This window comes from Carassius carassius, chromosome 18, assembly GCF_963082965.1.
Source record: "Carassius carassius chromosome 18, fCarCar2.1, whole genome shotgun sequence".
NCBI classification, from domain to species: domain Eukaryota; kingdom Metazoa; phylum Chordata; class Actinopteri; order Cypriniformes; family Cyprinidae; genus Carassius; species Carassius carassius.
Window position 1 is genome coordinate 15,758,799 of NC_081772.1, and position 127,194 is coordinate 15,885,992.

The following is a 127,194-nucleotide window of genomic DNA, read 5'->3' on the forward strand; positions in this document are numbered from 1 at the left end:
GACACATTTTCATATGAAATAGTTCCTACTAATAATAATAATAATAAAAAAAGATTACAAATGGTTGAGAACTTGAGACCATTTAGTCTGTTTACATACAATTCAATGGTAGAAAATATACTGATTATGTATGCAACTATTCCAATGTTTGGGTTTTAGGTGACAGTAAACACATAACAAAAGATTTCATTTTTTTAAATAAATGCTGCTCTTTTGAAAATTCTATTCATCAAAGAATTCAGGAAAAAAAATCTAGTTTTCAAATATCATATTTTACACAGAAATATCAAGCAGCACAGTCGTTTTAAACATTGAGAGTAATAATAAATGTTCTTGAGCATTAAATCAGCATATCAGAATGATTTCAGAAGGATCATGTGACACCGAACGCCATGTAATGGCTGTTGAAAATTCAGCTTTGCATTATCAGGAATAAATTACATTTTAAAATGATAATTCAAATAGAAAACAGCTATTTTAAATTGTAATAATATTTCACAATATTATTTTTACGGTATTCTTGACCAAATAAATGCAGCCTTGGTGAACATAAGAGACTCCTTTTAAAACATTAAAATATCTTACTGACCCCAAAGGCAGTGTACAAAAAATATCAAGCTCCATGAGGGTTTAACTCAAATATAAACCTTCAGTTTTGTCTTACAAATACACACAGATACTGAAAAATGCATATTAAAGATCATAAACCCCCAGAGCAAATATACAGGGCCACACACATGCCCATCTCACACTATGCTAACTAACAGTTAGATGTAAGACCCAATTGGACGGGTCCTCATCAACATGTTAAATAACTTAACATCGCACTCTCTCCTCACCTCTGACAAGTGCATTGACTCTTCCTGTTGTGCAGCACCTGCGCCTTTTGTTATCAGACAACATACTAACAGTTAACACAGCCTTATTAGCGTTGACAGTAAGTGGAGAAGTGGTGCTAGCATTAGCATTATAGACAAGACACTACAAGTACACAGTACTACGAGAGTGGGAACTTTTCCACGGATGTGAGAGGAAGCTTGTGTAAATCTGGGAGAAAAACATGAAAATTTAAACACTAAATTTTAACACGCAGTTTTAAAGAAACAGTCATAATGATGTAAAAACTTCATCTAAAAGTGCCAAAAATTGATTTAATTCAGTGAGAAGGGAAATTATAATCAGTATTACCAAATTGTTTTGTTTTAAACAAAATTTATAATGTAACAAAAGATTTAAATTTCACATAAATTTATCAAAGAAAAAAAAGCATGGTTTCCACAAAATAGCAAGCAGCAATTTTCAGTACTGATAATAATAAGAAATGCTTCTTGAGAACCAAATCTTCATATTAGAATGATTTCTGAAGAATTATGTGACACTGAAGACTGGAGTAATGATGCTGACAATTTAGCTTTGCCACAAGAATTAATTAGATTTTTAAATATATTAGAATGTATCAGATACAAAACAAGCCTTACAACAGGGGTCTTCAACTAAAATTGCTTTTTCATCTAATATATATATTTTATTTCAACTTTATTTCAATAACTCAAAATGAGTTTTTATGGTTTAGTTTTAGTTTTAATTAACAATAAGAACAGTTTTTTTTAAAACTAATGAGGGTGAGTAAATGAAAGAATTTTCATATTTATGCAAACTATTCCTTTAAATTAGCATTTCTCTTTTAACAATACACAAACAAACAGTCAAGGAGCTTTTGGTTGTGAGACAAAAATATTCATTAGAAGATGCAGATGAATCCATGTTCAAAAACAAGGTCAGACTTTGATCTTCTGAACCTGATTAGATGAAACCCTCCAACACAGCACCACAATGACATTAAACATGAACATTATAAGATCAAACATTAGGAAGACTTCAGAGTGAAAAGCACTTACGCAATGTGTTAATTACTCTAGTGACATGAGCATTTCATGTGCACAGCACACATATTCACACAAACACATGCTAAATGCTAAATTGTCTTTGAGTACAGTACACTCAGAGTGGCGTTAGCATTCTGTAAGTTGCAGGGTCAATAAGTGCTCGAAGATGTCAGTAAGCATCCCCCAATGACACACACTCCCCTCAACCACTACTGAGGGACTGAGACAAGAACATGCTGAAGACACCGAAGTACAACCACACACGCTCCAACATCTTACTGAGATGCTCAAGCAATTTAAAACATCCAGGTCTGTTTTGATTGTGAAACATCCTTTAAAATATATATATTTTTTGTGTTCCACAGTAAAAAAAAAAAGTAATACAGATTTTGAATGGGTGAGTAAATGATGAACTAGTCCTGCAAAGTTTGCCATCAGCTGAACACTAAATAGAGCTGTTCAGTCCTGACATCAGTTCGTAGGCAAATCTAGAAGGATAACTCGACCTGGATTTCCTCAGGAATTTCAAATGTGGTTTTAAAACACCGTTCTATGGTATTTGTAGTCCTTATGTAACTAAATTCACATTTGAGGTATGACTGTGTGTAATTCATTTTGTAGTACAAAACGTTAAAGTCTCTTAAAGTACCGTTAACTACAGAGCTTACTGTACTCATAAATCGAAAAAACACTAGTCCAAAAATCAGTCTGAGATTCCAGAGGGAACCCCGGGCTCAGGAGTGCTAGTTCTCTTACAGGTTGCAAGAGAACAGGACCATTAAACATGTGTGAGAGGTAAATGTCTGTTCTCTGGCTGAGGTTCTGGATGAAGACAGAAAACACTCCCTTGAATAAGCAATCACGGATCCTTCTGTTGTACACTGAGTATTATAATGTCATGTCTGGTTGAATATGTCAAATATTTTGAATTGCATTTTCTTAATGGCTAACCTGTATGCCGATCAAGCATAGTAAGCTCTGATTTATAGAAATAAGCTGTTTTTCAGAATACAAAGATTGAGATGAGAAAATAAAACTGAAAGCATATAACCAGCAAAATACAAACAGAACCAGCACAATACAATAAACACTACACTGCCATGCAAGTAAATTCTTCTGTGATATGAGAAATAAAATATGCAAATGACAACTGGTTAATTTCATCTGTGCATGCAGATAGATCTAGCATCACTGTCTGTCTGTATGTTACAAAGTAAAAAAAAAATGTTGTATGCATAATGCATTAAGCTGCAAACTGAAAACAAACTCTGCATACTCAGTACCGACTAACGTCCTGCGGAATGTTTCAGTTATTGTTGTTATTTAATTACCTCTAAAACTATCATTTAAAAAAACACTTGAAATGTAAAACATTTTATTTTTTTAATTGAGTGTGCATTTAATATTACATAGGCTATATGCATCTACTATCCTGAAAATCAGAGAGAGAGAGAGAGAGAGAGAGAGAGAGAGAGAGAGAGAGAGAGAGAGAGAGCGGGTAATTTATTTATTTATTTATTTACGGATCCTGAGGCGACTCTATGGGGATTCGGATCAATGTTTTTTTCTCATTGCCCAGGCTAAAGAAAGAGAGAAAAAAAGAAACAAAAGGAAAAGACTCGCTTCGCAAGTGACACAGCGCTTAGAGATGAGCCTAGATAACATTCTCACTAGACGTTTGAAGTCACTCATTTACAACTGACCGATATCAGCAATTACAGCACTTAAGCTCCACTCAAAATCTCCACTTTAAAACATTTCTACAGGCTAGTCGACTGGTTTAGAAAAACCACCTTAAGGACAGGTTTTTTGCCGTCCACCTTAAGGGACGGTCAGTTTACTCGGGAGAACCAACCTTTCTTTCTCTCTCTTTTTTTTCGGTTATAAACAGCTCGCGCATACTATAGACACGTGAAGCGATTGGCGGAGCGAGACGATGTGACCGCTGTTTGCAGCAGCCAATCACAGGCCGAGCGCTTCTGTGGCTGTATAAATAAACCCAAGCTCCCATCTCTTCTCAGTAAACCAGGTTTGTGTTCAACTAGAAGAAGGGCTTGAAAATATCCTCCGACTGTTTCTTTGAAAGACAACAATCTGCATATATGCCATTGGTTATCTTCCATTCTGACATTACTTTTACAGCGTCTGTGGATATTTTGTCCTAGTCTCCAATCGTAGGCTTTGGATAGTACCTTTCTTTGGTCAAAATGCGTCTGATCCAGAACATGTCTACCATTGCGGAGTACCCGAGTGCAGAGTGCCACTCCAACCGGCTCATCAAGATCGCAGTCATCGGCGGCAGTGGAGTGGGCAAAACCGGTACGTTTGTGGATTTGACAGCGTTTCAAAGCTCATGATATTGCACCTAAAAATATATTATTATAAAAACTATATACTTTTGTAGATTAGTGTTTTAAGACATATGTATTCAAACCAATTTCTTGTTTATTCCTGTGCAGCGTTGGTGGTTCGTTTCCTCACTAAGCGGTTTATTGGTGACTACGAGCGAAACGTTGGTAAGTTTTTCCCCCCTTTTTTCCAAGACTACTGATTTTAGTAAGCATCGTTTAAAATCATTAGTGATGTTGTCAAATACATTATTCATTGTCGCATTACAGGCAACCTGTACAACAGAGAAGTGCAGATAGACGGAGAACAAGTGGCCATTCAAGTTCAGGACACACCTGGAGTTGAGGTAAGTTTACAGGAACACAGTCGTTCCTCATGCGACTTTTTGTCAAATTTGGAGTCGGGGTTCAAAGGCAGACTGGCAGACAACTAGCCAGCCACTGACAGGTCACGTGACATGCCAGCATCAGACTGGCAGCTGCCAGCCACCCACTGACAGGTCACGTGACATGCCAGTGGCGGCTCCTGCCAGCCAGTTGAAGATTGAACCCCTACTGCAAATTTGTTACTGTTATAGGCTATGTGCTCTTGTCTCGGAGCATCTTTCTCACGCTGCTTCTTCACGGGTGAGAAGAGTAGAAAGAGCGCATACCTTCGCCTTTGTGTTTTAGAGCTTCTGTTGTCTTTTTCCGGCTTTGTGTTTAACACGTGGGGTTAACTGGTCAGCGGGACGCCTGCTTTTGAACTCATATTTGGGGCAGCGTTTTCATGTAGGCTACTGCAACTTGGGGAAAGTTTGACTTATTTCCGCGAATCGGTTCTTTTCAACAGTTCATTTCAAAGAACAAGATTTAGTGATTATTTACGCTTTCGCGTGGCATACAAGCTCCAAAGTGCAAAAAAATTCTATTTAGTGTTATGTTTCCCTCTCTAAAAGTGCTATTGATAAGGGCGTTTATTTAAATTTCACGGGTCTTCATTTAATTCGAATCGTTAAGATAGTTTTGTGAGGCGGTTCAATAAAAAGATCCGACTCCAAAGAATGATTCGCTGCAGCTTCGTGGGATATTTGTAGCAGCGGTTGGGAGGTTTTGCTTCTTCAGCAGGGCTCAGCAAGTTTAGGGAGACGAATAAGCAGTTCCGAACAGTTACAGTAGACCAGCCCATCTAAATTATCCCTCTGCTTTCAAAATTAGAGAATGGTTTTTAATTCAATTACAGGCCGCTTCTTTCAAGATGTCTTTAGTCAGATATTTTAGTGGTCAAGTTTGGCATGCAAGGCTCATTTCCTAAAGCAGGCAGTTGTCCAAAACCACATAATGCCTTTTCTATTCGGACTAGGGTGAAAAACTCTGTAAATCTAGCCTTTTATATCTCCTGGTTTTGTGTAACGACAGTCCCAGCTGATAGCAAATGATACTTTTCCAGCTTCTCTGTAAGCATTGCTGTACACTTCGTCACCCACAGAGCTCACACTATACAGTGATGTGCAAGAAAATGTTCAGACTAACCAAACATGTTGCATAACTGACAAATGTCTGTATTTGTTTCTTTAGGTGAACACTAATGGATTGAGCTGCACTGACCAGGCATCTCGTTTCATTCAGTGGGCGGATGCTGTAGTTATGGTGTATTCTGTTACCGACTGCCGAAGCTTTGATCTCATTGGTCAGCTCCACCAGCTTGTTACCCGCACACATACGGATAGGTCCATGCCAGTCATCCTGGTGGCCAATAAAGCTGATCTAGCATGTAGGCATGTAGATGCTCAAGAAGGTCCTCTTTTGGCTTCAGCACTGGGTTGCTCCTTCTATGAGGTATCTGCCAGTGAGGACTACAGCCAGGTCCACGGTGCCTTCCACAGACTGTGCGTAGACCTGGCCAAGCAGCAGCCTCAAACCCCTGTCAATGCAGCTACATCTGGAACAGAGAAGAAAAGATCTCCTCTCATCCCTCGGCCCAAATCCCCCAACATGCAGGACCTGAAGAGGCGCCTCAAACAGGCACTGTCTGCCAAGGTCCGGACTGTTACTTCAGTGTGAAGAGGGTTCGAATACCAGCAGAAGTGGAAAAAAGTATAGGATTAAGAGAGAGGAAGTTCTAAGCAGAGGAGAAGATTTCTCTGAATTTATAAGTCTCGCTCTTTGAAAACTCCTGAGATCCGTTGATGATCAGCAGACCTGTTCCAAACAGAGGACCCCGAAACTAGACCTCTGATTGCGTCTTGGTTGCTAAAAAACAAACAGGCAGAGTTTGTTGAAGTCTTACATTTTCACTTGACCGTCCTAGTGCTGGTGGACACTTGTGCTGCTGTCACTTATATCCATGTGTGGACACATAGCAGGATTCTGGGAGACCTGGTCATAGCGCCTTAAAGAGGGACAGTGCAAAGACAGAATGACTGAGTGGAACTGATGGAAACACATTAGAAACTATTATTAGCAGTCTGCCTTACCTGTGAACTTTTAAAGACATGTTCTCTTGGCAACAGAAACGGTGGAGGCCACAAAACACTATTTTAAGAATTGCTTTTCTGAAAAGCATGGGAGAGATTGAGTTTTTTATTCCTTCTTGTGGTTGAGGCTTTTACGGTCTGAATGCAGGCATTGTTAAAGGACAAGGCACTCAAGCTAAGCGTATGAAAAGAGTGTTTGTCTGTGTATCTTTTACAGTCCCACTCTTGTGTGCAAGGCCAGAATATTTCTCCTGGTTTTGTGTAACTGTGCATTGTGCCACTTTTCTATAGTGGAGTAGAAGAGGTTTTTCTTGTGTAATGCACTTTAAAAAAGCTAAAGGGCTAAAGCTCAGAGTTATTTATTTGTTATTTGATTGTAATTGGAAATAAAGAGTTGTTTTTACAAAAATATATTTTGTCTGAATGTTTAAGCACACTGTCAAACCGATAATTTCTTACAACTGTACACTCATTCATCCTGTTTAAACTGACCTTCAAATGTAAAGCTTCATTTAGTTGAATTCATTTTAATGGAGTTTTGAGAGATCAGTCTCACTTACAAGTGTATATTACTGCTTAAAATGTAACCACCATTTTCATAATAAATTAAATTAGTTTTATTTAGCAAGAAAGCATTAAAATGATCAAAGGTTACAGTAAAGACACACACACACACACACACACACACACACACACACACACACACACACACACATATATATATAAAATGCCAAAAAGCATTCGTAGTTTATGCTTTACTATAAATTTCTAATGCTGATGTTTTCCACATGGTAAAATCAATAAATTACCAACACCCTAAATAAACATTCAAGAAGTCAAATGTATGTACAGTATGTAAGGATAAAGGTGTTTAGAGGAATATAACTGATTTCAGGTGCTGGGGTAATACTAGACAAGTTCGAAGCACAAACTAAAATCTCATAAGAGTATAAGAGATATGCATATCATGCTTTCACAGCATGTGCTTACTTAGCTATACTTTGAGGAATAGGAATGCTTTACTGAAAAAATTTATCTTTATAATCATTCCAAACTTTAAAATATTATTATATTATAAGATTTATCTTTGGTGAATAGTTTTTATACTTAGCTTTGTTATATAAAAACATCAGAGGTCTATAGTATGCCCCTTTATAGATGGCTTAAAAACATGTGTGTAAGAGAAAGTGAAGGCAGAACAGAAAGCACTGCACTAAAGGACGTCGCCCCCCTTTTTGACCTCTGCCCTCTTCCCATCTGTCACTTCTCCGACAGCACTGAAGTGAGTGAAGGATGAAGAGGGAAGCTCCTGTGGGAATCAACACATGGCTGATTGTAAGAACTGAACTGGAGACCATGCTGTATCTGCCAACGGCATGAAAAAAACAAGTGAATGTTTAGTATTTTAATGGGATATTGTGGTATTTATAACAGAAGCATGCTCTGTATATTGCTTAAACCTTTTTAAATGCATGATACCACTGAAAAAGGCAAACAATGTTGGAAAGACTCAATTCAACAGTTAGAAGTGTGTGTGTCCAGTCACTTCACACTCCAATGTTAGGTTTGAGTCTGTCAGTGCTGAAGAGTAAGTAAGGGACATCGAAAGGTCTCAGCAGTCTAGTGGACATTAGGAGTACCTGAGAAATTACAAAAAGAGACAGATTAGATAGTTCTCGTTCTCTCTCTCTCTCTCTCTCTCTCTCTCTCTCTCTCTCTCACTCACACACACACCCTGCAATCTCATCAGACATACAATTGCATTCGTACTCAAATGGACAAATGATTTATGTGGATTTACACAAAACAAATCTTCTATATCAAACTGAAAGAAAACAAAATTTAAACTAAGTCCTTATGTCCACCAAAGCATTATTTGCCAGGTGAAAATAGCAGGCGCTTTGCTGAAAATATTTCTGCGGTGCAGCTTTTTTTTCAGTAAAAATGCTTTGGATGCTATGATACGGAATATCCGCAGAAGTAACTTGGCTGACATATCGTAAATTAAATGTTGCATACATTATTTATTATATCTATGTTTGTAGAAGTCAGGGAATCCTATTTGGTACAGACATGAATACTCAGAGATGAGCAATATTCTCCTAGTGTAGTATTTGACCCACCCTTCCTCCTCTGTGATTGGACAGCTGACTAAAAAGTGTCAGTGATGAGCACTGTATTTTATCCAAAATTCAACAATCTTCAACTCTTGGTGCTGAGAAAAAAATTCCCAGCGCTGAAATAAACTCTCAGCACCTCGTCACATGATGCGTTATGGCGCTGCCATTGAAAACAACTAAAAAACCTGCTAGCCTCGAAAAAAAAAAATGCTTTGGTGGACACACGGCCTAAACCTCTAAACAAAAACTGTACAGGGCAACTTGAATAAAAGGCTTAAAGCAAACCGACCAAACCAAACCAAAAAACTAAACAAAACGAACAAAAACAAAACAAAAAACAAAGCCTCTACAGCAAAAACTGTATAGGGCAGCTCTTAGAAATGCTTAAGAGCAAATCATTGTTGGTTGTTTTACATAATACACAATCTCTTCTTTTCTGTGTGGTCGATGTTTTGGTCATAATAATCCATAAAGTGGAGCAGACTAGATGCAACAGTCAAAAGTCTGTCTCGGCAAGATTATTAGCTTGTGTTTTATTAGCCAGGTCTTGAAGATGAATAGGGCAACATATTTCTGCACCTGCTGACGCATGTGCTGAGGTAAATACATGCTTTGTAGAAAGATGAAAATCATTTGGCTCGTCTGAGTAGGGGCGTTGCACACGATCCCGGGCCATATGCATAGGCAGTCCTGATGGACCCCAATAAAAAATAAAATATATTCCAGACTTTTCAAGGGCCCTCTCTTCCTCTGGGGCCCTGGTAATTTGTACTGGTTTTACCCCCAGTCCGACGCCCCTGCGTCTGAGAACATTTAAGAAATCACTTCAAAAGGGCTTTACAGAACCCTCACTACATGTCCCTACCCTGGCCTTCTTGTTAGTCAAGTTTGGCGCACCTTCATTTTATACATGACACCCTAGATTCCCATCTGTGTGTCTCTGTCACACAGTTGCGCAGCTGTGGCTTTGGGTCAGGCTATGTGTGGGCTTTCTATTCGAAGGGTCCATTCTGTGCTTTCATTATGTTTGATTTATTCATGACATGAAACTTTGATCAGCAAAACCCCTTTTAGTCTTACTCGACCTAGATACATCTCTATTCATTTATGCACACACACTCCAATCATATCTGAATGAATGATACAGAAAAAAGCAGAGAGCCACAGAGAAGAACAGAGGGATAAAAAGAGAGGTGGGGTACTTTAATGTATTTAAAACAGAAATATTCTGTAACATTAGAAGTGTATTCACTGTCAATTTTGATGCATTTAATGCATCCTTGCTGTAGCCTATATATTTTTAACGGTAGTATGAAGAATTAGTCAAGAAAGGGGTGTGATGTCCCACCTGAATGCCTTACTTACGGGTGGAGACAACTTCATGAATGAGGCGGAGCTCTGACGGTGTGACTCCACCCACCAGGAAGAGAAACAAGAGTGGATGGATCACTTGGGTGGGGTCGGGTGACCTGCAGGGGGAAAAAAACACCCATCAAAAAGAGATAATCAGGGAACAGAAAATAACCCAATAACCCCAGTTTCACTTTGTTTGTTTTTAGCTGCAGATTTAATTAAGCTGTGGATTTGCAAATCAGTAAATTTGCAAATCTCCAACTAATACAAACACTGACTGCTTGGTATACACCTTCAGAGTTCAATTTGCATAAAGAGGTTAAAGATCTTTGGAATTAGCATACAAAGGAAAATGTATCATACCCTCTATATTTAAATTATATTTGAGGTTGACTGTATGCTTTATGTTTTAAATGGGATGAATTTAGAGACACATTTGTCTCAGAAAGGATTTTGGCATACCGACAGTGTGCTGTGCTTTAGAGTGTGAGACTGTCATCTGTGAAACTGCATCTCAATGCTCAATGCCATTTAATTGCTAATTTTGAAGCACATTCACTGGCTTTAAAAATACAAATTAAAACAATTACTGCCAGGAAACTATACATAATTATACATGTCTTATACATAATTATACATGTCTTAGTTACTATACGTAAACAAAATAAATAAACACAATAAAATAGAAATTACCTTATCATTTTTTTTATTTCTCCATACATGTGCAGATGGAGGTTTGTGGCTGTTACCTTGTCTCTCAAAGCTATTTTTCAGCATCTAACACTATAATTGCTGCATTTTAAGATGGCATGTCAAGTGAAAAATAGATCAGACATTTTGTTCTAGCCCATTCTTTTGCCTGCTGTTTTTTTTTCTTTTTTCTTTTTTAATGTGTCTTATGTCAATGTCCCCTAAGAAACATGTGATGACAGTAATCCATTGTATTACACGGGGCTTTCCTTGGTCACACAAGTAAATTATACAGTTCTGCACATCCCTGGTAAAATTATGTATGTATGTGTAACTTCAGATGGAGTGCTAGGTCAAGACTTAACGCTTCCACAATCACAGCAGGAGCACAACATTCAGAAAACACTTTCATATGGACACAAGCACGCTGTTGCATGCACGGGGATGCTCTGTTTGAGTCACTCAGGCACATGGGCTGCTACATGGGGTGCTGTTGTATGTGAGTGGTCAGGTGGACAGAGTGATGGCCTTCGATTGGCTGAAAGAAAAAGCCAGCCATGAATAAGAATCAGGAAATTAGGGAAGGACATCCAGGAGGGAGGATTTCAGGAGTGGGGCTGTGCTGCCACGTGCAACTCTGGACCCTAAACCAGCATGGGCAAACATGTGTGATATAGACAGAGACAGAAGGATGAATAGATTTAAAATAAAGGCATTTGTTAGGATGTTCTTTGGTAAAGTAAACAAGCATTACTGGCACACATGTGAATGAAAGAGAGGTTTCTTGATAAATGTTTGCACAGAAAAGATAAAAAGAGAGACCTTTTTAATTCTTGGAAGATTCTTCAACCTTTCATTTCATTTAACTCTTTTGTCATCAATGCACACACTCCAGATGCATGCTTGTAAGAGAGGTCATGCACAGCTTTTATTACTTTGTACTATTATCTGAGGTCCACTTATAAAGTTATCAAGATTTCCACATGAAAACTTTAAATCACTGCAATCAGCTAACAGTTGTGTATGTTTGACACCCTACATAGATGGTTGCTGTGATTTACATTTATTCATTTAACTGATGCTTTTATCCAAAGCGACTTACAATTGCTATATGTGTCAGAAGTCACACACCTCTGGAGCAACTAGGGGTTAAGTGTCTTGGTCAAGGACAGATTGGTGTCTCACAGTGGAATTCGAACCCGGGTCTCTCACACCAAAGTCATGTGTCTTATCCACTGTGCCAACACCACACCACTACGAAACTTAGGAACTTATTTAGGTTAAAAATGAATAAGTCAGTACATATCAAATGATCTGTAAAAGCAGACAAAGCAATAGGTGACCACTTAATAAAAACAATTACTCACACTTGTGTGGCATGACGAACAGCATCGTCTTTTAGTTTCAAAATTCTTTGGCAAATTGTGCTTTGTTTGCAAACAAATCCACGGTAAAATGAACAAAGGATCAAGTTTTTACTGACAGGGTGTGGATCTTCATTAAAAATAAAGTTAATCCACTCTTTCCTAATGTTGGGCTCAGAAGGAAGCAATGCAAAGACTTTTCCACAACTTAGCACTGCACAGCATCTTGTTGTCTTCAGAGCCATTTTTATCATCTCTCGTTATTTACACTACATGCATGTGGGTGGGGATAAACAGGTAGTGATGTAGAAGCAGGTGCTGATCTTCTTCTATTTTAGGGTGCTTTCACACTTGGTTCGCTTGCCTGGTCCTGACCTGAATTTGATTGCTCCCCCCTCCCCCCGCCCCTGCTGGACTGTGTTAATATTATTTTATTTGGGTCCGAACCGCGGTTTGCTTGCATCATCAAGCCAGCCGCTGTTTCCCACATTGCTTAGTAATGGCGGTGCAAATGCATAACATTGCTCTCTACACTTTCATATATTTAAATTTTTTGAACCGTTCCTTTTGTTTACAAAGCTTCGGGTACATAACGGCACTTACATGTGTCTTGCAAATGTACTGCAAATGCTCTAAAAAACGCTGAAGGTAAAAAGAAATGATATATGTAGCTTTCTACTTCAGTCACGCTCATGAGGAAACTGAGTGAAACACACACACACAAACACATTTTTATCAAATAATACGTCATTAATTGCGGTTCACTTCTGCGATTTGGTACTATTGCATTCACATCAGCAGTGAACCGTACCGGAGTTCACATGAACCTGTACCCCAGACCACCCTTTTTAAGCGGACTTTTTAAGTACGGTTGGTGGGTGCGCACCGGAGTTCGGAAGACAGCGTTCACATCATCCAAACAAACCAAATTCTGACGTCAATCGAACCTGGTTGTGCACCAAAAGTGCTTAAGCCCCTTTCACACTGCACGTTGGACCCGGAAAATTGCAGAACATTGCCGGGTCACCTTCTGTGTGAATGCAAACGTCCCAGAAATGATTCCGGGATTGATCCCGAGTCGAGGAGCTAGTAACATTGCTGGGGTCTGTCCCGGAACGAGTGCTGTGTGAACAAAAGCCAGAACTAATGCCATAAAGGGTGTGTCGTAGTGATGACGCACGTTATCGCGCCACTCTTTTACTGGGTGTTTTAAAGGCAGATCAACGTTCACGCCGAAAAAAATATTTGCAAACTGTAACTAGAGATAATTTAGTTCCTCACTTTTCACGCTGAAGCTGAGATCGTTCGCCAGCGTCAGTGAAAGTTAACATGCCTAGCGTTTTCACCTCGTACATTACACATCAAATCCTGATGTCATGTTTCTTTACGGGACCTTTACGGGTTGTGTGTGAATGCATGCACATATTCCGGGTAATCACTGGCAGTGTAAAAGTGCAAAATCTAGCGACCCAAGAACAATTGCTGGGACACATTACCCGTGTATTTTCCGGAATCGCAGTGTGAAAGGGGCTTTAGACACACTATTACGTCATAAAGTGGCACATTCCACAGGTTGGCTTCAGTATAGGCTGTTTTTAGACTAACAAGAAATTTACAAGATGTTTTTATAGTACAATAATCTTTTATATGTCAAAAGATCAAGGGAATTTAGATTTCTTGGCGAACCCTTTAAATGGATGACACCCTCTTGCAAATCAATTGAAGAGTATGTTCAGCCATGTGTGCCGCACACAATTGCGTTATTTGGCGATATCATACATGTGTTATCAGGTAATACATACAACACACTTGCAAAGTGAAGGACAACAGCATGAAAATACAAGGATGGCCTCACACATGTATCCCAGAGGGGGCAAGCACACAGCAGGCCATGTGTATCAGTATAAACGTGTCTGCACACATTTCAGAGAGAACAAAGAGAGCAAGAGGATGATTTTCAGGGAGAAACATCTTCTGATTATCATACCTCCTTTAGTACATACATTTACAAAAAATAAATAATGCAAACAGTGACACAGAATCTTCACAGACTTCCAAAGGGATGAATGGATAGGAAAGAACATGCTTGAAAAATCAAGTTGTATTTAGAGGAGACTCCAAAATGCTATCTAATGTTTACACACTTTCTAAAATTTCCTAAGCATCCATTCAGTCTACCTGCTCATTCATTTTCTGTCTCTTCCTGCACACATTCAAACCTCATCAACTGGGTCGACTTATGATGATTATGATTCTTTTGTCTTATTGTACTATATATAACAACTTTCTATTCACCCTGTTTTAATCCCAAATTTCTTTTATCAAACTTATCACTTCACAATCTTTGCCTTTATGTCAAATTCCCTTCTTTAAAAAAATCATTCCAATCATCTTTTCATTTCAAAATCAGACAGAAAATATGATCACTCCTGGCAACAAGTGAATAAGAGCTAGATAGCATAGCATGAAAACACAACAATTTATAAGATGAATAAGTTTTTATTCCAAACTCAATACATAATGTCAATTTGGTGTTTAAAATAACTTTTGTGATCTGACTGTCACAACTGTGTGTTTATTGTCTTTGTGTGGCATCAGTCAAAATGTATATAGTTGGATGCTTTTGCCCATATAAGGGATTTCTGGGAACTCATACTAACCCATCCTTTAGCAAAACATACACCCAGCAACACTGAACTGTCAATAAAACTTACTAGATGAGATGAGATGAACTGTGTGTATTGTGACACGTGTCCCGAGCTCTCATCAGCGTCGCCCTGTAAACCGAGCAGTCACACCTGCTACTGCTCGTCACAGGCTGAGCGGCCACACCTGCGGATCATCAAGAGCTGCCTATTTAAGCACAGCAAATGAACACAGAGGTGAGAGATGTCTCCACGAGAGTCGGCTAATCCTAACGATCTGTCTTGCTTTCAGAGAGCAGTGTGTGACCACCAGCCCCACCGCACACGGGAGAGCACCACGGACCCACACCGCACAGCCCCACAGCACACAGACTAAAGAGGAAGCTGAGCACCCCGCACCGGACCACCTCACCTCACCGCCTTCTGCCACCTTATTTATTAATAAAAATCCACCCTTTGGGGAACTCACCTGAACTTACTCGTCGTGTCCTTCTTCACCCCGCCACAGTGGTGGAGAATGCAGGCAGGACAGTGAAGAAGACACCGACGACCCCTTCTCACGCGGTGTCTCCCCAGCTGGACTGGTTTGATTGTTTTTTTTTTTGGTTTTTCTTTTGCCACACGCCCTGTTGGCTCATGTGTCTTCTCTGGTTTCCCCAGGTGGCGCTCCTCCCCCGGCGATGGAAGAACTCTTGAAGCACCTCACAGAGGTGAGCATCCGCCTGCAACAAACTATGGAGCACATGGCCTCCCGGCAAGGGGAAACCAAACGGGAGCTCGCCGCGCTCCGTATGGCTGTCGGCGCACGTACTCCGCTGCCTGACCCCGCTGATGACATCCCACGATAACGTTACCACGTACCTCCAGATGTTTGAGACCATGGCCACCCGGGAGGCGTGGCCCAAGGCGGAGTGGGCCCGGATCATCGCCCCGCTGCTGACGGGAGAGGCCCAATGGGCTTATTTCACGCTTCCCCCAGAGCTCAACGAGTCTTACGAGAGATGGTGAGTCGCCCCCTCCCACTAATAACCTTTATTATGATCTGTACCAGCAGGTTGCGGGGGTTCTCCAAAGAGCAGCACGCAGACGACCGATTGAAACACTGCTGGGGCCAAGTAAGAGTGGTGGACGGAAGAGAAGTCCAACCGGCGCCCCACCCCACTCCTCACTTTATAGTGCAAAATGGCCTGCTGTACTGTGTCGCACAGCGGAGGGGGGAGGAAAAGACGCTGCTGGTTGTCCCACACAACAAGACTGGAACGGTGATGGAGATAGCCCACGCACACCCCATGGCAGGACACCTAGGAGTACAGAACATCGTCCAGCGCCTCCGTGACTGGTTCCACTGGCCGGGCCTAGAGGCCGAAGTCCGGCGGTTCTGTCAAGTCTGCCCAACCTGCCAGCGGACTTCACCACAGACCCCTCCCCCCAGCCCGCTGATACCGCTGCCCATCATTGAGGTGCCCTTCGAGCGGATCGGGATGGACTTAGTGGGGCCGCTGCCGAAGTCCGCCCGGGGGCATGAGCACATCCTGGTCATCGTGGATTATGCCACCCGCTACCCTGAGGCCATCACCCTCCGAAAGGCCACTACCAAAGCCATCGCCCAGGAACTCTTCCTGCTGTTTAGTCGGGTCGGCATCCCAGCCCAGATACTGACTGACCAGGGCACTCCGTTCATGTCCCGGATGATGGGGGACCTCTGCAAGCTCCTGAAGGTCCAGCAGCTCCGTACCATGGTGTACCACCCCCAGACCGACGGGCTCGTCGAGCGGTTCAACCAGACCCTGAAACAGATGCTGCGCCAAGTGACGGCTGAAGATTAAAGGGACTGGGACAAGATGCTGCCATACGTCCTCTTCGTTGTTCAGGAGGTCCCTCAGGCCTCCACCGGCTTCACACCTTTTGAGTTGCTCTTCGGCCACCAGCCCCGTGGTCTGCTCGACGTTGCCCGAGAGGCCTGGGAACAACAACCGGCCGTACACCGTACCACCATGGAGCATGTGCGTGAGATGCGGGAGCGGATCGACCGAGTGATGCCCATCGTCCGGGAGCAACTCGTCAAGGCGCAACAGGCCCAGCAGCGACACTATAATTGGGCGGCCCAACCACTGGAGTTCCAGCGAGGAGACCATGTCCTGGTTCTGGTCCCTACGGCCACCTGTAAGTTCTTGGCCACCTGGTAGGGGCCGTATACCGTCACCGAAAAGGTCGGCCCCGTTACATACAGAGTGCGGCAGCCCGGGAGACGGAGGAGGGACCAGCTTTATCACATTAACCTCCTGAAGCGCTGGGTCGGAACTGGGCCTCAGCTCTCGGCCTACACCAAAGCGGCTCCCGTGGTTGTGGATATGGACGCTCAACTCTCCGCCGCCCAGAAGACCGAGCTGGAGCACCTGGTCAGTCAGTTTCCGGATGTGTTCTCCCCCCAGCCTGGGGGGACCCACGTCTTGGAGCACGACGTCCGCACGCCACCAGGAACCATCGTCCGGCAGCGGCCCTACCGTGTCCCGGAGGCTCAGAGACACGCCATCGAGGAGGAAGTACAGGAGATGTTGAGGTTAGGGGTAATTTATTATTTATTAATAAAAATCCACCCTTTGGGGAACTCACCTGAACTTACTTGTCGTGTCCTTCTTCACCCCGCCACAGTATTCAGATTGTATTTGCTTGGGAATATGTGGATAATTGCTTAAAGGGAGGTGAGTGTGAGTTACCTTCATGAAAATGCTGAAGCCAGTCTTAAAGGTCCCGTTTTTCGTGCTTTTTTGAAGCTTTGATTGTGTTTACAGTGTGCAATATAACATGTGTTCATGTTTCGCGTGTAAAAAAACAGTATTTTTCACACAATTCACCTATCTGTATACCGCTATTTTCACTGTCATAAAAAATGGCTGATGACTTCCTTGTTCTATAAAGTCCCTCCTTCAGAAATACGTAAGGAGTTCTGATTGTGCCAGCGGTTCCTGTGTTGTGATTCGACAGCAGCTTAGCGCACGCTATCCTCCTGGAAATGTGATTGGGCTAGTTTTGGAGTAGTTTTGAGAAGCAAGTGGGCAGGATTTGTTTTGAAAACCTGGCAATCCTGATCTGAAAGCATGTGCTGGAGATGTACTTATAATCACAGGAGCGTTTTTACTGACGAGATGCGCATGAAAATCACATTCGATTTTTTTTGCAAAGCCCTACCATCTAGTTAACAAAGCTAAACAGCATTGCCCTTTGTGTGATAAGTTACAGAAACTGTTAAACGCACCAACTTAAATAATAAAATGCACCTACCGGTTGTAGCTCATAAAAAACGCCTTCTCCAGACAAAGAGGGAACTGATCCAGCTTTCAAGAATAATCTTTGTGCGAATCTGGCATTAAACTGATTGAGATTGAGGAAGCTGTCCTCAGCAAAATGTGCTGCACATAGTTTTACATGTGGATTATAATTTTCAGGAACCGAGTTAAACATAAATTGTAACCATTGATCTCTAAGTACAGCGTCCCTGGGAAGGCCAAACAAAGCTGATTGGACTCCGAGATGAAAATAACAGCATTTCGACGACATGGCGACAAACAAAAACGCAGCTCTTCCTCTTCTCCGTCGGAGCACAACAAGACCACACCCTCTTTTTGTGTATTGATGTGGGCGGAGGTTAGTCAAAAAACTGTTTTAGTGACGTCATTACTGCAGGAACTAGAGGGATGTAGTCCAAACTGGTCGTTCGTTGTAGGCGAATTCTGTTAAATAAAATTGGCATTGAACTTTGAGCTTTAGAATTTTACAGATATTATTTATACTCTAACAACAACATTACACACTAACTAAAGTTTGAAACATGGGATCATGAAGAACGGGACATTTAACAAGTTCAGTGAGTCCCACCTTCATGTGCTCTACATTAGGGCATTCACGTCTGTCTGGGTGGAAGATCTCCTCTAGCACCTGATTAAGCAATGGCCGGTATGTTGCCTATACACAACAACAAAAAACAGCTTATTGTATGTGTGTCAGATAAAATTCCTGGATAAGCATACAATTTGAGGAATTATATAAATGAAAATATGAAAAGAAAAGCTTGTTCTCCCACTCAAACACTTTTCAGGTACCCTGCAGCATATGTTGATTTCAAATTTGTCTTTTTGTATGCAAAAAGCACAATATTTCTTTTACAAGAAAAAGCCTGATTCAAGAGAACCGCATGTGATAAAAAAATATGAGAAAAGAATAACAAGACCAAAGTGCAACTGAGCATATAAGCATCATTCAAAGTGACAAACAAGAAAACACATTTAAAATAGACTTGCTAAACACTATTCTCTTTGTGGAGCAATGTGTCCAAGGAAACAAATAAACAAGCAATCACCCAGTAATGAACCTTGAGTTACACCAAAGTGGTAAAAATGCTGAATCAGTTGATCTGACTTTGACAGAAGGGATCGGGGGTAATAATAAAAACAATGGCTTGCAGTAAACTGAGCTCTCAACTCAGCATGTGTGTGCTGAATGATTATAATTAACTTATTTTGGACAAAAAAGCAACAGCATTCAAAAACAAAATCCATGCTGTCTTGTTTTTTTCTGTTTGTTGAAATTCACCTGCAATTTACTTTGCTAGAAAAAGAACATAACAAAATGATACAAAGAAACAGGTACAATTATGTGGGCAGCCATTCTAGAAAAAAAAATATATATTTCATTTTCAATTATGTTTTTCCTAACTTGGTGTTCTTGTAATGTTCTGTTTTCTGTGTGGTGATTGAGTGTAGGAGCTGGTTTAGAAGTAAGGGCTGTTTAGGACAGTTATTATCTGTGACAGATACAGAAGTGGTAGCCAGTAAAACTGAAGATTCAGTAACCTGATGATTTATGGTTTCCTTGAATATGAACGTACAGCCCTGGGCCACTTCAATCCAACCCTACTGTTTAACTTACATTGACACTGCACTGAAATAGCGCCATTGTTTGATTCAACACAAACTTAACCTGTTTGGGTGTTGTGAAAATATGTTTCAAAAAGGTGGTGAATACACGTGTTTGTATTTAAATATAAGCGAGTGTATAAGTGAGTTTAAGAGGGAAGCTCTCCTGAGCCTACAATTTGTTTTCCTAGGGCTGTCAACTGATTCAGTGTTTTAATAGAATTCACTACATGATATGCTGATTACCTAACTGAATAATTCACAATATTTTGCATAAATTAATATTTGAAAAGATCAAAATTGAAAATGTGGCAGAGGAGTAAAGCACTGAATAGACATCACAAAAAGTAACTTTAGGTAACTTTTTCATTTATTTAACCTTGTACTAATATAACTAAAACTGAAATAAAAATTAATAAAAACAATGTTCATATGTTAAAATAAAATGAACAAAAATGAATAAAACTGTAACAAAATTGAAAATGAAAAACAAATTCAAACTATTATTAAAATCTATAATATCATCTTGATGATACTTAAATAACACTGGTGTCAAGTGCAACTTGGAGAACACATTATTAAATGTGTTAACTTTTTAATACAATAAAATGAATATATTAAATTGACGGCCCTAAAGCTTTTGAATGCCAGCATAGACATCGGATAGTTTACAAATTCAAATAAAATACTTCAGCATTCCAGAGGGTTGACATGACCTAACCTGCTCAACCTCACACATCCAGATGCAGATTTCCAGTAATCATACACACACACCCCTCTCAGGTGTGTGTTAATTTCATGAATCTTTCCCTGAAATCTGTGCTAGGGGCTAGAGATTTCATACCTGGCCATGATGTCATGATGTCTCCCCCGCACAGAGACACACCTCTATTAATGTGCTGTCTTGAGTCTGTCTTGCAGGTTTAATCATCTTCTGAACTCAGACGTGACTCAGCAACCTACCTCTCCCACATGTGTGGGACCTGTGGAAACCTGTGGAGTTGACTCACAATCTCTATCATAATTCTGCTTTCACCATAGGTGAGTGATGAAGCCATTTTTACCAGCTATGTATGAAAAAAGACACTTTGCATAATAATAGGAGCAGACAGATGATACATTAATTCACATTTGGCCAACACATGAGGAAGAGAAAACAACACAAAATAAGCACAGGTGTACCATCAGTCACAATATGCAATCTGAATGGAAAACACCCACACCAAGTGAATATGCACTTAGTCACTTTTAGTCATCTAATGAGTCATTTCAGAACCCACAACCACCATTATTAAACATGCAAACCAATTTAATGAACTGCATTTATGACAACACAAAACAATCATTTGCTTTTCCAGGTCACAGTGACACGCCTGTAAAATGTTGGTCAACAGATGAACATAAATGAGGTGCTGAGAGGGAGATGAGCTATACAGAGTCAGTCTTTCAAGCTCAATGTTCATAATTACACTGTAAACAAACAAAGGAAATCTCATTAATTAAATGTGCTGTATGTAAGATTTTGACTCTACTTAAGCACAAAATTAAATTAAATTAAATTAATTAAAAATTAAATAAAATTTATGCATTTAGCAGACGCTTTTATCCAAAGCGACTTACAGTGCATTCAGGCTATCAATTTTTACCTATCATGTGTTCCCGGGGAATCAAACCCCCAACTTTGCTCTTGATAACGCAATGCTCTACCAATTGAGCTGCAGGAACACTGTGTAAAAATACCATAATATGTTTGCAGATATGTAAGAATCATGCTAAGTTAACATACTTGTTTATCTGAAAAACAATGCTACAATCAGTTATTGTACGTATTCTTGTGTCAGTAAATGTGCGTTCAGGGCCAGAATGTCTGTCTGCTTTGGTTTGTGAAACCCGCCCACTGCCAGTTTAACCAATTGTATTTCGGCACCCCGGGGTTGCCAGTTGGTGGAAAACAGCGTATTTTTTTTTCATTCATCATCAAGTGCACTTTGTTCCTGTTTGTGTCATCAATCTGACAACCTGCGTGTGTCAAATCTGAGGGGGGGGCCGAGTGAAAAAACCCTCTCCAATATTTTGAATTTGGACTACCTAGTTCAACCAACTCTGTGTCAATCCTACATACAGCACCTTTAAGGGTGTATAGAGAAATCACCAAATTCTGTTTATAAAATGTCAAAATAAATGTTACATTTCAATTTAGTCAAGAGGTTTTATTCACTGGTTTTTGTCACAAAAACTGTGGTCCACTGAGCTTCCAACAACAACCCATTGCTTAGATAAAATAGCCTTAGTATCAGTCACAGTATCAGCAACAGCCACAATTTGATCATACCTCTAAAATAAACCTCTAAACGTGTTAGATGAAAGATTATTCAGTACGCTAAACTAGTATTATTCTTGATTTGAGTGAATTATGTGTTTTCCTGGAGTGTACCGGTATCTAATAGGTGGATTATAGGTAGTTTAGTGCGAAAGGTCAGCTGTGAGTGTTTTTTAAAAGCCGTCCTTGCTGCTCTGACCAAGAGAGAATTCTGGAATGTTTGAGAGAATCTGAGTCTTACAGCAACTTTTTTCTTTGCATTGATTATGAAACAAAATCGGCAGGATTCAATAGAATAGAAATAAAAATGTCAAATATGTTAAACAGAGCTAAAAAAGCCAAAATGTCTGCTAAATAAATATACAAGAGTGAAGAACATGTAGAATCTGTAAATCTCTGTGGATGTGGGTTTTTGATAAGATGCTAGTGTAATGCTTACTGCATACTGTGCAGTATGTACTACACACTAGTAGTATAAATGTAACATGGCCTAACCATGACTGTCACATTGTGTCCAATTATCAGTTATTTTGCTATGCATTGTGGGATACAAATCCAGCCTATTGTGGCAACCCCAGTAAGTAAGTACAATATTCATAAAGAAAATATGAATACTATGCATACTACAGTATATACTGCATAAATAGTAAAGATAATTGATTGTATTCTATTCCAAACATGTATGTGCACAATTCTGTGGAATATGCTTTATTTCGGGTACATTTATATTATATGTATCTCCATGTTGTTGATCTACATTGTACTTTTATTACTGTTTTACTTTATTTTTCATCAAATAAATGCAGCTTTGGTGTATAATGAGACTTTTTTGAACAGTAGTGTATATTAGTGAAGACTACAGGTAAAGGAGCGAGAGGGAGAAAGAGATGGAGAAACAACAAAAATGCCCCTACAATAATTTAATGTATGCACAGATGTAAAGGGAGACCGAATCTTTAACATTTCTCTGACAGCACTTAGAACATATTTTCTGTGTTCCATTTATTTAACATTTTTCCAGTGTTAACAACATTTTTCACTGTCGGCTTTACATCCTTATAATTTACTTCTTCTTCCCAACTGTGATTCCCCCGAGAACTCATCTAGCAGAGCAGCATGATTTGTTGATGTATTTCCAAAGCAAAATCAATATAACAAATCAAAAATTGATTTTGGATGGAAAATACTAGGACAATATGTTCTTGCATTATCAAAAACAAGAGAGATAAAGCAAAGGTCTGATGCAGTCTACTGGTGATAAATGAGGATGTGGTGCTATTCCAACCCCATCTTGAATGCAGCGGTGCAGTGTTTTTGATGTGAGGGTGGATCACTTACAGTTTCATTACACTCTATCGGTGAAAAACATCTCGAGGAACAGAGTGGATTAAACTCTACAGATCAACATGGCCAAATATGATTAAGGCTGTTTTAAAGGTATAGACTAAAACTAACAAACTTGAAAAGAGTATTTTAGCTATTAAAAAATGCAATTAAATGAAAAATCTACTAAAAACAGTCAGTGAAACTGTAGCCTGCGAAGTCAAAGTTTAGTGATAATCTAAAACAACTCAAAATGTGAAGCTACTCTCACGAGAAAGTACCATCTTCTCTACAAACTACTAACTAACATAAGCTAACAAGATGAAAGAGTTTAATACAGTATAAATAAACTAATGTTCAAAATTTTGGTGTCAGCAAGATGTTTTAATGTTTCTTTAAAAACAGTCTATATGCTCCCAGAGGCTGCATTTATTAGATCAAAAATACAGTAAAAATTGCAATTTGTAATTATGTAATTATGAAATACTATTACTATTTTAAATAACTGTTTTTTATTTTGCAATTTATTTTAAAATGTAATTTATTCTTGTGATGGCAAAGCTGAAATTTCAATAGCCATGACTCCAGTCTTTGGTGTCAATTGATCCTTCAGAAATCATTCTAATATGCTGATTTGATGCTCATGAAACATGTTGAAAACAGCTGTTTAATATATTTTTTTTTAGAAAGCGTGACATTTTTTTTTTTCAGGATTCTTTGATGAAAGTTCAAAAGAAGAGAAAAAAGAACTGGGAAGAATTTTAGATTTTTTTTGGTAACAATGTCAAAATCTTTACTTTCATGTTTGATCAGTTTAATGCATCTTCGATGAATAAAAGTATTAATTTGTTTATATATATATATATAACAAATCTAACTGATCCCAAACTCTTGAAAAGTAGTATATATCTGATGATATAAAGTTAAATGAAATATTATTCTGGCACAAAATCAGTGAAGGTTTTTTTAATCAGTTTGAATCTCCCAAGACAGCATTAAACTTGACAAGATAAATAATAGACCAGATAAACTAATGTGAAAACATAATTAGGAAAACCTAAACTAAATAATACTATCAACTATAAAATACTATAAAATAAACTAAAGTGTGACTTCAATATGAAACTAAAACAGTCAGAAATGTCAGTTGATAATCACCTCAGTTTGCCCGGCTGTAAGTCTACTTGTGCTACAATATGAATTATACTAAAAACAGTAATGCACCGATATACACCACAACTTGATAGAACAAGCAACACTTTTTTTTAAGATAGATGAGCTGTTGTCAGGTAGTGTAGTAGACACTGAGGGTTACTTCACAAAAATGCAATGAGTTACAAGCATTACTATTTCTAGCTAATTATTGCCCAAAACTGATGAATAAAAAACTACCGAACCAGCAGAGAACATCTCCGAATGACTGTATTGCAAGTGCTCTCTGGTTAGGAAAAGAATACATTATTGTGTTACATAACTAGCTCTCTTCCCCTCTGTCCCTCAGTCTGGATCTTTCTCTTTCACAGTTTATCACATAAATGCACACAAGAGTGTATGAAACACTCTCAGAGGTACAAGAGTGGATGTTCAGTTCTGTCATACAGTGTGGCTAAAAGGCTGTGACGCACTCCAGCTTCCAGTAGTCAAAGAAAGTCACACACAGTAAGTCCTGCATGGATACAATTATCTAAAAGCATGACAGATGCTATTTATCAAAAAACAGGAAAGAGAATTATTACAATATCTGTATGAATCACAGAGGCATTCTGCTCTGTATTCATTATATGAACAGGGTCCAAAATGAACTGTTTTGACAACAATTATATTCTTAATTATTACCATCTGTGACACTGTACATTCATTACTTATGTTAAAAATTTAATTTTGTGCATGGAATTATTTAGCCATTTTACTATGAATATTTGTGAGTCTCTTGCAGCATCATACATATGTTACGTTCATGGACTTTCTGTTCCCTTATTTGGTCATCTTCCTTTTCTTGTTTTGTTAATTGATTGATCCCCACAAGTCTCCAGTTCCCTCATTACCTCCTGGTGTGCTTAAATACCCTGTCTGTTTACCTCCGTGAAGTTGGCACCCCATAAAACGAAATAATTTCCAAAACTATGCCATTCGTTTGTGCTGCGTTTGTGCTGATTTGTGCCGCAAAAACGAACGTTTGTGCTGGTTTGGTGTTTGAGATATTGAACATTATTTTTTGGGTTGCGTGACGTCACTCTCCACCCCATGTCCTTCAAATCGCTCCAAACCGGTGTCATTCGTTTGTGCTCGGTTTGTGCTGGTTTGTGCCGTTAAAACAAACACTGTATCTGTTTTCCTTTCGCAGATATAATAAATTTAATTCGGGAGCTGTGACGTCACTCTCCACCCCACCTCATCTAAATCGCACCAAACCGGTGTCGTTCGTTTGTGCTCGGTTTGTGCTGGTTTGTGCCGTTAAAACAAACACTGTATCTGTTTTCCTTTCGCAGATATAACAAATTTAATTCGGGGCAGTGACGTCACTCTCCACCCCATGTCCTTCAAATCGCACCAAACCGGTGTCATTCGTTTGTGCTCGATTTGTGCTGGTTTGTGCCGTTGAAAGAAACACTGCAACTACGATCCCCTCTTAAACATAAAAAAAGAAACTTTTTAAGTACAGTTACATAACTGTCCACCCCATATGGTCCAAATCGTTGCAAAACTGTGCTGCTCGTTTGTGCTCGATTTGTGCCGGTTTGTGCCGTTACGAGGAACATTGTATCTTTTCCCCCTCCTTAGAAATAACACATTGGATTCGGGACAGTGACGTCACTCTCCACCCCATGCCGTCCAAATCGCCCCAAACCGGTGCTTTTTGTTTGTGCTCGATTTGTGCTGTTTTGTGCCGTAGAAAGAACCATCATAAATTATTCCATTCTTTAGACATCACAAAATCTTTGGAGGAGGAGTGACGTCACGCAAGCAAGCCGCGCTCTCCATCCATCTCGTCTACAAACCTGTCCGGTTCGTTTGTGCTCGCACAGGGCCGCAGCTGTCAGTGTTCTTTTCTGTATATATGGGAATGTTTTATTGCCAGTGACTTCATCAAGCTCCAGATTTTTTAAAAAAAGGTATGTGATTGATTGACGCATAGCCTTGTTTAAAAATTCACGTTGTGTGTCACAGCTTTTTGAAAACTTTGTAGCATGTTCGTCGCTTGTTTGTGTTCTTGTCGATCTCCTTTGTTATTATTATGTTTTTTATTCAAATTGAGCTTAATTTATCAAATGAAAGTTTAGGCTACTACGTAGTTTGTTTTAAATGTGTAGGCTATTGCATTATCTAGGCCTATATTGCAGATGATAATCTGAGCATTTTATCTTTCTCTGAAGAATAAAGTGAACCAAGGACAGGTGAGCAGTGTTTCTGTTTGTTTAAAACATTTTTAAAGCAACTAATTGAGGACTGTAACTTGTTAGTTTGCTGTTCTTAGCTTGGTCTTCCCACTTTTGACCAGTTTAGGATTCTGTCATTTCGTACTTGTCCAAATAAAGAAAGTTATAGAGATGTTATTAATTGTTGGGTGAAGTATTCCTTTAAGACCAGCAAACCACCTGGTTAAAGTTTTTCTTTCTCTCGGTCTCTCTCAGCTGAACAGACAACATGTCCCAAACTTGTTTCCTTTTAATTGCAAAGATAAATATAACAATAACAAAGCAATTTCTGTGGAGAATTTACTTTTTTTTTTTAAAGAACCATAAAATAAGATAACTACAAAAAAATTTGACTTCATGTAATAGAAGTGTTAAAATGAATATCTGGGTACAAAGACAGAACAATTACAAAAGAAACAGAACCTGCTCAAAAAATCATGGAACTGTTAAAACAGAAATAAAGTGAATAATGTAGATTAACTACAATAGAACAACAATATAGACTGTTCTCTTATTGATTATGAAAATTAACTAATTTCTGCAGAGACCAGTCCAAGAAATTCATTAATCAAAGGTTTTAGTCCTCCTTTGTGAACAACATGACATGGGGTTGTATTTTGTTTTTTGCTGAGACTGTTGTGACATGCTCACACAGGTCATCATATTTTTCCCAGGCAAAAGAGTTTCTTCTGCAGTAAGCCACGTAATGTCCAAGAGATTCCCTTGTTGGTCCTGGAATGAATGCAACAACCCCTCGCAAAGTGAACAGCTGATTGTCCAGCTCCATGTGGACAGGGATTTCAGACAGTGGATGGTTAGTATCCACACTTGTTTCAATACACAGTAGTTGTCCAGGTATGCATCTGTGTGTGACAGAGCCATTGCAGAGGAATTTCATTGATGGATCATCCTTAATTTTCCAGTTATCTGGACAATCTTGGGGTGATTTCAGTGGCTTCAGACACTTGGACCTGTTGAGGTGTAGCCCATCTTCCAGTGCTGCTTGGAGGCTTTTCAGTCCACCAGTTTGTAGAATATCTACGTTGACTGGTAGGAGATAGATGGTCCTTGAAGATTTTGTATTTCGGCTGCAGTATGGAGAAGAGCACTCAGCTGTAAGTGTTGCACTTGGCATTTGTTTCATTGTTGATGTGATAATGTTAGCAACATTGCAATCCGCATTGACCTGCCTCACACCTGATTTTAGGTGAACACACTGAAATGTATCCAACAGCATTTTTGCCCTCTTTGCATAAGCATCTTTTCCAACTCCTTTTGTGACTATGGTCTTCACCAAATCAAACATTTCAGTTTTTGTGTGCTCTTTGTTGAGATAATGACAGAATGATCCACTGTCACAGAATGCAGAGCAAAGGCACTGGCAAAAGGAATCAAAGGCACAGGTATTACTTACACTTACAAGCATTTTGTCAACCGCAATGGGCTTTTTAGCCTGGTAGTTGCCATTTTTCAAGACATTAATTTTTGTCTTTTTTCTTTTCAGGTTTATGTCTGCATGCAACCACTCAGAGCAAGGATTAAGGTAGGACAGTCGTTTTTTTGGAGGAACACCGAGGCCTTTCCAGTTTTCAACAGGGTCTTCCTCCACTGATTGTTGCTTAACCTCTGTGTCCTGCTCACTATGGGCAGTTTGTGTCTTCTGATTCTTTGTCTCAATGTGCTCTGTTATCTTCACCGGTGCAGAGGAAAGCCTCATGTTTCCCTCAAGAAACTCAAGGTGGCGTGTGACAAAACGGTCAATTCGGATGGGGAGGCTTTCATGTTTGAAAAGGCCGTGTTTTATGTTTTTAAATTCAGCCTCAACATTTGCAGAGCTTGCTGTGTTGTGTGCGCTTTTAAAGTGTGGAACCATCACAGCTGTCCAAAGAGGTAGGTAGCATGCCATTCTTATTATATTTGGGACAAGCTCTGGAAGGAAATGAAGATTGTCTCTGTCACCATGATGTGCTGCAATCATCTTACTTTCTTCACAGATTTCTGTAACCCATGTTTTCAGATCTGTGTGGAGTGTCTCCTCGACTCCGGTCACCTCTGTTAATTGGTCATCTTCAGAGACACATGGCAAGACCCCCTCTGCAAATCGTCTCTTCAATTGTGCTTTGCATGTTTCCGAGACAACAGGTAAACCTTTGTCATCGTTTCCTTCTGATTCACTGAAGGCAACAACTGCAATTGAATGAATGAGCTCCTTTGCATCTTCCAGTGTATCAGACTGTAAAAGTTGTGCCATGGCTCGTAGATAGAATTCTCTTACTCTGTTTCCTTTTTGTCTAAGGCATTCCCACCGGCTAATGAGCTTGATGCAGTGTGCAACATCTACTCTGATGAAGCAAGGTGGGAGCTTTGAGTCTTCGGGCTTCCTTGTCAGCACTCCAAAGCACTGATTGATGTACGTTTTCAAGTCTGGGTAAGGAGTGAAGGCCTTAACCAGTGCTCCAAGCAAAGCCAAGGAGAAATCACAGACCGCCTCTTTGGGCACAGCAGCACCTGCTCGTTGCCATTCATTGAGCCAGTTGGCAATAGAATTGATGGTGTGGCTCTCTGATAGCATTTGCACTACTTGAATATGATCTCCCTGTGAACACAAAACTCCTTGATACAGGAAGACATGTCCAGAATTGCCACAGGGTCTTCTCAGTCTTTTCACAACTGTACCTGTTGCATCAAAGCTCACAAATGAGCCAGAGTACTTGGATTTCATTTGATACACTTGCAGCTGAGATGGGGTCCAGTAATGGCAAAAAAAACTTATCAAGGCCTATGTCGTGAATGCTTCCATTGTGGGGTACACTGTATTTTAGTAGATGTAGTGACATGATTGGGTCTTTGTCTCCGAGCTCTTTGTCACCCATCTCTTGTTTGGCTTTTCTTAATGTTGCCAGATTTGGCAGGTGGCTAGGCTCTGGGTCACCAACATCCATCATTTTGTAAGCCTCGGCTGCTCGCCATACATGTGCTGGTTTTCGGCCTTCCCAGAGTTCTTTAGACACACTTGTTCTCAGATCCCCTGATAACTTCCGTTTTGCTTTGCCAGTATGGAGACTGTCATCAACATTGCGGATTATGCATTGAAGCACAACTGGTTCATTATCCACTGGCATGTTCTCTGCTGTTATAGACAATTGTGCGTCACACTCTGTGCAGTTCCCAATTATGTCTATGTAGTGAGATGCAACATTTGGAAAAATCTTTGCCCTCCTGAATCTAAGAGTGCATGAGGTTTTGATATTTTTCCATATCTCCTCATACAGGACGTGTGTCCATGCACCACGTTTCAGGATGGTGTATTCTCTTTTACATGTGCTGAGTGATTTGTCATTGTAATCAACCTTTTCAGGCCAGATTTCTACCCATCTCTGATGAGAGAGACTGATCTCAAATTGAATGTCGTAGCATTGACTTTGCTGATTTGTGTCTGCCTTTGACACAACTGAATGAAAATCAGCTGAGCTTTCTTGTGAGCTGTCACTGTTTGGACCTTGATCTTGGATATCTGTGTCGGTTTTGCTGAGCTCAAGGATTTGCCATATATTGTGCCTGTTTGTCTTGACAATAGTATAAAGGTTCTTTGGTGAAACTTTGTTGTTTAGTTGTTTGCTTAAATTTGCCCACACCTTTTCTGTAGGAACTGCTATGTTTGTCCCTGTAATAATCTGTTCCTTTGCAGCACTGATGACTTTGATGATGTCATCACATCCACAGGCTGGTTTCCTAGGCATCTGATCAAAACAGGAATAATTTTTAATGTAGTTTTTAATAAAGTAGTTGGGCCAAATGAACTAACTTGTTACCAACAGGTTACTTGCTTATTTATACGGTTTGTGTGTGTGTGTGTGTGTGTGTACATATACATTATATATATATATATATATATATATATATATATATATATATATATATATATATATATATATATATATACTTCCATGGAATCGAGATGTTGGGCAAAATGATAGGGAGTGATATACTTAGTCACCATTCACTTAAACTGCATATTGTTTTCCAAATCAGTTCAAGTAAATGACGGCTGAAATAAAAGCATGTGCAGACTATAGTCCAATTGTTCTGTGGTCATTCAATTAGATTTACCTCAGAAAATCTGGTCATCCATCCTATATTGGCCGTGTTTAGATATTGCTACTTTTTTATGACTAGAAAATCCGTCATTTGGTGGCTTAAAAGAACAGACTGAATTTTCAATATTTCAGTAAAAATCTCATCTCAAAGTCATTGTTTTCTGTTAATCTTTCATTCCAGTGATATGGATCAGCAAGTCAATGAGTTCAGAAAAAAAAAATATCAGTCAGATTAAGATTTACTAAGAATCCTTTTGTGAACTAAATCAACAAATTCATTACAAAAGAGCTCAAAAAGACAACACATTTTCCAGTTATAAGAAAAGTAGCAATAACTGAACTTGCCCAGTACAGGATGGGTGACAATCTTTTCTGTGAATTAGTTACATTTTAGTCTGTTCACATTGTAAATTTAATTATATGACTTCAGAGGATTAAATGGAACACATATTCCACTTTTATATTGCTTTCTGTCATTTCCTCTGCATAAAATCAAGCTTTATGCCATGAAATGTACATTGCTGTACAAAACTAATAACTTAATGTATTTTATGGCATGGCATAAGAATGTCATAGGTCTACGCTTATTAATGACCAATGGATGATCATTTGGACATGATACATTTACCTAAATGCCCAAAATGAATAAAAAGTTTCACATCTTTGACGTGTCTATCAATTTATTATTTGTTCAAATGATCCTGTAAATTTTATTGACCTGCACACATGATTTTAGTACTTTTTTTAGTATTTTATCTCAGAGCACATGCTTACCTTTTTCACAGCCAGATCCCCTTTCCTGTTTTGTTTTCCCACTATGCAGTGCTTAGGGTAAACAAATGTTTTTAAGGGGGCAGAAAGACTTTAAATGACTGTAAGCTGTTAAAAGTATTCAGAAAACTTAAGACACTTTTTTTTTTTATTGGTTACTTTATTTTAATACAAAATTAAGCATCAGTCACACGTAGCTTACAGCCACAGTAGTGGCAGTACATTACATATCATAGTGCATTGGTGATTATATAAAGATCAAATGTCAATAGCACAAATCTAAAATAAAACATTCCCATATCTACAGAAAAGAACACTGACAGCTGCGGCCCTGTGCGAGCACAAACGAACCGGACAGGTTTGTAGACGAGATGGATGGAGAGCGTGGCTTGCTTGCGTGACGTCACTCCTCCTCCAAAGATTTTGTGATGTCTAAAGAATGGAATAATTTATGATGGTTCTTTCTACGGCACAAAACAGCACAAATCGAGCACAAACAAAAAGCACCGGTTTTGGGCGATTTGGACGGCATGGGGTGGAGAGTGACGTCACTGTCCCGAATCCAATGTGTTATTTCTAAGGAAGGGGAAAAAATACAATGTTCCTCGTAACGGCACAAACCGGCACAAATCGAGCACAAACGAGCAGCACAGTTTTGCAACGATTTGGACCATATGGGGTGGACAGTTATGTAACTGTACTTAAAAAGTTTCTTTTTTTATGTTTAAGAGGGGATCGTAGTTGCAGTGTTTCTTTCAACGGCACAAACCAGCACAAATCGAGCACAAACGAATGACACCGGTTTGGTGCGATTTGAAGGACATGGGGTGGAGAGTGACGTCACTGCCCCGAATTAAATTTGTTATATCTGCGAAAGGAAAACAGATACAGTGTTTGTTTTAACGGCACAAACCAGCACAAACCGAGCACAAACGAACGACACCGGTTTGGTGCGATTTAGATGAGGTGGGGTGGAGAGTGACGTCACAGCTCCCGAATTAAATTTATTATATCTGCGAAAGGAAAACAGATACAGTGTTTGTTTTAACGGCACAAACCAGCACAAACCGAGCACAAACGAATGACACCGGTTTGGAGCGATTTGAAGGACATGGGGTGGAGAGTGACGTCACGCAACCCAAAAAATAATGTTCAATATCTCAAACACCAAACCAGCACAAACGTTCATTTTTGCGGCACAAATCAGCACAAACGCAGCACAAACGAATGGCATAGTTTTGGAAATTATTTCGTTTTATGGGGTGCCAACTTCACGGAGGTTGTCTGTTTAGTTCTTCGTCGTCCATGATTAAGTTAAGGTATTGTGATGTAATGATGTTAATATGTTGTATATTGTCTGTTATCTCCTTCGATGTTCAGTAAACTCCTCTTTTTGATTAAGACCCACCTCGAGCGCTTTATTCCTACGTCAGCATACACCCTTACTTACATACACCTTTTTCTTTCTTTTGGTTTTTGTTTTCCTCCCTCTCCCGGAATGGCGATTCCAGCATTCCTATGCCTGGAGCAACTGGACCGTTCGCTGGAGGACCATACCAGGGACTTTCTCGATCTGGCGTGCCTTACCCACTTTCCCACTTCCCCGATGGTGGAAGGCACGCCTACCAGCGAACGGTCCCCAAGAGGATTTCGCCGCTTTCGTGGAGTGGGTGCTGGAGAAAAATGGATCTTCATGGACCATCTGCACCGCCGAAGAGGATATCTCCAGCCCCACTCCCGACCCAGAGACCAGCCAGCCACCATCACGCCGCACGGAGCCAGAGCCCACCACAGCCGCAGAGCCCGAGCCTTCCACCGACAGGGAGCAGGACCTCGAGAGCGCGACTGACCAGGTGTGTGAGCCGGCAACACCGTGCGTCGTGGGAGTTTTAGTGGAAACACTTCTGCGACTGAGGGTGAGCTGTTTTCGGCTTCTGGAAATTATATGGAGCAATTTATGGACCTTATGGACTGGTCTATGGAGGTAATTCCGGAATCCCCCGTTTCTCCGCTGGTTCCGTCCAGCCCTGATCCCCCTGTATACCTCTGCTCCATTTCCACTGGTTCCACTCAGTCCTGAATTTTCTGTTTCTCCGCTGGTTCCGCCCAGCCCTGAATTTTCTGTTTCTCCGCTGGTTCTGCTCAGCCCTGAGTTTTCTGTTTCTCCGCTGGTTCCGCCCAGCCCTGAGTTTTCTGTTTCTCCGCTGGTTCCGCCCAGCCCTGAGTTTTCTGTGTCTCCTGTATTCCTACCTCCTTGCTCCCTCTTCGCCTGCCCCTTGCCTGCCCCATGCCCGCCTCCAGAACCCCCACCCTCCCTCCGCTGGTATTCCTCTTGCGGTGCGAGGACGCACCGTTCCGGGAGGGGACCGTCGTCCGTGATTAAGTTAAGGTATTGTGATGTAATGATGTTAATGTGTTGTATATTGTCTGTTATCTCCTTCGATGTTCAGTAAACTCCTCTTTTTGATTAAGACCCTCCTCGAGCGCTTTATTCCTACGTTAGCATACACCCTTACTGTAACAACATATGAATAGCCAGTCTTTATCTCTCAGTGAAACTACAAAAATGTGATGATTTATGGTTTTGTTCTTCATATTTTTGTTACTGTGAGAAGTATTCTAAAAGGAGTTCTGGGAAAAATTTGTCTGCATTTAACTTTTTCCATGAAGTTAGCAGACACAAATTGTGACAGATGTGTTTTTTAGAAGATGTTCTTTCAGTTGAATCATTCACATTGCTTAATAAATTAGCAAGATCAGAATATCATTTAGGACAATTCATCTTAAATCATGTATTATGTTGTGGTTTCTGATAACATTGCAGACAAGGGAAGATGTAATTGTACGAAGTTGCAATCAGCTACTTTTTTATTTACATGCCAAAGCCAACTTGATTTTTTATATCTCAAAATATAAGTAGTAGATAACATATATTGACATGATTTTGATCTTTCATATTTATTTATTCCATTGTGCTTATCATTGTCCTTTTTTTACTGATTTCTGAGTGTTTATATACATACACACACACACACACACACACACACACACACACACACACACACACACACACACTCACTCACTGGCCACTTTATTAGGTACACCTTGCTAGTACCGGGTTGGACCCCCTTTTGCCTTCAGAATTGCCTTAATTCTTTGTGGCATAGATTCAACAAGGTGTTGGAAACATTCCTTTGGGTCCATATTGACATGACAGCCTCACGCAGTTGCTGTAGATTTGTCGGCTGCACATCCATGATGTGAATCTCCCATTCCACCACATCCCAAAGCTGCTCTATTGGATTGAGATCTGGTGACTGTGGAGGCCATTTGAGTAAAGTGAACTCATCGTCATGTTCAAGAAACCAGTCTGAGATGATTTTAGCTTTGTGACATGGTGCATTATACTGCTGGAAGTAGCCATCAGAAGCGGTCATCAACAATACTCAGGTAGGCTGTGGTGTTTAAACAATGCTCAATTGGTACTAAGGAGCCCAAAGTGTGCCAAGAAAAAATCCCCCACACCATTACACCACCACCAGCCTGAACAATTGAGACAAGACAGGAGGGATGCTTTAATGTTCTTTACGCCAAATTCTGACCCTACCATCCGAATGTCGCAGCAGAAATCAAAACTCATCAGACCAGGCAACGTTTTTCCAATCTTCTATTGTCCAATTTTGGTGAGCCTGTGTGAATTGTAGCCTCTGTTTCCTGTTCTTAGCTGACAGGAGTGACACCTGGTGTGGTCTTCTGCTTCAGGGTTCGACGTGTTGTGCATTTCAGAGATGGTATTCTGCATACCTTGGTTGTAACGAGTGGTTATTTGAGTTACTGAGTTGCCTTTCTATCATCTCTAACCAGTCTGCCCATTCTCCTCTGACCTCTGACATCAACAAGGCATTTTCGTCCACACAACTGCTACTCACTGGATATTTTCTTTCTTTTTCAAACCATTCTTTGTAAACCCTAGAGATGGTTGTGTGTGAAAATCCCAGTAGATCAGCAGCTTTTGAAATACTCAGACCAGCCTGTCTGGCACCAACAACCATTTCATGTTCAAAGTCACTTAAATCCCCTTTCTTCCCCATTCTGATGCTTGGTTTAAACTTCAGCAAGTCATCTTCACCACATCTAGATACCTAAATGCATTGAGTTGCTGCCAATCACATGGCATTTAGGCATCTAGGTACACCTAATAAAGTGGCCGGTGAGTGTATATATATGTAAGATTTAAGACATTGAACAAAAATCAGGACAAGGAGGATATCAGAGAGTTGGTTTAGCTGAAGTATTTTAGGATGTAAATATTTTAGGGAGTCCAGCTAAACTTTAATATGTGGCATTGCGTGTTTGAGAAACGTAAATTGCATGTCACTGTCCTGGTGTGCTCATTCACTAGGAGTGTACACAGAACTGAAGTGTTTCAGGTGGTCTCGGGAATGACTGACTCCCCTCAGAATCTCAAACACGTTAGCGTTGACAATAAGGAAATTTCTAATGTTACAAAAGATTTCTGTTTAAGATAAATACTGTTCTTTCGAATGTTCTATTTATCAAAGAATCTGGAAATAAAATGCATTTCAGTTTCTACCAAAATATTAAGCAGCACAACTGTTTTCAACATTGATAATAATAACAAATGTTTCTTGATCATGTGAGTTATTTTAAATTGTAATAATATTTCGCAGTATTATTTCTATTTTTAATTCAATGAATGCAGCCTTATGAGAAGTATTTCAAAAACATACAAAATCTTACCAACCTCAAACATTTGAATGGCAGTGTACATATTTAGTTTTATATATAAAACTGAGAATTGTGATCAATTATATTGTAAATAAATATACTAATAGAATATATTAACCCTTTCATGCATGAATTATGTTAACCTCAGTCAGGATTTTTTTCCTATGTGTTTTTATTGCTCTTAGGGCATGAAAAACAAGAATTGATTTTTATTTTATTTTTTTACAAATTTTTCAAAGAGATCTTCAGATGTCCACTTGAGTGGACAGCATGCGGTTGGTTTAAACTGAAGATATACTGTATTAAATATAAGACAATAATCAAACAGATAAAGCATGTGAATTTAACAAACTAATCAATGCAATTATATCAAATAATGTGAAAACTATAAAATATATGCAAAAAATATAAATGCAAAATATTGCAATGGCTTCATACAACTTCATACAAGTTGCACTTCGCGTATCTATGATATCAGAACATGAGGACGTGATTCCATCAGAATTTTCTACAGCCTGTCAAGGTACAACTGTGGAAACCACTCAGATGCTCCCTCCAGTGCACCAGAGTATGGAGATTTACCCTTATTAGCTGATAATTATGATTATGTTCAAGATGGACATGCACATTTCTATCATAGCCCTCCTCTGAGAAAACCTAGCGATACGTTTTTTCAATATCATCTGAAATGATCAGTGTTGGGGGTAACGCATTACAAGTAACATGCATAACCCATTCAGATTACTTTTTTGATGTTACAAGTAAAGTAATGTGTTACAAGTAACATGCATTACCTAATCAGATTACTTTTTGATCTAACAAGTAATTAACTACAAGTAATGTGCATTACCTAATCAGATTACTTTTTGATGTAACAAGTAAAGAAACGCATTACAAGTAACATGCATTACGTAATCAGATTACTTTTTGATGTTATGAGTAAAAAAACGCATTACAATAACGCACATTACATAATCAGATTACTTTTTGATGTTATGAGAAAGGAAACGCATTACAAGTAACATGCATTATGTAATCAGATTACTTTTTGATGTTATGAGTAAAGAAACGCATTAAAAGTAACATGCATTACGTAATCAGATTACTTTTTGATGTTATTAGTAAAAAAAACGCATTACAATAACATGCATTATAAAATTACTTTTTGATCTAACAAGTAAAGTAATGCATTACACGTGTCATACATTATGTAATCACATGACTTTTTTCGATGTCAATAAAAATTACATTCTAATAATACAAATAAATTTATTTACAGTAGAAAAAGTCAATGCATATTAAGTTTTTAAGTTTTAAATTTCAAAAACAATATTCACATTATAATTATGAATTGTAGCTGAAATATAGCCATTGCATGCATGACATCCACTACAGTGGACATGTGATTAATCAGAGTTTTCTCTCAATCTAAAATCAAAACTTGGAAAATTTTACTGTGATATGACTCATTAGATATAGCTTTATGCTGCAATATTTTTTTACCTACAAGAGTCTCTTAGGATAGAAGAAATGGGTGGATATTCTGGAGCAACTTGGCATGTCTGACTGACCCTTGGCCATCTTGGTTTGGAGGGGGAAAAATCGAAACACAAAGGCTTGCCACTTGGTTGCAATTTATAGGATGATGCACCAGGGTCCAATGAAGAGATTGATGTGCAACTTTGCCATAAAAACCCGTGCAAATTCAAGAAAATGCTTTTTTAATAGCTTTCCACTGTAGTGACCACTATGCGTTAAAGGGTTACATTTTGTAAGATACTGTGGGATCTAGATTGAGTTGTATTGCTGAAAGGGAATCTGAGGACAAAGCTCTTTTCATTGGAAGGCAATAGCTTGGAGTTAATCAAAATTTAATGTGCACTCACTAAACTCAGACGCTGGGGAATGAGAGAGCACGAGACTGTGAAAGAGAGTGAGAGAACGTCTCAAGTTTCATTTAGGGGAGAAAATGTGAAGGTGACAAAAACAAATTCTGTTGCAACTCCAGCAGCACTGATGGTGCTGAAAGCAAAGAGCAACTCGGGGAAGACAAATGGAGGACGGAACAGCAACATGAGTGGGTGAGGCTGGCACACCATCCTGCGCCAGCTGTGGAATGCAAGGGCTGGGTAATGAGCGACCCGCCCATCCTTCAACCAGATCTAAACAATCTCACACCTGAAAATTATGACATTCGGCTCTGCCAGTTAAACCCCTTTGGGCCTGCCAAACCCGCAGACACATAGCTAAAGCAGAGCAGTACACTTACGTAAGACTACAGGATGAAAATGGCTTTGTGTTTAGATGCATCAGCTCAGGCACATTTTGATGGTAGAATAAGACAAGAGATGGATATGTTAATACTGTAGCTAAAACTGATAATTTACGTTGAAGATTCTTTGATCTATGGAAAGTTCAAAAGAAAAGCAATTATTTGAAATAGAGAGTTTTGTAAGTGTCTTTAATGTCACATTTGATTAATTTAATGCATCCTTGCTGAATAAAAGTATTAATTTCTATTATAAAATGTACTAACCTCAAACCTTTAAATGCATATGGAACCTACAAACAAAATAAAAAATTGAATTTGCATACAGTCATCTATACAAGGAACAGAGTCACTAGGAAAAACTACAAGTCTCCAGCAATTACTTACGATGTCAGGATCTGAGAATGAAAAAATCAAGACAACCCACTGCAAAAAATAGGTAAAGGGTGTACATTTGAACCCCAAAGTCCCTTTGATATTTACTCAATCTTTTAAAAGGAGCTCACTTATAATTATGAATTGAGCTCTGCATGGTTCCATCATTAACATTTTAGTTTTTATAAATGCATGCATGGCGGTTTTGCAATGCTTTTGGAGACCAGTGCTAATTATCAGTTTAAGCTTCTGTGGTTGTAGGCATCACAGTCCGGTTTGCATACACTCACTTGAAAATGTTTACTGTGAACGTGTCACTCTGTGTTCACTGCAGCAAGACATATAGGACATAAAGACTTTGTTACGGTGGACGAATTCTCTAAGTAAAATATTGCTCTGTGAACCTTTTGTTCCTGCAGTGTGTGTGTTTGCAGTTATATAACTCAGTTATGGAAACCCAACACAAACAGTTGTGTATGTGTGTTTGTGTAAAGCTATAATCTAAATTCAGTATAAATATTTATAAGGAAAAGAAAGTTAATTCTGGCAGAGGGGCTGCTGTTTAAACTGCCCAAAGATGTCTTTCTTGGGTCCTGAAAGCCTCTGACTGCGACAGGTTTTTAAATTTGTTTATTTTTTTTTATTATTATTATTGTAGATGGTTCCAGAAATTCTGATGTAAAGCGTGATATCAAAACATATCTCAAATAAAAGGGAGTGTGTGTATGAGCCAGACTTTCTTCTATCTGTTTGTTATGTCCGTATTTAATGTCAGCCCAAATATAACTGGTTTCATATTTAGCCTTCTGGCAGTTGGTTTTGAGTTGCTTGTTTTCTTTTTTTCCCCCCAAATGCGTGCTATTTAGCCTCTTCTGTCTCCGCTCTTTTCTCTTTCTCGGTCATTCCTGACAGCTCAGTGGAAGATAAGGATAGAGGGATGCAGGCAGATTCGGTTGTGAATGTTTGTTTTTCCGGAAGATGGAAAGGTATGGTAAATATAACATGCCTGAAGAAAATCACACCATCTTGGAAGGTAAAACAACTAGTAACAAAAATAAGTGTGCTTTAGTGAAGGTTAACTTTTGAGATTATGCAGCTATAAACCATTTCATAAAATATAAGAGAATCTTTCAAAGGTATACATAATTTCATACAGCTCTATAGCTACATTTTCCACAAAACTGGAAAAAACTAGTCTTAAGTTGGCCTCAAATTGCTATGATCAGACTGAAATGATCAAGGATATTGTAAAAAAAAAAAAAATAAATAAATAAAAATAAATATATAGTGCAAAAAAATAAAATAGTCCAGAGGTGTAGGTGCTAAAAAGCTAGCAACTACAGTGAAGACTGAGAAGAAAAACTGTACTGAAAAGATAAGATTTAAATTTCAGTCAATTTAAAGATACCCTCCTATGGAAACCCATTACTGTTTCAGGGCAAAAGGAAAAAAAAGAAGAAAAAAAAAGAAATGAAGTAGAAAAATACAATCGCAATTACTACCAATAGATTAAAAGCTACAATTACAAAAGTATGAAACAAATTAAGTCACTATTATTATTTTTTCCATACTTTTTAGGTGGAAACAGTCTTTTATCAGTATACATAACTCGCTAAAATGAAGCTAAAAAAAAAAACAATAACCCAATGACAAATATAGGGTATAGAGCATATATATCTCCACACAATCATATCCTTCCATCAACAGTTGTCTCTCCCTGACTAAGAAACTGTAAGATATCTGCAGCAGACAGTTCATGTTCAATGTGTTTTTGTGTTTTTATGTAGCCACAGATGGTCGTTTGACCGTGTGCCAAAAGAACTGGTGGTGCGATGGGGTGTTGGCTGCAGTTTAGATGGTAATGCTGATCATAACACCAAATCCCGAGAGCCAGCCAGGTGCTAGTGTGAGAACAGACGGGAGTCACACACACGTGTGCGTATCCCCCACATTCTCCTCTCACGCAAGCCCTTTCCTTTGAAATACAGACGAGACTGTGTGTGCGTAACTGCCTCCACTATTTGTATACTGATCTATAGCAAAAAGCAGAACAGAAGATTAACATCAATAAACTCAAACAAACACCCAAGATCTTCTATTGCATGTCTGCCTGCTTCGACCAGGGGTGCTGCACAAGATCCCGGGCCCTATGCATAGGCAGTCCAAATGGGCCCCCCTCCCCTTGAAAATATATATTCCAGGCTTTTCAAGGGCCCTCTCTTCCTTTGGGGCCCTGGTAATCAGTACTGGTTTTAACCCCAGTCCAGCGCCCCTGGCTTTGACCAAACAACAGCAGATGTCACGGAGTGACTTTGTAAGGGCGGAACTAAAAGGACGGAGATTGGTTCCGCCCGGACCATAATTCCTCAAACTCCGGTTACTTCTGGGAACTCCGGGGAAGGAAATCAGGGTTTCATTTATCGCAGGTGGATAGATGAATGGGGCGATCGTGGATTGGGCAGTGTGAAGAGAAGGAGGAGTATAAAGAGGGCCTCAGAAACTGCAGAGAGAAGTTGTTTTATTCCAGCCGATACGTGAGTTGGAGTGTTTGGGCAAGGGCAGCGGAAAGAAGGCGGAGGAATATTGTTGGCTGGGCGAAGACGGAGACAAGGGTTTGGCAGAAACAGAAACCGGGCTGAGTATATTGGGATGTCTATCTAACTGTGAAAGGCTCTATGGACATGTGTAACGAATTCTGAGTGGTTGAGAACAGGAAGACTCACCGGAAATATCGCTGAAGGAGGCCCTTATTGGACAGGTCACGTGGCAGCAGGAGAAGTATCCAGGAGCTGGAAAGAAGAGGGAAAAGAAACCTCGTGTTAGTAACGGTGTGAGTACTCCAAACCATCGTACAGCAGCATAATTATCTGGAGTGAATTATCTGTGAGCCTTTTTGTGAGTTTTTGGCATAGTAAGTGTGCGGCCCCACCGTGGAGGAGGATTGTGGGTGAGCCGGGACCAGGAGTGAGAGAAGACGTTGGGGTGTCGTGGTGGCGACGTTTAAATCTGAATATTCTTTGCATCAGTGTTCTCACGATTTCCAGGACGAGTCTTTGGTCAGACAGGGGGTTTGACCCTAAATTCATCAAGAGTGTGTGGAGTGCAGTGGGTGAGCCTTTGTCCTTTGCTGTGAGTGTATACACTTGAAAATTGCAGTGTTGTGCTGTATTTGTGTCGTCAAAAACCACCCTTTCAGGCCCGACGAAATCCTGTGGAGGAATTGAGTACTGAGGCGGGCGAAGAAAACAACATCTCTAATTAGAAGCCATCGATGACATCCTGACCCTTCTACCCCACGTAACGGAGGTGGGAAACAAATTCAAGTACAACCCGAATTCCGGAAAAGTTGGGACGTTTTTTAAATTTTAATAAAATGAAAACTAAAGGAATTTCAAATCACATGAGCCAATATTTTATTCACAATAGAACATAGATAACGTAGCAAATGTTTAAACTGAGAAATTTTACACTTTTATCCACTTAATTAGCTCATTTAAAATGTAATGCCTGCTACAGGTCTCAAAAAAGTTGGCACGGGGGCAACAAATGGCTAAAAAAGCAAGCAGTTTTGAAAAGATTCAGCTGGGAGAACATCTAGTGATTAATTAAGTTAATTGATATCAGGTCTGTAACATGATTAGCTATAAAATATTTGTCTTAGAGAAGCAGAGTCTCTCAGAAGTAAAGATGGGCAGAGGCTCTCCAATCTGTGAAAGACTGCGTAAAAAAACTGTGGAAAACTTTAAAAACAATGTTCCTCAACGTCAAATTGCAAAGGCTTTGCAAATCTCATCATCTACAGTGCATAACATCATCAAAAGATTCAGAGAAACTGGAGAAATCTCTGTGCGTAAGGGACAAGGCCAGAGACCTTTATTGGATGCCCGTGGTCTTCGGGCTCTCAGACGACACTGCATCACTCATCGGCATGATCGTGTCAATGACATTACTAAATGGGCCCAGGAACACTTTCAGAAACCACTGTCGGTAAACACAATCCGCCGTGCCATCAGCAGATGCCAACTAAAGCTCTATCATGCAAAAAGGAAGCCATATGTGAACATGGTCCAGAAGCGCCGTCGTGTCCTGTGGGCCAAGGCTCATTTAAAATGGACTATTTCAAAGTGGAATAGTGTTTCATGGTCAGACGAGTCCAAATTTGACATTCTTGTTGGAAATCACGGACGCCGTGTCCTCCGGGCTAAAGAGGAGGGAGACCTTCCAGCATGTTATCAGCGTTCAGTTCAAAAGCCAGCATCTCTGATGGTATGGGGTGCATAAGTGCATATGGTATGGGCAGCTTGCATGTTTTGGAAGGCTCTGAGAATGCTGAAAGGTATATAAAGGTTTAGAGCAACATATGCTCAACATTATTTCAGCAGGACAATGCAAAACCACATACTGCAGCTATAACAACAGCATGGCTTCGTCGTAGAAGAGTCCGGGTGCTAACCTGGCCTGCCTGCAGTCCAGATCTTTCACCTATAGAGAACATTTGGCGCATCATTAAACGAAAAATACGTCAAAGACGACCACGAACTCTTCAGCAGCTGGAAATCTATATAAGGCAAGAATGGGACCAAATTCCAACAGCAAAACTCCAGCAACTCATAGCCTCAATGCCCAGATGTCTTCAAACTGTTTTGAAAAGAAAAGGAGATGCTACACCATGGTAAACATGCCCCGTCCCAACTATTTTGAGACCTGTAGCAGAAATCAAAATTGAAATGAGCTAATTTTGTGCATAAAATTGTAAACTTTCTCAGTTTAAACATTTGCGATGTTATCTATGTTCTATTGTGAATAAAATATTGGCTCATGTGATTTGAAAGTCTTTTAGTTTTCATTTTATTAAAATTTAAAAAACGTCCCAACTTTTCCGGAATTCGGGTTGTAAGAACAGTGTGGATAAAGTGGGAAGTATTAATGGTGAGGAGTTGGCTGCTGGAGGAGGAAATCAGCTGTGTGTGTATTATTACCTGCTCTGGAGTTCTTCAAACGTTCGCCCCTGTCTAGAAGACTCACCCTGTTGGTTGGCAGAAAGGAGAGGGAAGCGTCCGACCCACCCAGTGTAGCACACCCTGGGTGTAACAACTTACCTGTGTGTGACATCAGCGGAGGCCGTGTTCGGCCCAACGCAGCAGCAGCTTTCGACCCGCATCTCTATCAGCAGTTGGTAAAATCTCAGAAAAGGAACGCCTGACGTCTATTTCCCCAAAAGGTGTGAGTAACATCCCTTTCTGCTTCCCTGTATATTCACCGTAAGCTATTATCCAAATTGTAGTCAACAAGCCAAGGTCAAAACCAAAAAATCAGTCCAAAACAAAACAAACAAAGGAAAGGGACAGGAAAGGGAACTTGGAAAACGAGAGGACTCGGAGGACGAGCAGACCAGGAAGAATCTCGGGGGACGAGAATGCTGGATACACTAAGGGTAAGGACTCCCTCCAAACAACAGGAAAAGACTGGTATTTATAGGGAGGCTAATGACAACAAAGTGACTGCACCTGGTGCAATTAACAGGAGTGCAATTACTGTGATGACAGGACAAGACTAGAGGAATTCTAGTGCCTACGGTGAAGTGCCTAAGGGGAAGTGAGCCCACTAGTGGACACCCAGGGAAACAGAGACTAGACATCGTGACATTACCCCCTCCTCCACGGAGCAGCTGCCAGATGCTCCACCCGAACCCAAGGGAAGACCAAAAACACAAAGAGACCAGGAGGGAGGTGGAGCGGCGGAGGACCAGGGGGAGGGACAGAGGGCCAGGTAAAATGGGGAAAACAGAGACAAGAGGACCAGGTAGAATGGGGAAACAGAGACAAGACGACCAGGTAAAATGGGAAAACAGGGACAAAAGAAGTGCAACACAAAACAAGGAGTCCAGGAGGGTGGAGGACCGGCGGAGGATCAGGGGGAGGGACGGAGGGCCAGGTCCTTAGAGGGAAACAGAATGAAAGACACAGACAAGAAACCCAGGAGTGAGGTGGACCAGCGGAGGATCAGGGGGAGGGACGGAGGGCCAGGTCCATAGGAGGAAACAGAAAGAAAGAATGAGAAACACAGACAGAAGAACAAAAAAAATAAACACAAAAACACAAGTCCAAGAAGGACATCATGTGACGCCCACCAGGGCGGAGCAGAAGACCACCATATCCGTGCGGCCGAAGCAGACGCCCCCCCAGGGCGGAGCAGGACCACCACATCCTAGCGGCCGGACCAGACGCCCCCCAGGGCAGAGCAGAAGACCACCACATCCGTCTGGCTGATCCAGACGCCCCCCAGGGCGGAGCAGAGGACCACCACATCCGTGCGGCCGAACCAGATGCCCCCCAGGGCAGAGCAGAAGACCACCACATCCATGTGGTCGAATGAACAGGAGGACAAGTCTGATTGGGCAAGTCTGAAACAAAGAACATGAACAAGTTAAGGGTAGCCTCCGTGGCCAAAACAGGATCAGTCGGGTGCTCAGAGAGTTTGACTGAGACGTGACCAGGGTCTGGAAGTTCCGCAGAGGTGAGGAGAGACTCTGGTAGATCAGCAGATACGTGGAGAGGCTCTGGTAGTTCAGCAGAAACGTGGAAAGGCTCCGATAGTTCAACAGAGAAATGACGAGACTCTGGTACTCCCATGGTGTTTCTACTGGGTTCCAGAAGATCACTGCTGACTTGACTCTGCTCATGAAGATTATTGGTGACTTGCATTTGTTCATGAAGATCATTGGTGACTAGTATTTGTTCATGAAGATCAATGGTGACTTGCCTTTGTTCATGAAGATCAATGGTGACTTGCCTTTGTTCATGAAGATCCCCGGTGACTGGACTTTGTCCTTGAAGATCACCGGTGATTTGACTCTGTCCTTGAAGATCACCGGTTACTTGACTCTGTCCTTGAAGATCACCAGTGACTTGACTCTGTCCTTGAAGATCACCAGTGACTTGACAATGTCCTTGAAGATCACCAGTGACTTGACTTGACTCTGGAAGGTCAACGGTGACTAGCCTGGACTCTGGAAGGTCCACTGTGACTAGCCTGGACTCTGGAAGGTCAATAGTGACTAGTCCTGACTCTGGAAGGTCAAAGGTGACTAACCCTGATTTTGGAAGGTCAACGGTGACTAACCCTGACTCTGGAAGGTCAACGGTGACTAACCCTGACTCTGGAAGGTCAACGGTGACTAACCCTGACTCTGGAAGGTCAACGGTGACTAACCCTGACTCTGGAGGGTCCATGAGCACCTGACTCGACTCTGTAGGGTCAACAGGAACTGACCCTGACTCTGGAAAGTCGATGGTGACTAGCCCTGACTCTGGAGGGTCCACGAGCACCCGACTCGACCCTGGAGGGTCCTCGAGCATCTGACTCGACTCTGGAGGGTCATCCGGAAACTGACTCAACTCTGGAAATTCAACGGGCACCTGACTCGACTCTGGAAGGTCAACAGGAACTAACCCTGACCCTGGAAGGTCAACGGTGACTAACCCTGACTCTGGAATGTCGACGGTGACTAACCCTGACTCTGGAAGGTCAACGGTGACTAATCCTGACTCTGGAAGGTCAACGGTGACTAACCCTGACTCTGGAGGGTGGAGGGTCAACCAGAATATGACTCAACTCTGGAGAGTCAACGGGACCTGACCCAACTCAGGAAAGCCCACTGCAGCTACCATCCTCTGCAGTGGCTCCAGGCTGGTGGCCATCTTGTGCAGTGGCGCTGGGTTGGTGGCCATCTTGTACTGTGGTGCTGGCTCAGCAGACGTGACGTGAACAGTCTCTGGATCAGCAGACGTGACGTGAACACTCCTGGGAATCTCTAGGATCTTTGACAGCATGGAGAAATAATCCAAAAACGTCTCAGCGGCCATCTTGGGCGTTGGCGCTGAGCGGGCGGCCATCTTGCACCGTGGCGCTGGGCTGGTGACCAATTTGTGCTGTGGCGCTGTGCTGGCGTCCATCTTGCCTCGTGGCGCTGGGCTGAAGGCCATCTTGTGCAGTGTCGCTGGACCTGCGGCCATCATTGGAAATGATGCTGGGCAGGCGGCCATTCTGCGCAGTGGCTCTGGGCTGGCGGCCATTTTGTGCTGTGGCGCAGGCCTGGTGTCCTTCTTGCCTCGTGACGCTGAGCTGGCGGCCATCTTGTGCTGTGGTGTTGGGCTGGCTTCCATCTTGCCCCGTGGTGCTGGATTGGCGGCCATCCTGTGCAATGGCGCTGGGTCGGCGGCCATTCTGCGCAGCCGCGCTGGGTTGGCGGCCATCTTGTGCGGCGGCACTGGGCTGGCGGCCATCTTGTGCAGCGGCGCTGGCTCGGCAGACTTGCGTCTCCTTTACCCTCTCCATCCACAATGGTGAGACGGCGGCTCCCATCCCAGCAGGACACATACCTGCTGGTTTATTTAGGTTGCTTCCTCTTTAAGACCTCATGCATGGATCTAACAGTTACACATATGTTTAGTTTCTCAACTGTTTACATTCACTTAATAGCCTATATACTGATAATGTTAAGTATAAATCGACTGTTTACGGGAATTCTTATCAAGACGTGTATTTAGAAATAATAGAATGGGGGAACTAGGACGTCGGAATCTGGAAGAATAATTGGTAATACTTTCTATGAAGCCCATATTTATAATACATTATAAGTTTATTTTTAAGGCATTATAATGAATGCATAATAAAAATAAAAAACCTTATAATATGTTATATCAACTCAATTATAATACATCATAATATTTACGTATATGTGGTTATAAGTTTAAGAGTATGATTATTTATAACACACAACGAACACCATAATAAATCTACTTCATTTACAGTGTAATGGACTGTGTCATATCTTAATATTGTTTATTTAATATCTGCACAGTATCTTACTACAGTTTGTGAGTGGTTCGATGTTGAGTGTTATTTGAGTGTTTCCTGTGGAGCTAATCATTTATTAATTGATGTGAGCTTAATACTGGTTATTTCATTTTATTTTGATGGTCCCCTTAATCAATCGACTATAAGCGACTTTGCCACTGCATGTCAACTAATTCTCATTAGAGTATCAGTATGCTCAATAATGGTTGAATCTGGTCTGGTAGAATAAGATGACGTACTTCCAAAAACACTTACAGTATGTCAGTTTATCTGTTGGTTGACCATCAAAATAGTGTTAGCATATATTTACAGTAGCGGACATACTAATACTCCAGTGACCACTAGTTGATATGTAGTTGCAGAGTTACTTATCAACAGCTGTCTAAAGGATACCATCAGAATAATCAAACTGATATTACAATAAAAATAAATTTGCATCGGGGTAAAAAGCTGCACTTGAACACACGAGAGAACTACTGCCGACTGTTAGGTAGAATGCGCGTTCTGCGCCTGCGTGTAAATTAGACAACTGTCCATTTCTGCAGATATATTCGTCCATATTCGTCATTCTAAAAGTTATACAAACCGTAAACAAAGCAGCGCGTGCTTACTGTTTTGAATATTAATCCTGCTAAACACTTTCTTTATTCCACTCCTCTCGTGTTAATATTGAAAGGAAGGAACAATCAGGTAAGATGACATATCATTAGAACAGCCTCTATCTGTACCGTTTTGACTTTGCTCGCTGTTTTGCTATTATTCTCGTCTACTGACTCGTTCACTAAGCTGAACAGCCAATCAGAGTTCCCTCTTTCACCGACGGCCCGACGCCGATTCAACATGTCGAATCGGCAGAAGAAAAGCCGACGAGGACCAATTTCAGCCGACGGTGCAGAGCACACTGAGGAAACTTAGTCGGCCGACGCACAAAAACTGCCCGACGGCCGACTGTCGGCTTGGTGTGTTCCAGGCTTTATGAACACTATACTTATACTGTATTTGACCCCCTTTCAGCTTCAGAACTGCCTTAATTCTACGTGGCATTGATTCAACAAGGTACTGAAAGAATTCTTTAGAAATGTTGGCCCATATTGATAGGATAACATCTTGCATTTGATGGAGATTTGTGGGATGCACATCCAGGGCACGAAGCTCCCGTTCCACCAAATCCCAAAGATGCTCTATTGGGTTGAGATCTGGTGACTGTGGGGGCCATTTTAGTACAGTGAACTCATTGTCATGTTCAAGAAACGCGTTTAAAATGATTCGAGCTTTGTGACATGGTGCATTATCCTGCTGGAAGTAGCCATCAGAGGTACATTGTGGTCATAAAGAGATGGACATGGTCAGAAACAATGCTCAGGTAGGCTGTGGCATTTAACCGATGCCCAATTGGCACTAAGGGGCCTAAAGTGTGCCAAGAATCCCCCACACCATTACACCACCACCAGCAGCCTGCACAGTGGTAACAAGGCATGATGGATCCATGTTCTCATTCTGTTTACGCCATATTCTGACTCTACCATCTGAATGTCTCAACAGAAATCGAGACTCATCAGACCAGGCAACATTTTTCCAGTCTTCAACTGTCCAATTTTGGTGAGCTCGTGCAAATTGTAGCCTCTTTTTCCTATTTGTAGTGGAGATGAGTGGTACCCGGTGGGGTCTTCTGCTGTTGTAGCCCATTCGCCTCAAGGTTGTGCGTGTTGTGACTTCACAAATGCTTTGCTGCATACCTCGGTTGTAACGAGTGGTTATTTCAGTCAAAGTTGCTCTTCTATCAGTTTGAATCAGTCGGCCCATTCTCCTCTGACCTCTAGCATCAACAAGGCATTTTCGCCCACAGGACTGCCGCATACTGGAAGTTTTTCCCTTTTCACACCATTCTTTGTAAACCCTAGAAATGGTTGTGCGTGAAAATCCCAGTAACTGAGCAGATTGTGAAATACTCAGACCAGCCCGTCTGGCATCAACAACCACGCCATGCTCAAAATTGCTTAAATCGCCTTTCTTTCCCTTTCTGACATTCAGTTTGGAGTTCAGGAGATTGTCTTGACCAGGACCAGACCCCTAAATGCATTGAAGCAACTGCCATGTGATTGGTTGATTAGATAATTGCATTAATGAGAAATTGAACAGGTGTTCCTAATAATCCTCCAGGTGAGTGTGTGTATGTATATATATATATATATTATTTTTTATATTTGTTCTTAAAAGAACTTAAAAAAAGTATTTTAAAAGGTAAAATTATATATATATATATATATATATATATATATATATATATATATATATATATATATATATATATATATATATATATATATATAATTTTACCTTTTAAAATACTTTTTTTAAGTTCTTTGCTGTCTATTTAAATAGCACAATGGTGAATCATAAACCCTGTAATCAATGCAGGTGGAAAGAGTCTGACAGAACAAAAGAACATTCCTTTACTTAATTCCCCCCACAGACAATAACATAATAATCTCCTGAATGCAATAAATTCTAAATAAACTGGACTAAACAGAGCCATCCCCTAACAACTGAAAATGGTTCCATCCTCAAAGGAAGGTAGAAACCTTAATAAACTTCCTTCTTTTCTCTGTGCCTATCTTCTTTCCCTCGTCTCAAGCCTCTCAGCTTTAAGAAGTCTCTGGTATTATTATTAGCAATGCTTGGTTTACTAATATGACTAAAAAGGTGACAAAATGCAGGATATGTGTGTGCATTCATTCATTATGTACTGTATATGAGTTTGTGAATCACAGCTCTGTCTTCTTGGCCTGGGAACAAAAGAAGAACATCTCTGTATAATGTTAATCCGCAACGGAATTCTGGCTCAGACCTGAGAATGCTGTTGCATATTCCAATGGCATTCAAACACAGCACTGTAAGAAAGTGAAAGAGGTCAGCTCAGAGACTAATTGACAAGTATGCTGAGGACACTTTTTGAGAAGTATTTTATAATATATTCTGTAATTATTCCATTAACTCCATTAAAATACTTAAACAACAATCTCAGAAAAAAGGTACAAAATATGTTACTGGGGCTGTATCTTTTTAAAAGGTACACTTTTTTTACCTTTTAGGTACTAATATGTACACTTTAGGTACTTATATGTATCTTTAAGGTACCAATATGGACTCTTTAGGTACAAAGGAGTGCCTTTTGAAAAGGTTCCGCCCCATTGACAGCTTTTGTACCTTTTTTTTCTGAGAGGGAATATAAATAAAAGTTTGACAATTTGACAGTCAGTCAGTAATGATACTGAAACTATTCAAACTGACGTCACTGAAAATAATGATTACTTGAAGGTCAATAAGAGAGTCAGGGATTCAGTTTGGTGAAGTATTCACCAGACTTTCATTAAAAGAATCAGTCATTTGTTAAAAAATCAGACTACATTCTTCCAAGACCTGCATGTTTTTGATTCACTGAAAGAGTTGGTTAATAAGAATCATGTGTTCGGGAATCAGGCTACACTAGTCACTCTGTTTTGTTTTTAATTCACTAAAACATTAATTATTTGTGATTTAAACTACATTGCTCATTGCAATCACAAATCAATAAAATTATGTTTCTTGTCATTATTTCATAGCACATAGTCTTTTTATAGCATTAAATTCAGGCTCCAACAGACAAACTCACACTAAAAAAATATGATTTATTTTGATGTTGTGTTGAAGATTCTCCTGAAACATGATGCCATGGTAAAACCATGGTGGTTTGATATCTATCTTAGAGAATGATTACCATATTTATTTACACTGGGTGTTTACATGGTGTGCAAATTTACTTTAAAGAATACCATGGTACATACTGTACCCCAAATAACATGGTTCTTTTTGTTAGTGACAGAGGTTAAGAATCTTTAATACTTTGTTTTTTAAAGTCCACAAGCTGATGAAAGCCATACCTATGAGTATAAAACATATGAGAGATTTAAAATAAAAAAAATAAAATCTGAAACAAAAATTTTGCAAAAAATTGCACATTTGGCTGCTGATCCCCCTTTCAATGCCCAGCGGAAAACACAAAACCAATCTAAGTCTGGCTCAGGCAATTGTTTAAATGACAGAAAAATGCCACATATTCCCATTGTAAGGACAAACTGATGCTGAGTCTTACTTCCACTCTCTCAGCACAGCATTCTTGCAGCTAATCTCTAACAAAACATTATTTAACTCAGTAACTCTATTCAGATACACACTCATGTGTTTAAGAAAGAGAGAAAAAGACAAAACTGAGTGGATTGAGAAAGGTTTTGTAAATGTGAACTTGACCTTTTGAAAATTGCAAAAACTTCCTCATCACTTGAATCACTAAGTGCTCTTCTGAGATTTGAAGAGATCCTCAATAATTTAATAATTTATAGTTCGAGAGATGCCAAAAATAATGCCATTGGCATTACATCAGGTTGGCATCAACCTTACATTATTCAACCAGCTCTGTCAGCAGTTTGAGGAGTCCTCAACACCTTCAAATAATCGACAGCAGTGCTGGCTCACATTCGGCATTCCAAAAGTGGCAAACAATTTTCCAACATTCCATACTTAACACTTCACCAGAACCAAGGGTCCTGTTTTAGGGAGGTTTTCCATAGTTTCTCCCTGGAGGAATTCTTTAAGTGAGTAGTAGGACCAAATCTCAAGCCCTGAAGACAAGCAAAGAAAAAAAATACACAGTTTATTAAATAGTAACTGAGTAACTGAGTAATATGCCCTGACAAGTACCAAAGTCACAGTAAACATAAAATATATCATTAAGCTCATTAACATGCAGGATAGGAGGTCATATACAAGTAATGTAAATGTAAAATAGAGTACATATTGTCGAAATGGTGTAATGTATGGAATGTTTTGGCATATTACACATTGGCTCTAACAAGTGAATCTAACAAGTAGGTCAAGTGTCATGCTGATATTCATTCCAGCAATTTTAATAAACAACATGCATATGTGTGTGTTTAAAGTGTTAAATACCTGCATTTCAGAGTTCAACAGCGGGTTTATGCTTTTTTTTACCTGGCTATTTCTCTACAATGGCTCTGAATTGCTTATTGGAAGGCAGTGCTGGATAAGTGTGCTTACCAGAAGGTGTGGTTCCACTTATAATTTCACCTAACTGCTTCCTGAACCTCGACTGGATCTGATTGAGTAACTAGCAGACACATATTATTTTCCACTGAAACTGTATTTGGTGATCTACATACACGTATGACTGAGGTGAGGACTAACTCAGTGATAGTTGTATAAAACTGGGCTATTAAGCCTGGGAAAGATTAACATTCTTGACATCCTCTCTTGGTCCACAATTATCTGAACTGTCGTCAATGGGTTCAGCTCCAGAAGGCTGTGGCTGTACCAACATCTGTTCAATCACCCGAATGGCTGAATGGAAAATGAATCACAGCCTGCTTGGCACCCATAGTTCCAACTTGACTGACCTTATCTGTACATGCCATACCGACTATACAGCTCAAGACTGAAAGTGAGGTCAAAACTCTAGCAAAGAGTCTTAAACAACCTAAATGTCTTTAGGAAGCAGCCATTAATCCAGTCTTCAAGTTCACATGATGCTAATTTGGTGTTCAAGAAACATTTCTTTTTATCATTAATGTTAAAATCTGGTGAGTTGATTAATATTTTTGTGGAAACACAACATATATATCTTTATTTTCAGGATTCTTCGATGAACATAAAGTCCAGGACTAGGTCAAGACCTAAAATCACCTTAGCATACATCTGAAATGTCTCGAGGTCCGGAACAAAGGATAAAGTCAGGAAATTGATGTTGATCTCTGAAGCTAAACTGATATCCAGGAAAGAGGAAAATTCTGGCAGGAGCACTTCAACCCTTTTTTTACTTGTGCTACTCTAATCCTTTAAACTACAACCACTTGGCCCTGATGCGAGACTCATAATAATCCTTTTAAATCATGGCTGGATGAGAGAGAAAAGAGAGAAAATAAGTGAGGGAGAGAGAACAAAAAAACTAAGAGGAAGAAGAGTTACAGTATGTGACCTACTACTATATTTTACGTGTGTGTACCATACCGAATCACGTAGAAAGGAAGTTTCTTTTGGAGTATAGAAAAAAAAAATGTGTCTGAGCATGTATGAGTTTGTTCATTAATGGCTTTATTTCAGATCCACATCTGTAGTTTTAAACTGTTTAAATACAGGAGTTAATTAATAGTGCCTAAACAACACACCATGACGATTCCTATATATACTGTAGTTCAGGTATTTACACATCCATGATCACAAAAATCTGCCTGCATGCTTATGGATCATATACATAAACACTGCATAGAAAATAGAGCTTAAATGCACACATAAGAATATACTATGGCACTTACTGTTCTGAATTTGGGTGAAGATGTAGGACTAGTTCCCCTTACATAAGAAAAATATACACAGATGGCCTGAATAAGTCTGAAATTATTAATATTATTATTTTTTTTTTATGAAGACTGAACCCAGAAACATCCTAGTGCCTATGAATATTAGATCTTTATAGAATATTAGAATGCACAAACCAATCATAATAATAAAGCTGTAAGCAATTACAGGGGCTAACTGCGAAAAGCACTATGTGGCCTTAGCTTGACCTACATTGTACTCTCCATGAGACATCATCAAGAGGTACAGGGGTAACAGAGGTATGAATTTAGCTTTGGTGTATGGCCAAACAGATATATATACTTCTTGTCAAGCAGAACAAGGTATGACCTTGAGAGAAATTGAGTTTTTGGCAGGTAAGTTTTGAAAATATCTGAGCCAAATCTGTTGAGAATCAAAGTGTTGACAACTTTTCTTGACTGGCATAACTGGCATTTTCAGAGTCAGTTTTCTTGGCATGTTACAGGAAAATGGATTTGAATAGGAAAAACACATTTTTGCCAGCCGGTTCTCAAGATTATCTGACTAAAACTGGAAGAAGATCAGATTTAAACCAAATTCAAAATGGCAGATTAGATACTGCAGATTTTATATGTTGCAGTTTTGGCCACTAAATGTCAATACTGTCAATGATGGTTACCTACTTTTGTTTCAACACACCAAAATGTCAATGAGATACGCTAAATTTGTCCAAATTTTCAAAACTGCAGACAGACAAAAATGGTATCATTGGACTCCATCAAAAGAGACTCTTTCAGTCTCCTGACTTTAGACCAAACGATTTAAAATTCTATATAAAATGTATTTTTATTTAGTACTTTCAGAAATAGTGGCAAATAATAATAAAAAAGTTCCTTTCCTACATAACAATCAGTTTTGGGAACAGTTACCACCCCCCCTAAAAAAAAAAAGAGAGTAACTAATTGTGTATCTAAGTTACTTTCTATGGAAAGTGATGCGTTACATTACTTTTGTGTTACTTTATCTCATCTGAGCTGGGCTTGGCTGTTTATTTTTAATATAAAAAGTTATATTTTTAGCAAATAAATATAAGAAAGCCATTTCACACCAAAAGTCAAATAAGCGTCAGGCTAAAGGAAAAGTAAATTCACGTCTGTACAGTAGAGGGCACAGCTCAAACAAACCTTTCAGCGGTGCTGCCATACTGGATGAAGAACAGGACACAGGAGAGGAAAGTTTAACACTCTTCAGCAATAAAAAACATAATAAAAAAAATTAATAAATAAACAAATGTCATTTTTGCTTATTACTATGCTTGAATTGGATTATATAAGGTCAGAAGCAAAGATGTCGTTTAATAAAATGGGATTAAACACATAAATTATTTTTGTGCTATTTGGCATACGTAATAATTACAAAGCCAAACTGTGTCGAAATTGGTTTTGTAGAGTTTGGCATGAACCAAAGAATTAGAAGGCATACATTTCGAGGTCAGATGTTACATGCTGAAAAAAAGTCAAATTTGAGCTAATAATGGCACTAGAGGGTTTCAGAGGTGCTAAAGAGGGTCAGACTGATGTTCAGATACTCTGCACACTGGTAAAGCCTGACCATATGGTTCCACGGACCACCTATACTCCAAGAAAACAACAAGAAAACTAACACAACTGATGCCTACGCACATTCAGTACTTTGCCCCTGATAATACAAAATCTCTCTGTCTTGAAAATATAAACGCACACCAAACAACCGGTCTAATTGGTTCCAACATGCTGCTAGATTGCTTTGGCTGCCAGCTCTCCACAGGCTTCAGATGTTTCCTTCCTCTAGAGTTGCGCGCGATGTGAATATGTGATTTCAGCAGTTGCTTTATTTCAAGGTGATCACGTTTGATAGGAGTTATAGATTGAAGGCAGTATACAGTATTTTTAGCACTGAGCTTCAATTATGGCAGCTCACGCTATGGAGCTACTACCACTATACACACACACTTACTCACAAACCAAATTTCCATTACTGCCCCTTTACCCTGTGTATGACTAAAGCAGAAGACATTAGCTCTAATGCAATCCATCTCACTGTTCTCATCAAATAAAGATGCTCAGCATGTGCTATCAGTCCTTTACAAGCAGGTGGCTGTGCATGTGTTCAATATCTCTCTGAGAATTACACAGTGGCAATGACTTTAGTAAAGGATTTGAGAGGCACAAACCATATTTATACGGCTGTGTTCAAAACACTAGCCTGAATAATGCAGAGGTCATGGAGTTGATTCCAGGAAATGCATGAATTGATTAAATGTCTACCTTGAATGCAATATAAAAAAGGCTGTCAAATGCATGAATACTGTACAAATGTACCAGAATAATATATAAAAATTCAACTTATTTTATACATTTTATACTTATTATATAAATATTACATGAAAGAATTAAAATTGAAACTGAAAACAATTTAAACAAACACTAAATCAATATAATTAATATACAATATAATTAATATATAATTAATATACAATATACAATATTAAATACTGTATAGATAAATAATTTATATTATTTAAATCTCTTAGAAAATGATTAGTTCGACAGCATTAATTATCATCAAAATGGAACAATGCTTCAGGAATAAAAATGTAATATTTTTCAGAAATTACATGATCTTCATCGTAAGAAAAAGTGGGTCATGCTACTTGGCAGAATAAATGAATCTTCTACTGTGACTATTCTGCATCGGTGAAAGGACAAGAATCACTAATGATTAGAAACTAACGTTTATATGAGAAATATAATTCAGCACAGGACCTGTGAAGCTGGAAATTAGCAATGCATTAAGCACTGCTTACACAGACTTCATTTCAAAGCAAGCAGCTTTCTGTGATTTTGAGAAGTGAATGCACCACAGGACTGTTCAACATTAGTACTGTATGTGAGCATATGTGCTTAGAGTTGTACAGCTGCAATTCGGAATAATAGACCTGAAGCAAAAAATAATAAATAATAATTTGGTGTTTATTCCTTATGTAAACATCGGACAAAGGCTCTTTAGGGGCAGCTGTGGCCTAATGGTTAGAGACCTTGACTAGTTACCCGAAGGTCACCAGTTTGAGTCTGTGCTGGTAGGAGTTGTGGTGGGGAAGAGTGAATGAACAGCGCTCTCTTCCACCCTCAATACCCATGGCTGAAGTACCCTTGAGCAAGGCACTGAACCCCCAGTTGCTCCCCGGGCGCTGGATTTATAGCTGCCCACTGCTCCGGGTGTGTGTTCATGGTGTGTTCACTTCTCACTGCTGTGTGTGTGCACTTGAATGGGTTAAATGCAGAGCACCAATTCCGAGTATGGGTAACCATACTTGGCAAATTTCATGACTTTCACTGACTTTAGACAAGCAGATGAAGACTGTAACTCCATTATAATTACACATGTTAACTTAATGTGCATACCATACTGTAATGTAGCTGGACATTTAGCATTGTTGATGGAAAAGCTGCAGTTTGGTAACGGAGCCACAGTGCAATGTGGCTAGACATTTAGTGAACTTGAGGTAAATGCAGCACCTTGTCTGGACTTTATTCCACTGCACTTTATGTACCTAGACATTTAAAAGCACTTGATGAAAAAGCTGCGGATTGTTTACTATTGATTTCACCTTCTGTAAAGAGCAAGACATTTATTGCACTTGCGAAAAAGCTTGCTGCAAATTGTTTGGTGATAGTGCCAAAGGACATGGGAGGTTTGACATTTAGTGCACTCAAGGTAAAAGCTTGGTAATGATGCGATTGTGCATGTGTACCTAAATGTAAAGTGTACTTGAGACAAAAAGACACACATTGTTTGGAGATGATGCCACAAGATACGAGAAGTTGAAAAAGTAGTGTACTTCAGGTGAATGCTGCAGAGTGTTTGGTGTCAATTCCACCGCACACATAAGCCATTTGTGGGTAATGATGGATTGGTGGATGGAAGGTTTACTGTATACAAAAGCCGGTGTTCCACTGCACACATGTACTGCAACTAAATATTCAGGGTACTCGAGTTAAAACCCAAACACATGTATACTTGAAGTAAAATTGTGCTGTTTGTTGCCACAAGGTGAAAAAACATCATTAATGTGGTCAATATGACCTGTGTGCTATATTACAAGTTTTATGAATTCATATGATGGCTGATAGCTTTGTATGGAAGAACAGACCAACATTTTTTTGCTCCATTGGAACAGTTTGTTTACATAACTTGTAAACAAACTGTTCCAGTTCAAACTGACCTGATCCAGTTCTCGAGATCAATTCACTTGTGGTGTGTACAGCTCTGTTGTTTGACGCACTGCTCACTTTAAACTGTGGAAACAGTAAAATGGTGTGTTGTCATTATGCCTCGTTGTCCGGTTGGAACCAGATTGTGGTGCGTTATTGGAGGATGACTTCTCTAGAAGACAGAATGTCATGCAGGTTTAACAACGTGAATCAAAATAATGACAGAGTCTGATTTTTAAATCTTTAAGTACGTGAGTTTCTGACATAACCTGGACACACACTCCCATCTACCATATGACAGATCACAGCAACATGTCTATGACTATGAAACAGTGACAAACATGCTCAAGGTTTAGGGCTTGAATTAGGATTTTAGTGTACTTATATCACAAACTCCAATTCAAAAAATAAATTAAAGAAAATTATGACAACTTTTAAAAAAGAAACACTATGTGAAAAATTTGAACTTTTCTTCTTAATGTACAATAGTTTGGGATTTTATAATGTCAAGTAGCTCTATTGCCCCCTATTGGAGAACAAAACGAAAAAGAAACACGTAGACCCTCAATACAGCTAATTAACAAAGTCCCCAAACAATAAAACAAATACCAAAGTAACCTTAGTGTTTACTCATGCTGCAGTGCATGCTGAGAACACATACATGATTAAAAAATCAGTTACATTGTTTAATACAAAATTGCTTGTTAGCCTAAACAGGACACTAACATATTTGTATGCACATTCACATTTCACATTTCTAATATCTATGACTCAAAAAGTGCTCATCTCTGCCTTTTCTCGTTTTCCTCCACAGTAAATCAATGGGTATCTATGGTAACTGGGAATTGTAGGCCTATATGTACTTTCTTTTAAACAAACATTTAAAAATATATAACTGCAAAGATATATATAAAAACAGTAAACAGTGACTTGATAATGACTCATTATAAGTTTGCAAATCTTTTAATGAACTTGTGAGGCTTTGTTCATAAACTTTCACTGTCTTAGAATAAAACCTCAGATTGTCACCACATGTTGGTCAAATTCATTAAATCTCAATATTTTAAAAACAGGAAACAAAACTCAGGGAGAAAGGCAAAAGGGAGTAACAAAACAATAAATCAAGGCAGTTCACTTCTGAACACGACACACACACACACGCACACACACTCAAGTATCTCTCCTGACCCAGAAACACAAAGCAAGGGAATGTAAATAAACCAAACAATGAAGTAAACACAGAAGAAAATAAGTAATCAAACTAAAAAGTACAGGAACAAATGATCACAAAAGGAAAACAAGCTACTCAGAACGGTGCCAAATAGTGGCCGTCAATTCAAACTTCACTGATCATCCTCTATACACAAAGCTGTTTTTTAAAATACACAAAATCGTTAAAGACATATCGGTGGCTTGTGTCAGAGCAGATGGATTCGGTAATATCAAGAGATCACCATGTGTAAAGAATAATCAGAAATAAAAAACCTATTATGTGATGAAAAGAGAATGAAAGGTACTGTGATTGATCACCTGTTGAAGTCTGTTGGGCATCCTCTATAACAATCCATGAGACACTGCCCTCTGGCTTCAGTCTGCAGAACTACAGCTAGTGTTATAACTAGTGTATAAGACAGCCAAGACATCACCAGGAATATACTAAATATATTCCAAATCATTTGATCTATTTATTATTATTATTTTTAAATATTTTATATATATTTAGTAATTAACAGAAATAGAAAACACACACACACACACACACACACACACACACACACACACAAACAAAAATTCTAATGGTAGCATGGCTTTATTTTGACAAATATAAAGGAAAGATTTATGTTTATTAATTAGCAATTTATGTATTTTGTCACTTCTTGTGTCATTAGAGTGTGTGTAATTGTATGCATTCATATTTTCAACAGCATGAGAAGAACTTGAGTCTTTAGTGAATTTTCCTGTGCAGCCTGCTGTGAAGTGATTAGGTACCGATGAAGAGGTAACTGCTGTACATTTGTGTCCACTGCATGAATTGGTGTGTGTGTGTGCGTGTTTTGCGGGAAATGCTCCTTTTCCCTCTGGGTTAAATGACACCTGGCATTCCCATTACTACATTGAAAAAAAAAACAAAAAAAAAAAACATATGGTTCTGGCGTACAACAAGCAAATCTCAGCACGTGTGCACACACACACACTGTAAGAGTGAGTGTCAGAGAAATGGGTGTTGAAGTCCACAATGGATACACTGTGTGTCTATTGACACAAACACCCAAAAGAAATGTTAAAGACATCCTGTCCTAGAAATTATACAGCTAAAATGTAACTCCATAAATAAATTTTGCTGTAAAATCACGCAGTATGATGAAAAACATGATTGCTTTGTAGATGTTAGATTTTTCTTACTCATGCATTTTGCACTTTCAGAAGTAATTCTTGCTATTTTGGAGAAAATATTATATTCTTGTCTGATTCCACATCAGATTAGTATTTTTTTTATTTTTTTTTATTTTTTATAAAAAGTTTAATATTCACTTCCCCCTGCTGGTTAAAACTGGTACAGTATACACTTGAAATGAGACATATGTTTCATATATAGGGCTGCCTGTAAACATGCAAAACATGTAAAACTGACACTTGACCATTTATATACAGTAGAACTACTTGAAAACTCCAAACATAAAGAAACAAGAAATGCAAGCGACTTGGTCATGCACCCACAAATAGACATGTATACGCATTAAAATACACAAATAAAGTATATGAGAACACCAACAGAACATTCAAGGGCAGTGTGGGATAGTGACTTCATGGATATGTGTCAGGGAGGTTTTATTAAACCACAAGATGTCACTGTGGCTCCAAGAATGGGGTGGTTCCAACTACTTTTAAGTTTCATTCTGTCCACCCCCACAGTAACATGCAATATAAGCCAGCAACACCCACACCCACACGCACACGCACACACTCACTCTGTAGTAAAACTTGGCTGTTTTATTTCATTTTCCTCCGGGAGATTAGCGTCAGACTCGCTTCGTCCAACTTTTCTCTTCTTATAACACAAAAAGGCCAGAAAAAAGCACCAGCACTATGCAGCCCAGATGTGCCTCTCTAGACACATGCCCTTTCCTTCTCGATTTCCTCTGTTTCTCCCTCCATCCTTCCATTTCCCCTCTCTCTCTTCCCTTCCTTTCTTCCCATCATCCCTTGCTTGCAAACTGGTCCCGTCTTATCATAAGAGTGCTCCCATGAAACACTGGGAAAGCCTGAGAAAATGCTCTGTTGTGCTATTTCTCAATACTTTTTGTCCTGATTTCAACACAAACAAACTTGCTTACATTGTTCTCACACTCTGAGAGACATGGTGGTGTTTATTTAACTGAAGAAAGTGTGAGAAATGACATGCCTGACGTCTGAGGAAAGAACTGACTCGGACTGAAAGCAAATGGAATTCAATGGAATTATGCAAATCAAACAATGTGCATAATGCCTAAAATAGCACAATCTGTATGCAATTTGTGTTGTTTGAGTGGCATATTGTGGGAGATGGAGCGGACTATTGCAATCTGAAATGCTTAACTGAGACAATATTGGTCGATATAGAGTGCAACAATGCCTGGAAGCATTTTCCCATTAGTCTTCATTAAATAGTTATAAGCAAAGCAACTCTGAGGCAAAAAAAAAAGTATTTGAAAAATGGACAAAAGGACAAAGATACTTTTGATGGCCTTTTGATGGAAAGAACTACAATCTCATGAAGCACTGCGAATGACCTTTGGCACAATTTGCTTTTCACAGTTCTCTGACTGGTTGAGATTTCTATGTAGGATCATGGGTAATGCAGTTTTCCATCAGCAACTTTGCTGTTCATCACAATTAATTAAAAAATAAGATGAAATGCAATGCATGTACCATTGATTAACAACCTCGTTGCTCACAGTAGGTCTATCTTTGAAGGTTTAAAAGTTATCGTTTAGTTTCCCTTTTTGAGTAATTGGCTGGAATTTTTACTTCCTAACTATTGTACTCTGTTTTTAATTGTAAATGCTCATTTTTCAAATTTTATCATCTAGATCAGGGGTTCCCAAACTTTTCCATTCCACGACCCACCTAGACAAGTTTAATCTATGACCCAACAAAATATTTGAGATCAAAAACAATTGGCATTACTTTAAGCTTAATCTTAATTAAAAGTTTACGATAGAAAACAAGTGTTTAAGTAAACTGTAAAGAAAACGTTTTAATTTCTTTGTTTACAGATGTTAAAATATGAAACATGTTCATAAAAACTTGAAACAGCTCACTCTGGGGAACTGTTATCTGCTGTGAGTGTTGTTAACATGCTTAAATTCTTACATTTAATCAGCGAATTAGATCAAAAAGACATTTGTGCTGTTACTAAGCCAATGAAATCAGTATTAACAAAATTCATCTTTGCAATCCAGATAAAAGCTGCACCTGAAATGGCATTTAGATGTATTTACACTGTTTAATGCAGAACATTAAGTAACCTGCAGTTACAAATGCATAAATAATGTTTTGATATATTAAACATAAAACATTGAATAATGATATTTGGAATTATTAAAAAAATGAAGAGATATTTTAAATGTGAAATAAAAACGACCAGTAGATGGAAGCAAGTCACTGCTAATAAGTGAGTCATTGCAATTGAACAAAATAATTGAAACATTTGATTAATTCAGGAAAGAAACACCGTCATGTTGTTCATAGATGCAAAACAGTGCTTTGGCTTAGTTTGGAATAATTTTTTTGTTGGCAAAATAGTGCAAAAACAGACAATATGGTGTCTAAAATGTAAATCTTTTAATAAAACATCTAGTATATTGAGCTGTTGTAAAAAAAACAATATCACATTTGTATACAGGTGCATCTCAATAAATTAGAATGTCATGGAAAAGTTCATTCATTTCAGTATTTCAACTCAAATTGTGAAACTTGTGTATTAAATAAATTCAAATTTTAGAGCACTTCATGCTTCCTTCTGGTGACCAGCTTTTTGAAGATGCTGATTTCATTTTCCAGCAGGATTTGGCACCTACCCACACTGCCAAAAGCGCTAAAAGTTGGTTAAATGACCATGGTGTTGGTGAGCTTGACTGGCAAGCAAACTCACCAGATCTGAACCCCATAGAGAATCTATGGGGTATTGTCAAGAGGAAAATGAGAAACAAGAGACCAAACAATGCAGACAAGCTGAAGGCCACTGTCAAATAAACCTGGGCTTCGTTAACACCTCAGCAGTGCCACAAACTGATCACCTCCATGCCAAACCGAATTGAGGCAGTAATTAAAGCAAAAGGAGCCCCTACTAAGTATTGAGTACATGTACAGTAATTGGTGGGTTTTTGTTAAATATGAGCCAAAATCATCACATTTAATAGAACCAAAGACTTAAACTACTTCAGTCTGTGTGCATTGAATTATTTAATACACAAGTTTCATAATTTGAGTTGAACTATTGAAATAAACTTTTCCACGACATTCTAATTTATTGAGATGCACCTGTATGGTAATTTTTTGGAGATATATGAAGTGGTATAAATATACACGTTCTACCTTCATGTCTTGAATTTGTGATTATTCTTAATGTATTTTAATAGACTGAATCATGCAGTGAAAGAGCGAACTGTAAATGCGCACATGCACTAGACTTCACATAATGCGTGCACTCTGAAGGTGTTTTTAATGTTCTTTTTGCGTCATGAAAATACTGAACAAAATAGCTTAAAATATGTTACTTATATCATAATCATTAAACTAAACATTAAGAATTTTTACCTCAGTGGGCCCTATCATACACCCGGCACAATGCGACTCAAGGCACAGCGCAAATGTGTTTGCTAGTTTCAGTCCGGCGCCATTCGCATTTTCCCGTCCACCGTCACGTCATTTAATTAGCAAATGCATTTGCGCACATTTTTGCGCCCATGGGCGTGCTGGTCTAAAAAAGAGGTGTGTTCAGGCGCATTGCTATTTTAATGAGCCGAAAATAGACTGCGCCATAGACCAGCTCAAATCTGGTCTAAAGTCTGGCGCAATGTTTTTTCTTTGTTATTTAAAGAGCGTACATGCTGCTTATTAAACACAGGGATGCACAGGCAGGTTTTGCCTGAAGGCACCTCATGAAACGGATTTCGGACAGGCTTCTGAGGCAGAGTAATGGTTTAATTATCTACAACAAAATATAGAGAGCTTTGGTGATAATTGAGTGGATATTTCATTACTGCTATATTAATTTCTCGCTAGAAATGACATAAAATGTGGAAAAGGTTGTTCAGAAACATAAATTTAATCACAGACAGGAAATGAAGCTGACATTGATTTCGGACGTGCCTTGATGCCTTCCTACCTTGGAATGCGACCTCCGATGGCAGCATTTTTCAGTTTTCGGATGCAGCCTTTGTTTGGTTTATTGCACATAACGCCCAAAAAACACCCAGTACTCATTAAGAGAATAGGGACAACCCGTTTAGACCAGATGTTTTAGCGGTAATGTGACCAAAAATATTTAAGACCGATCAAATCTGATTTTTAAGACATTAAGACTTTTTATAAGGCCTTGTATTAGGAAAACGTTAAGATATTAAAACATTTTTGTAAGGACCTGTGGACACCCTTGTTTTAGCAAAAGTGAGTAAGTTTCTTTTTATTAATAATGCAAAACGATTGAGCCTTTTAATAATGAACTGTGGATCTGAGACCCTCACTGTTATTAAATCTCGTGCGCGCCCACGTTTAAAAACATGCAACGCATGTTTTAAATCACTGAATTAATTGCGATTCAAAAATCTCACTAAGAGTATTTCAATTCGTAATTAATTAATGTTGTTATATCGTCCAGCCCTGGAATGAACTGTCTGAGTGTGTATGTCATTGAACCGCAAATTTAGCTGAAGCCAATGATTTTGTGCGACCCACAGTTTGAAAACCAGATCTAGATGACCATTTTCTTCAACTAATGCTGACTTAAAATTAATCTTTATAAAAATTAATAATTTAATAACACTCTTAGATGTAATCTTTAGCAAATATAAGAATTAATGTTCATTTTTCATACAAGTGCACCAGTGCAGTTAATTTTAATTTGAGGTGTTTTGCATTATTATTTATTTAGGACAAAGCTGTACAGAATTGTAATATTGGTAATTTTTCCGTTTTTGCAATAACATGAATTTATTTATTGGCTTATCAATATCAGCCAGTATTTTTATATAACGGCATTCTTAATGGAAATGTTACTTATATTATATTAGCATAGCTATATAACAGCCACCAAACACAGCAGAGGATCTAAAGCACAGAATCATTTTGTTTTAGAATAATGTGAAAAAGACTGAAACATTGTGAGAATGTTAGTTTTGAGATTTATGATTGAAAACAAAGTATGAAACTCGAGTTGGCACCCTGTTGACCTAGTTGAAGACATCACCGCAGCACACATCAGTAAAGTGTGTGTACGTGTTTAATCAGACATGATGTACTAATTAGCCAATGAGGGCAGTGAAGTGAGTGTGTGTAATGTGATCTGAGGCCAAAACCTCTGGCTTGGCTCTGACCGTAATATACATGAGTGAAACTTGAACTGTGCTTGAGTTTTTATAAGCGATATGTGTGCATATTAAAGTGTATGCTGTGATGACCTCTGGTAACTCAAATTATATATGAACAAGAGCAAGTGCTCTGTGTTTGTTTACTTAGTTTAGGGAACAAAAATGTCTCCAGAAGTGAGCTAAAGCTGACAAAACCTCTATGTGGAGACACACACAGGGCTGAAAAATTACTAATGGAACAATTAAATAAATCATTTTTATTTTATTATATAAAATAAAATAATATTCTATAATAAATAATATTATATTAATAAAATAAATATACATTCCTAATTTAGATGTTAGGGCTGATCTGTAGGATGAGACTCTGGGATGACTTACAGTTATTTCACCAATGATCCAGCATGAAATTCTGCTTCGCTGCCAAACCAAACCACACACAAACCCTCAGTCCACATGAGATGGACCCTTGAGCATGAGTGTTCCTGAGTGTGTGTGTGTGTGTGTGTGTTTGAATGTATTAACATATGTGTTAGTCATGTGACACTGACATATCGATCTACTAAAGACCAAATGAACATACTATATATCCACAATAGTATTTAAAAGACAACAACTCATATTCACTCATTCGACTGAAACCAGGAGTATCCAGGAGAATTTATCCACCAAGATTTACAATATTATTGTTTTTGATCAAATAAACCCAGCCATGGCGATCACAAGTGATTAAAAAAAAAAATTACTTAAAAAAAACTCTTACTAACTCTACTAAACTTTTGAAAGGTAGTGTATAAAAAAAAACAAAAAACAAAGACAGACGACACCTTGTAACCCGAAGGTGAACTTATCTAAATAATCGAACTGTATTTTGCAGCAGTGTGAGTACTCGATACTCCATGCTTTTCATCATCCTCTACAACGTTTATTGCACTTATGTGCACAAACTCCACTTCACAAACCCATGAAATACAGGATCCATCTCACCTCAGGTAAGTGCGTTTCTCATAAACACTATTCTCTCCAATTTTTCAGACTGCGGTGAGAGAGACCTACACCAAATGGGTGAAATACCATTTCCTGTTTAAAGATAATTTACTGCACAAAACGTCTGAGAATGCACAACAATCCCCATCTCATTTCAGTCTCTGCATAAAATATTGGGGAAAAATTCAGAGATGTCAAAAACGGGAACTAATTGGCTTCTTTTATTTACATTTTTTCCATAAATATGGCATCTGCAATCAGCACTCCAACACACACTATGAGTTATTACAGAAACAAAAGTATTGAATTAAGCCTCATACAAGTGTTTGTCAAATCAATGGGGAGTTTTACAAAGAGGAGGGAGATAGAAAAATGGAAAGAGCAGATGAAAATAAGAGGGCAACCACAAGATCTATTTTCTTGGGAAAATGTGTGAAAATGCCTTTGTGAGCATCAGCAGCACATAGCAGATGAATCATGGAGCCTCAGCAGCATATTCAGACGGGAGTCATTAATTCATGAGCTTGGGGAGGACAAACAGAGACCCATGCATGAGGCCTGATTGATGAAAGGACACGATTCAACTTTGATCTTTCCTCCATGTGTGAATATGTTTGAGAGAATCGAAGAAACATAATGAGTATGTACGTTCATGGCTATGCAAATTGAATGACATAGGCCTCAATGTTACATAATAACAGAGTCAAATACGGTGCATTTAATGTACTTCACTCAAAGATTTAAATTATGTCAGCATTTACTCACCATCACCCTCATTCCAAACCTTTATGACTTACTTTCTTCCGTGGAATGAGACATTTCTCCATGTTTAATGAACACCAATATAGGCTCCAATATTGTTCAGTTCCCAATGTTCTTCAAAATATATCTGGAGGATAATGATGAGTAAATGATGACAGAGCTTTCATGTCTGTGTGAACTATCTCCTTAACTGTGTGTGAGTGTCAAACCAAGTCTAAAATGTTGGCAGAACAGAATATTAGTACATAAACATAGTATTACATTCAACATTAATAACAGAAGACTGTTAAACAAAATGACGCATCTCTGAAAAAAATGATAAATAAATATTTTAAATGTGTATAACATTTTGTCATTCTCAAATCATGGTGGCTAAAAGTATACTGGTAAATTCTAGGATAAACTGTTTAACTTTCAGTCACATTTGTAATGTTTTTGGAAAAAAGTCTCTTCTGCTCACCACAACTGCATTTATTTGTAAAAATAGTAGCACTGTGAAATATTGTTACAATTTTAAATAACTATTTCTATTTGAATATATTTTAAAATGTATTGAATTTTCAGCAGCCATTATTACTCCAGTCTTCAGTATTACAAAAATCTTTTTTTTTTCAGGAGTCGTTGATGAATAGAAAGTTCAAAAGAACAGCATTTATTTGAATAAGAAATATTTTGTAACCCTAATGCCACTTTTAATCAGTTAAATGCATTCTTGCTGAATGAAAGTATTAATAAAAAAAGTCTTACATCAAAGTCTTGACATCAAATTTTTTGAAAAGTATTCTAACTTCTAATGAAAAAGATACATTAAACGAACAATACTTTACTAGTGTTCCCAGACCTTTGGACCCCATTGTACACTCATAACATTATTAATAATCTTGTTATTCATGTGCTGCTGCTTTTTTGTCTTTACAGTATACTTAATGGAAACACAAATGCACAAATCCAGGCCACAAATCTCCTGTGAACATTCTGTTTCATTTGAAAATTCAATTCACAGGACCCTAAATTGCAATAGATTTCATAACCAGAGAAACAACGTGATATGAATCCTCACCTCCATGAGTCCTGTGTTATGTAACACACAGTTCTGTTTGTGCATAAAGCATGGCATATATGATGATCGGATGGGCTGCTCTGCTGGATGAAACTTTCAGCTTTCACAAAAAAACAAAAAAAAAACAAAAGTGTTTAAACTGCAGTCTGAGGTTGGTCAGGTTTAGTGAAGTGGGTAGAATGCAAACACTCATTCTGTGAAAGTGGTTCTACTGAGCGTACTGGACAATAGAGGTCCGTGTCCCAGACTGTGCTGCCAGAAAGATTCGGGATAGAGATCTGAACAGCGGATGTGTATTCTAGATTCTGTTAGTGTGCTGAATGGAAACACACAAGCATTTGTATTTAGTGAGAGAGAATGTACAGAGTCCAGGCTTCCGACTAAGTTCTATGATAGTATATATAGACAGTAAAAAAGTTTTTTTTTTTTTTAAGACATTACTTTTATTCAGCAAGGGTGCATCAAACTGACAAAAAAGACATTTATAACATTACAAAATTCTTTAAATAAATGCTGATCCTTTGAACTTTTTATTTCTATTAAGATCTTAAAAAATGTTTCAGGGTTTCACAAAATTAATTTGTTCATATGGAGATACACAAATATGAAAAGAACAGAAAGGCTAATTTAAAAGCATGAACTGCAAGAGTTTGTATGCAATAATCGATTAACAAATGCCACAATTAATGCATTAAGTTTATATTTATGGAAGCATATGGGTAGCAATATTCAATTTGGGATGTAATATGCAAAATGACAATGCAATATGTAAAATGACAATGCATTTCTGTATTTACATTTACATTTTCCAATACATTTGTGAAACGTTTGGTGCAAAATGAAAATTAAATTACATAATTTTCATTTGCCATTTCATACACCAGTTTTGATATGTAAAATGAATAAAAAAATTTAACGCTTTATAAGTTGCAAAATTAAAATGAAAATGTATTACAAAAATGATTAGGTATGTATAACATGTTCAAGCAAAAACTGTGGCAAAATGATCATTTAAATGCTATTTTTCTTAAATGCATTAACACTCACAGTCAAGACACTTACGATTGCGTTTTCATTCAATGTCCCAACATTAAGGCTGTGGAGGACTATATAGTGGTTCCTAATGTGTTCTGGGTGATTGCTTATGTCACAGTAATATTCTGGTCCTTGCCTCAGAAAACACCAAAAAATAATCAGACAAAAATCAACTGACACTGTAAAAGTGATAAGATATGAGAGGAGAAAGATTTACCTGGCTATGAGCTTGCATAACTGGAAGTGCAAGTGTAACATTACATTTGCATTTATTTATTTAGCTGACGCTTTTATCCAAAGCGACTTACAATTGCTATATATACAGTATGTCAGAGGTCACACACCTCTGGAGCAACTAGGGGTTAAGTGTTTCTCAGGGACACATTGGTGTCTCACAGTGGATTCGAACCCAGGTCTCTTACACCTAAGGCATGTGTCTTATCCACTGTGCCAACACCACCCCAACACAAAGTAAACATACTTTAGCTATACTTTAAAAGACATCCAGAAGACAAAAAAGTCTGTATGTATGTGGAGACATACATACTATCAGAGCTGAAGTGGTGAACTCACACACATGGCCCTTGATGGAAAGCAGCTCTGTGCATCAAAGGACGAAGATGACCTTGTGTGTGTGAGAGTGTGTGTCAGGAGCATGAAGAAGACAAGTCAGTGGACCACATTTTGCTCAAGATAAGAATGAAAGATATTGTGAAACTAAATAAAAAGTCAGGAAGAGAGGAAGCTAGGGAAAGATAGAGAGCTGGAGAACAGGAAAAATTCACATTAAGTATGTGTTCACCAGAATGAGGCAGAACAGGCCTCTAACATAGATAGTTCACACACACTTTTCAAAAAATTGGGCGAAACCATGAGGAAAAAAAATCAAGAAACAGCAACAAATTAGCCAGAAAATGGAAATATCATCATCCCTTAAATAATTATTATAATCATAAAATCATATGTGATGCACAATTTTTTTTTACTAAATAAATAATCAGTCCCATTCCTTTTTTTTGGCACAATACACCATACATTTTTAAAAATGTATTTATCCCTTTTGATTTTCTTTATATTGTATATTAAATATAAAAAAACACAATATTTTCTACATAGCGTACATTATAGTTTCTTTTCTATGCTCCGCCTTTATAAAACTCATCGATTAAAAAAAAAATCATCAGTCTGAAAAGCGAGACATGCTCTGATTGGCCAGCTTTCCAGTGCATTGTGATTGTCTGAATACCTCAAGCATGTGACGGAAATGTTACGCCCCTTAACATACTGTGATGCCGTCTGCCAGTGTTCTAACAAATAATGCTACCGATCAGATTATGCTACCAACACTGTATTTATTCTACTGTAAGGGATTTAGGGTTGAATGTTCTGGAACAGTGTTGTAAATACAACTTAATCACTGATTTCATGTAGTGTTTATTTTGAAAGGCCAAACAAAGTATTTATTTCTTTGTGTGAACATTTGGGCGGTGTTAAGCAAATCTTCCTACATCGTGACGTAGACATGTGGGGGTATGTTTGAATGAGCCATTTTAGGGGGGCATGGTTGACTCTTAACTTTTATAAAGAATATCTCTTTGGATTTGAGAGTTTAGTCTTTGCAACTATACAGATCTTCTTTATGCACCAAGAGTTTGTAACACTTAAAAAGATAGGAAAACTTGAAATCGCATCATAGGACCCCTTTAATATCACCCCCCCCCGCCCCCAAATGAAAATTGGCCAGAACTTTATTACTGGTGCATCCCTTTGTCCTTTACAACAGAAGATGGTTTGGATGTACACCACCTCCTGAATAATTAAACAGGACATTTAAAGAGCATCAGAGGCTTTAAAACAAGCAGTCTGTACCTAGAGCCCAGAGACTGCAGGAATTGTGCTGGTACCATCAATATATCTCTGCTGGACTATATGATGTATATAATAAAGTCTTAATATGAACAATAACACCATTTTTAGTGAACGAGATATGGCAATTAACAGCTAAATACTAATCAACCAGTGAACTTTAATAACTAATCATTAACCGTCAATACACAATTACAGACATCATCAAGAACTCAAACAAAGTTAAAGAATATAAGCCAAGAAGGATCAAAAAGAAAGAGGAAAGAGCTAATGGTAGAAGCAGAACCTGGGAGAAAGTAGAAAAGAGAGGGGTATCAGCCCCTGCAGAGAAACAAAGAAAGAGAGGAAGAAGGAATTAACAATAAAACTTGAGAAAGGAAAGACAGGGTTAGCGTGGTGGAGTGAAGAGCAGAATATAGAGGCCGTTCCCCCTGGCTCAGGCCTTGATTAACACCAGACCTCCAAACAGGAAATGACCCGGCCAACGTCAAGCAACAGGAGGCCTTCCATCTGGAGCCCAGTGCTGCGTAAGACTCGAACACACACATCGGAACGACAAGAACAAAAGAGCGATAAAAACCAACACTGATTTTACCGAAACCAAAAATTATTAAGGCAGCTCACCATTTTCACTGCTAATTCCACTCATTACAGCAGTATATGAAATAATCAATTCAATCCCACAAGGAGAGAGACAAAAGAGGCAATGTAAATAGTATTATATTGTAAATAGTTTGAAGAGGCTAGTAGTTTCTGCTACTACTCAGTGATTTTAGTAGGGAAAAAACAGCTAAACTAATAAATGTCACGAAGAATCTTTCCTTATTTAAAATTTTATCAAATAAAATAAAATAATAATTCAAACAAAAACAAAACAAAACAGAACAACACAAAACAAAAAATTTACACAATAAAACAAAGGAAAAAAGGAAAACAAAAATAGCAAAGCAAAGCACAGCAAAGGAAAAAAAAAATTCATAAGGCATAACAATGACCTCAAGAAGATGCAAGAATTTTAGAGACTGAAAGCACAATTGTTGACATGCAGAGAGATGGAGAGAGGAACGAAGGGAAAAAAGTTGCATCTCTGCAGTGACCCAGACAGAGAAAGACATGCAGAAGCGTGCGTTAAGGGCAAGCAGGACAGACCCCAAGAGAGGACAAACGGAGTGAGAGAGAGCGGGTTGGATTGTGAATGATTAATCTCAACCGTTCCCAAAGGAGTGATATGACCAGAAAGAATGTGGACGTGTGTTTGGCTGTGTGTAAGTCGGCAGGGACTGTCCCCTCGCTCGTGTTTGTCTGTCGAGTATGAGTGACCCCGTGGCTATGATTACTGTTTAAAGCCTCTTTATGAGCTGCAGGGTTTCCTGCACAAATAAGTGCTAACTACATTTATTAGACTTTTACTTCCTTCATGAACATACAGTACACACACAGACACAGAGTTAAACCGTTACTGAAATATCCAGCAGGCAAATTGTGACTGGATGATATGAGTGGTGAAATCCTCCAATCAAGTAGGCTTGTCTGGTTGTGCTTCCTGTCCTTGAGCTGAGTGAGGAGTATTTCATTTTCTTTAATTAAAGAAGAGATTTTTAATTTCCCTCAAATTAAAGCATGACTGTTCATTTCCTCTGTAGAAACCAATTTGTACAAATACTCTTACTGGGTGTGCTTTGAGACAAAGAGATCTTTTACCCCATGACCCTCTCAGTGTAGCGTGTGTGTGTGTATGTGATCTAAGTAAGAGTGTTGCCATGCTAACACAAGTGTTAGATTTAGTCTCCACATGTACATCAACATCATTTTGCTTGCCACAACCTGGGCCACTATAACACAGAAATGATTCTGCAGGCCAGGCAACTATAGTAGACACAAACAGAAACAAAAAAATAAAAATAATAATATAAAAAACTATATTTACAACATACATTTCAACTATTCAGTCAGTTAATAGGCAGCTTTTGAGTATTCCAACTTGATCACATGGCAAATCATTCATATTGTACGAGGTGGCTTATTCGTACGAATTCGTATGACCACACTTGTACAAATTCATACTATTTTTGCCAAATCGTATGTATTATACGAGTTGCACAATTCGTATGAATTTGTACGAATGACCTACACCTAACCCTAAACCTAAATGACACTGGGGTTTAGACAAATCATATAAAATGAGAGTGAGGTCGTACAAATTCATATGAATATGCCACCTCGTAAAATACGTACGAATTGGTCGTGAGATAGCGTCGAGTATTCCTCAATTAGGTAAACTGATTAAAATTCTCAAGTAATTCTTTAAGCAAATGTTCAGTAATAAAATAGAAATAGCAACAATTTACAACCAGTAAAACAAATGAGAAGTAAAATAAATAAAAGCAATGAAATTCATTGTATTGCATATTCAGAAATAGTTAACAAACTACAAAAGTAATCAAATACAAACTATAACTAGGCCTATACATTTAATAATTGCCTTAGTATTTACAGCATGATAATGAAATACATATTTTTTTTTGTTAATGTTGCTTTTTTGACTAATGTCAATGGCATTCACACAATTCAGAATTTTGTCCCACATAATGGATGAATATGAATACAGAAGGTACATTAGATGATACGATATCTGATTGTTTACTAAAACAAGCCTACACATCCACTCTACTATATCATCCCTCATCTCAAGAGAGACCTCCCAACACGATTCCTGCTGCCTGTGATTCTCACACTGATTGGTGAAAAAAAAAGAAAAAACGTAAATATATATATATATATATATATATATATATATATATATATATTAGGGCTGTCAATGAATATTCTAAATTCGAATATGTATTCGAATAGTTTTAAAAAAACGAATTTCGAAGGTGAAAATTAATATTCGAAAAAAAAAAAAAGTGGAAAAAAAGGCCCGCGGTAGTAGAGGCGTGGTTGTCTGCTTTGCGAGTGGGCGCGCTAGCGCGCCTGAGGGTTCAGGGACATGTCACAGCCTCACAGGAGTCGCACTGTCTGGCACAGCATCACTGCTGAAAGTTATCGTGTCTACATGGAAGATGCCATCAAGTGCAGAGCCCAACTCGACCGCAGCAGAGAAAATGAGGTAAAATTGTTGACCCGCGAGATTGTTGTATGCAAGCTATTTAAGATACAGTTAGCATACCATTCGACAACTAGCAACATGAGGTCACATCTTAAAAATGTGCACCCAAATGAGCATGGCATAATGTGTGGAACTCCAGCTAAACAGTCACGTCTTGACACTTAACGTTACTTTGCATCGCCCGCCTCAAGCACTTTGTCTGCAACATGACAAGAGGCCATAACGGATAAAATAATTTCGTTCATTTTTAAGGACATGAGACCGATCAGTATCGGGGAGTTCTGTCAAGCAATGGATCCGAGGTTTAATTATTTATCGTTTCATGTCAAGGAAAAGTTCCATGTTTACCACAGCACAGCTCGCTCGGAGCATTCAATGTCAGTTCTATATGCTGTAAAACTTCAATTAATATTAAAAATATTTGTTTCAATCACTGAATGAAGCCTGCTATATTTGGGACAACAGTCGCGACCTTAAATTGCTTGCACAAAAATTTGTTTGTTCATTTAAACCATTATGTGCAGAGAACGTGAGGGTGAGAGAGCGTGAGGTCTGCAGTCTTGGCCATTAGTTGATTTCCTTGTTTTTGTGTAGGTAATACGTTGTCATATATGTTTAAACTTAAATAGACTATCTATACAAGTAGTTATGTCTCTTTGTATTATTTTTGCCTGTTATTGACGTAATGCGCTTCATTGACAACATGCGCAACCAGATGTTCCAATAGTTCGAATATTCGTGTATTTTTTAGAGGGAATATTCGAACGTCAATTTTGAGCAATTTTGACAGCCCTAATATATATTTATATATATATTAGGGCTGTCAAAATTGCTCAAAATATATATATATGTGAACATGTTGATGTGGATGCAATTTTACTAGTATGTGTATTCGGTTTTCATATGTATTTGTGAAGGATGAAACACTCCTGGCTTAGAGGATGAAGTAGGATTTACATTTTTTTCTAGTATATATGTGCAGTTAAATCACTGTGAAAGAGAGATTATGTACATGTGTTTATGTGCTGGGACACATTCAGGTCATGCATGATGCTTCTACATGTACATGGTCATAAACATTTGAGTGTGCATACTCCTGCAGGCTTTGACAGCTTTCCAAAATGTGTCTGTGTGTAATTATGAATTACACATCTGTGCATTTATAAGAGAATTAATAACTCTGCTGACAGATACAGTACTTTGTTTCTCTGCCTTCTCATAACACATAGATAAAGTTGGCACATATCTAGAAGATCCTTTATACTGAATGATAAATGAATGATATTACTGTAAATGGGCACAAAAGCTAAACCTTAATCGATTAAATTCTAGCAGAAATTGATAGGCCAGTAATTATTTAAATGTTATGGTCATATACAATAAAATAACCAATAATATAGCTGATATTAAAATTCAGTATTATTTGTTGTAAATAAGTTTGTAAAAAAAAAATTATCTCCCATTGAGAGCCGTCGAGGAGCGAGACCAGGTCTGCGAACCATACTCGGCCCGGCCAGAACGGGGCTACTAATAACAGACAGACCCCGTCCCGGCATACTCTCGCCAGAACTCCCGGGAGCAGAGCAATAGGGGGAAAGGAGTACAGACGAAGCCTCGGCCAGGTCTGTACCATAGCGTCCAGTCCCAGAGGAGCTGGATGAATAAGAGAGAACCAAAGGGGACATTGTGATGTCTCTTGCATCACAAAAAGGTCTACTTGAGCCCTGCCAAACACACTCCATATCTGCTTCACCACCTCTGGGTGAAGCCTCCATTCCCCGGGCCTCGGCCCCTGCCTCGACAGCATGTCGGCTTCCATATTTAGTTTCCCAGGAATATAGACAATTGATAGACAATTTTCTAGACAATTGATATGTCATGTTAGATACCGACCGCTCCACAGACCACGGGCAGGGTGGCCACTCATGACTGCACCCCAGCCGGTGAGAGATGCGTCCGTCGCTAGTATTACACGGCGACAAGGAGCTCCCAGCACCGGGCCCTGATTCAAGATCCAAGGTTTCTTGCACATGTCTAAGGCACGGAGGCAGCGCCGCGTGACCTTGATAGTGCGAAGTAGATTACCCCTCAGGGAAAATCCCTTGGTCTTGAGCCACCACTGTAGGGGTCTCATGTACAGGAGGCCAAGAGGTATCACGTTGGACGCAGCTGCCATCAGACCCAACAATCTCTGAAATTGTTTGACAGTAAGTGACAGGCCTTCTCTGACTCTCTCGACTGAGATGAGGATCGACTCGATACGAGCATGGGACAATCGTGCCTGCATCGCGGTCGAATCCCATACTACGCCTAGATAGGTGGTTCTCTGAACCGGAGAAAGTACACTCTTCTTGGCGTTCAGTCTCAAACCCAGCTCCCCCATATGTGCGAGAACGACATCTCGATGTCGAGCCGCAACCTGCTCTGACTGAGCTAAAATCAACCAATCGTCGATATAGTTGAGAATGCGGATTACCTGCATGCGCAGGGGGACCAGAGACGCGTCTACACATTTTGTGAATGTGCGGGGTGAGAGTGCAAGGCTGAAGGGAAGTATTCGATATTGGTAAGCTTCGCCCCTGAAAGCGAACCTCAGAAACTTCCTGTGTTGTGGAAGGATGGATATGTGGAAGTATACATCTTTGAGATCTATTGTGACAAACCAGTCCTCGGACCTGATCTGAGCTACAACATGCTTGATTGTGAGCATTTGAACTTCAATCTCATAACTGAACGATTTAAGACCCTCAAGTCTATAATCGGACGCAACCCCCAATTCTTCTTTGGAACTATGAAATACCGGCTGTAAAATCCGGACTCCCTGTCTTAAGGAGGGACCACCTCGATGGCCTCCTTCTCTAATAGGGTTTTCACTTCCTGTTCCATAACCAGACCCTGCCTGGGGCCGACTATCATCGGGATGACCCCGTTGAATATTGGCGGCGCAGAGCCGAACTGAATACGGTAGCCTTTTTCTACTGTGTGCAGGACCCATTGAGATACATTTGGCAGTAGTTACCACGCTGCTAAATAATCTACTAAGGGAGTCAGTCTCTCGAGACTGACTTCTGATGTAAGAGGCCCCCCGCAGGGGCGGCGAGCGTCTCAGCCCCGCTACGCATAGGGCGGAAGACACTGAGACCGATACTCGCTGGGGACCGCTGCGCCCTGGAACACTGGCAGGGTTGGCAGATCGGCCCCCAGAGGGCGCTGAGGCGAGACGGGCACCGTCTACTGCGGTGTGTACCGCTCTACCCCAGCAGAGGCTGCCCTCTGAAACCCTGGGCTTTTGGCATCAGGGTTTCTTGGCCGAGGACTTCTTAGCTTCTATGACTGCCCTAAGATCTTGTTTAGGCTTAGAAGACCTCGCTCTGTTTCTGGGCCTCGCGATACGAGGAGCTAGGGTGCGGCTGGGGCATCTCCTGCCCAGATGCCCCGAGATAGCGATGAGGGAGGAACTTATGGAACACCGCCGCTTGTTTGTGGGCCTCCTGAAACCTGTCGACGACAGAATTGACTGCGTCGCCGAACAGGCCAGTCGGCTGAATCAGGGCGTCCATGAGACAGACCCTGTCCCGCTCTTTCATATTGGACAGGGTCAACCATAAGTTCCTCTCCGCGGCCACCATAGCTGCCATGGACCGCCCAATCGCTCGGGCGGTCTCCTTGGTGGCGCGGAGGGAGAGATCAGCGGTCCTTCTTAGTTCTGATATATCATGGGACTTGATCTCCTCTCCCTCATCTAGCTCTTTAAGCAGGTCGGCTTGGTACGCCTGTAACACCGCCATGGTGTGCAGACACGCACCAGCCTGACCTGCAGCAGCATACCCTTTGCCCACCAAAGCCGATGTTGTTCTGAGTGGCTTTGAGGGCAATGCCGGGGCCTTCAGAGACGACGCCGTGCCTGGGGACAGATAGCCCGGGGCATCGCTCTATAGCCGTGTTCTCCCATCCCCACTACATTGCCATAGTAGTCAGACGAGGGGATGTAGAGGCAGGCTGAAATTGGCGTTTCCACGACCTGGGGATCTCATCATGCAGGTTGGGAAAGAATGGAAGGCCCCAGCTGGGAGGTGACTGACTCGCGCTGAGGAAGCGTTCGTCGAGCTTGCTTTGCTGCGGTTCGGTCGTTTTTTCGGTGGGCCACTCAATGCTTAATTTGGCCACCGCACAAGTAACCACCTCCAAGAGCTCCTCATATTGCGGCGAATGGGGTGGTGAATCCCTGTCGACCGACTCTACATCGACCTCCTCAGAGGAAGAGAGGCGGAGCATCGATCCCTCTCCCTGGGTGGAAGGAACCGCAGAGCGTGCTTCCAAATCCAGGGACTGGCCCGTATCCATTCCCTCCACCAAATCCACTTGCGAACCCCATGAGTGCAGCTGCCGTTCTGCCTCGGCAGAAGCGGGACCAGCATCGCGGGGAACGCTGGCGAAGGCCCCCTCCTCGAAGAGGGCCCTCCGGGAACGAAGCAGCCACACCGACATACGCTCACAGTGCGGACAGTCGGCCCCCTCGAGAGCCAACTCAGCGTGCTTCGCTCCCAGGCAAACCACGCATAAGCTGTGTGTATCCCCACCCGTTATATATCGCGGGCAGGGAGGAACACACAACCTATAACGTGATTTGGAATCGCCATCAGAATGCTTGGATTTCGCCTTGCTCTTCGGCATGACTTGGAGCTCTAACTGGACAGACAACAGTAAATAAGACTCAAAAGACAAACAAGTGACATTCACACACAGAGCGCTTGCTGAAAGACGCGAAGCTGATGCCAGCTGCGCGGCACGTGCTTTTATAGCTTCCTGGTCGCTTACGTCACCCCGCCTGTGATGTCATGCTCTTCCATTGGACTGATTACACACGATATTCAGAGTCGCTCACGCTGCGCGTTCCCCAAAGCGTTGTTCGACGCAGCTTGAGTTCCAGAAGAGGAACTGACAATTTTTTATTACTTTCTTTAAATTTTAAAGTGGCACTCTTTTACACAGACAAAACATGTTTTCATTATCTTTAATCCAAATGTAACACATTGCTCCATCTCTGAATCAGCTTTCTTTTTCATGCTGTAAGTCTTATTATTTTTCAGCACCTCCCTTCAACCACCTGTTAGAGACCCCTTTTCATAATCCAAAGAGTTCTCAATAAATGAAATCACTTAAAATAAAATATCCTGTATCACTGGGAATTAACTACATGGGCAGCTACCACTTCTTTATGTTGAATTTAAAACCTTGACGTGGCCAGCAGACATTAATATGATTCAACATCACAAATCATAAACCATAACAAAGAACAGATGCTTTTCTATTTCTATTTCTCTCACTGTTCAAAGCACCAAGCCATTTAAAAATCTGGTCTGTGATTCATGTGCTATCAATCAGCTCCTAATTCAGACAATACTGCTCTATAAACAGTCTTCAATGTTTTATTTATTGATGGGGCTCATCCAGTACTATAAACAGACACAGTGGCAGACCATCGCACCATTTTCAGAAAATTAACTCTTCCGCAACTTACGTAAGTGAAGTGACATTCGGCCAAGTATGGTGACCCATACTCAGAATTTGTGCTCTGCATTTAACCCATCCGAAGTGCACACACACAGAGCAGTGAACACACACACACACTCGGAGCAGTGGGCAGCCATTTATGCTGCGGCGCCCGGGGAGCAGTTGGGGGTTCGGTGCCTTGCTCAAGGGCACCTAAGTCGTGGTATTGAGGGTGGAGAGAGAACTGTACATGCACTCCCCCCACCCACAATTCCTGCCTGCCCGGGACTCGAACTCACAACCTTTCGATTGGGAGTCCGATTCTCTAACCACCAGGCCACGACTTCCCCCCATTACATGTTTCATACAAAACCATGACCATCCAATTACATTTGCCTTTTCAGACCAGCAGTGAGCCACTTTATCCAATAATATTTCTTGTTTCATAGCAGTAGTGATAGTTCAGGTATCAAATGTGGAGTTTAACTCCACTAAAGAACTTGTTTCCTATGATCTAAGACTGAAATGGAAGCATTTTCCTAGTTAAACACACTTGTGCCTTAATTAAAAGCAGAGACACCCCCCCACAGGTTACTGACAACAATTAGAGCCAGATTTAGAATCAGACACATTTTCATTCACATTCTACAGGAGTGAGAAGAACACTCCTGTCTCGTTTTCTATCCATCCTCAAGTGAATTAATTCCCCTCTCAGTTCTGATCTGCTTCTCAACCTCTCTCTCTTTGAAGGAACTTTACAGTCCTCACCTTTGACTCTCCACCCGCTGTTCTGTGAAGCCACAAGGCTTCAGTGATGACAGCACTGAACTCCAATAACATCATAATAATATGCTGCAGCAAACACCCCTGCACTGCTGTAGATCAAACTCAGAAGAAACTAAGCAGAGAACGCCATCTCAAGCACAATATGTAATTACACAGAAGGACAGATGGATAAGCAGGAGACCATTATAGTGAATCAGGTTGTTTGGTTCTAAAAACTATTAACAGATAGATTATTGTAATGCTATATTGGGTGGTTGTTCTGCACGCTTAATAAACAAACTCCAGCTGGTCCAAAATGCAGCAGCTAGAGTTCTTACTAGAACCAGGAAATATGAATATATTATCCTGGTTCTGTCAACACATATCACATTATAGTCCTGCAATTTCAAAACTCTGGCCATTTGATAATAACTAGAATATCAAAATCAACTGCAGATGGCAGATCCCTTTCCTATTTAGCGCCCAAACTCTGGAAAAATCTACCTAGTGTTGTTTGGGATGCAGATACTCTCTTTCAGTTTAAGTCTAGATTAAAGACCCATCTCTTTAACTTGGAATACACATAATACACTATCACATTTATATAATTCAAATCCTTTAAAGGATTGTTAGGCTGCATTAATTATGTAAACGGGAACCAGGAACACTTCCCATAACATCTGATGTACTTGTTACATCATAAGAAGAATGGCATCTACGCTAATATTAGTCTCTGTCATTCTTATTCCAAGGTCACCGTAGCCACCAGATTCAGTCTGTATCCAGATCAGATTGTGGATCAGCACCTAGCTACGACCTCTACAACCCTGAATGTCAGTAGAGACAGATCCCCTGCGAAGACCTCATCACCTTGACAACCATCAGCACAAGACCTTGAGAACCAGACAAGTACTTTGCACCTGTGTTGCAGGCTGAAATTAAACCACAACATGCCCCCAACTGAACCTGGTTTCTCCCAAGGGGTTTTCTCCATTTCTGTCACCGATGGAGTTTTGGTTACTTGCTGCGGTCACCTTTGGGTTGCTTAGTTAGATGCTTGACTGTCTGACTGACTGCAAAGTCACTATTGGCAGAGAGCTGAACTGGATGATGACATCACTGAATCATCAATGAACTGACTTTAGGTGGAAAATGACTCTGTTGTTGTCTTCTCACATTACTGACAATCTGTTTTCCTGTCTAACACTGCTAAAGCTGCTTTGACACAACCAGTATTGTATAAGGCGCTATACAAATAAAGGTGACTTGCCTTGACTTGACAGAATGATCGTTAGAGTAACAGAACAACAGATAGAATGGCAGAACGACAGATAGACAGGCAGAATGATAGGATGATACATAAAATGTTCTAGAACAATAGACAGACAAGATGATTAGATACTGTAGATGACTGGATGATAGATAGATAGATAGATAGATAGATAGATAGATAGATAGATAGATAGATAGATAGATAGATAGATAGATAGATAGATAGATAGATAGAGGTGCTGGTCATATAATTAGAATATCATCAAAAAGTTGATTTATTTCAATAATTCCATTCAAAAAGTGAAACTTGTATATTATATTCATTCATTACACAAAGACTGATATATTCAAATGTTTATTTCTTTTAATTTTGATGATTATAACTGACAACTAAGGAAAATACCAAATTCAGTATCTCAGAAAATTTGAATAATACTTAAGACCAATACAAATAAAGGATTTTTAGAAATCTTGGCCAACTGAAAAGTATGAACATGGAAAGTATGAGCATGTACATCACTCAATACTTAGTTGGGGCTCCTTTTGTCTGAATTACTGCAGTAATGCAGCGTGGCATGGAGTCGATCAGTCTGTGGCACTGCTCAGGTGTTATGAGAGCCCAGGTTGCTCTGATAGTGGCCTTCAGCTCTTCTGCATTGTTGCGTCTGGCATATCGCATCTTCCTCTTCACAATACCCCATAGATTTTCTATGGGGTTAAGGTCAGGCGAGTTTGCTGGCCAATTAAGAACAGGGATACCATGGTCCTTAAACCAGGTACTGGAAGCTTTGGCACTGCAGGTGCCAAGTCCTGTTGGAAAATTAAAACTGCATCTCCATAAAGTTGCTCAGGAGCAGGAAGCATGAAGTGCTCTAAAACTTCCTGGTATACAGCTGCGTTGACCTTGGACCTTAGAAAACACAGTGGACTAACACCAGCAGATGATATGGCAGCGCAAACCATCACTGATTGTGGAAACTTTACACTGGACCTCAAGCAACATGGATTGTGTGCCCTGATTTCCAAGGGAAATGCAAAATTCTCTTAAATCAGAGAACATAACTTTGGACCACTCAGCAGCAGTCCAGTCCTTTTTGAAGCGAGACACTTCTGATGCTGTCTGTTGTTCAAGAGTGCCTTGACACAAGGAATGTGACAGCTGAAACCCATGTCTTGCATACGTCTGTGCGTAGTGGTTCTTGAAGCACTGACTCCAGCTGCAGTCCATTCTTTGTGAATCTCCCCCACATTTTTGAATGGGTTTTGTTTCACAGTCCTCTCCAGGGTGCGGTTATCCCTATTGCTTGTACACTTTTTTCTACCACATCTTTTCCTTCCCTTCGCCTCTCTATTAATGTGCTTGGACACAGAGCTCTGTGAACAGCCAGCCTCTTTCGCAATGACCTTTTGTGTCTTGCCCTCCTTGTGCAAGGTGTCAATGGCCGTCTTTTGGACAACTGTCAAGTCAGCTGTCTTCCCCATGATTGTGTAGCCTACAGAACTAGACTGAGAGTCCATTTAAAGGCTTTGCAGGTGTTTTGAGTTAATTAGCTGATTATAGTGTGGCACCAGGTGTCTTCAATATCGAACATTTTCACAATATTCAAATTTTCTGAGATATTGAATTTGGCATTTTCCTTAGTTGTCAGTTATAATCATCAAAATTAAAAGAAATAAACATTTTAAATATATCAGTCTGTGTGTAATGAATGAATATAATATACAAGTTTCACTTTTTGAATGAATTAGTTAAATAAACTTTTTGATGATATTCTAATTATATGACCAGCACCTGTAATTTAACCAAGTCAAGCCTAATAGACAGACAGACAGATAAACAAAAAGAGAGTCAGTAAGAATGATAGAATGACAGACTGGGCAGCTGATGTTGGTAAACAGGACAGCACACATAATGAAAGACAGCTGTGAAGGTTACACCAGCACTTACACCATCAGCCTGTCTGTAATTGTGCTGCCAGAGACACTCTGTAATCCACATCCCCCAAGGAGGCAAACGCATCTTTGAGTGTGTTTTTTAACTTATCTCGCCCCCTGCATGTGTATGTTTGCTCAGGCAGGCTTTTCTGCTGTGTATTTGTGCTGGGGTGTGCATCCTGTTATTCAAGCTCTCTGTGAGTTTGAGAGAATATGTTTATGAGTGAGTGGGTGAAATTCATTATGACAGTTTGTGGTTCTTTCTCGGCTGATTTTCTGCAGATTTAAAATGAGATGTTCCCAAGCTAACCGTGGCTGAGTTCATGTTAGTGTGTGTGTAAGCGGCTTGTTCCCATAGCGACCAGATTTCAAGCCGAGGCTGCTTTCCATTCTGACCAATTTAACTGAGCTGTATGTCACAATCAATACATATTTCACTGAGCACATGCATAGCACTGGTACAAAAACACCAGCCACAGCTGCACGTTCTTTTATTGTTAAATAATTTGATTGTTACACTGATGATTAAAACACATGGCAGGAGTTTTATCACACGTGCTTCCAGGCACACACGTAAACGTTCATATGCTCAGAAACTCCTTTAAAACCTACAAATAACTGTCATTGAGCAGTCATTTTGCTGGACACACCTGGTGTGTGTTGTTACTGTAATTGGCAGGCCAGTGTTTATGTGAAAGAGTCACGCGCTTTAAAAGACAGAGAAGGGAATGAGGTGCCCCTCGAAGTTACTGTAGCAAAAGCCAGAGCATTCTTCATTAATGCAAGAGAAGAAAAGAGCAAGGAAAAGAAAGTTCATATTCATTTTAATATTATATTTAATATTCATTTTTAATGCATAAAATATTGTAATAGAGCCAAAACATTCTTTATTAATGCAAGAAAACACAGACAAGAATGAAAGAGGAGAGAAAAAGTTAGAAAACATGCATACTCATATATACTCAAGTTACAACATATTTTCCATCAATCGCAATGCTGCAACAAGCCAGGCTGTTCGTTTCAGAACCCCACAGGTACGGAAACATTCATAAAACTTAAAAACCCTGATTCCAACCACACTGACACACACAGATTTGAAACGACACAGTAAAGATGGAGGACCACATGCCAGCCTATTACACGCTTTCGAAGGCCATGTGATGGCGACTCTCTCAGGGTGTGTCCACCAGCCTAATAGGCACTTTGAATTTCATTTTAGTACAACATCGAATCATCACAGGAGTAAAACAAGCTTATATACACACACTTACACACACAAAAACAGAGCTGAGCCCTCAAGGTTGGAAAAGTTGAACTTGTAGTCATGTTTCAAAAGTTGCACGGCACACACTCTTTTCAGAAACCTCCATGTAGCCTTGAATACACAACGTTATGTAGGCGGCAAGAAAAAATGTCTAAGAAACTAAAGCCTAGGGAATGAGTTGGTTTGAAGTGCAGTGAGTGTACAGAGTTCATTCCTGCAGTCACAAATCAAGCCGAATCAGGTTTACAGGCTCTCATATGGGCCACAGATTCAGATGGCTTCCATCAGCTGTCACCAAACTGAGGGAGAGAGCATGAAAAAAAGAGAAAAAAGGGAAAGGAGAGAGTTTGGGGAAAAGGTAAATCAAAGAATTGAATCTTTTTTTACTTTCGGAGTGGATTCCACCCGAAAAAGAGAAGTGTGTTAGCGTGTGAGTGTGTGACTGATGGAGTGTAAGGGTGGTGAGTGAGTATTCCTGAGGACAAAAGAATACAGAGGGCAGAGGTGTTTCCCTCCATTCATCTTAACTCGTTCATTTTACTGTCTCCATCCATTTCAAATCTTTACTCCTCTCTGACCCAGTTCTCTCTTCATCCTTGCTCTCACTCTTCCACCAAAGTAACATACAGTACAGAAAATGAGAGACGATCCTGTTGGAGCAACCTGAGACATGTTGTGTTCCAAAACATAGTGAGCTGGCTATTGAGGGGGAATTTTTCTACGTAATCCCAACTGATGCTCCAGTGTAAAATGGTCCAGTAATTTTAGCCAAATTATGGCACACTCCATGTCAGAAATATGTTTTGAGGAAAAAAAAAATCAGTCACATATCATGGATTGCAAAGAAAAATTATGATCATTAATAAACTTCCACTTTATTCTATACTGAAAAGCACTGATAAATAATATCTTGGTGAAACAAAACTTTACCCAATATTTATTAATTATGTTTTTAGTACAGCTTTTACAAGCCCTTTTTTCAGTTTTAAATGAGTGTTAGTTGATTGCATAGTTAAACTAAAAAATCTCTAAAAAAAAAAACTTGGTACCAATGGTATAGTACCCATATAAGACAGCACATTTAGATGTACATATACACTCTCTCATGCATAATTATAATAAAAGAATTAGCTAAATGTTGCATGTCACACCTCAGGACATGCCCAGAGGTTCTACTACCCATGTGTACAGTATATGTGTGTCCTAGAGTGATTCCAACTTATAGCGGTTGAGTGAATGGTGCTGGTTTGGAGTCTCATTACAGACGAGCAGTGCTGTTCTTGTTCCACTGATGTACAGTATGCAGAGGTGGAAAGTAACGAATTACATTTACTCGCGTTACTGTAATTGAGTAGCTTTTTTGTGTACTAATACTTTTTAAAGTATTTTTTTAAATCTGTAATTTTACTTTTACTTAAGTATATTTTGTTTAAAGTATTGTACTTCGCTACATTTTAAAACACATTAATTACTGAGTAAAAAAAAAAAAAAAAAAAAAAAAAAAAATCGCTCCCTGGAAACTACGTCAGTAAATAATGGGCAGGAGGGCAAACTGGCGCTAAAATCACAAGAAAGATGCAGACGGTCAAAATTACAGGCGTTAGTGGTGCAGACACCGCTGAAAACGAAACCCCGTCATATTCTGAAGTTGAACTCGAAGGAAATGAAGTGAACCCCTGGCCATATGTATGCTCTATTATGCTGTGTAAGCTGTACTTGCCTAGGAAGACCAAACTAGCAGCTTATAAAATCTCGACAAGACATCAACCCTTCGCAAGAATGTAGAGGTAAGCTAAATAATTGCATCGTTGCATTGGTGGTTAAAATGAAGCTTTGACATTTTAGCAAGAGGTTTTGCACAAATTAGCCAAAAAAACAGTGGTGAGGAGTGTGCTATATATATCATCTGCGATAATATCATATTTTTTGTTTTAATGATGTGCGCGCTTATAGTGCGTTCTTTCACTGTGTGATTCAGTCTCCTAAAATGCATTTAGAATCATAGGCGCCGATACCGTGGAGCACCCACGGAAAATACCGAGCACCCACGGAAAATGAGCACCCACGTGTGCCAGTGCCAGACTGCCAGTAGGCTACATTTATTTAAAATTAAACATTGCAGTTGGCGCTATGAAGCGTCTGCCACACTGTGATTGGTTATGTTGTTGTCAGTGACAGTGACATAACCAGTCGCATGCATGTTCCATATCCTATCCACCAATCACAGCGTCTCTGAAAACGTCCCATCCCCCACTATACAGTGCCGTGCGAGTATGTAATCATTTACTGCTTTCCGTAATCACTAATCATTAATCAGACTAAAATGGACAGATTTGTTATAAAAAAAAGCCAAACCTATTAATATTGATATATCGACATTATTTTACTGGATCTAGTGGCTTTGGCTTTTTGTGAATAAACGTCCAGTATTTTTTCTCTTTCAAAGTTTTGTCTGTCATGTTCTTCCACCTCATTTCATACCCAGCAGTACGTTAATATGTAAATGTTACGGTACATTCCCTAACAGGGTTTAAATGGGAACATTTTTCTGCTCAAGTATAGGCCTATATACGGTTTAAAAGAGGAAAAACTAATGGACACAAAAGTAGCCTACTTTTGGACAGAATACAAGTTCTTTGTTAAATACATAAAATAAAAAAATATTTTTTTAGCCTATATGAATAATGGATTCGAAACCTCAAAGAAAAGCCATGCCACTATCAAAAGAAACCTCGAAACATAAATGAGGTAGACATTCCCAGAAACTCATTATTTTAGTCGCAACAATCGGTTAATGGAAACGCTGTCCTTTCGCAATAGTCTTTTAATCAATATTTACAAAACATTAATTTCCCAAGAAGCTGAACGCATTAGCGGTTACGTGTCAGTTAAACTTTTCATCTCCAATCCTGTTTGTATTTTTGAGAAGTGACGCTGTTGTGTGTGTTTGTATCGGCCGCTGTCCATTAGCCTAAGGTTCTGAAATGCGATATTTTTTTAATAGCCTAGTCTATTTTTTTATTTTTTAAATGGCTTGCGCCCTTGAGCACCCACGGAGAAAAACATAAATCGGCGCCTATGTTTAGAATGATCACAAAATTGAAGATATAGGGGCAGAAAATTCACATATTTATATAATTTCATACATTAAATCAAAATCACACAAAGAATGCCGTCTTTTCCTCCAAAAATCATCATGAATATATACATACATACATATATATATAACAGTTCAGTAAACAAGTTAATTAAGAGACTTGCGTTTTAGACACCATATTGCCTTTTTTAGCTCTATTTCTAAAACAGAAAATAATTCCAAACACAGCCACCAAAGCACAGTTTTGCGTCTCTGAGCAACGTGACAGTGTTTCGTTCCTGAATGAATCAACCGTTTAAATGATTTGGTTCAATCGCAATGACTCACTTATTAACAGTGACTTGCTGACACATACTGGCCATTTTAATATCACATTTAAAGTATCTTTTGATTTTTTTAAATAATTAATTTCTTATAATTTCAAATGAGTATTCAACATTTTATGTTTTGTATATCAAAACATTATTCATGCATTTGTAACTGCAGGTTAAATGCATTCTTGTCCTGCACTAGTGTAATACATCTAAATGCCACTTCCAATGAATCTTCTGCATTTCCTCTGCATTAAAAGATGAGTTTGTTGATACTGATTTGCCTGGTAACAGCCCAAATGTTTTATTATTCTAAATAACTGATTCCTTTAATTAAAAACAACTAGTTTGAGATTAATAGACCTATACCAGGGGTGTCAAACTCAGTTCCTGGAGGGCCGTAGCCCTAACCCTGCTCCAGCACACATATCATGTAGTTTTCAAATAAACCTAAATGATTAGATTAGCTGGATCAGGTGTGTTTAATTAGGGTTAAATCTAAACTGTGCAGGACTGTGGCCCTCCAGGAACTGAGTTTGACACCCTTGGCCTGTCCCATTTTTGACTCCCTCCCACTGTTAAAATGTAACTAAGTAATTTTTACTCTGAGTAAATTTTAAATGAGCTACTTTTTACTTTTACTTGAGTTGATTTTTAGACTGGTACTTTTACTTGTACTTGAGTAAAATTTCATTCATGTAATGGTACTTTTACTTGAGTAGAATATTTTTGTACTCTTTCCACCTCTGACAGTATGTAGTTGTGAAGTGGAGAGGTCAGAGCAGCTGTGCAGCGGTTGTGCTGGTGGTTGTTTTAATGTTGTTTAAATGTTTCAGCACTAATCACTGGTGTGTTGCACAGAGATTGGTCATGACAGCTTCATGACAAGTCACTCAATGATGTGGAAACTTAGTGACAATAACGGCATGTAATCTACCCTTTCCCATCAATCTACAGCTGACTGGCTGAGTTGTCTATACACATTCCTGCTTTATTATAAGGGTACTGGGATCACATTGACCTAGTATTCCACCACTTACCTGTGATCTCCTGCAGCAGAGGGCTTAATGAGGTCTGCCAGGTGAGTCAGAGTGTCAAAGCACCAATCAACTCATTTTCCACCTTCGCAACATGTTTTTCCTCCTCAGCACCTCCCAGACATGCTTCCTGGGCCATAGAGTACACATAAACCAGCAGCACCAGAAGATCATCCACACTCAGCTCACCAGGGCATGAACTAGAGTCAGAACCTGTTCCAGACTCACTAGACTTTATGAGGGGAAGAATCTGTTTCAGAACCTCTGCCAGGTCCGAGTCCCCCAAGACCTGCCGAACAGAGACAAGACATTCATCAGCACTATTAAAGACTATTCAAAATATAGCATCATATCTATCAAACTACAGCTGAGACATTTATCCAATAGGAATTATAAAGTTCTGCTATAGTTATTTACATGACATGATCAATCATTATGTCAGAGCCCTCCACCGCAGTCTTTTCCACTTCTACATATGTTAAATTCTTTAGAAAATCAGGTCTGAAGGGAGCAATTACTCGTTCTGACCATGAACTAATATCTAATTCAGTTACTGAGCAAATTTGTGGATGAGATATATTTAATAAAAAAATATTTTAAAGGTGAAGTGCGTAAAATTTTTCTTATGTTAAAATATTTTCTCATATCCATACAGAGACAACAAGTATAGGTAAGCCATTCGTAGGATGATGTCTCTGAAAAAAGTGTACTGATTCATTGTTTTTCTAGATTCTCTTATCAACAGAAAATAAAAACAGCAATTCTTTTAAATAGGACATTTTTGTAACATGTAAATTACTTTTACTTTTGACTAATTTAATGCATCCTTGTGGAAAAAGTAATAATATATACATTCCAAAACTCCAAAATTTTTATAGTAGTGTGTTGATTCTATTCAAATTAATATAATGTGACACATTAAACAATTGCACAATTATTTACTGCATATTATATCTATATTTATTTTAAGTATAATTCAAATAATTTAAGTATCATGTTATCAACTAACTCCTACATACAGTAGTTGCAGAGCATTTGAAGTTGCCCCTACATTGGGAAGCTGTGAATGGGAATGCTTGAGAGTCCAATATTTATGCCCAACCAGGGTGAAGTGCAGATGATGGCCCTGAAAAGTTTCCACAAATGATATCTCTGTTATGCCATTTGTCTACAGGAGGCGATATCAGAACAAATACAACTCTGCTCCCTTAAAAATCTGTTGGGATACACAACGTGTTTTTCTGTGTTCATGTGAGTCTGAGAATGATTGCGTGCTTGTGTTAAAATGTGTGTGTATTAGAAACCCCCAAAATCGAATAACCTTGAGGATGGATTTTATTTGTGATGAAAAAATGTCTATATTGAGCTCAGCAGAGCTGTTCTGCCCAACACAAACACAGTTTCTCTCTCTGGAGAGAGCTGAACTGGTCTTGCTTTAGAATCTCATATCTGAGAACCACAAAATCCTCCCTCTGAGCCTGAGAGTACAATGACAACCAAACAATACATTCCAAAGCACTGAAACAACAGTCCACTAGGCCCCTGTGTCATCCTTCCTTCTGAACATATGCAAGTCCCACCTGAATCATCTTATTAGAGGCAATCATTATCAGTCAGAAGAGAATAAATGGAGTGTGTTGAAGGTATTCTCTTGAATTAAATGAAATTCTACACCGTTATCTGCTTTAGTGGATGAGATTCCCCACAGAATTGGGATCTCAGATCAGATTACAATTAAGATTCAAAATATAAAAAAATCTGCTGTGCAATTCAAATTTGAATGTCACTTATAATATCCTTTTTTCTCTTTGAGAAGTTTTGGACTCTTTTCTGGGGGAACTCGGAAGGAAGTCGAACCCCAGTGGGCTAATTCAGATCTGTGCACCATGTAACCTCCCGGCCAGACAGCCAGGATATGAAGGACTCACTCCTTCTCCATTGGACATTATCATTCAAATCAGGCCTGGAAATATAGGGAGGACTTTGAGTTGGCGGATCACTCGAATCAGATCAAGTCACACTGTGATGCTTCAATCCATGAATGAAAGGACATACATTAAAAAAGAAACAGCTCTTTGAGAGGAACCATTGTAAAGCTATACATTTCCTTTAGGAAAAGATCATTAATAACAAACAACCCAATTCTTTCTATTCCTTCTTTTTATTGTGCAGGTTAAAATATTAGCTCAGACATTTTGGAGACCTATGCAAGTAGATGGAAAAGGAGGATCAGAAAATCCTTGAAAATCTTGAAACACACATGGGCATCAACAAGATGAGCATTTAAGACAACATCATTTGATAGAGTTTCTTTAACATACATAAATCATCACTTCACTGAACTTGACAATATGCAAAATGACAAAACACATTGTCAACAGACATTGTGACAAAAAACTAGACTTTTTTTGAGTGCCACATCCAGTCTTCTGGAATGTCTCTGAAGTTCTTGTCTCTGAATCAAATCCCAGATCTGTGTCTGAGCAAAATTCGAGAGAAACAAGAACAAACTCCCTCAAAGGCACGCGACTTACACCAGCCTGTACCACAAAACATTTTTATTGTTCTCGTTTCTACTTCATTTAGTGGAAAAATAAAGATGAGAAACAGAGATGGAGGGAGATACAGTGAAAGGGAGTGAGAATTATTTTATGATGTTGTCACTGCATCATGATGGAAAGAGATATTCTACAACTTTGATTGGTAATGTACCATAGTAACATCATCTGGCCTCACAAACTACACAAAAGGACACTCTTGATCATCATGATTCTGTGCTAGGGCTGCTACACACCAATTTATTACTATAATTTTTTTAATGACAGTCCTGCCTCACTTGGTAGCAAGGCAAGGCAAGCTAGGACACTTTCAGAGGAAGAAGAAAAAAAAGCACCCTTGGAAGTTAAAAAATATTTTTTTCAACCTCTGCAGTTTGGACTTCCACTTGTCCTGCTAATATTTTAGCCCTAATACACTGGTACTAACACAAACATTTTTTATTCATATTTTGAATTTGTAGTATAAAAATATAAAATAATATTTTAAAATGTGCCATTTGTAATGTATATTTTTTTACGTTTATTTCGTATTTGAAAATTATTTAATAAATATTATTTATTATTATTATTTTTTTTCATAAAATGCTGTTTTGAAGCAATAATTTTCAATAATAACTGGAAATTATACAGCTATTATAATAACACAGCAAACTCCAAAAATTGACAACAGAATTCACAACCAAATGTGACAGAAATCCAAATGTTTAAGGCATATAATAAAATTGCATGTATATGATAAAAATACATAAATATATAAAAAATATTACTTAAAAATGCATACAGAGGACACTCAATAAGGCAAGCCACAGTTCCACTAACTGAACCCATCCTCTCTCATACAGACATTTGGCCAACAGGATCCTTATTTTTGAGCCCTGAGCTGCTTAGTAATTCTTTGCATTAGTATAAGATGGGATAGTACTTGGTACAGTTTTTGTTTAGCTTGTTTAAAAGATGATTGGGAGGTGTTTAAAATATTTACGTGAACACTTGTCACACACGCACACACACACACACACACACACACACACACCGTAATGCCATAATGGTCTGTGTTTGCAGTCTTAAGTGCACCTGACATCTGCATGAGGGTCATGTTCACCTAATTGGGCTGTTCAGTAAAGTGACCTGCTGAGACACAAACACAAGAATGTGAACACACACACAGGAGAAAAATGCACAGATTTAAAATTTACAGCTGCTGCCGTAGTGATCTGAAACGTTATTTCCCCTAATATAGTGTCCAGGGGTTTTACTTGAGAAAGTAGAGTAAGAAATAAAGAAAAGTTGAAAAACTAAACTCTCAGTCCTCAGAGAAACATTTTCTCTTTCTACCCAATGCTAACATTAGAAGCCTTCAGTTTAGTCAATTCATGAAGTATGCAGAACAATCTGAAAACCAAATGAGATCTTGTCTGAAAGACTTAAGGACTTGGCCATAAAGAACATGGGTTTGGTAATGTGGATTCCAAAAAACCTTGGATACTCCTACTGCATTGCAGTTATGCATTGAAATCAAGATGCTACTATAACCATTAGCCGCAATTACTGATAAAAAGGGTTACAGTAAAGCTTTTATGGAAGTCGTATCACGACACTGTCGCCATAAAGCATGATATTCATCAAGTGCAATTCTGTTTCAGTGAACTGTTAGTGCTTTGATAAACAAAATAATTGTAAAATTTAATGAACATTATTCATGTGAAATCACTGGTCTTAGCCGAATCATTTTAGCCCAAAAGATTCACCGATTTCTGAGAGGAAACTGACCATTTTAGAATCGATTGTAACAGAACCCCTTCCACTTTTTCAGTGGCTTTGGCTCCAGGAGGTTTTCCCATATAAAGGATTTAAAGAAGTCTTTTTTAAGAGTTATAAGCCAGGAATCAAACAAATTAGCAATGAGGTGAATCAATTTGAAAGTCTAGAGACAATTTACTTGAGGTTTCTCTACAGAAACACAGGTAAGTTCTTCAGGAATGATACTGTTAAATACAATTAGTTGAAAAATAAATTGAAATAATGCAGGCTGATGGTTTTAAAAAAGCATATACCATCCATTAAAAACCTTGTAGCTCAGAGTGAATCTGTCTTTTATAAGGTGCCGTTCAAAATCTATTCCCCTATGTAGAAAATGAATGGGAGTTTTACTTCCAGAACCCGACTGTTTCACTCTCTAGAAACGATAAATATGTTCAAAGTAAAAACTCAAAATTGCAAAAAAATTCCTAAAATGAAAGAAAATAAAGGTCTCATAAGCCAATAATTGAATTGACCAAGCAATTACACCCCACCCTTTGTCTCTCATCCAATCACAAGAGGCTGCCAGACCACGCATGTAATGGCTTGCTGTCTCCGACAGGAAATGAACTCCAGATGGGCCTCTAGAGGGAGCTGACCCTGCTGTGTGTGTGTTTGTGTGTGAGAGAGTGTGTATCCAGTTTGGCACTAACTAAAACCAGGTGCCTCTCTCCACACAATGGAGTCCTTCTACAGCCCTCAGGGCAGCAGGTACTCTGGGGTAAGATAGTGGGAGACGGGGCCTTTTATGGGGAGGGGGGACTGTTGTTGTGGGCACACTGCTTCAGGAATGTTGTTGATGTGTGTATGTTTGATGCCTGAAGCCTTTTTATAAAGTGGGCTGTAAAAACAGAGCACCCTAAGAATACTCTTCGCTGTCAAGATGTTAAAACCAGCCAGAAATAAGGTCTGCATATAAAAGCATGATGTCAGTAAGTAAGGAAAGAGTGGACTCCACTGAAATAGGCCAGGAGCTGAAGCTCATTCAAATTACTATTAAAATTACAATAAAATCAAGAACTAAAAGTTATAACTTCGAAGTAGACTCGTAGTTGGTTTCTCTTAAGATGATCCTTCATCCAAAAACATTTTTGCCATTATTTACGGTTCTCATTCTCAGGTCGTTTCAAAACTGTGTGACTTAATTCCTTCAGTTGAAGATAATTGAGAAATGTAAAGAATGTTCTGGTATTTATTTTCATGCAATCAGAATGAATGGATAAAATGAAGGAAAAGCATAATAAAAGTTTCAGAAAAGGGTATGTACTACAATGAAACAAGAAGACATTGAAATTTAAGCCATTATTCATCGATTAACTCAAGCTATTAACTCAAGAACCCCAATGACTGGATCATTGAGATCACTGAATGTTTTCAAAACATGAAAATCAAACCAATCTGTTTCGGGAATGAATCATTCATTCCAGTTTCGTGAACTGTATATATTAATCAACAGAAATTAAACAGAAATTACTCAAAATAATGATTCATTCATGAACCATACATCTCTTCTCTCTGGAATGTATCAAGAAAAATTGGGGATGTCAGTGAATAATGAATTAAATGCCAATCTGTTCCTCACACAAAGATACTGTATGACATATCTTAAACTTTGAATACAGTCTATGAGCCATAAAAATAAGTTTTATGATATCTTGATGTTTTTGGTCCTTTTTGAATGACAACTCCAGTTCCCACTCATTACAATTGAATATGTACTATTTAAATTTATTCAGTATAAATTCAACAAGCAAGTCTTCAAATTTTTCCTCAAACAGGTCATACTGTAAATGAATGAATGAGGACATATTTTTAGATTAACTATCCCTTTAAGACACACATAAACACACACACACACACACACACACACACACACAAAACACTAGAATTAAATATAGCAATCCATCAGTTTGCAAAAAGACAGAGGAAAGTTCAGAAAATTTGAAAAATGGCATCAGAAATCCATTTAGTCTACAGACGAAATTTAGAGATAAGGCCAAAGGAAAAGTGTAAACAATCAGATGGCAGTAAAAATTCATGAACACACACACTTTATGTAGGCTAACATATAATTCATCAAGACAGAAATAAACTAAATAAGAATGTCACAGATCACTGCTTTTCAACATAGCAGGTCATTAGAATTAAAAGTACAAAACTCAGAAAGACAAGCCACTAAATAAAGCAATTAAAAAATCCCCAAAACAATTCAGTGCAAGAAAAACAAAACAAAGTTCTGTGCTGTCAACAATGGTTACTCAACCTCAACATTACAGAATCTTGATGGTATGTGGACTATTGTTTGATTGGGTCACAACACCATCCAGGTCTCCGATTTTAATGTTGGGGCTCATGAAAAAAAACTAGGACTCTCCTAGAACAACACAGTCAGTGAATCACTTACAAAATGGATACCTTCAGACTAATTTTACAGTCTCTGAGAGTAAGGGCTTCCCTTTCTTTATTAACAAGATTATACACAAAGCCGGTAGCAGATCCTAGATCTGATGTGGTTTATGACCACAGGGCCTGGTTTTATTCTGTAAAGGCAGAGATATGTGCGGTAGGTGAACATACAGAATGGCTGAGGGAAATTCAGTGAGGTGCAGACCGTCTAGAAGTACAGCGCTCATTTTATCAATCAGTCTATAAACAGCCTCCTTATACCATTTCAGCTCATTTAGTCAAAATATCTGGAGTTTATGGAGATGAAACCCAGTCCACACATAACAGATCAGCCGCAGGTCAGTGTGTGCGTAATGTGTGCAAAAAATAACCCAGCTGTACAATAAATTCTTTCAAAGAATACTGAAAAAAAGTTCTGTTTCATTCCTCCTGACCTCCAGAGGTAGTGCCAAGCATTAATGAATAATCGTTGCACCAGATAGGTAGGTCGAGAAAGAAATACCAACAAAGTCATATCATGATGTAGATCGAGAAGCGAGGATATAAACCACAGCAGCTCAATGCCAAGCCTCTTTTCACTTTCTCGCTTATGATAGGTCATTGATTCATGGTGATCCATGCAGCTGGCCTGAGTTGTGAGGATTCTCCCTCCCGATCATCAGGATGGATGTTTTGGATTCTCTTCTTCATTACATGAGTACACATTCTTAAATTTGATTGTTGTGTCAAGGACATGTTTTTGAAGGAATCATGGCTCACAGCTCTCAAATCTCTGTTTCTCAATCAAGTTGCAAACTATGCCCGAACACACTTCTTCCCGTTGATAGACACGATCGCTGCCCATCGTGTTTAGGGATTCAGCATCTGAAAGAAGTGTTGACTGATCCATGTTTGCAATGTAGCATGCTGCCGCTGTCAGAAAGACAGCTTTGTCTTGCAGAACTAGATCCAATATTCCCTTGACATTCTTTTGATTCTGGAGATGGCAGTGGCTTGTTTGGGTCTTAATAAATCTGTTCAGCCTGCTCAAACTAAAGTTTTCTTCAGGCAAAATTCTGATGGTACATTTACTATGCCAACATGCAAGGACTTTGTGACTGAATTCTCCAGTGTATTAACAGGCACCAATGTGCTGAAAAAACGAAAACATTTTTTTTAACCTTGCATGCATGTCATCCTATTGTAGGAGACTCCCAAAACAATATTAGGAACTGTAAAAAAATTGCATAATAGGTGTACTTTAAAACCTGTTCGTTCTATTCCTTTTCCTGTTTGGGACTTGCTTCTTATTCTAGAGTTGTGTTTGGTTGTCATGGATGATCCTGGGACACAATTCAGTCTGTCTACAGAGAAAGAGTAAAACAGATGGACGAGTGGATGGGATGAACATTAAATGAAGAGGACAGGAAGTTTTAATGCAAATAAGAAAGATAATGAAATGTATGCAGAAGAAAACTAAATAAATGTAGGCAGATGAATGGAGTGAGGCAAAGGCAGTTTACATAGACCAAGAGATAAGTGCACAGATACTCTTAAAGGTAATGCTAGATAATACAGCTGATGGATGTTCTCTTAAAGGTAAGGGCAGATGGTCTGGCCTGCATCAGAGAAGTTTATGTAAGAACATCCTCATGAATCTTCTCTTTTAAACAAGAGCTGCACTCTGCTGTGTGAGTGTGTTCTCTGTAAGTGCAGCATAGGCCACGTCACTTTGATATACTAATTCTATTCAGGGGAATGTTTATGATGATTAATAAAGTATTATATGATTTATTTAGTACTAAAAATAATAATGTAATTTTGTGCTTAATCAAACCATTCGTTTAACAACATGGAAGTACAATGAAATTTCATTAGACAAAGAAAAGTTTCTCAAAATTTGCACAATTTGTGAGGCAATTCAGACACTTCAGTCATTTATAAAGTTACCCTTAATTTAACATCCTGCCTTGGAAGATATCTGCCTATGTAGACAGCAGACAACAAAGCAGCTTGCAGGGTTTGGATCAGTCATAGTCCTTTACCTCAAAAACAAGCAATGTGCCATGTCTTGTCTGTTTCACAGGTCCAGCGGTTTCAAACAAGGCCAGACTGATCTGATAAAGACAGACCATAGCTGCTGTGGTTTCAGCGTGTTTTCTACCGTTGAATGAGTACAATGCGGTATGTAAAATAATCAACGCAGCATAATGTTGTTTTTGCTGCAGTATGCAAACACACTTGTGCTTCCCTTTTCTCTCTTACACAGTGAACAAATAAATAAAGTCGGAACGTACCATTCGTACACGTACGTAAACATACCCATTCTCTTCCCCATAATTGTACGGTTATGCTAACGGTATCATTTAGTTCAGACAGTGTTTGCAGACACGCGCACAATCACATAGAGTTGACAGGCCACCTTCTCAAAAGTGTCACCATTGACCATAAGATGGCCACTGTGACACAACTCAAAACCAAATTCAAACACACATGCAAAAACAAAAAACCACACACCTACTCGTATCACAGGATTATCTGCGAAAATGCTATCAGTGAATTCAGTGAAAAAGATGAGATATAAAAAATGACCCCTGTTTAAAAAATAATATGGAATAATTTTATCCTGATGCATGTTTCTGCATAAGTGTAAAAATAAAAGGCAATTCTGTTTCATATTTATTTTTTTACTTTATATTTTACTATTTAATTGCAGCTTTATATCTCAAAATGTTTTACTTCATTTCTTACAATTGCAAAGTTATTCTGTATAACTGCATATGTCAAAACTAAACATTTTCCGCTTAGAGTTTTGCAAATATTAACTGAGTGTGTTGTATCTGCATGAAAGTGTAACATATTTTGTTATTCATTTTGGCTGAATTTTCTATATAAGAATGCAGAATATAAAGAAGTCTGACACACATAAAAACACACTGGCTGCAACTCAACTAATGTTCTCTCTCTCTGTTACAAGCCCAACCATAAACTTTGACCTAATAATTCTTGTCAGACTGAAAAACCAAAACACACTTAACAAAACATTACTCTTGAAAATACACACAAGTCTGTGATGTGAGGGGTTAAACTTAACCATCTGACTCTAGATTGTGTCTCTAACACACAGTCAGAGGGTTGAGTTCAGTGTGTGTGTGTGTGTGTGTGAGTGTGTGTATGTATAATGAGAGGAGACCAGGTTTCAAAATAAGAGTTCTGCACTATTAAATGTGATGTACCAATGACTCACACTCCTCCATAAAAAAACAAAAAACTTACATAAAAATTTGATTGAAATTATATATATGTTCATTAAAATAACACATTGAAGACTTTTTGCACAATTATGTGAACAGACTAAAGTTATCTGGCTTTGGAAGTGCAGATACTTACGGTCTGTAGGTGGCAGCGACATACCATGTAGCTAGAGTTCATTCAGGAGTGTGTGTGTGTATGTGTGTGTGTGTGTTTCTGTGCATTTACTCTGTGTTTTGCTTGGTTTGTTGGTTAATAAAATGCACACTATGGAGAATCAAACTCTAAAATGTGTGTCTCTTTTTTTAGCATCTGTTTACCGTGTCCTGGCGGACCTAGGCAAACTAAAAGTCCAAACATTTACAATAATTTGAATCAGGTATAAACAGGAAATGTCAAATTACTCCATAAACTCACACACACTCACATCAGTGTGCTTTTATGGAGGGAGTCTCTTGTGGAAATGAGTCAAATACAGTGTAAGCTTTGAAAATAATTCTTACTTCCTGCTAATTTAGGTCTTTAGGGCAAGAAGGCAAACATGCACGCACCTTTATGATTAAGACGTTACTCAGCGGAGAGCACTATGATCAGAGAGATATCTAATGGGGGTACTGTCGTTCCTCCAGGGGTGTAGGCAAATTTGGTCTTTTATTCCCGGAAACTACAGCTGGATGATGAGTCACTGTAGAATTGGGCTATTTTACGATCATTGCATATTTAATTCTGTTAACACTGTATGGTTCAAACTGACTAGGGAGGAACATGAATCTAGAAGGCGGACAAACAAACCCTGTCACACATACGTATAAACAAAACAACAAAATGGGGAAATGTTGTTTATCTTATGGCTCAGTTAGCTAAACAAGTGCAGACATCTTCTGCTATCATTTAGAAAGAGCGAGAGAGCAGCTGAAAACAGAAGCCAAAATCAGCATGTCGTGGTTAATCAGTCTGTCTGTTTTCATTCTCTGTGCTCTCTCTTCATCTCCCACACATTCACAGAAAGAGATCCAGCATCTGAACAATCTGAACTCTCACAGTGACAAGACAAGACCAAATTTGGTTAGTGAGGCGATCAATACATGAGACTATATGCAACTCTGCAATATTCTTTGGGCCTTTTGTGTTTTAAAATTTGACAGGAAATAAAGATCGACAAGAACAGCAACTAAAACCATAAAAAAAAAAATACAAGTAAAATGAAAACGTTAAATGGTAACAAATCTAAAATTGAAAAAAAAAAACTTTGAGTTAACTTGATGTAAAAAAAAATTTAAATAAAAAATTATAAAAACTAGACAGGCATACTAAAAAAAAAATCACAAAAAAAGTCAACTTTAAAATGAAAATGCAAAAATTATATTTGAAATATTAATAAAAACTATACAACTATAACGTCAATGATATTACAATAACAATGGAATAGATACAGAAAAGATAGCAGATTCTGATTTAGATTCCGGCACTGTATGGCAACGTAATTATATTACTAATCAGTATCTCTCGCTTGTTTTTCAGTTTTTAAATGTAAAACATGTCATTTTCTGTGGCAGACACACACACATCTACTAGATGGATTAAAATGCTGATGCAGTAAAATGAGGGGAGACGTAACCCCATGATAGTATGAACTGAAATGTTAAAGTGTTCTTTAAAAGAAAACTTTTTTTTTTTTTTAAAGAACACTAACATTTCAGTTCATACTGTCATGTGTGTCCGTCTCCCCTCGTTTTACTGCATCAGTATTTTAATCCATCTTGTAGATGGAGGTTCACTACGATTCACTTAAAGTGAGAACTATATGTCTTTTCCAACTTGATAACTATATACAATCACAAATAATTGTTTATTACATTGTGCCAGTATCATGGACCATAACTATGTCAGCATCACTTGGCCCTTGAGTGTAGTTTGGGCTCCTCCTCAGTGCATCCTATAAATGCTCTCATATTTCTTGCACACATCCAGTCAGTTTTCTTCAGTAGTAACATGCAATTATAGGAGGTGTTGAATTTTATCTTTAGCTCCTTGCATTCTTATCATGTAGGCAAATGTGATCGCAAAACAAGCAGGAAAAAAGGCATGACATGCACATTTTTTATATATAAAGGGCATTTAAAGTCACCAGTGTTGATCTCAGCAAAAATATCACTCATAAATTAATATTTTTGGATGCAAATGTGACCATTTTAGGCACAGTCTGGAGTCCTGTTACATAGAACTATGACTATTTGGCTAAATGAGGAAGAATCTGGATTCAGTTCTCTTGTTTGTTACAATCTTACACCAATATGCTTAATATATCAAAAACAATGTCTTCATCCAAGTTGTCATGTAAACTTTAAGCAGCTAAATAATATTTAGTGGTTGATTGATATTGGATTTTTCAGTGAACGATGCTTAAACTTTTCTATTTAGACTAACCGGAACTAGACTAACCGGAACATTTGCCTACACTCTTGGATGTCTGTGACGGGATAAAACCCTGTGTGTTGGTGCCAATTAGCATGAGTGAGATGTGTTTTCAGGGCTGATGAAGGGCAGAAGGGCTGTAGAGAATGTGTTTTGCTCTGCTCAGTCTGCGGAGTCAGCAGAGCCGTTTGATTGACACATGGAGCTGCTGTGGTGAGCACGCAGGAGAAATCCAGCATTCCATGGAAGAGGACTCGGAGGAACCAAGCTGTTCCGCTAAGATGAACTGTAAATAATACAATAATGCTTCGATTTAACTTCATCATTCATCATTCTGTTATATCAGCGGCGTCCAGCAAGCACAGACTCTGCCCGTTTTAAACATGATGCCAGGTAAGCTAAGGGAGGGGCCAAAGGCCGTTGTCATGGAGATCCAGAAAGTAATGTATTGATGGCCTGAGAGAGAACTGTTCAGGACAGCAGGACAATGCAGCACTTGAGCTGTAAGCAAACCAACATTCCCATGAGAACAGATAAGTGAAAAACAACACCGGTTAAATAGAAAGAGTAAAACACAGCAGCAAAATGTTACAGGATGTTGTTTTCATTTCTCATTAAACCACTTTTATTTGTCTCTCCTGCTCTTTATTTCTTTCACTCTGACCCACATCTTCATTAAAATTCCTCTTCCTTATCCAAACAACTATCATTAGTACATTCAGACTTCACTGGAGCTCTGGCCAACATATTCCTGTAACCTCATCTCCTGTCTGTCCTTCTGCATAACTTGGAATTTCAGTTATTTCGAAATGCTCCATATGATCATGAAGTGACTGTAATGATTTAAGATCACCAAATGTGCTCTAAAAGATAATGTAAAAAGTCCCACAACACATATTACAATATCTTGTCTGTCCCACACCCTGATTAACTGATATAACAGAAAACAGACAGATAAAGATATTTGAAGTAAACCACAGAATACACTACAGAGTGCAGAATCAAAACAATATGTTAACCTGGATGCTGTACTACATTAACTTAGTAGACTTTGTGTGTGTATGTGATTTGTGTGATGTGATGTGTCCATTCCAGACTAAAATGATGTGCTCATACACACACACACACACACACACACACACACACACACACACACACACACAAACAGTAACAATTACTAGTAACATTTTTATTAGTAACATATATTATTAGTAACAGTCATTATCACAGCAGAGCAAATTAAGAGAACAAACTCACAGATTGGATAAAAGAGTAAGTAAGTCTTTGTCGTTCTTTAAAAAACACACACACCTCACTTTAGGACACTTACAAGAATAGTCAAGATCATCGCTTTTTATTTATGAGGATGAGAACAACTAACATCAAGAGCAGAGGAATGAGACTATCCCATTGAGCACTGAAAGATTTGGCCAACACTGCTTATGAATGTAAGAAAATAAAGAAAGGAAAAAAAAACTGAAAAGACAGACAAATAAGTGAACAAACTAACACAAAAAAACAACAACAAAAAAAATACAAAAGTACTGACAAATGAACAAAGAAATTAAAAGGCTGAAAGAACAAAAAATAAAAAATAAATTAACAGATTAATAGATGAAAAAAAAAATCAGGCACAAAGAAAAAAGATAAAGAACTGATAAACAGACAAAAATTAAAATACAGAAAATTGCAGAATAAAACACTGAAAGAGTGAGTAGTTAATAATGAACAGATGAATATATGAACAAACAAGCATAGAAACAAAGAGCCAAAAATAACTCATTGAAAATAATAAAAAATAAAATAATTAATTGAACAAAGAAATGTGCGTAAAAATGAACACAAAAATTTGCGAACAAACAACCACAAAAAAGAATGAACGTGCAAACAAACGAGTGAGCAAAATACTTAAATAAAAATAAATAATTCATGAATGAATGAAAATATGAATGAACAAACAAACTATAACACAGAAAGAATTGAAAAAACAACAACAACCAAAGCCAAAATGGAACTGAAGAAAAAGAAAGAAAGAAAGAAAGAAAGAAAGAAAGAAAGAAAGAAAGAAAGAAAGAAAGAAGAGACGTGGGCTGCATGTGAAAAGTGTGTGTGGACCCATTGCCCCCCTCCCCAAACAGCTTCATAATTAGCGGTTGCGTGTTGGCCTAGTTTGGGTTACTCTCACTCCTTTTATTTTCCCCTCTTTTCCATGGAAAACAGCAACACATGAAAACACACATGGCACTACTCATCTGTTCTCCCCTAAACGAGAGAGAACGAGGGAAACGAGAACTTGAGTCCCCTCAGCCTCATGTGTAGGACAATACAGATCTGAAGTTATGTTCTTCCCTCTAAATTTATCTTTCCCTCAGTCGCATCTTTTCGCATCCGGTCGTTACGAGTCTCTCAGACGGAAAAGGCGCTTGGCTACGTCAGATATCGAAACCACTCACAGAGTCGAATTTGTGTTTAGCCGTGGAGCTACGCCACACAAATGAAAAGCAAATTTATGTCAGACACGCTGAGCATGTGGTGCTTTAGACCCGTGCTCAGTGCTGACGCATAGACTTCAAATCCATGTTTACGACTGAAAACATCTCAAAATGGCATGCAGTCTCACTGAGCTGAGTCTAACTCTGAGAGACAGACACCACATGCTCAAACCACACAGGAAGAGCAAGAGTGTCTCTAATTACGGAAGTTAATTAGATAATGGATAAGTGGGAAGGGGAGGGGGGTTGAAAAAGATATGCTGCAAGAGAGAGATATAGGGATGAGATTCAAAGGTATTTATTTATATTTTTGGCATATGATGTCACATTCCAGTTTTAAAATTTAATTTATTTTAATTAATAATTCTCATAATAATAACAATTAATATAATTAATTTCCAGTAGCATATGTGTTTTTAAAAGTTCCATTTTTTATGTTCTTTTTTAAGTTTAAGTTTTTAAGTTTAAGAAATTCTGAAAATGCTAGTCATAAAAATACATTATAATGTATAATGTAACTCTCAAGTAACTACAAATATTGAAATTGACACTAAAACAAAAATCTGTGATGCAAAAAAACAGTTAGCATACCTTATTTTATCATCATAGTCATATAGTGTTATTGTTATTTGGATTAATCTGTTGCTCTTTTCACAGTGACTCTTTCTAGGTAACATGGATAGGAGTCAAATTAAATCGTTCATTAAATCGTTTAAAACGCTGATTCATTCAGGAACTAGCTGTCATTTGTCTAGGGCTCTTTCAAAGGCTGCATTCATAATGCGTCACACAGGCATTACAAAACTGAAAAAAAATTAATTAATATTCAAGATTTCCACAAAAATCCACAACTGTTTTAAACAATGATAATAATAAGTAATGTTTCTAGAGCACCAAATCAGCATATTTCGATTTCTGAAAGATTATATGACCAGGGTTCGAGCATTTTAAATAGCTTTCCTACATGCTTTTTGCGCACCCTGTTCGCGCAGACAGAATACGTCATTGGCGCATTCACGCACACTGTGCAGACAGAGCTAGAATAACAGACATACATCAACAACCCGGTCTTCCTTCCTAAAGATACATGATGTAGCCCAGCGGTTTCCAATTCCAGTGCTCATGCACATATTTTGCATGTTTTGCTTAGTTAACACACCCGATTCAGATGACCATCACGAGCTACGTGAATGAACTGTGTTCCAATCAACATGATCCCTACACTGTGTTCATTGCTCCTTACTCCCTGAGCAGGGGTTTACTTCACCTCGGAACATGGACTGGAATTGGGAACCGCTGATGTAGCCCATGTTGTCTCTGGTATTCTGGTCTGTGAGCATAAATGCTTTCAGGGGTGTGGCTTTGAAAGGTGATTGCGGGGGGGGGGACGTTCACTTTCAGTGCTATCAGGCTAATGTTAGCATTTTCCAAGATCTCCTATTGTACCTTTAACAAATTTTCAGTCAAATAAATGTTGTATGTTTTAGTTCAGTAATATTTATTTAATATTTTGAGGAGATCTTTTGGTATTAAATACTATTTGTGCAATAATTATGGTCCATTAATAACTTAAAAATTTTTTTTTTCTGTTATGTCTATTACAATTGGTGTAGTATTTAAGATTAAAATTGAGAAAAGGGTTTTAAATTCCAATGTAAAGAGGCAAATTAGAGTCATTTTGTGGTCAGAAAAACACAAAAAAACATTTTAATTTGTTATGCCATGGTTTACCCACTAGGTACGTGTATGGCTCTTTACTAAATATACTGTATCTAGAATATTGCAGGTCATACTTGCATAATTTTTCTTCATTTGAATAAATATTTAGACATGATTAAACACTAGATTTTTAAATGAGAAATGTTAAAAGTTGAAATTAGGCCTACATCTTTTTTTAATAATACTCGCATAATTACACACAATGAATGCAAGCAAATATAGAATTTAAACCAAGTTTAAAATGGTGCTTAAAAAAAAAAACATTCAAATGGATTCAACAATTTTTATCCCCCTTTATTTTTATAGTATATACAGATGAATTGAAATTGAATCGAGATCAAAATCATCTAAATACATGCAGCCTTGGTGAACATAAAAGACTTCTTTCAAAAACATTCCTACCATTCTTAACAACTAAAATCTTACCGACCCCAAACTTTTGAATGATAGTTTATCTGGCCATTTAGGATCTAAAATGTACACAATATTAACTTTTTGTTTATTGATCTGTTGTATAAGGCAATACCACACTTGCATCTTTAACTATAATTCTAAACATATTAGAAGTACTTTCCTTACTGTATGTTAACTTAGCAGCTTGCTACTTTCATATTCTTCGTATGCTTCATGGGATTGCTTTTAAATATATATTTTATATATATATATTTTTTTTTATTGACTTTTACACAATTGTTACATATTTCGGCATTCTGTTCATAGCATGCAGTTAAACTTAACAAACATACAGTTTTTGTCAGGCCCATAAAACAGTAAATGAGTCACAGAGAGAGAAAGAGAGAGAGATGGCAGAGGATAAAAAAATGTATCCTTTCTTTCAGGAGTACATCAGGAAAACATGACATGGAATGCACTTCTCTGCTCACTAACACAAGTGATGGTTTGAGGGATGCTGCACAGGGGCTCAGTGCAGACCAGCAGTGGAGAGAAGACGTTTAAGTACTTCCAGACACGTCAGCACAGAGCCTGAGGCCTCTCCACCTCCTCTGTGTCCTGCTGTCAATCACTGTTTGTGTGTGTGTGTGTGTGGAGATGAGTGGGAGGAGTGAAGCTGAGGGATAGTGCCAAAAACATATGTGTGTGACCCTGGAACACAAAACCAGTTATAAGGGTTGAAAATTGAGATTTTGAGATTTATACAGTACATCATGAAAAGGTGAATAAATAAGTTTTCCATGGATGTATGGTTTGTTAGGATAGGACAATATTTGGCTGAGATGCAACTATTCAAGGGTGCAAAAAAAAAAACAAAAAAAAAAACAAACAATCACAATAATTAGAAAATCGACTTTAAAGTTGTCCAAATGAAGTTCTTAATGCATATTACTAATCAAAATTAAGTTTTCATATTTTCACTGTAGGAAATGTATAAAATATCTTCATGAAATATGATCTTTACTTATTATCCTAATGATTTCCAGCATAAAAGAAAAATCTATCATTTTGACCCATACAATGTATTTTTGGCTATTGCTACAAATATACCCCAGTGACTTAAGACTTGGTTTTATATATATACATACTAACTTCTTTAGGGCAGATTAGTTTTATCTCAGTTTCAAATGAATGCAGTCCTAATATAAGTGTAAACAAAGGCCAAAACGAAAGAGAAACAACATGAAAATGGCATGCATTCTCCAGCTCTCATGTTTCACAATAACCATGAGAGCCATGTCAAGCTGAAAACCAGACACCGTTACTGTTAATCAAAACACATAATGTAAGCAGCACTGCTGAGTCCGCAAAACTGAAACAGATGCAGACAGACATGGAAAGAAACAGTTCACTCAAAGTGAAAATTCTGTCATCATTTACTTTTCTTTTTTCAAGAAACACAAAAGGATAAATTATGTAGAATATTCATGATATTTGACGCACAGATTGAGTTTGGTGTGCATATGATATGCAATGGTTAGGATTAGTGGTGTGAGGTTGGAGCATATTAAATGTCCTCCAAAACTGCATATCATATGCACGCCAAGACATTGCATACCATATGCACCTGAAAACTGCATATTATATGCACGGCAAACACATGCTTATCACATGCACGCCAAAGTCAATTTCTGCTCAAGAAACATTTATTATTATTATCAACACTGAAACTGTTGTGCCGTTTAATAATTTTGTGCAAACTGTGATCCATTTTTTGGTATTATTTGGTTTTCATGCTTTAAAGCTGACAACTGAACAAGGATTATAAAAAATGAAATCAAGAATTAAGGGGGGGGGGGGGGGGTACAATGGTGTTTTGTGTATTCAGAGTTTTTCACAGTGTTAAAGAGATGGATTCTCATGCTAAAGTTTTAAAAAATAATTTTGAAGAATGACTGAGAATTTCTGTGCCGAAAATCTTACTTCCGGGTTGGTACAAGTTTTGGCTGTTTTTTTGATCGTGGATCTAATGACGTATATGAGAGCGGAAGTCCTTATATGAGCATTACTCTCAGAAAAGCGCGCCCGCGCACATGTTGACCAGAGGAGAGCGAGACCGCGCACATCAACGCACTTCAAAATCGTCGGCAGCGCAGCATAGGATTTGTTCGAGAATGCCTCCAAATAAGTGCAGTTTTGGATGTGAGGGAAAGTTTACCGTGTTCAGCTTACCCAAGAACCCAGCGTTACATGAACAGTGGTGACAGTTTGTTTTTCCGGGGCAGCAACGGAGTGTATCAAGTGCCTTGGTGTGCTCTGGTCATTTGAGTGATGAATGTTTTATAAACAAGGCCCAAGTCGATGCTGGATTTGCACATCGTTTGATATTAAAACATGGAGCCGTCCCTGTGATAAAGGACCCCATTCATGTAAGTACAATTGCATCAAATTTTGTTGGAAATCAGCACATAAGTTATTATACTGTTTGTTAATGGAAACAACATGAAACATCATTATTATAGCTCCGCCCACCACACGCCTCCAGGAGCTCGGCTTTTTCCGGAAAGAATCGGAAAGCTGTATTTTTCTTTTATAAATATGATAAAACTAAAGACTTTTTGGATATATGAAGGATGCAGTACTACTCTATAGGTACTCAAGATTAACATGAGATTAGGTGAAACTGTGTATGTTATGTACCCTTTAAAAATAAATTCAGATCTTTTTTTTTTCCCTGTTAAAATGTTGTAAAGTATTTTGCATCATCTGACAATGTTTTTAAAATTAAATAAACAACAGAAAATGTCCCGTTAGTGCAACTTCTGGTGGAGAAGTTAAGTTTTAATTTACATTTCAGTCTGTTCTTCAGTGCAATCATAGGGCTTCTTAACACTTAACACTATGTTCGAGCCCTAAATACAAAACTCTTTTGAAAACTCTTCAGATATCTAATGTGCTCCATGAATAAAACAATCATTCAGGTTTGGAATGACATGAGGGTAAAATGATGACAGAATATTAATTTTGGGTGAACTATTCCCTGCAAGACTTAAACACACAAAACAACAAACAACTTCAGACATCTGGATCCCTAGAGCTGTTTAATTTAGCTGGTCTTTGACAATCCACAGTGCCCTGAAACGATTCAGAATTAATTACATTACGCAACCGCTTGCAGGGCCAATCAGAGTGCAGAAAGAACTACAACCACTGATGAGACAATTCCCAGGATGCTCAGGATTCTGCCTAAGCTATTCAATGAGAAAACTGAACATGTGTTTCATTGATCGCAACTAACCCTGGACAACCCATTACCATGACACAACAATCCAATATCTCTCACACACAGCCTCAGGCTCGAACTGTGAACTGTGTTTGAAGGTGATATATTACTGAATGTGGATGTCACAATTTGAATCTGGGAAAAATTTTAAATGTGTGTAAGAGTGTGAGGCTTGACCAAACTATTTGTGACTAAGCTTCAATGGAAAACCAAAACTATTCACCAAAATCATGTGCTGCTTTATTCATCATCAGAAAAATAAGATAAATAAAATATTCAAGCTCTGGAATTTGAAACCAGCTGTATATTAGAGCGCTCTGTTGGCACTGGCTAACGGCTCTTGGCTCAGTGAAAGCGCTGCATTGAGGGGGATTTCCAAAAGTCAGCAGCGTCCGACTGGAGCTCCAGAGTACACTCACTTCAGCCCGACGCCAGCTAGTCCGCAGACACACACACACACACCTTGACATTCAGACACACAGACGTTGTGGCAGTACAGATTGACACACACACTCATACAGCTGTCAGTGACCAAAACACTGACCCGATTCACCATTCAGCATGTTTTCACACCTTAACCAAAAATGCATACACATAGCGTATACAGAACATATGTCTGATCCTCACGCTACACCTCAATGTTGTATTCAGTAAGTCTTATATACTGAGATTATGCATTATACATACAGGTTTCATAGAAGTTACCAAAGGTTTCAAAGGTTATATCAGTAGTTCTGTACTGTAGTGCTCTATAAATGAAGTATATACTGTATTTGTCAGAACTGTATATACACATCTGAATAATGAACATGTGTTTGAGGAGAAACTGTTCTGATCAGGTCTTGGTTTGGTACCTTGTGGGAGATGTGAGGCCCAGAGAGCTGTCAGCACATTCACTGCAGAGATGATGGACTCTCTAATACAGCTGGATGCAGTCTGACAGCCAATGAGTACTAAGAAACAGTGACAGACTGATGTTGACCAGGCCTTTATATATAACATTTATTCCTGTGATGCAAAGATGAATTTTCAGCATCATTAATCCAGTCTTCAGTGTCACATGATCTCAGGGTTTTCAGGGTTCTTTGAAGAAGAAAAAGTTAAAAAGAACAGCATTTATATATATATAATATATATATATATATTATAACAAAATACACTACCGTTCAAAAGTCTGGGGTCCATAATTTTTTTTTTCTTTTCTTTTCTTTTCTTTTCTTTTCTTTTCTTTTCTTTTCTTTTCTTTTCTTTTAAAATACATGAATACTTTTATTCAGCAAGGATGTGTTAAATTGATAAAAAGTGTTGATAAAGACTTATATTGTTACCCTATATGAATTCTGAGATTAATGACACAAATGTATTATTTATAAAAAATAAAAAACATTGAAGAATTTTAAATATTTTTCCTTTGAAGTCATTACTAGTTTTACGTTTTTCAGAAATCCCTTTTAAAAGTCTTTTCATTTCCTGGTTTAAATGAAATGAGAAAAAAAAATAAGTCTCATACTTTTTTTGGATCCAAAATATTTTTAGCAACCACTGAAAAACATATAGGTTGACCGCAGAGTAGAGAATCATGTCCCAGATAGTCTATGTTTTCGAGAACTTGATGAAGAAAATGAAATTAGGAGACCTAGATCTATATGTTTTTCCTAGATCTGAATCTTTAGCTTTACCTTTGATCGCTGATTTATCGGACACATACGGACTGTTTCAAACACTTTCTTCAATCAGCTGTGTTGTATTAGCAGGCACATGAGGCTTATACACACACACAGCCGATATACAAACACACACAAAAAGACTGCCATATATGCACAGGTCATATGCAAAGGCATTGAGAAACAAATCCATGCAGGATGTTACTTCACAAACACAGCTGTGAGAGGAGGTCAGGTGTTTGTGAGGAGGACGTAAGGCACGTGAGTGTGCATCTCTGTGTTTGTGGGGTTTTATATATGAAGTCAGTGTGTGGTCAGTTGATATATGTTGTGTGTGTGTATATATGTATATGTAAATGTATATGTGAGTGTGGCATTTACACTGGAGGGTGAGAGGGAGTACGACAGATACTGGAACTTCCTGTGAAGAGTAAACGGATTGTGTCTTGTTTCCGGCAGTAATCCATACGCCCTAAACACAGGAAGGCAGACAAGCTAAACAAGTCATATCACACACACTAAAGCACTGGCTGGACTCCCACAAGAACTTTTCTCTCATGTGTTTTCTTCTGTCAGAGTCCTACTGTATATGATGTGCTCTATCTATCAAACTCTTGAACACAAATACGGCTCGTATATTATGAGGCGCTGTCATCCTAGATGAAAACAGATAAAAATGAAGCTCAATCAATAGCCGTCTCATTGCCTTTTACAGTGCACTAAAAATAATCAAGAATCAAGATGTATATATATTACACAAATGCATATTAAAAAAATTATTTATTAATGGTCAAGAAATAAGTTCTTCATCAAATGCAGTATACTGTAGACACAGCTAGAGAGTGGAGACTGATAAGATAAGAAAGATGAAATAGAAAAGGAAAGGAAAGGAAATAGAGAAGGAAATCAACAGATGAATGATCAAAGCAGAAGAGAGATGAAACGATTCAAATTAAAACATTAGTGACAGATTTACAAAGAAAGCTAGAAAGACTGTAACTCTTGTAAGCTGGGACTGGCTCCAGGGAACATGTGGAGGGGTGGATGAAGGGGTCTACTGAGATGTTTTTTAGGGATTAGTGAGGACTGTCAGACTGGGCAGCAGGAAATACAAGGATGTTTGGACACAAGGTCAGAAAACGAATATGCTTGCACCCACGCACACATGAACTAGATGCACATTCATACTGGAATAACGCAGCGAGGTTTACTCCAACAGCGATCACGCATGTGTATGGGGGAGGCCAAACAAGCTTGTTGTGTTAGTGAGGTCAGAAAGCCAAGAAACAGGCCAGAAAGTGTCTCTGGGTGTGTGTTAGTGTGCATACAGTTAGATATTACCCAGGACGAGGCAGTGGGCTCCAGGCAGAGGGGAGCGGGCTGACCTGAGGGTGGGTTACGGGTTCAGAGGTCAAAGGTCAAAGGTGAAGCACCATAACTTTGTCTGTGTGCATGTTAATGATGGCCCTGGAGCCACTGATGCAGTCTAACAGCGTGCATAAATGTGCATTATCCATCTCTTTTCAAAGATAAAAAGAGACACAGAAAAGATGTCTTTGGCTCCTGATGTGTCAGTACAAAGAATTAGTTTGGTCTGTAGATGTAATGTAATGAGAAATGTAAAAGGAAACAACAGAGTCCATGATAAAAAAGGAAAACATTTTACAATATTTTATAAAAAGATTTAAATTTAATGACCATCAAATAAAAGGTAATAACAATTTCTTTGCACCTTGATTACAGAGAGCTTACATTTCTTAATCATTCATTTTAAAAAACATCATATGACTTTGTTGAATGCACCACATTACTTTGATTTGGTGGATAAACAACAAAGTACTCTTTTATTCTAAGATACGATATTGCAAGATTTTCAGATATTTAAATTGACAAGTTACATGTATTACACTGAAAGGGTCATCAAGTCATTATATGTTTGAATTACATTTTTTTTTAAAATTGTTTTTATTGATTAGTAGATCTGGACCAATAAAATTGTCATGTCATTGAACCACCTTTATTCTCTTGGTGGAATGTCTGAAATATACACACACACACACACACACACACACACACACACACACATATATATATATATATACAGTATATATATATATAAGGCAATAAATCCAATCCTAAAATGTTTTAAACTTCACATTATCATATATTACTGGACATTCAATAATCTAATGATTTAAATACTTCATTATGTATTTTTTTAGTCTGCCATTAGTGCATTTTTTTTTGAAAGTATCTAGAATCAAAATGAATAACTCAAAATAGTAAAACATTATAAATATAGGAAGGTGAGCCACATAAGCCATCATAAAAAAGCAAATATATGCACAGCTGCATTTGCGACTGCATAGTGTCTATACCAGTTGGTTTATTTTAACATTGATAGCATACTGTCATACCACCCGTCCCAGGCTACATATTGAGGATGACCAGAAAGAGAAGGTTTAAAAAAGAAAGAAAGAGATCAGAGCTGAAGCTTTTGTAGATTTCTGATAAGTAAACAGGAATCAAGCTGAGCTCAAGCAGAATGAGTCCCTGATAGTGTGTGGGGTGGAGGAAGTCAAAGTTCACAGGTCCACTACGGCAGGATTAAGAGCACATTTATCACACAATTAATCAAATCTTCAGTCAGCCAATCACACCACTGCCCTTTGAAGGACCTCAATAACACAGACCATCTGAAAACATCTTACAATACATACATACAGATAACACATGCATCACTATTACTATAACTCACACTTATGGGTCGTTTACATCCATCTCAGGTAATCTGATCACAAGTGGTCAGACAAGACAGATTGTTGTTTACAATTGCTAGTAACATGCATCTCTTGTGATCGGATTTCTGGGGGTCTTTGATTTTGTTACTACATACATCACTTGTCAGTGGGCTCTTTGCTGTTAAAGTAGTGTTGGGTAACAAATCGCCACTCACAATATGAACAACAAACGTTTGAGTAATTTTCTATTCTTTACCTACATCTAGTTGATCAAGTGTGTGTTGCTAAAAAGCCAGCGTATTCTGTTTCTGTATGAACGAGAGATGCAAATTCAGCTACTTCACATTCAAGAACATGTGATGCATGTGTAGTGCTTTCAGCATCTGCTCTCTCACTATTTGAGAACACTTCAAATTAACTTCATCTCAAGAGTTGCACTATGAGTTCACTTCACGAGCATTTCATCATGTCTTTATTTCATAAAAAGCATCATTAAATGCACACTGAAAAGCAAACGTCTTCATGACAAACCGCCAAAATAAAAAGTTACTTTAAACTTAGAATTATGATTTTTTTTCATAGTAAAATGTACTTTTTTGCAGTAATAATAATAATATATTTTTACAACATTTATTCTAATTATTATTATCTTCTCAAGAAATATCATATAACCAATATATTTTTTTAATTCTTGTTTTAATTCATGCATGTCACAATTTCTGTTGTGCAGCAACTTATTCGACAAAAATGTTTTGTTGTAAATTAATTCTTATATTTTTATTAGATAGATTGATTGGATCAACAGACTGATTACATTTTCAGAATACATTTTATTAGATAACATTTCTGATAATAAAATTAAATGAAATCAGAAAATATACTAAGTTACAATGTAATGTATTTTATCCCTTACTATTACATGGCTCTGTGGAATACTTGATTATGATTGGTCAGAGACATTCTGAGTTATGTTATCCCTGGATAACAAACGGTAAAAGCTGATAACACAGGCTCATTCGGGTAACAGCAGTCGGCGCTATACTATTGCTTGAACATTTTTTGGGGGGGCTTTTCATTATCCCTCACTCAATGGTATGAAAAATACATTACAGAAAAAAAATATTTTGATAATATTTTTGGTCACGTTGTCTTGCATCATTGTGACACCATTAAAATTTCCTTCACTAAATTTAAAACTCTACTTAAATAAAACAATCCTGTTAAATAACTCCAGTGCTTCTTTACCTAAAAGCATGTTTGACACCATAATGGCAGGTTTTTTTTAATTTTTTTTTTATGACATTTAGTATGAATATAATTACACACTCTGTATGCTGGTCTGTGAGGTAACGGGAATGGGGGAAAGAGAGTACTTGTTGACAGCTCTTCTTGACCACAACACCCTCTACAGCAAACATACTCTCACATACACACATTCCACTGCCAGGGCTGCACATCAGCCGTACAAGACTCAAGGGCATGATTCCCACCTTTTCTCAGCTTTGTGTCAGCTTATTAACTCTAAGCTGCTCTCTAAAACCATTTTAGTGGGAAAGCAGAAGCCAAAGACTGTCAAAACTTACAGCCATAGTCAACAAATCAGTACATTACTGTCATCAACTACAGCCAAGCCCACAGCTTTAGCAGGGAATAAAATAAAATAAACAATCACTAATAAATATGTGCCATTAGCATGATTCAAAATAAAATAAATCCAATATGGCTACCAAGGTTGGAGAAGTGATGATCCATAAACTCAGTATAGCTATTATCAAACTCTACTGAAATCAACTATGATGAGCAACTAAATATCAATAAAATAGTTCAAACTACACTAAAAATAGATTATTGCAACCAATATGTGTTAACTATTTATTAAATAGATTATTATAACTAATATTTGTTTGCTTTATATTTTTATTCTCATTAGAGAATCCTGCTATAAGCTTTACCAACATGCTAACATCAGTCTCTGTTAAAATCAGCTGTGAGGAGCACTGTTTTTGTTGGTTTGTTCCTGCCAATGTAGTGCTCCAAATCTGTCACTAATGAGTTTCCTTGATGGTTGGGATCATGCCATCTATGTAGGCAATAGACAGGTCACTAGTTTTGGAAACAGTGGTACAGATTCAGTGCAGCAGGGTGAGGCCTGGCTGGATGGGCGCCTTTATTGACAATATGCAGCTTTCCTGTACTGTGCCCCAGCAGGGTGAGAGAGGTAACCACAGACCTGAAGAATGAGCCCGTCTCATGCCACTATTTTCAATAACACAATTTCAGTCTCCTGTTTCAGAAATCCAGCATGCAAATATCAGAAAAAAAAACATCAAATGGAAAATAAATCGAAATTTAATAAACAAGGGGAGAGAGAAAGAAAAATAACTCATTTTATTTATTACCTCAGGAAAATCAGAGATCCTGTTACGGCCAATGTTTAGAGTGCTAGCATCATTTTCTCAAGGCTGAATGCAGATATTTTATGTCCCAGAGAGAGCCTTATAATTACTCAATATTGACTTTTAGAGGCACACACATACACACAAAGATTAACACAATCATGCTCATGGAGCTCTCCAAAACTTCAAGAGAGAAACTTCCATTCAAGACATATTTATATGCCTACGTAAAAAGTCTGTATAACTGACAAAGAATAAATGGTTCAAACATCTTATTGATCTTAATGTGTTTATACACAGGTTACATTTTTATCTCCTTTCTAAATTTTTCCAGTTAATTTAAACAGAAACCTGAGAGTTTCACCAAAAATTTGAATTCTATTTAAATTTTAATTTACTCATGTCATTCCAGACTTGTATGGCTTTCTTTCTTCTGTGGAACACACACAAAAAAGGGGATGTTTTCAAAACAGCAAACACAGAAAGTCATACAGGTTTTAGAAGACATGAGGGCGATGACAGAATTTAATATTTTTGGGTGAACTATGCCTTTAATAAAAGCAGAGATGGAGCATGCATTAGTTAGTGCTGTTCTTTTTATATAGCTTGGTTGCAACCAAGTGATTAGCATAATGTTTTACATGTTAGTAAACACCTTTTCCCTCTTTTTCCCCCAGAGCAATGATGATCACTGGAGAGCTGAAGGTTTATAAGCTTGTGTGCTGATTGCTGTTTAGCTGTTCGGCGGTTTGACTGATTCGGCCAATCTGGCCTGCTTCTGCTTCATGTTTTTGCTGATTTGTTTTAATGAGTTCCTATGGGCTGAGCTTTCCCGCTGATCTCTTTACAGCCATAGGAACCAGAAACTCTATCAAAAACAGTCTGTGAAAACTAATAAAGGACTAGCGAGAGGATATTAGTCTGGAACACTATTTTCTACATGTTCTAGAGTGGTTAAGATATTTTGATAAGTTCAACCCTAAAATAAAACTTTTTTTTATCTTTCTGAATACTTCTTTTTGCCTTTTTATCCTCACTTGGCTCACTGCTTTCCACATTTCCTATTAAGGTCTCTGTCCTTTCTCTCTACCCACGTCTCCCTCACTCCCTCCGTCCTCTACATATTTGACCCTTGACCTGTGATGTGATGCACACGCGTGTATCCTCCTCAGACGGCCTCAGTGAAAGCATTTCCTTTTCACTTTTGCATCCTCAGAGAGCTACACACCCACTGGAGTACTCCGATCCAAGCTGCCTCACAACTTCACTGATGCTTAAAGAATCTCTCTGTTTTTCCCCAAAGCCAAACACATGGTGTTTACTGAGAGCTGTGGCCAGTTAGTCTGTTTAGACTGTTTACTCACTCACTCACTTCACCTGCAGACACCAGAGTAAACTATAGAAAGTACAGTACTAACAGCAGTACACAACCACCAAGTTAAAAGTGACCAGTACACATTACATTAAGATGAAAGGCATTAAAGAGGATATACATATCTCTTGATATTCTAATAATCAAGATCTCTACTTTGTTGAGGATTGAGACAAACCTTCGTTCATCAGGCCAGTAAAGTTTCTTAGAATCAACAGTAACAAAGACAAACAAGCTATTGGTTAGTTGATTGGTCAGCTGGATGGATGAATGAATGGATCAGCAGATGGATGAGTGGGACAGATAGATCATTGGATAGGAGTAATTAGATAAATGGATTGATGGAAAGTTCAGCTGGATGGATGGACAGAAGAATGAGTGGATGGATGAGTGGATGAATTGGTAGATGAATGACTGAATTGATCTGCAGATGAATGATTGGATGCCTGAATGGATGTATAAAAGAGTGGTTTAGCTGGAGGGATGAATGGAGGGATGGGTGGATGGACAGATGGATGGAGGACTGATTGACATATAGGTGTAGTTAGATGAATGAACATATGGGTGGATGGATGTATAGATGATGGACACATAGGCTTAGTTAGATGGATTGATAGGTTTAGATAAACCGATGGATGAATAAGTGGATGGATGGATGGATGGATGGACCATTGGATAGATGAGTGGATAAAAATGGGATGATTGGGATGAATGAATGTATGAATAAATATTGCAAATTAATTAATTAAACAATGGATGGATGGGCAAAATAATAGATGGTTCAATGATTGGATGGAGTGACGCCAGACTATAAGGACTAATAACAGAATACATATTCTAGAGTACAGAGTGATATAACTGGGGAATAACTGCTAGATACACTCCTGTGAAATCTATTAAAAGTCCAGGAGCTTTACATAACTGCATAACTAGTTTAAAATTACTTCTGGTGATGATCTGCGATTCAAGGTGCTGTTTCAGCAAATATAGATTGTCCTGTCAAGCCATGAACACTTGAAAAGTATGCACTAGACAAAGAGAAAGACAATGAAGAAGAGACCTAAAGAAATCACTTAATATTTAACTTTCAAAATAGAGATATGAAGCATAGTGCCTTCAGGATGTCATAAATCAAACTCTATAGCCTGTTATTGACAGATCAGTGAGCTGTGTGATTGGCTAACCTGCAGGAGGAGTCTCTCAAAGGCAAGGCAGGCGTCCCAGCGTGTGAGGGTGGGATGACAGAGAGCTTGAGCAGCAGCCAGTCATAGCTGTAGGACCCCACTGTGGCTTTCCAGAGCCCCCCAAATGTCCCGAAACAACTGCATATATGAACAATGCTGTTCGGCTGAAACCCGCCCTAAGAAAGAGAGAGAAAAACATAAGCATCTTTTAAGCTGTCTGGATTCAACAGTTACATTCTGTCATTCTGAATTCAGTGTTTACCTTTGATTTTATCTTTGGTGTCAAACCAAACTTCAAAGAGTGTTTGAACACCAGAAAAAAAGTACTTCAGTCCTCATCAATGCAAATACACAAATTTACTGGACATACACACATACACTGTTGTACAGGAGTGTAACCACACAAGTAATCCTGTAGAACAGTCTCTTCAATGTGTTATGAACTCTCAAATGATTGACACTATAGATAACCATAGTATTATTACTAAGAAGCAACTCAACATAACTCAATGTATGTGTACAAGTTTATTGTGAATTAATGCATATTATTTAGTGCTAAGTAAAGCCATGTGAAACTTCAATGAGTATCGTACGTGTTCACATTTCTAAATTGTTCACATTTATAATTGTGAAGGAATCATTCTTTTGATACAGTTCTTTTTCATGATTTGCTCAAACTGATTCAAAACTAAAGAACAAAATGCTTTAGGAGAAACTCTGGGAACTTTTTTACTCAGGGAGTAAATACTTCAAAAATAAAATAAATAAATATAAAATGAAAAATAAAATCAATGAATCGTTCTTTTGAACCAGTTCAATATAACTGATACACTAGAATGATTTGATCTTCCTAATGCTATGCAAAGTAAGAGTTTAGTGAGTTTTACTTAAACATAATAATACATAAACAGGCACACTGTGGGAGATAGGGGAGATCATTTTTTATCTTCATAAAATGACCACTACGTGGTTTGTTGGTGCATTTGAACAGCATTGTGTTATGTTATTTAAAACCACAACACACATGCTTCAGTTCCTCCTCTTGTGTTGAGACTGAATGTTTGGAAGAATTATGAATCTAAAGGGGCACACTGCTTGGTAACCTCGTGTATAACATACAAGCCAAAAATTTAACTGTATGTGTGATTTAGGCGGGTGTTTCTCCCACTCAAAGTGTTTGTATTTGGTCAGCCTCTACTAAGCTAATTTATTACGTTTGAATGTTTCAGCCAGAAACACTCCTACACAGAAACACATCCTCACTGGCCATGGAGTTCCCTAAAGGGGGCTTGCAAAGACACAGATAGAGACGGTGACAGAGAAAGAAAGGGATTTCACGTAGTCCAGCAATTTACACCATATTAGCCTCTTTAACCAACTGGTTACCCTTTAAGCTGATCAACTGTACAATTTCTCTGTAATTGCATCATATTATAATTCATGCTCAAATTTCTGAAAATAAAAGATTCAAATGCAGAAAAATAATAGGTGGGTGGGGAGCATTTCGTCTGAGGGACGCAGAGAGTCTGAGGGTGGAGGGTTCACATTAACTCATAGAGTCACATCGCTATGTTGATGTTATGAACCAGCACTAGATGTGGGAGTATATCCTGTGCACCAATTCAGCCAATGTTTGCTTAAGTCCACCCAAATGCACATACACACACAAAAGAGACAGAAAGAGAACAAACAGAATGCAAGTTGGCTTGAAAATTACTAGAACAAGCCACACATCCAACAGTAACAATCAGGCAGACATCCAGAGGGCGGTTATGCGATAAAAGATTGAGACTGAATCATTGGCAGGCTAAACACAAAGCCCTGTGGTTCTCCATGAAGGTCATTTTCTTAAGATGACAGATTCACAAGATGATTCCAACCCCATTACAGCCTAAATTTCACAAACATACAATTCAATTGTATTTTGTAACAATGTCTCTTGAGAAACCCTTTGTATTTATTTAAAATGAGAAAGCAATGAAACCACAAATGTTAGTGAGGCATTGGGAGGTGGGACATGGACACCAGACTACTTCTTGCAGATAAAATTCAGACTCTAGTTGGGGGTGAGGAGGACAACTGACCTGCAAAACTGCAGTAAAATCTGGATGTGCAAGTCTGGAGATGGTTTAGTTAATGGGTCTAGAACCTTTTCCAACTACTGCAAACTAATTGGCAAAAAATCCATGTAGGGCTGAGAGCAGATGCATATGAAAACTGTTTGATAACTGGCAAAACGAAAAAGACAGTAGAGCTACTCCAAAAAGGCAGAACCACTAACTCCATAAAGCCTTTTTCTCAATAATGAACAATTCACCAGCACATTTGTATGCAATGAATCAGGGGAAATGTAGTCCTCTGATTTCTACTGTATGGCCTCATTCCTTGGTTGGTTGGGTTAGGGAAAATGGTGGCACTGTCTAGAAAGACCAGTCAGCTCATAAAATAATGCTGAGAAATGGGATTTTCTTTTTTTCAGAAATATCCAAAGACTGAAAAGGGCTTTTATAGATTGAGTCAGCTTTAGAAAGCTCTAACAAAATACCCAAGAATCACTCAGCATAATTCATCGGGCCCAGCTTCACCAGGAAAAAAGAGAGAGAGGAAGTTCCAAGCAGACCAAAAGCTGGAAGAGAAATAAGAGAGACACGGAGCACTAACCATCACATGACCACGAAACAAGGGCTGAACATATATAAATACACACAGGGAAGAAATGGCCCACAGTATGTACATGCAGACAAGCAAACTCATGTTCACACAGCAAAAAGAAGACCACCTAACTTTGCATACAGTACACGCAAAAATGAAGACCACCAGAGCATATTTTACGACAGGCCATCAGAATAATGCATCTGATGCTACAAGATGAAGCAAAACAAAATCTTTAACAGCTGTGACTGCATTGCATAAAAAAATACAGTGTGTGTGTGTGTGTGTGTGTGCAACTTGTTCTGTTTGATACGCAATATGATTGTTCTGGCACTGTAAAAGTTCTGTTGGCTTGAAGATCAGGAAATAACTGATTCAGTCAGAAAGATTGGCTGAAGTTTCTGTACTGTAAAAGTGCATGTGCTTTGGAAGAAAAGAACTGTGTGTTGTTGAATCAGAACTATTTAGCAATACAAAGCCTCTGGCATCATAATATTCTCTTACTCTCCTAAACAAACCCACATTGACAGAAGTGCATGTTGTCGCATAAACCAGAAGGGCACTCGCTTTATAGGATTTGACAATTAAATTTGCAAACAAACATACAGAAACGAAAAAGGGTTGTCTTGTTTGCATATTTAAGAACATAACTGAGTAGACCTGCAATGAGTGTGTGAGTCAGTTTAGAGGTTACGGTCCAATGTCAATGTCATTTAGGGTGTGTATGCTTTTGCTAGATGTTCAGATTCAACTAATTGCATGCTGGTTGACAGATGAAAACTGTTCAAATGTTGCACTAAACTATAATAAATCTATTAATCTAAACCAAAACTGGTTGAAAGCTTTTGCACAAATACTGCTAAAATTGGCAGGATAAAAATGTATAACTAAAACTGCTGAACTAAACTAAGTAAAACCTGTGGAAAGTGGTTACACTTATACCGCCGAACTAAACTAAACCGGCCTGGTTGAAAAAGTAAAAATAAAATAAAAAAGAAAGTTGTTACTGAACACTAAGCACTTACACTATATTGTCATACTAACTATACTAACTATAACTGATGAATGTTACACCCAAATTGTTAAACTAAACTAACTAAAATGGTTGAAAACTAAACCTAAGTCAGCTAAAAAAGTAGTCAATTAAAAAAAAAAACCTTAACACAAAAATTGTTGAACTAAACTAAATAAAATTGTAGAAAAAAATCTAAAAATGTTAAAAAGTAAAAATGGTCAAGATAAAACTGTCCAGCTAAACTAAAACAACCACTGCAGAAACAGACAAACCAAACCTTTAGGTTTTCCACCTAAGTCTTCTACCTACTCTTTAACTCTAACACACTATTCCCACTGATTATAATTATTGAGCCTGTGTGTATTTAAGAGCTCCGCGAATGTCTTATATGCCTGTGAGTATTTTTACCCCCCATTTCAGACTATTGCTTATGAACAGCAGAGCACTTCTAGAACATGTGTGTGAGCATGTGATCATATTTCCTCAGTGGTCACATGGGAGTTCTGCCCAGTACTGCTTACAGTCTGAAGGAGGCGCTGTGGGTCTTTGACTAGAAACCACTGACTCTCACTGGCCCCGTCTTATTCTTTTTCCTCTGTTCTTCCTTTTCTGTCTTTAACAGTGAATCTCTCTCTCTTTTGTTCACTATGTTTGGATCACTATGTGATTTGTTCACTATGTGGCTATTGATGTAAAATCTTTAGTAAAAAGCGTTGAATATACAACTTTGTCTTGTTGCACAGTATTCTGCAGCAGTGCACACACTTGAGGCTCTTTGGTGTATTTGTATTCTGGCAGCAATTATAGGTTCATACCACCACAGCTTTTTTTGTGGGTAAATTTACCTTTATTAATTAAACATAAACTTTGGATGTATAAAGCTTTCTGGATTCCCACTTTTTCAAGTCAATAATTCAATAATAAAAGAGTGTTTTTAATGTTGGTAGGGAACAGGTTCTCGGTGTAGTTTGTGTATGTCTATCAGTTTTAAATGTGGGCGTGGCCTTACCTAGACTCATTTTGATTGGCAGGTTTTCTTTGCTGGCTGCCTCAACCAGTTGCCTCCTCACTTCCATCACTGCCTCCTTTTGCTTAGCAACCAGCACTGTCTCCCATAGCAACCGTGCAGTGGCAGATCTGTGGAAAACATGGCCAGGTAATAAGTGCACAACCTCTTTGATTTCTAATTCACATAACCCATAAATGCAAGAGCTAGAACAGAAACATCTTTAGAACACCATAACAAAAGCATTTACATCAGTCTTTAATAATGCATTATACATAACACTCATGTTAGTTATTATCAAAAACTGCAGTGATTTAGAAAAAGTGTTTTATTTTATTTGATTATTCAGTATTTTTCAAGAAACTAAACAAGGGGTTGCAAAAGAGTTGATCAGAAGAGGGTTGCCCAAAGAACAAGATCATCCTTCACAACAGAGATTCTCTATCCTACAATAACCGGATGATAAACAATATAAGAATATCCAAAAATTTAAACAAAATGTATAACAAAATAAAACTTAATACAACCCCCGCCACCCATTAAATGTAATGAAGGATTTGTGAAGCCACTAGTCACCTAAAAGTTACTCAAACAGGGAATCATACATTAGTAAAAATTCACAAATCAAATGTTTATTTGCCATTGAATAATCGTGGGTTAACCTGTATTAAGTTTTTTGCCCTATAGGCAAGGGTTTCCGCGAACCCCCGTTGAGTTGAGTTTATGAAAATAAATATGAATAAAATGTAAAATAAATACATCCAAATCCAGATCGTTAATTGCTGTACTAGCTGTGAAGCCATTTTGGCTGTACGTGATGAAGACCATACACACAGGACACATTATCGCACTCGAAAACAGCAATACAACATGAAACAGAATGTAGACGGTCTCATGACCCACGAGTAAAAGATGAACTTCTTTTAACTTGAAATGGCATATTTAAAATGTGGCACCCAGGAAGCAATAGCATTACAGCCAAAGACATCTATTAAGCATTTGCTTACATAGAACAACAATTAAAAACAGCGTAGATTGACACAAGAAAATGTCCTTTGTCTTTCTGTCTTGCTCAGTTGACTATTTATCATTTTCAATCTCCTACCCATCCATTAGTAATAAACCGCTCTATCTTAAGTAACTGTACAATCATTATTCAGCAAGGGTTTCTTAAATGATCTCATCTTCTGACAAGTGCTAATGAGACATCATCATTCTGTTCTTCATCACTGGCTCCTCCTCTTCCTGTCTTTAATCAACTCCTGGATTGTGTGTGCATTACAGATTATGTGCTGGTTGTCATATAAATCAAGTAGTGGAAACTTCTCACGAACTCTTGATGAGAGAACTGACAAAAACTGGGGAGGGAGGGGGGCAGACATCATGTAATTGAGCAGAATTTTGGGGAAAGGACAAAAGGAGAAGAAAAAGAAGAGTAGAAGACTGAGAAAGTGAGGGTGTAGGACAAAAAAATCTGAACGAGGGAGAGAGAATACACACGAGGGTGAGCAACAGAGGGTGGGGGTGCTTTACGGACACTGAAACCAAATGTTAAACCTGCTCTGTTTTTCTTTTGCTCTTTTTGCTTTTTCTCCCTCCCTCTGTCTATTTCTCTCGCTCTCTTTCTAACAGTTGCCATATGTTGGATCTCAGCTGTAATGTGTTCCAGACAGAGTTCTGGCAGTGCTAGAGAGAGGCCTGACTCCATTACTCCAAAAACGAGACACAAAAGAGGGGGAACAAGAATGAGGAGGACAAAAGCCTACATAATAAACATGGGGCTTGTTGTTCTAAAGCTTAAACTTGTGTCGGGAATTACGAGTGGAGGGACAGTATAAAAAAACATGGCAAATAACGCAAGAACGCAAAATGGCTCAGTAATCTGGAGATATGTGAAATCTGATAAAAAAAAATAAAGAGGGAAAATTGGATAAAAATAAGATCACATGATGGGCTGGTCACACTTCCTTGCTGAATCTTGCAAAAGCAGAAAAAAAATAAACTTTTTTTTTATTTATTTTTTTTAAAGACTCTAAAAAGCAAGGAATGCTGAGCCCATTGTGTTTTGAGATTACACTAGATTAGGCACCAGGAAAGATACCTAAAACAACAGGCGTGAATATAATGAAGATGTACACTACCAGTATAATGTCAGTACACACTTGAGTGAATTTATGATTCCCATGATCTTAGAAATATTTCCTTCTGAAGTCTTATGCTAAAATGTTTAAAATTAGGTTAAGAAAAAGCTAAGCAAAATAAAGCAAAATAAGGCAAAACAAAGTAAAGTAAATATTAAATGAGTTTGGCAAATAAACAAAATAAATATATAAAATAATAATATTATAAATATTACAAGAAGAAAACAAACAAAAACATAACAAAAACCAAATTCATGAATTGCACTGGTAGGTGAAGGAAAAGCAGTCAACAAATGTCCAACATGTGAACTCCTTCAAAAACTAAACTACAGTATATGATAGTTTGGACATTTTCTGGTCAATACATAATTCCCATACTTCAATTTGTGTAAATTCTTAGTCTAGATGTGGAAAATAGCATAAGAATGACTAGGTTATGAGTGGTGGTACATACTGACTACATCAAGGCATCTTAAAGAGATCTTTAATGGCTCAGATGATGTTCGGCTAGTACAAATCTTTGAAAGCCGGTCAAGTATGTTATATGCTTGTGGGAAGGTAATGTGTCCAGTGCAATGAGGCTGAA

The 127,194-nt window shown here is 38.4% G+C and overlaps 1 protein-coding gene and 2 long non-coding RNA genes across 3 annotated transcripts; 2 read left to right on the forward strand and 1 right to left on the reverse strand.

Annotated features, from left to right (window-relative positions):
- The first annotated feature begins 3,900 nt into the window (after positions 1–3,900).
- Positions 3,901–7,099, forward strand: LOC132092533 (ras-like protein family member 11B). The gene is made up of 4 exons (XM_059498810.1): positions 3,901–4,205; positions 4,346–4,402; positions 4,505–4,581; positions 5,792–7,099. The coding sequence occupies exons 1-4, from the start codon at positions 4,094–4,096 to the stop codon at positions 6,275–6,277; spliced, it is 732 nt and encodes a 243-aa protein (XP_059354793.1). The 5' UTR covers positions 3,901–4,093; the 3' UTR covers positions 6,278–7,099.
- Positions 7,100–7,457: 358 nt separating this feature from the next.
- Positions 7,458–119,909, reverse strand: LOC132092537 (uncharacterized). The gene is made up of 4 exons (XR_009422233.1): positions 119,795–119,909; positions 90,144–90,429; positions 10,159–10,279; positions 7,458–8,330 (listed from the first exon to the last, which is right to left on the reverse strand). It is a non-coding gene; the product is annotated as an uncharacterized LOC132092537 (long non-coding RNA).
- LOC132092536 (uncharacterized) lies at positions 28,396–30,623 on the forward strand. The gene is made up of 3 exons (XR_009422232.1): positions 28,396–28,572; positions 28,653–28,724; positions 28,852–30,623. It is a non-coding gene; the product is annotated as an uncharacterized LOC132092536 (long non-coding RNA).
- Positions 119,910–127,194: the final 7,285 nt, after the last annotated feature.

Excerpts from the sequence above, each read along its gene's own strand:
- LOC132092533 (XM_059498810.1), top strand. The coding sequence starts at position 4,094 with ATGCGTCTGATCCAGAACATGTCTACCATTGCGGAGTACCCGAGTGCA. Across the intron at positions 4,403-4,504 it reads TGACTACGAGCGAAACGTTG|GCAACCTGTACAACAGAGAA; the intron begins GTAAGTTTTTCC and ends GTCGCATTACAG. Across the intron at positions 4,582-5,791 it reads AGGACACACCTGGAGTTGAG|GTGAACACTAATGGATTGAG; the intron begins GTAAGTTTACAG and ends TTGTTTCTTTAG.